Genomic DNA, 144,179 nt, shown 5'->3' on the forward strand with positions numbered 1-144,179 from the left:
CTCTCAGTCTCAGTTTCTCCATCCACAAAATGAAGATAAAAACAAGACCACTTCACAATGATAAAATGAGGTTTAAATGACACCAAATGAATAAAGCTTTGTACTCTTGTCCTCAGTGGCCTGGTATTTTTTTTTATTAGCCAATCAATGCTTTCTTTAGACTGCTGTGACTCACCTCCTAGTTTGAGGGATGATTGCTATATGAATTTCTACCTGTCAAAATGAGGCTAAATGATGGATCAAGACATGATGGTGATGATGGTGGTGATGGTGGCAGTGGCGATGATGTTAGTGATGATGGTTGTAGAGGTGATGATGGTGGTGATGATGAAGTTAGCGATGATGGTGATGACAGTGACGATGGCGTGATGATGATGTTAGCGATGATGGTGATGACAGTGACGATGGCGGTGATGGTGGTGGTGGTGGTGATGTTAGCAATGATGATGGTGGAGATGATGATAAAAACGGCAATGATGATGATGATGATGAAACTCCCTATCTTATTTGGAAAGATGACATTGCGACCTTTTAGGCTAGCACATTAAAAGGTTAATTCTTTTCTTCCAAGGGCAATTGGGCAATTCTTTTGCCCAATTTCCACCTCCTTTAGGCTCATGGACATGTATATCAAAAGTTCAACAGTTTTCTGTAACTTTAGCAAAAAAAAATTCTTCCCAATCTAAAGCAAAAGTAACTTCTGTCAAAGTTGTTTTTTTCTAAGGTGATCAGACTGCTTTTTTCTACTTCATTCTGTAAGGCGAATGTTAGCCTCCTCTCTGCCACAGCTAACTCTTCTTCTTATGTTCTTGATCTCACCCCAGCGAGTTGTAACTCTCTTCAGTCTTTCCTTTTTGTTAGTTTCGTTTCCGATGCCTACATATTTCCCTACTTAAAAGAAATTTCATTGGGTCCCCCCAAATCCTTGAAGCATCAGCTTTTTTCTCTCTCGTTTCACAGCTAAACTCCTAGAGAAAGTATTTCTCCCTCTCAACTGAACCCACTGGAGGTTGACTTTCAACTCTGATCTGAAGCTGTCCTCCTCAAAGTTATCAGTGATTTCTTCATTGTCCAATCGAATCACCTGCTCTCAATACTCCATCCTCTGACTTCTCTATAATCGTTGATGATGTTGAGTGCCGTTTTGTCTTTAAAACTTACTCTTTGCATTCTCATGATGTCACTCTTTGCTTGTTCTCCTCCTACCTACCTGCCAATCACTCATTCTCTATTCTCTTTGCCGGATCTTCACATATTAATATATGTTATATATTAATATATATAATATATATAATAATATGGTTAGCGCCCCTCAAGGTGCTATCCTTGGCCCTCTTTCTCCGCTTTCTCTCTCGGTGACCTCATCAGCTCCCGTGGGTTTGGTTTTTCTAAACAGGAAAGTCCTAGGTCCGTATAACCCATCCTGTTACTGAGCTCCAGTTTCACATCATCAATTTTATCTTGGACATCGGGGAATGAGATGTTCTGTAGTCATCTCAGAGCCAACACTTTCCGAACTGAACTCAGTATCTCTCCCCCCAAATCCTCCATTCTCGATTTTCCTGTAATTGCCAAGGGCGCCACCACCTTCCCAATCACCCAAGCCAGCTACCTCGCTCTCATCCTCAGCTCCTCATTAGTATTCACCCCACAGAAACCACTTGTTGCCAAGTCTGCTTGTTTCTCTACACTCTCTCTAGTATGTCTCTTCTAGATTGTCATACTCATGTTCTTGATCTCTCCCACCGAGTCCTTAGTTCAGTCACTTAGAGCTTCTCTCCTGAACATTTGCTATTATAATAACAATAGTTGGTTTCCCTGTTTTGACTTTCTCCCCACCCTAATCCATCCTCTACTCAGCTGCTATAATAATTTTTCTCAAGTGTAGCTCTGTCCATTTCACTCCTGCTCCACTCAATAAACTCCAGTGGCTCCCTGTTACCTCCAGGGAATTTAAATTTTAAAGCCCTTTCATAGACTGATCCTATCCTAGCTTCCCAGCTTTGTGGATTCCAGCCTTCTGATAATGTTGAACATTATTCCCACATTCAGTGGGGTCCGACTAAACCAGATTTCTTCACACACTATTCTTCATCTCTGATCTTCATGCTTTGGCACAGGCTTTTCCCACTTCCTGGAATACCACTCTTTTCACCTCCACCTCTTAGAATACCAGGTTTTCCCCACTCAAAGCTTATCTCAAATACAAAATCCACAGTGTGTTTTACCAGATTGCCACGGGTTTAGTAGCGATTGAGAAGCAAGGAAGTGAAGGCACCTAGTATGGATGGCCTTCTTAAGGAGCGAAGCCAGAAAGGAGAGGAGAGGAATAGTGGGGATGAACAAATAGGATGATTTTGGACCATGGGGGAGACTGGGGCATGTTCGTAGACAGCATGGAAGCAGCCAGTAGACAGGGAGAGAGTGAAGTAAGAGAATGAGAATGGCAGAGGGGACCATCTACTGAAGGAGACAGGATAAAATGAGGGCACTTGTGTATGTGCTCCCATTTGATGGGGAGAAGAGTCATCTTTTCACATAAGACAGGGATGATGGAAGACAGTGGAGGAAGAGGATTGGGGGAAGTGAAATGAGACGATGATTGTATATCATCTTAAGTTAGTTATGACCCCCAGCTCATCATGAGTGTTCCCCTCGACAGCAGGTGTCCACATCTATGGTTGATGAGGCTCTCAAGCGTGGGTCAAGATCAAGCTGCCTAAACAACTGATCATGAATGTAGAAAAGATTTCACAAACTAGGCCCGTATGTCTTGGCCAATTAGTACTCAAAGGACTTTCTGTAGCTTCTGCTATGTATGTACTCTGGTTAATTATTGTTATTAAATCTTTGAGAACATTTGACCTAGGGATGCTGGAGTTCTGGAACATGCAAGTCCCAAGTGTGTGGTTTGTCTTTTGTTCCACAGAGAGGCTATTTCCAAGTTTGCCATGGTTCTCACTCTTTACTCACCTCTGCCACTTTCATAAGTCTCAGCTTTTAAAAATTTCCCATGCTGAAAGCATCCTTCATGTAATCAGAAATGATGCTGGGTCCCCTCATCCTAAGCTAAGCTCTGAGAGAGATTTGGGGAAAATGCAGCCGTAGAGCCCCAAAAGAACGTAAGTCTCTAGCAAAAAAACAAAGAGGTACAGAATACATACTCAGAGGAGTGAAACCTGGCTGTTACCCATATTGTGACCTCACCCAGGGTACAACTATATGCAGCAGTGTGCTGATAATATTTAATAATCAGCTCTCTCTCAAAAAAAAAAAGATATGCACACAAGAAACTTTTCATTTGGAATATTTTCTCCATCCCTTTTTTAAGTCCAGACAACCAACAATAATAAATTAAGCATTTGTCAGTTTCCAAAGTTGAAATATCCACACCGAAAATTTAATAATCAGCTCTCATAAACTGGCATGGGCTGACTCCAGCACACACCTACCCATAAATCACAGGAACTAGACAGATCCCTATGTGAAGGCCAGCCCCTCCAGAGATGGGATATTCCCTTGTCTCTCTACTGGCTTGGATGAGAACCCTTTCTGTGTCCTTTATTGTGTAAATAAAACTATTCTATGTATAAATTAAAAAAAAAAGAGAAATGGAGTCACCTAAATTTTTCTCAGTGAGTGAGACTCTTGTCCTCGAGGATTATGGGAACGTAGAATCTCCAGACATACTCTTTTCACTTAATAACTGTTAGTGGAGAAAATATACGATGGCAAAAAACCCTTAGGAATTTAGCAACACCTTTAAGTGGGCTTAGATTTTGCTGAGCACAACACTCTCTGAATATATTTGGGAAATCAGTAATACATAGGTGTGGGAGACATATCATTTTCCCAGTCTATAGAAGGTGTGTTTGCTTCTTTATGGATTTGAATATAGACTCAGGGATCCCTTTGAGAGTTTTACAGCTCACAAGATGGGAATCACTGGGTTAAGGTATATAATTCAATTTGGCAAACATTTGTCACATGTTTCTTTGGATAGGCATTGTGCTAGGCCTTGGTAATAAGAAAACAGAAATGGAAAGCAGCCTTTACCTTCAAGAAATATGTTATACTTGGGGCATCCTTTGTGTTGCCCCTTAATAATAATGTGAACTCCTTGAAAGCAGGGATCGAACCTCTTTACTATCAGTAGCCCCAGTATTTAATACAGTGCTTGGTATGTAGTAAGCAATTAATAAATGTTTTTTCATTTATTCATATAGATATAGACAAGGTGTAAGTAAATACAAGTAAGGTAATAATGGGGGTGAAGGAGCAATCCAGAGAAAATGTCATCAGAAAGATATGAGAGGTCATTTTTTTTTTAAAAATTAATTTTATAATTATAATTTTTTTTACAGTACATATGCGTGGGTAATTTTTTTTTACAACATTATCCCTTGTATTCACTTTTCCAAATTTTCCCCTCCCTCTATTCCCTCCCCTAGATCCCATACATGTTAAATGTGTTACAGTATAACCTAGATACAATATTGTAAAACCAAATTTCTTGTTGCATGTTAAGTATTGGCTTCCGAAGGTAAAAGTAACCTGGATAGAATGACAATAATGCAAACAGTTTACACTCAATTCCCAGTGTTCCTTCTCTGGGTGTAGCTGATTCTGTCCATCATTGATCCACTGGAACTGAATTAGATCTTCTCTATGTTGAAGATCTCCACTTCCATCAGAGTACATCCTCATATATTATTGTTGTTGAAGTGTATAATGATCTCCTGGTTCTGCTCATTTCACTCAGCATCAGTTCATCTAATCCAACCTCTTACTTCATCTAAGAAGCTTGTGTACTGTCTCTCAGAAATGCGAGCTGGATGGCACTGCAGTGGATTGCGCACTAACCCTGGAGTCAGGAAGACTCATCTTCCTGAGTTCAAAATCAGCCTCAGACATTTGCTAACTGGGTGACTCTGGGCAAGTCACTTCATCCTGTTTGCCTCGGTTGCCTACAGTTCATCTATAAAATAAGCTGGAGAAGGAAATGGAAAACCACTGCAGTTCTTTGCTAAGAAAACCCCAAACGAAAAAACATGTTCACAAAAAGTTGAACATGACTGAAAAATGACACATCAACAATATCTCTGAGAAGTGGCCATCTGTCCCATGCCTGAAAACTTCCATTGATGAGGATTTCGTGACTCACCAAGGAAGCTCTTATTTTCAAAAAGAACTGAATTCTGGCCTGGTCTCTTAGTAGGGCTGGAGGCGTGGCCCTAGCTTTGACTAAGTGAGACGTGGGACTAGGAGACTGGTCTATTTGACCACAGTGGGCATCCTGACTTCTCAGTTGACTTGGGGGACCAGGAATAAGCTGGCAAGTAGCCTCCTTTCTGATGCCCTTCTATAAATGATCTACGGGCAAGGAATCTCTCATGAGCCTTTTCCCCTATAACCTTAGGCAAATCCTTTACTTTTTCCGGGGTCTGTTTCATAGAATCCTGGAGATGGAGGGAATCGATTGTAGTTTGTACTTCGAGTGCAAAAGTTGCTATTTATGACTTGGTTCTTGGAAACATACTCCCAATCCAGTGTAGTATCTGGCCCATGGAGTACACTGATTAAATGTTTATTGATTGATCGATATATTCTGGTATAGAACGCAGAGAAATTGAAGGTACTAAATCAACATTAGTGTGCTAAGTGCACGTACTAAGTCGTATCCCAAGATGCAATTCACTTATATGGATTCTGGACAGTAACTACTTTTTGGCCTAAAAGGTCCAATATCATACAATACTTGGATGACTGCCATTATCATCCTATACCAAGACTCCCAGGACTCCCCTCAATTTTGGTGTGTAGTTGAGACATCTCTCTAGAGCAAGCAGTTCATTTAGTTTGGGGTCTGATAGCTTGTTTTAAAAAATATTTTGAGAACTATATTTTAATATAATTGATCTCCTTTGAAATCCTATGGTTTTTGGGTTTTTGTTTTTGGTTTTGTTGTTGTTGTTGTTGTTGTTTTTTGCTTAAAAATATAATTTTGAGAAGGAATCCATTGGCTTGCTTGGGCTGCTTTTTTAAAGTAAAATAATTTCTTATTCAAAACATATATTATTGTTACTAACTTTTACTTTTATATCATCTACATTTCTCCCTCCTCCTCCCCACTCCCAGAGAGCCATCTCAGAGAAGAAATCCACTTTAATTGAGTAATCTCCCAACATCCAACCTTTGGGCCAATAAAGCTGATTTTACTTTTAACTAAGCAGATGGGTCCTGATTCTCTTGTGAAATCTCCAAATTGCTCGGGAGCCTCTCTAGTTGCCTGTTGGAGAGCTCCCATCGATGTGTTGAACTCTTATCCAGAGGTAGCCGTAGTCTATCCACTACAATCCAGCATCTGTATGAGCTGACTTAGGAATCAATGGGATCTGAGTTCTAGTCCTGCCTGTGGAGCATATTGCAATTCACTTATATGGATTCTGGACAGCAACTACTTTTTGGCCTAAGAGGTCCAATATCATACAATACTTGGATGACTGCCATTATCATCCTATACCAAGACTCCCAGGACTCCCCTCAATTTTGGTGTGTAGTTGAGACATCTCTCCTCTAGGACTTAAATTCTTGGTGAGCCAGGTAACTCTTGAAGACTTAGCTGAAAAATCAGCACTGTCTGGGGAAACTCCCCACCCAAATAAAATCACATGTTGAATTTGACATAGTCAAGATGGAATTCATCATTTCACCCTCATCCCTCCCTCCATTAATGGCACTGCTATCTTCCACTGGAGTTGTAATCTCGGAGACATTCTTAACTCCTCCCACTCTCAAATCAGCGGTCAAATCTTATAGTTTCTAGCTCTACAACATCTCTCAAACCTGCCTCTTTTTCTCCACTCCCAAGACCATCACCTTAGTTTAAGTCCTCGTCATCTCTTTCCTGAAATACTCGAACGGTCGCCTGATTTGGCTGCTCCCTTTTCCAATCTCTCCTCCACATAGTTGCCAATATAAAACGCTTGCAAAGTTCTTTCTTTGCATTTTCCATCTCATTATATTATATTATATTATATTTTCATCGATTATATTATATTATGATTATGTGCATTTTTCAGAGGTTATTTACTGAGTCACAGAATGGTTAAATGTGTCTGAGGCAGAATTTATATCCATGCCTTCCTCATCTTAAATCTAGCATCTTCTGTTATAACCAAGCTGTTTCCTAAATCTAAAGCTGGAAGGGACCTCACAGAAGGAACCTTCTTCATTTTACAGAGAAAAAAACCAAGGCCAAGAGTGTCCAAGTGACTTGCCTAAGGTCACACAGAGTATCATAAACCTAGAGTTGGAAAGGGCAACTAGTGGAGAGAGTGTTGGACTTAGAATCAGGAAGATCTGACTTAGCAGGAGTTAAACCCTTTCTAAGTTATCAGAGGAAAGATTCAAACCCCGGCCTTCTGCATGCACAGCCAGCCCCGTGCTCTTTCCATGCAACCATGTGACTTGTTGTGCTCCTGGGTCAGTGTATTACTCCGTGTGGAGATATTTTAGAATTGTACTAGTGCTTAAGGAGGAGCTGGGTTGCGCAGAGGTGCCCATCACATTCGTGGAGGTGAAAAGACTCCGAAATAAATAGGTCTGTGAGCGTTTCTAAGAGCCAGTCTCTGTTCACAGGAATGTTAGAGCAGGAAGGAACTCCAAAGAGCATCCTATGCTGCTACCACCTGGGCCACGGCTGAACAAATCGTAGGATGGGATTAGGAAGGAATACGCTGGTGCTGTATGAACAGGATGCTCTCGGAAAAACCTGGAAAGACTCCCATGAGCTGATGCAAAGTGAAACAAAGTGGGATGCAAAGTGTGTACAAAGTAGCAGCAATCTTGTAACATTATCAGTTGTCAACAACTTAGCTATTCTCAGCAACTCCATGATCCAAGATAACTCTGAAGGACTTATGCTGAAAAATGCTATTTATACCCAGAGAAAAAACTGACGGGTGTCTTAATACAAATTTTAGCATACATTTTTAAGCTTTATTTTCCTTGAGGATTTTTTTTTTCTGGGAGACGATCTATGTTTTCTTCATGACTATTATGGAAATGTTTTGCATTGCTGTATGGATGTGTAGCATCCATATGGAATTGCTTGTCTTTTTTTTCTGCTGAGGCAATTGGGGTTAAGTGACTTGCCCAGGGTCACACAGCTGGGAAATGTTAAGTGTCTGAGGTCAAATTTGAACTCAGGGCCTCTTGACTTCAGAGCTGGTGCTCTATCTACTGCACTACCTAACTGCCCCAATTGCTCATCTTCTCAATGGGGATGGGGGTAAGGAGGGGAAAAAGGAGAGAATCTGCAACTCAAAGTTTTAAAAAGAAATGTTAAGAATAATTTTGACATGTAACTGGGAAAAATGAAATAAAAACCACCACAGAAAAAATTTAAAAATCCAAATTCATTTCGAAAAGTAAGATCAATCGATGGGTTGACCTCTTCCCTTTACTTCCCCTTCCTCCATGCTATTGGGAAAGGGATGAGCCTTCCCTGATTCACTTAAGTCCAAGTTCTATATTAGGGGAGAGGTGACATCTCCCAGCTTCCTAGGGAGCTGCCAATTTCCTTAGTGAGAGGTTTCTAACAAGCATAAGCACTCCCAACCTTTTTTGGGGTTTTCAGTAAACCTTTCTCTATCCCACCTTCAATAAAAAAGAAATACAATGTAGACTTCATTATGCATGTAGTAGAAGAAATTAAATAAGTGATTAATGAATTTTTCATTAAAAAAAACAACTTAATTTGGTATATAATGTTTTCCTCCCTGACATTATTTTTGGAATATTTCAATGGGAAACTAGGGTTATATACCCAATATTCCTCATGCCCCTGTGCAAGTTTTTTATACCCCTAGGGATATGCAGACTCCAGGTTGGGAAGATATGCTATAATCCTCCCAGATCATTTTTCTCATTTTCCTTTTAATAATTTCAATTGGAAATTGGCATCTGGACAATTCATTTGTCATTAAATCCTGTCCTATTGGGCCCTCCCCCCAATTTGAAATAGCTGGGGCTGATCGGAGTCCCCCCAAAACATTTACTCTCCCCCACTTGCTGGAGAAGACAGAATGTAGTGGCCGTGTAGAATTAAAGGAGTTGAATCTGCACTTTGTGAAAAATTGCCCTCCTTTTAGATTTGGAGCACCTTGTAAGGAGTGGGTGGCTGTACTCTGAGTAACCTGTTTGTACATTGTAAAGTGAACTCGGAGTGAGCCCGGCACAACTTGCAAAAGATGTAGTGCAGCGGATAGAGCACCAGCCCCGGAGGACCGGAGTTCAAATCTGACCTCAGACACTTAACTCCAATTGCCTCATCCAAAATAAATGAACAAATAAATAAATAAATAAATAAATAAATAAATAAATAAATAAATAAATAAATAAATAAATAAATAAATAAGTAAGTAAGTAAGTAAGTAAATAAGTAAATAAATAAATAAATAAATGAAATTAAAAAAAGAATTAAGAAGAAACTTTATCAATTTGCTAGCATTACAGAGCTGTGAAACCATTGGTCGATTAAGGATTAGCCCCACCCCTGGTGGCCTATAAAGAGGCAGCCAGCTCTGCAGTTTGAACAGACTTTCCAAGAAGCCAGTCAATAGAGAAGCTGTTCGGGAAGAGTTTGGCAAGAGGAGAGGGGATTTCTTTCTCCCCTCTCTGGCAACATCCATTGGAGCAAGAATCTCATCTAGGAGTCAAGTGAATTGGCAAGAAGTCAAGAAGGTGGGAAGGGAGAGCGGAGCTGTGGAGAGGAGCACACCCAGGGAGCCCAGCTGAGGGCCTGCCCAGCAGAGATGGCATGCCCAGGGGAGAGCAGTGTGAAGACAGCACAAGAAGGAATGGGATATCGGGGGCTCGCAGCTTCAGAGGGGTGAGTGTCCCCCACACGTGCGCCTTGTCTTCTGATGAAGTCTATGTTATCCCATAGGTGTGCCCACTCTTGCTGCTATGGTGGGTGTTTGTGGGAGAGCGCGCCTTAGGTTGATGGGGAAATGCTTTGCTACTGCCGTGAATGCTTTCCTCTCTCACTAATACCTCTGCTGTGAGCCATCTGTCACTTGGTTGACCATTGAATGTAAGTCCCCATTGGTTGTTGGGAGGGACCTGTGGTCTTGGGAGTGGACACCTCTGGGAGGCTCCATCTCGGGTAACAGTAAGAGATCTCGGGGCTCCCTCAGAGGGGGTGCTACACTGAGCTGCTGGAAAGAGAGCTGGGGTTGTGTATCCGTGTCAAATGCATGGTATGGACCAGCCATCACGCTTACCAGGTCCTGAATATTTAAGGACAGACAGGGAAAGGTCCTGCTCGGTTTCGCTCACTGGGTCTGAGAGGGCACTTGTTAAGGAGTTCCATATTCACACTGCTTTGATGGCAAAGGACCAGGATCCTCAGAGGCCAGGGAGTCAGACCCTCTCATTTTCCAGGGGAGGAAAGCGAGGCTGAGGGACTGACTTGGCCAGAAGTGAATGGAGACAGCAAGTTAGCTCGGATGGGAACTAAACGGAATTGGTTTATTGAAATACTAGCGGCTAATTAGGCAACAAGCAATGTTTGAGAGCCGAGCCGGGGAGCATCATTTGGGCCCAGTGTCCACCTCCTCCCACCCCTCCCTCGCTGGCGCTTCGTAGTAGAGCGGCTAGGTAGGCTGAGACCTTGGCACCTGCTTTGAGCAAAATGCCCTGGTTTCCGTTATTCCGATAATCCCCACTCCCTGACTTGTTGTGGGGGTAATCTAATGAAGGCATAAGTCCTGCAGCCTCCAGAGTGGCGCATGAGGTGATGGAGGCAGGAGGGGCCCCACCTTGGAGCTGCCTTTCCCCCAGAGGATCCCTGCACCAGCTTGTGACTGAGCTGTCTGCCTCCCAGTGACCTTATCCATCCCGGGCAGCTGCTCCCCCTCATCCCCCGAGACCTGAGAGGACTGCTCTTCACTTCCCTGATGTGAAGGGATTAGAAATGAAGTCTGAGTCATTCTCTGCCTTCCCATTTGTCTTTGAGCCGCTGGGTGTGTGCATGTGTGGCAGGCTGGGCCAGGGGCTTTCCCTCTGTGCGTGGCAACTGCTGGAATGGGCCGGCCGGGGGGATCAGCAGCAGACTCGGCCTGCTTTTGCCTGCTTTCGGGTTCGGTGGTTTGTTTTCTCGGCCCGGATGCCGGGGCTTTCCAGCCTTCCTCTCTAAGGAGCCCCTGAAGGGAGGCATTTAATGTAGAGGGTGTGGGGCCGGCGGCCAGCTGCTGGCCAGCTCCCTTTGCTCATTCCCCACTGTGGGGAGCAGGAAGGGCCGGCCTATGCTTCAGCCCCGAGGTCGGGCCGGGCCCTCGACGTTTGCACGGGATCCTGCATTTGGAGATGGAGGGGGCCGGGGGTCGTCGGGGAGAGCGCCAGGAAGAGCTTGCAATTAGATGCTAAGGGTAAGCAGCTTCTGAGAGAAGCCCCGGCCCCGGGAATGGAGCTTTCACACCCCGAGAGCCTGAAGAGGCCTGAGTGGCTCCCTGCTGGGCCGGGGGGACCGGGGCACCAGGGAATAGCCCCCCCTTTGTCTGCTAGCTGCCAATGCACACTGTCCTTGCCCCGGCTTCTCCCTCCTTTGTGGCACGTTGCCACATTTCCTTCCAAATGCCACTCCTTCCGCGTTAGGCAGCCAGGGGTTCTGGTGGGTGCCCTCGCTGCCCTGGCCAGGGCATGGGGGGGCGTTAGGGTTCCCGGCCTCGGTCCGCTGGGTTTAGTGTTCCCCGGGAGTGTGGGAGAGAGGAGCCCCGGGCTCCTCCGTCAGGTACTGGGGAATGTGCCTAGCTCTGCCCTGGCTGTGTGTGTGTGTGTGTGTGTGTGTGTGTGTGTGTGTGTGTGCCCGTGCCCGCGCGCGCCCCCGTTCTCAGCTGCGTGTGCATGTGTGTGTGTGCACGCCCTCCATCTGCTGGCGAACGCACACAGACACGCACACCTTGGGCAGCCCTCCTCACTCCCTCCCTGTCGCCCCAGCCGCCGCATGCTCGGAGCAGCTCTCCCCGTTAGTTGGCACAGTGCTCGCCGCCGCCGCCGCCGGCCGCCGCCGGCCGGGGCTCCCCGACTCGCGCTCCTTCCCGCGGCTGCGGCGGCAGCGGACGCGGCGGCCGCCGCCGCCGGGCAGCCGGCCGGAGAACAGGTGCGGCGCGAGAGCCGGGCGGCCGGAGCTGCGCAGGGAGCGGACCGAGCCGGGGGCCGGCGGGGGTTGGGCGGGGGGGGGCGGCGCCCGCCCCCCCGCCTCTGCAGAGATCTCCCCCCTCTTGCTCAATTCAGAATTGAGAAGAAGTCCAGCCCGGCGCCGGCTCGCAACCTCCAGGTTGGAGCCGCCGGCCTGCGGCAGCGACGGGACGGGGCGGGACGGGCTCGGACAGACGGACCGCTGGGCGGGCGGGACGGGGGACACGCGACCGGCCGGGACCGGCCCGGGGAGGCTCCCGGGCGCCGGCAGATGTTTGCCACATCTGGCCGGGTGTTGTTTGACGTAGTCCACTTTCTGTTTATTTTTAGCGCTTTTAAGCCTCGGCCCATTGGAGGGGGGGGACAGACCGAAGCCCGTGGACCACAGTGAGAAGCCTCGGGCGAGGCTCCCCCACTCTTGCCTCCCTTTTTCCTCCCCTCCTTTTCCCTTCCCCCTTTCCCCTCCCCTCCCCCCTTCCCCCTCCCTTTCCTCCTTCGCCCCCGCCGCCGCCGCCGCCGCCGCCGCCGCCGCCGTCCGGCTGCCTCCCCGCCCGCCGCCGCACTCCCCGCCACCGGCGCGATGGTGAGAGCCGCCGCCACGCAGCCATGGAGCCCGGCCGAGCAGCCCGCGCGCGCCTCTGCCTCTCTGCTCGCCGCCCGCCGCCCGCGCCCGAGCCCCGAGCGTCCCGGGCCAGCAGCCCCCGGCGCCCGCCGCCACTGAAGCCCCGGGCCATGGCGGCCTCGTGCCGGGACCGCAGCTAGCTCGCTCGGGCCGCCGCTGCCGCCGCCGCCGCCGCCGCCGCCGCCGCCGCGGAGGACCGAGGAGGAAGAGGAGGAGGAGGGAAGCCCTCAGAGACGGTGAGTGCAGGCGCTGCGCGGCGCGGCGGGGCCAGGACCAAGGCCAAGGCCCGGCGCAGCCTGGCGCGGCACGGCTCGGCGCTGCGCCGCACGAGCCCCCTCCCCGGGGCTGCCCTTGGCCGCCCCGCGCCGCCCCCTGACTGAGGGGCGAGGCGCGGCGGGAGGGGGCTCCGGGGAGCGGACCGCCGGGGCGTGGGGGGCGCACGGGGCTCGCCGCCCGAGGCTGCAGCCAGCCGCCGCTTGTGCGCGCTCTGGGGGACCGACGGCCGGCCAGCCGGGAGAGCAGGGGCAGGGGGACGCCGGCCACGAAGGGCGTGGGGGCGCGGGGCGCGCGCGGCTTCTCCCCCTCGGCTTAGGGCGCCGCGGCCAGCGTCTCGTCTCTTGTGGGGCTCCCTGGACGGGCGGGCGCGCGCCGAGGGATTCCGAGGCTGCGAGCAGCCGGCCCCGGGGGGGGGGGGGGGGGAGGGGGCGGCGAGAAGAGCGGTCATTATGCAGCTTCTGAGTGCGTGCGCGTCTCGCTGGCGAGGAGCCGGGTGCACAGGCTGGAGCTGGGGGACAGGCAGAAGGACCAGCGGGCTGGGGGCAGCGCGGACCGGGCCAGGTGGAAAACACGCAACCTCTGGCAGGCTGCAAACCAAGTCCAAACATGTGCGGGACGTCCGGGGCAGCGCCGGCCGGCGTCGCTTAGCTCGCCAGCCGCGCCACACTCTGGGGCAAATACACCCAGAGCCGGGAGCGCCCCCCCCCCCCAGCCCCTGTCCCTGTCCATCCAGGCTGCTTCCCGCCCCTGTCCGTGACGCTTGGAGGGAGGGGGTGGGGTAGGATGGCAGGTGCATATTACTGCAGATAAAGCACCTGCCCTGCACGGCCAGAAAAATGGAGGCACCCGGGTCCATACAACTAACGTCCCCAGGCAGGTGTAGACTGCGACGCAGCTGGCGGCCAGGGCGATGGGCGTTCCCGACACTTGTAGCCATGTCTCCACACGCCCCAGCGGCCAATGCCTCCTGCGCGCCGTCGCCCGTCACCGAAGGCTTCGAAGGGCCGAACCGCTGGGCTCCTCTCGCGGCTTGCAGCCATCCCCTTTAACCCTTGCAAGCACCACCCGCGCTCTCTTGGCTGCGGTGGATGCTCCCTTCTTGCACATTCACTGGCCTCCCTTCCCACCCGTCCCCTCGTCCCTCCCTCCCTCCCTTTCCTGAACGCCCCCCCGGGTGTTTCTCCTGGCTGCGAGGTGGGGCCCTTCTGTCCCCCAGCGCTGGGAGCAGGGCCTCTTGGAAAACGCAGTTGGGCCCGCCTGATTGCAAAGCCCCGGGAGCTAGGAGCCCGGGGGGGGGGGGGGGGGGGGGGCAGTGACAGGGGCCTAGTCTAGGCTGAGATGCCAACGTTCAAGCTTCCAGAGACGGGCTCTTTAAAAAAAATACAAGATGAATGTTTCTTGTTGCTTTTTGAGGGGAATCTCCAGCGCAGCCAGGGACCCACGGTCCAGACAGACCTCTTCTCTCCGATGTATCGTCAGGCAGGACACATGAACGCATTGCTTATGTCTAATTCTGGAATCCTGGATCTCACGAGAGACCCTCCCCCAAGAGGTCACTGCTAACTGACCTGGAGGGATCCGATTTGGGGCCGTCTAGTCCATCCCCCTCATTTTGTAGAGGCCCAGGGAGATGACGAGACTTGTCCCTGCCACATAGCCAGTGTCTAGTTTAACCCCATACCCCCCCCAAATCCCCATTACAGCATGCCCAATAGGCACTCACCCAACTTGTTTGAAATCCAGTAAATAGGATCTACCTCAGGGCTCCCAAAGCAGTAGTACCTTTGGATAGCTCTTCCTTGTAACATTTCCCTGAAATCAAGCTCCTGCCCATTGCTCTGGATTCTACCCACTGAGACCAAACAGTTAAATTGACTCCTTTATTCTTCCCCCAGGCTTCCCTTCACACATCTCACAAACTTCTGGATATTCCAGCTTATCAGTGTCTTTCCTAAACTGGAACTCAGAATGAATCACAAGGCTATGGATGCGTTCTGACCAGGCAAAACACCAAGGGGCTTTGGTCCTGGAAATTCTTTTCCTCTTAGATCTAAAAGCTCATTAGTGTTTTGTTTTGTTTTGTTTTGTTTTGTTTTGTTTTTGTTTTTGTTTTCTTTAACATTGAATTCATGTTGAGCCACATTTGGCCAAACTCTTTCCCAACTGATTTTTTTCATTATTTTACTTGGCCAAATTGATTTTTTGAACACAAACGTAAGGCTTGATATACATCGATAGTAAATTCTGTCTTCTTTGACTTAGTCCAATGTTCTCGCCTGTCAGGATCTTTGGGGATCCTGACTCATGCATTGTGTTAGCTCTCCCTCCCAACTTTTACACAGTTTCCTGAGTCATTGATTAAAATGTTAAACAACACAAGACCAAATACACACATCATTGGGATACTCCACTCTAGATCTTTTGAGTTGATGATTCTACTAGACTTAGTATCTCTTCCTGAAGTCATTTATTTCTTCTTTCCAACCAGGTGGTCTGTAGAGTACTCTTAGGCCAAAATATTGCTTTTGTTTCTTCTTCCTTTACTATGTTTCCTTTCTCTAATTCTTGATTTCCTCGCCTTAGTCTCTCATTATGGCCTATTAGACCATAATGCTCCCTCATATCCCTTTTCTTGATGTTGTAGAGTCGTTTCAGGACCCTTTGTGACCCCATTTGGGGGTTTCTTGGCAGAGCCACTGAAATGGTTTGCCATTTCCTTCTCCAGTTGATTTGAGAAATGAGAAAATTTAGGCAAATAGGGTGAAATGACTTGCCCAGGATCACACAGTTAGGACTTCTCTGAGGTCAGATTTGAACTCAGGAAGAGTTCTTGATTTCAATGCCAGTGCTCAGTCTACGGAGCCACTTAGCAGCTGTCTTCCTTGCTTTTTGAATAAGGTATTATCCTTCCAAAGCCATGTTCCTGTTACAATTTCATTCCACCAAGTCTCACCGACACATCAAGAACTGCTCTAAGATGATTGCTGGGATGGGGGAGGGGAGGGATCCTCATCATATTTCAGCTACTGTGGGGTGGTATTAGGGCTGTCTGGGGGGGGGTTGGAACTGCCATTATTGAGGGCCTTGGAATTCAGTTGAGGAATTTTAATTGAATTTTCTGTAAGACAATTGGAAGCTATTGCAAGACTCTGAGTTGGGTGGAGATGTATTCAAAGCTGGTGTCTCATCCCACCTCACTCCAGCATTTGTCTGGCACATGGCTGCCTTTGGTCATGAAGGGGAGGCTATATGGAGAGGTGTGGCTCTGGAGGGTTTGGGGCATCTCAGGTCCTGTCTCTGAGGAAGCAGGGACTATATCTTTTCTATTCTGCCAGGTCTCTTCATAGGGAAGGCAGGTCTCATTGTGGAGCTGGGGAGGACAGACAAGTGCCTTCAAATCCCACATGTGTAAGATGTACTCACTCCTAAATCAATTCAAGCATTTATTAAGCGTCTACTTTGTGCACAGCTGGGTGATATGCCAAGAGAAAACAGAAAAGGGGCTCTGTCCAAAAGGAGTTTCTGTTGCATCAGGAACACAGCATAGAAGAAAAAGATAAGGCTAAACATAGAATTGGAAGGGGAGGAGGCAGGATTCATGGGATGGGAGATTAGAGCCAGGAGGGATCTCAGAAATCATCAAGCTCAACTCCTCTTCTTTTTTTTTTTTTAAAACAGAGGAGAAAGCTGAGACCCAGGGAGGGGGAGTTAATTGCCTGTTTACATGGGTAGGATTTGAACCCAGATTTCCTCCATTCTTTTCATTATACTACTGCAGAGGGAAAATCAGAAAAGAAGAGAGAGAGAGAGAGAGAGAGAGAGAGAGAGAGAGAGAAAGAGAGAGAGAGAGAAGCCCTAAAGAATCAATATCACTTTGACTCATTACTGTCTCCCCCGGAGTCTCCTTTGGAAAAAAATCTCCAAGATTCTTAGCTGGGACTCCACAAATATGGTTCATGGGGTCCCCAGCTCATGTCTAGGCCTCCATAGATGGGGACAACAGTGGTATCAGATACAGGATAACCTTTTATTTCACTCAAAGAAAACATCCAAAGGATTCAGCGGCACACTGAATTGACCATAGCCACTTTAATGTTTGATAGGTGACATTTATGACATTATTTTGTTGTCCAGATGAGGAAGCTGAAAGTTAGGGTGATAAAGCGATTTGCCTAAGGTCACATGACTAGGTATTTGTCAGAGCCTAAAAGTAAACCGGAGCTAATATTTGTAAAACAGCACATAGTAAGCTCTTTAAGAAATGTTTGTTCCCTTACTCCCATGAGTTGATGTCTAGTGCTCTTTATCTTGATTTAAAAATGATTTATTGATCTCTAACTTTTAAATAACCTTCCTTTTCTGATCTCTCTCCCCACTCCCACTCATCCTTCAAGATATTCTCCAGGGAGGGGAAGTGACTTGCCTATTATTATATGGGTAGGATTTGAACCCAGATTTTCTCTACTCTTTTCATTATATTACTGCAGAGGGAAGACCATTGTATGTAGGCCAGTCTGTACCAGAGAGCAGCCCTAAAGGATCTGTTGCATTCTACTTTCATAGGAGCTTAATAAAATGTTTGATTGATTCTCCTATCTCTTTTGGTTCTAAGTCTAGATAGTTGTAATTACTGAAATCTGTTGTTGGTTCCATTTACATTATTGCAGGCATGTATATCGCTTTATTGGCTCTCCTTGTTTCATTTTGCAGCAGTATATGTATTCCTATACCTCCTTCTAATTTTCTTATTTATAATTTCTTATGGTATAATAATGACGTTCATATATCTCAGTGTTTTGAGGTATCCCAGTAGGCTTTGTTTCCAGTTCTCTGCTGTCAGAAAAATGGCTGCCATGAATATATGGAGCCTTTTTCTATTCTTGATCTTCTAGGGGTGTATGCCTAGTCGTAGACTCTCTGGGTCAAAGAGGATAGAGGTTTTAGCCACATTCTTAGTGTAATTCCACATAGCTTTCTTGCCAGAATGTTTGGACCAATTCACTAATGGGGTATTGGTGTGCTTGGCTTTCCACAGCCCCACCAACATAGTTACCAGGATGGTAAATTTGCTGAGTGTAAGGTGAAACTGCCTAGTTGTTTAGATTTCCATTTATTTTATGAGAGATCAAGAGAATTCTTTCCCATGGCTGTTAATAGTTTACAATTCTTTTGAGAGCTCTTTCTTCCTATACTTTGACTATCCACTGGGGACTAGCTTTAGGAGCTATATATTTGTATTAGTTTCCCATATATCTTGAGTATTGGATTCTTATCAGAGATTTGATACTTTTTTTCTAGATCAACTCTGTCTTTTTATGCTAGTTTTATTACTTTTGTAAGTATAAAAACCTTTTCATTTCATATAATCAAAATAAATTATTTTCTTTTATTATTGCCTCTATCTCTTACTTAGTTAAGAATTTTCCTCGCTACAGTTGTGAACCTACCTGATCTGGCTCTTTTCTGGTTGTATGTGTATGTGTGTTATGTGATTGTGATATGTGATGTGATTCAGGACATGTTGTGACATTCATTGTGATACATAGTGTAAAATGCGAGTTAAATCTGGCATAGTGCTGTGCACAAAGTGGATGCTTCATTAATTAAAGAAATCTAATTTCTGGCAAAGTTCTTTTCAGTTCTCCTAGTAGTTATTGTCAAATAGGGAGTTTCCTCCCCTAGTATTTTATATTTCCTGGTTGATTAAACACTGGGTTGTTGAGTTCAGGCTAATTTAATCTTAATCTGCTGATAGTTTTAGTGAGATAAGTTCTCAAAATGCTTCTTTCACTATTTTCATTATTTCTGATGAAGTTTTAGATCTTAGTATCTCTCCCAAATGAATGCTGTTGTTTTTATTTAGCTCTATAAAGTATCTTCTTGGTAATCTGCATTAATGGGTATAGCATTAAATCTCTAAATTAATTTCAGTAGTATCATTTTTATTGGTTCAACCCAGCCATGAGCACTGACTCTCTCCAGTTATTTAAGTCATTTTTTCTTTTAAAAGTGTTTTTAGTTTCAACTACAAGTCTTGACTGTGTCTTGGTAGATTGACTTCAGGCATTTTTATGCATTTTCTAATTATATAGCTGGATTTTATTATTGCTATGTAGAAATATGGGAATGTTATTAATTTTGTGGATTTATTTTGTAATACACTATTTTACTGAAGCTATTTATATTAATTAGTTTATTTGCTGACTCTGGGTTTTTTTTTTGCATTAGCCATCATATTGTACAAAAATAGAGATAGTTTTGTCTATTTTATCTGTGTTTATGCCTCCTTGCTATCTCTGGCATTTCTAGAACTTGTTCAAATATTAGCAGAGTAAGGGGAGATCCTTGATTTACTCCCATTTTTATTGGCTTTGGATACATTCTTTTTATTGTTAAAAAGTATCTCCAAGTCTATACTTTGTAGGATGTTTTAGTACAGATGAATGTTATAATTTGACAAGTCTTTTTGAATCTGCTATATAAACACCTAGTTATATAATCAAGAAGTTTTGGTTTTGATATATGTTAATTGTTTTTCCAGTGTTGAGCCATCCTTGCATCCTTGGTATAAATCCAACTTGATACTAATGAATAATTTTTTGGATATATTGCTGTAGAATTTTGGCCAAGATTTTATATAACATGTTTGAATCGATATTATGGCTAGTTCAATTAATTTTTCTGAAATTAGATCTCTTTTTCATGTCTTGTTATTTTGGATATTTTGAATTTTTGTTAGGATTCCTCTTTTTTAATTCTCATGTTTGTTGGCATCTAATTATGTATGTTAGGGTCTGATTTTTTGGTGATATACCATTTTTTGGTTAATTAAAGACATCCATTTTTTTCAGTTAGTTTTTTAAAGAACCAGCTTTTGGTTTTATCAGTTCTGTAGGTATTTGAGTTGCTAGTTTATCTTATTTTTCCTCTAAACATTTCCTTGTAGTTCTTATTTGAGGTTTATTTGTGTTTTTTTTTCTGATTTTTGAAATTGCAGGTTTATATTAAGTTCATTAATCATCCCTAGTTTGTTAAAACTGTGTCCTCAGAGATGATTTTTTTTTCCTTTGGAGACTATTTTATCATTAAATATGTCAGAAATTTCCAGTTTTATCATTATTATCTTTCATGTATTTTATTATTTCATTCTTATTATTCAAATATTCTTTTTAGTATTATAATTTTTTCTGTTTTGAGTTTCCAGTATTATAATTTTTGTTGCATTATGGTCTATAAAAATGTATTATGTCTGGGGGTTTTTTTATACTTAGAATTTTATCTGTGCCAATGGTATGTTTTTGTAAAGGGTACCATGTGCTGAAAAATATGTATATTTTAAATTTTTCTCATTTAAAAGATTCCATAAGAGTTTCTTATCTGACTTCAACAGTGGCTCAGTTTGGTATTTGTCTTTCCTTGAGATTTGTTTCTACCTTTCTGGAGTTTTCTACAGTTGCTATATTGTTGTCTTATTGCAATTCGCTTAACTTTTCCTTTATGAGTTTCGATGCTGAGCCAATTGGCCCAGGTAAGTTTTTAGTTCATTATCGATGATTTCATTATTTTGGTTCATTATCAAGGGTTTCTTTGAATATACTATCAATCATTACTTTTCCTGTTTATCTCTTGATATTGCCTGTTTATATTTACTTTTAGCCTGATTGTAGAGTGTTTTTAGCTTTTGAAATTTCCCTTTCTTTAGCTTTAAGGATGCTGGTTGCCCTCCTACTTCTATGACTGATCCTTCTCCATCTTTTCCTTCTGCTCTTCAAATGGAGGGTCACTTTTCCCATGTGTTTATACCTCTAACTCCAACATCTCATTTGGTCTCATGGTTTCAAATACCACTTGTATGCAGAGAACTCCTAATTTTTTCCTAATCTCTGGTCCTGACAGAGCTACTGAAATGATATTCCTAAAAAAAGAGACCTGTAAGGACAGCTAGTGGCCCAGTGGAGTCAGAGTTCAAATCCTGCCTTAGACACTTAACACTTACTAGTAGTGTGAACCTGGGCAACTCACTTAACCCCAATTGCCCCTCAAAAAAAGAGACAGACGGACTTGTCCATGTCATTCTTCCTACTAAGAAGTCTCCCATGTGTCCCTAGGGTCTTTAGGATATAATAAAGACCTCTACACTCTATCTTCTTCTTTCCTTTTTAGTCTGATATAATGTTACTCCCCATCTCTATGTAAGACATTCCATCTCCTATGTGTACCTGTGGCCCTGAGGTTCCCCATATTGGGAATTCACTCAAATCTCTCTCTCTCTCTCTCTCTCTCTCTCTCTCTCTCTCTCTCTCTCTCTCTCTCTGGCCACTGGGGTTAAGTGACTTGTTCAGGATCACACAGCTAAGTAAGTGTTAAGTGTAGGTTTGAACTCAGATCCCCCTGACTTCAGGGTTAATACTCTACCCATGGTGCTATCTAGCTGCCCCTATTTCATAGAATCTCAAAGTGCAATGTGGGTGCTTCCTTTTAGCCAAAGCTTTTCTGAATCTATTAGCACTTTCTCCCTTTAGAAATTATTGTATATTAGTCACTTTCCATTAGCTTTTGCTCCCTTGTGTCCATCTTGCATCTTCTTTTCCCTCTTCCTCCCCTCCCTAGTAGAGGGCTAGGATGTTGGGTTTTCTCACTGGATCCCTAGTGCCTAGTGCAGTGCCTGCTGACACAGAGTATTAATAAATGTTGCTTGAAATGGATCAAATTGATCTTTTCGCTGAGTCCTAATTCATTTCCAATCATCTATTAAATCCTCAAATTCAAAATTTCTAAAATTAAAGGCATACACTTCTCCCTGAAACTCGATTTCTTTCTGCTGTCCCCATTTCTGTTAACCTGCCCTGTTAGTTACCCATGCTCAAAAATTTCAGCTATTCTAAATAAAAGGTGATTCAGTGCAGTACTGGCTTAGCCTCATATTCGGCTGTTCTCCCTGCTGTCTGTAGAAGCCCTTTTCCTAGCTCCTGGCTCCTTCTATCCTGCCATATCCTCTGTACCTTTCCAGTTATCTAAACCCACCCATGCTTCCAGTCCGAGACCCCATACTCCAACCTCCATAAAACCTTCCCTGACCACCCCAGGCTTAAATAATCTTTGCCTGCTCTGATTCCTATAACAATTATTGTCTCCACCACTTACTGGGTAATTCATCATGCACTTTCTTTTCTGACATGTCTCCTATTGTCTGGAGCTGTTATTTAAATCTTGTCTGTTGTTTCACTCTGCACCTGTTTATTCCTTGTCTTTTGACCTAGACTTTAAATTTCCTGAGGACAGGACCCCCGATCTCCACTTCTCACTCTCCCCCATGGGGCTAGTATGGAGCTGAGTGCTCAATAGATGCTTTGGAAATAAATGGCCCATTGGATTGGCTGCAGGAGATAACGCAAATCTGTTAACAGGCAGCCAAGTAGCTCCTGCAACATCACCTCTGTGCATGAAAAAGACTGAGGTACCACTACTCTCACGCTTTGCTAAGAACTAGGCAACACCATGGAGCCCCCATGGAGTATTTGAGCAGTTAATTATTCCATGTGTGTCAGACGCTTTGCTTGGGCACTGGGGATACAAACAGAAAGATTTGAGGAGTTTACCTTCTTAATATTAAGTGTACCAACTTTGTGCAAGGGGGAGAGATGCAGAACTAGCTAGCCCCTCAAGGGGCTTTATAGATGAGGACAAGAATCAGACACCACTTAGGATAATTATCGTAATCGTATGTAATTAGTGCACGAAAAAGGCATCGAAGGATAAGTGGACAGTGTTAACCTTGCAAAATTAAAGAGTATCACTAGAAGATTTTTTTTGAATAGAAGAAAACAAATGCAAAAATCACGCTTTTCTTACTATCTTATTCAATTTAATAAATAAAAATATATATACATATATAAATATACATATACATATAAATATATATAAATATATATAGATATAGATATAGATATAGATATAGATATATAAAGACAAGCTGTATGAAAGGTTCCTACTTTCTGATGAGCCTCCTTTGTTCTCCATGTTTTTGTGGAAGAAGTTCATAAATTTTATTGTAGATATTTTGAGTCTGAGGTTTCAGCAGATGATTTAAAGAAATTTCATTAAAGAAAAAAGCATTCAAGGTTCAGAACTTAGAGCTTGATGAGGCTCTGGGGGAAGGAAGGAAGGTTGGGCTTTGGAAAATTGGCTTTGGAAGAGCTTGTAGAAAGTAATATGCCATTCCTTCTCTGTGAGCCCACTAATGAGTAATCAAACATGTGTGATTCCCATTTGAGAGAGAGAGAGAGAGAGAGAGAGAGAGAGAGAGAGAGAGAGAGAGAGAGAGAGAGAGAGAGAGAAAGAGAGAGAGAGAGAAAGAGAAAGAGAGAGAGAGAGAGAGAGAGAGAGAGAGAGAGAGAGAGAGAGAGAGAGAGAGAGAGAGAGAGAGAGAGAGAGAGAGAGAGAGAAAGGAAGGAGAGAAGGAGGAGGGAAATGGGGAGAGATAAAAAGGGAGGAAAGTGAAAAGGGGAAAGAGAAAGAAAAAGAGACAGACAGAGACAGATAGAGACAGAGAAGGAGGAGAAGGAGAGGTGAAAGAAGGAAGAGGGAAATGGGGGAGAGAGAAAAAGGGAGGAAAGTGAGAAAGGGAAAGAGAAAGAAAGAGACAGAGACAGAGAAGGAGGAGGAGGAAAAGGAGAGGTGAAAGAAGGAGGGAGGGAAATAGAAAGAAAATGGAAAGAGAAGAAGGAAGGAAAGTGAGAAGGGAAGAGAGAGAGAGAGACAGAGAAAAACAAAACAAAAAAAAATCCTATTTTGTGGCTCACTAGAACAAATGTGAGTGATTTTGGACCCTTTCTTGAAAATTCTCTTGAAATGGTGTGGTAGAACAAAGCATATCCCATTGATAAAGGGGGCTACTATCCATAACAATAATGGTAAGTCATATTTATATAATGCTTTAAGATTTATAAAACACTTTTCATTTTATAAATGAGGAAACTGAGCCATAGAGAGAGAGGTAACAGCCAGGGATTTGCCATGGGACTCAAAGCCAGATCTTTTGAGATCCAGTCCCACCATTTTTGTTCTCTTTCCCCAACACTGCCACCAAGTACTCCCATAAAGATTCCATTACTGATTGAGCATCATCTTCCTGTTGGCCATTTTAGTTTGGTCCTTTTCAGCCTGGAGAGAGCAAGCAAAGTGAAGAGTTGAGCCTGCCTTTTCTTCCTTATTATACCGTTCTATCACTACTCTGTTTCTTCTGTAATGCCCTATTGTCACCTCAAATTCTTATATCATTTTGAACACTTGGTTATCAGCAGCCTGTTAATTACTAGTGATTACTACGGCTTTTAAGCAACCAATTGAATTTCTCTTTAATCTGGGCCTTCTCTCATTCCAATGCAGTCAAAGATGGCTCAAATCTTCTCTATTTGATAATTGGAGAAGATAAGGCCCACTGAAGAAATTAAGGTTCTGGCTATCCCTTCTTGGGGCCTTGAATCTGCCCTTTTCTGGGCACTGAGGGCTAGACACATTGTTGAGAAAGCAGCTACTGTTCAATCAGTGGGCACTATTGTGCTTTCCCCTCCTTATGGTCAAACCAACTATTTCTCATTTGTTAGAAAAGTTCCTCTTGACATACCGAAGAATGAGGGGGAGCCTAAAACAGTCCCACAATCAGTCTGTCACCACTACATAGTTTAGCATCTGTCACCTGCGGAGTCCAAATTGGAATTGGATGTTAGGGCTGCTTGTCTTGTCTCTAGTCTTCGAGGCGTTTTCTTGCCTAGAACGACATGTAATTTGTCACACTTGATGTGAAATTAATTTGGGGGTTATTGCTGGGAAAGGGAAGGCTGAATTGACCTCTCACTCAAGCCCCACCTTGCCACCTGCCTACCCATAGGACATTTTGGTATTAGAGAATCAGAATTAGAGAATCTTAGACCTGGAAGGGACTTCGGGCTATCCCAAGACACCCCATTTTTCTTACTGTCACATCTAAATGAGGTTTTGCAACTTTCACTTGTCCTTTTTAGTTCTGTCCTGGGGTCAATCAGAACCAATCTAATCCTTCTTTCCCACGACAACCCATCACATGCCTGAAGACAGTCATGAAGTCCACCTCCTCTACCCCCCCCCCAGGTCTTCTCCAAATTAAACATTCTCAGTTCCTGCATCCAATCCTTATATGGCTTATATTCAGGGCCCTTAACTATCCTGGTTATCCTGTTCTAAACATGACTTAATCAAGTCCTAACTAAATAAAATGTGATGCCCAGAATTGAATCGAGCACAATACTTTAGATCTGTAGTTTGAGTAAAGCAGGGTTTTCATCTCTCTAGTCCCTGGGCACAATGCCTCACAGCTCCTAAGCTGCCACATCACCCTGTTGACTCATTGAGCTTTCCAAAGACCACTAAGATCTTGGGCCTTTAAAAAATTTTTTTTAAATTTGTTATTTTTTTTTTTTGCTCAGGCAATTGGGGTTAAGTGACTTGCCCAGGGTCACACAGCTAGGAAGTGTTAAGCATCTGAGATCAGATTTGAACTCAGGTCCTCCTGAATTCAGGGCTGGTGCTCTATCCCCTGCACCACCTAGCTGCCCCAATCTTGGGTCTTTTTAAGGAGGATTGCTGTTGGACATGTCTTGCCATCTTGGTTTTTTTTTTTTTAAGTTAAATATTTTATTAAAAACTTAACATTGAACTTGTTTAGTAATCATTTACATTTAAATTCTTTTCAACACTGAAAAAAAATAATCATTTTTACAGCACTCTCTCTCAGTCCTTATCTGGATCCTTAATTTGTCCATTCAGATTCATTCTTATTTCTTCTAGAGAGTGTTTACTTAATATTTCTGGTTTTGCTTTGTACTTCCTAAAAGGCCTTTCTCGATTTTTGTTGTATTCCTCACACTCATCAGTTAGTTGCTTGGTTGCACTGGGTCTACTTCCATTTTAGTTCTTTCCTTTTCAACCCAGATCTCATTCTCTCTGCTGAAGAAACCAGAAACAAAATCCTTTATGTTAATGTATTACACCTGGGCAAAGTCACCAATAAAAATATGAGACATCCAGAGTCTAGAAGAAGTCAGAATCAGAAGTCTCACATCAGCACACCCTTGAAGACCCCATCCCAATTTCAGGTCCAAATATTACCGGCTACTCTTTCAGACTAGCCATCCAGCAAGGTCCAAACTCATTCAGTTGGCGGGCTAGAGTCAGGTTGAATTTTGTCCCTAGAATAAGAGGATGAGAGAGAATTTGTCAACTACTTTGCTAAAATCTAGGTAAACTCTATCGGTGACGTAGTCTGATCTCTCAGTTTAGTCACCCCATCATAAAAGGAAATAAGCTCAGTCTGCTATGACCTGTTTTTGATGAAGCCTTCCTGGTGCTTTTTGTGAACTACTTTTTTTTTTTAAGAGAATTTAAAAGTTTTATCAGAAACTTAGCATTGACTAGGAGTGCAAATAACTTAAGTTTTGCATAGAATATGTCTCTGTCTTGAAGTTCCCCACAGGATTCTTTGTTCATTCATTTCCACTCCATTTTCCTCATATAATTGCAGTCTATGTGTATTCACTTACATGGCCTCAGTTTCTTCATTTGTAAAATAGGAATAATAATAGCACTTACCTTCCAGGGTTGTCAAGTAATATTTGTAAAGTGCATAGAAAGTGCTTAATAAATGCTTATTTCCTTATTATCTAACACATTAATTCAAGCTAAAGTGTTTGCAGACTTTATTCTCTATCCTTTTTGGGAAATGGGCATATTTGACTTTCTCCAGTCTTTGGGTTATTCTCCATATCCACTGATGTAGTTCATTTGACCTGCTAATTTGCAGCATCACAAGCAGCTGGGTATTCACTTAATGTTGCCTTACTATTAGCTGCTTAATTTCTGTCCTTTCCAGCCCTAAGATAATTTTCCTCGGAAGATAAAAGAGAAGCAAAATAACAGTTGTGTTCTCTTGATCTTCCGTTATTTTCATTGTCTCGGTACTGTTTTATTTTCCCCATTGTCATCAACAATCTGTTCATTGCTAAGTTATGTGATCTTTTCTCAGTTCCCATCCTTCTAAGATCATAGAATAGTAAGATCTAGCGTTGGAAAGGGACAGATTTCCAGAGACATGACGAAAGTAGGAGGGCCAATTTTTAATTGATTGGATGTGGGTATGAGAAGGGGAAATGAAGGACAAAGAAAAATCGGAAGTGATTCTGAGATGGTAAATCTGGTGATCTCTCAAACAAACCTAACATATGCCAGGGACTGGTAGGCTTTGGATACAAAGAAGGAAAGAACGAGAAAAAGAAAAAAGCAACAGAAAAAGACTTCTCTTTTACATATGTTGAGTTGAGATACCTCTGGAACACCTGGGTGGAGATGTCCAATATCAAGTGGGTAATATGGGAGTGGAAGTCAGGAGAAAGATGAAAATTGTGCATACAGATTTAGGAGTTAGCTACATAGAGATGACCATTGAACCTATGGAGTATGGAACCATTTAGTCTCAAAGTCCTTCTATATGGGGTTCTCCTGTTTTTACTTGCTTGTATCACTTTATATCCACCTTTCCACCTTTCTCTGAATTTCTTCTGTCATTCCTTGTTGCCTTAGACTTATAAAGGTTATATTATTTGTTCAACTATTCCTTAATCAAAAAAAATCTTTGTTTGAGTAGTACCGGTAGGGAGAGAAATTGGACGATGCTTTTTTTTTTTTTTTTTTCCTGAGGCTGGGGTTAAGTGACTTGCCCAGGGTCACACAGCTAGGAAGTGTTAAGTATCTGAGGCCACATTTGAACTCGGGTCCTCCTGAATTCAGGCCTGGTGCTCCATCCACTGCGCCACCTAGCTGCCCCTGGACGATGCTTTTTTTGAGATGAATAAAAAATTATTTTAAAATGTGGCAAAAATATTAATAAAATCTATGCATAAAATAAATATATTGATAGCAGCACTTTTAAGTGTTCTTATCAATTTTGATGCCTATAAGGTCTTTCTGTCTGAGCACCTTGGAGTATTCTTCAAGTCTACAATCCAGCAGTAGGACTACTGCATTAAAAAGGATGAACAGTTAAGTGTCTATTTTTGGATAATTCTAAATTGTTTTCCAGATTGGTTGGATCAATTCACTGTCCTACCAGTGCTGTAATTACTGTGCCAGTCTACCCACCACCCTTCCAATGCTGACTGTGTTCATTTATTTGTGGTTATCTTTGCCAACTTGTATGGTGTAAGGCAAAACTGCAGAATTGTTTTAATTTGAAGTTGTCTAATCAGTAGAGTTGTTGATTGTTTGCTTGTTTGCGATACTGTTTCATTTAAACACCGTTCATGCCCTTACCTATCGGCAAACTCATATTCATGTTTTTTTCTTATGTGTTGGATATCAGTGGTATTTGATAACAAAGATTTTTTTCTTCTCTCAATAGTTTCTCCTATTTTTTTGTATAGAAAACATAAATTTTATGTAATCAAAACTACTATTTTGTAATCTTCTCTAAATTTTATTTGGTGAAGATCTTTCTACATAACCATATCTTGTTCTTCTAATTTCTTTATGAAGTGACTTTTTACATGGAGGTTCTATATTCCTTTGAAGTTTTTTTGTAGCATATGGTATAGGATGGTGGTCTTACTCCAATTTCTGCCATATTTCTTTCCATTTTTCTTAGTAGGTTTGTGGAATAGGAATTAATTCCTCAGTATTTTATATTCTTTATATTCTTTATCAAAAATGCTGGATTAGTCTCCCATGTTAAATAATTATTACCTTATACTTTGAGATCTTGTAATATTAATACCCTTTCAGTCTACCTTTTCTCCCATTTTCCCCTCAGACTTTAGACTTGTTCCTATAATGAATTTTGTTTTTCTATCTTCTAAGTGTTCTAAAATGTGCCCTAGGTAGTTTGGCACAGCATTGAATCTGTTAGTTTATTTTCATTATATTGATGTATTCTGATCATGAATACCACATGTTTAATTATTTAAATCTTCCTTTATGTATAAGGTGCTTTGTGGTTATACAAGTATGTTAGTGTATCCCAGTAGATTAACAAACAGATATTTTATGAATTTTGTTGATTTGTAGAAATGAATGATATTTCTATTACGATTGCTTTGTCTTGGATTTTTGTTAGCACTGTATGGAAATACTGCTGATTTTTGTGGCTTTATTTTGCATCCTGCTACTACTTGAAGCATAATCATGCAGTTAGTTTCTTTGATTTTTATGAAGGTTAGATTCTCCATTTTAGACTCTCCAAACTTACCATGTCATGTCTCTTCTATCTGGGAGAATTCCTTCTTCTTCTTCTTCCTGCCCAATGAACTCCATTCTTGGTCTCAGTTTCCTCCTGAAAAATAAAGTGGTTGGTCTAGCGAGCCTTTGAGGTCCTTTCCAGCTTTAGATCTAGGACCTTGTATGTAATATTGGACAAATCTCTTTCCCTCCCTGGGCCTCAGTTTCCTCATCTGTAAAATGAAGTGCTTGGACTAGCTGGCCTCTGAGGTCCTTCCCTGCTCAGATCTTATGGGTGATGGATGTCCCTTTCCCATTCTGGGCCTCAGTTTCCCCCTGTAAAATCAATGGCTTCTAGTTTGTTTGTTTTTTTTTCTAATTCTAGATGTATGTTCAGAATGCTCCCTCTCCTCTCTACCTAGATAAAGATAGATTTGTCCTGGATCCTCATTGCTTCAGCACTCACTCTGTCTTTTCCTTGGTGACAGTTTATCTGTTCAGCTAATCCTGTGACTCAGTTGACATATGACCTTCCCAAGATAGCTGTATTTTTCACTGGAATTATCTGGAGGCAATACCTCCTTAAACAAAAGGAGGAACTAATGGGAAGATCTCTGGCTTGGTGACCCAGGGGAGGCCATTTTATACTTAAGTACTTTTTGCTGCTCCTAAAATCACAGGATGAGCTAGGAGAAAAAAAATGGGTCCTATCCTTGAGGAATTTATAGTTTATTTAAGAAAACAGGCCTTGGAAAAAATGATTAAAGAACACATCAATATAACCAAATAAAAATGTGAATTTAAAATTTGTTGGCATTCTATAAAATCAAGAAGTATATTCCTGAGCAGAAGAGTAGGGGTAGGTAATTTGCAGTCAAATGAAAAAAATACTTAAGAGGAAGCAAGTTGGCTTGCATTATTCTTTGGAGAAGGCCAGGCTGTCCAGAATAGAAAGGAAAATGGTAGATTTGAGCAGGAATCACCTTTTTTTTTTTCTCCTAGTATAGCATCTAGGGGTCATCAACAGTTTCTTTGATCTGTTATTGCTAGTGGTCTCTAGTGATCCTGGAAGAGAGTGAGACTAGTGGCTTTGCACTAGTCTCAGGGTGAACAACATTAGCATCCCCTCTGAGGTAGCACCTCATAGCAGGCACCCTCTGGGAACTTGGCTGCCATTTCAAAGGGGAGTTGGGGAAGTAGTAGGGTGGGGAAGGAGAGGGAGGCAGTGTTAGACCACATTTATGTCTAGCCTCTTTAGCATCTCCAGTGAGTCCATCCCTGTGGACCAGGAGCTTGCCTCCTCTGAGTTGGGGTAGCCCATTGTCCATCTCCAGTCTCTCCAATTCCTTCCCTGTTGCCTACACACATGCCCACGTTTATTTCATGCTTAGAGAATCTTCACTGCTCCTTCACCTTCCTCGGCTGTTACCCTATCTTTTTCCTCCCATTGAAAGCCAAACTCCAAGAAAAAAGACTCATTGCTTCTCCTTCTTCATACTCTGCCTCCTTCCCTCTTTGTTTCTTTCAGCTTGATCACCCAAAGTAAGTTGTTCTCTTTCAATGATTTTTAAGTACCATATTTTAGCCCTCCTTCTTGACCTTTTTTTTCACCCTTTGACACTATTGACCATCACCTCTTCCTTGATCCTCTCTCCTCCCTCAGTTTTAAAGACCCCTTTCTTTCCCAATTCGCCTTCTGTCAGACCATTATTACCTCCTGTTGGATCATCAGCATCTATGCCCTTTAAGTGGGTTTTTCCCTAGGGCTCTATCCTGGGCGAGGCCGCTTCCCTTTTCTTTCTATGCCTTCTCCTTTGGTGACTTGATCAGCTCCCATGGTTTCAGTTTCATCTTTTTGAAGACGATTCTTAAGTCGGTATATTCAGCTCTCACGGTTCTTTTTATGTCTACTGCCTGCTGGACAGCTCCACCTTGGACATTTTCAGCATAACATTGTTCTGTTGATTTCTGTTCCAGAATGAGAATTCACAATCTTCACCCCTCCCAAACCCATCCTAACTCCAAACTTGCCCCTCCTCCTTCCTCCCCCACCACCCTCCACATCCAGCCGGTTGCCAAGTCTTGTCAATTCTGCCTCCATGATATCTCTCATTTCCTTCCCTTCTCTTCAGTGAGTGCTGTTAATCATCACACTTGCAATTATGTGCTATTGATTACACTGTTGCCTAATTGCATGTGGTGTCGAGTGCATTGCTGTTGTCTGTCCTTTCGTCCGCTAATTGTTGGTCTATGCTTTACGCTTCATGATTGCCTCCTACTTTATATGTTTGGTAGCGTTTGCTCGATTGCTTTGCTGAGCACGTTGGACAAAAATTTGTATGAAACTTAAGAAAAGTGATGTGCGATGATGCTCTTGGGAGACTTTTAATTCTAGGCCTTTGATGTAGAAATAAGGGCATTAGGAAAACCTTGGATCAGGGGAGTACTGAGTGCCTAGACCATATATAGCCCTCATACAACGGGTCCTGCATTGGGTGATGTAAAACAACAATGGGAATTAAAGTTGGAAGTCCCCAAGAGGGTAAATGGAGGCACACAGTGGGTCTGAGGAGGCTCTAGCATATTCCTAATGAAGAATTATGCAGAAGTGGCAGAGAGTGTATCAGTGAATCAATATATGTGTTAAGCTCTTGCTATGTGTTCCACACGGTGCTAGGCTCTGAGCCATGGTTTTCTCTTCTGTAAAATAGAAGGTTGGACTTGGTAGTCTCCCAGGTCCTTTCTAGTTCTAGATCCCTTCCAGTTCTAGATCTGTTGAGTTCATATGTGATCTTGGCCACGTCATGTCTCTTCCCTGGGCCTCAGTAAAAATAAGGGGGGGAGGGATTAGATGGCCTCCTGGGTTCATTTCAGGTCTATGATTTTAGTAGCATCTGGGGAATAAGGAATAAGGCCTCATGGAGAACTGAGCCTTGCAGGAAATTTGAGGGTCCTGAGGAAGAGTCAAGGCTGCAGATGCAGCACCCTGAAGGAGGGAACCTTAAGCCAGTGTGACTGGACTGCATCATGTATGGAGGGAGTGATGGGCAACAAGGCTGGACGTGTCCATTGGTCCAGATTCAAAAGGATTTTAAAGGCCAAAGAAAGGAGTTTATATTGGATACTGTAAGCGACACGGAGCTGCTGGAATTTATCAGATGGTTGGGACATGGGCAGACTTTACGCTTTAAGAAAAATCACTTGGATGGAGAAGTGAGGCTCTAGGCAAGGAGACTGGCTAGATGGTGCAATGGGTAGAACACCAGGGCTAGAGTCAGGAAGATCTGAGTTCTGATATGGCCTCTGGCACTTACTAGCTCTGTGACTCTGGGTACCTTAAACTCCTTTTCTAAAAAATGGGAATAATATAGCACCTACCTCCCATGGTTGTTGTAAGAATCAAATGAGATAATAATGATAAAGTGCTTAGCACAGTGCCTGACACACAGTGCACTCTAGAGAATTATTGGCTGTTATTCTTGTTAGAAAGGTGACAAGGACCTGAACTCTTGGTGTCTCTGTGTGTGGAGAGGAGCAGTCATAGATGGGAGGTAAGAATCAGGGATGGCACTGAGGACTGTGAACATAGGCAGCTGTAGGATGCCCCCAATAACACTAGGGATGTTGAGAAGAGAGGGAAAGGGGGGAAAGCTAAGTTCTGCTTAGATCGGGTTGGCTTTGACATGGCTCCAGGATATCCGCTTTGACGCGTCAAAAGGCTGCCGGTATGGGGAGGGCTGGATATGTGGATCTGGGAATCATTTCCTCAAAATGGCCATCGAGCCCATGGAAAATGAGGAGGTCACCAAGCAAGGTAGCATAGAGAAGGGAAGAGACAGGGACTTGGGGGACACCCACAAGTAAGGAGGTTCCAAGGTCACGGAGCTGCTAAGTGGCCAAGTGCCCTTTCTGCTGCCCATGGACAATGGAAAAACAAGGCCCTGACCCCCTGGGCTGAGCCTCCTTCTGGTGCTTCTGAGTGGATGGTTTAACTTCCTCTGAAGGAGGCTGCTAGTTCAGGAAACCTTTTGATTGGATTAGGAAAGCTGGCCTTGCGAGTGGGCAGCCTGGTGGGACCTAGCAGGGCAGCTGCACCAGAGGTTCCTTGTGCTGGGTGGACTTCCTTGGATATTTTAGTTGTTAAACCACAAAGCTTATTAGGGACTTACCATACGTGTGTGTGTGTGTGTGTGTGTGTGTGTGTGTGTGTGTGTGTGTGTGTGTGTGTGTGTGTTTGGGAAAGTCCTTCTCACCCCACTCCAAGGTCAATTTGGCCAATCTTCCCAGGTTACCTGAGGCCAGCGTGGTCATCTAGGGTGATGTGCTCCGCTCAGGCCTTGCTTCTCTTGGGTGTGGGCCAGTGGCAGTGGATGGGACGCAATGTAGCCAGTGTCTCCTGGGACTGCTGCCGTCTGGCTCCTGATACTCTGGCATCAGGGCCTTTGGAGGGCCTGCTGTTTGTGGTGAAACAATGAAGTGAGGCCACATGAGAGGGAGGGGGGAAGAGACAGAAAGATGATAGAGACACATAGAGAGAAACAGAGAAAAAAAGAGACAGAGAGAGGAGAGAACAGAAACATAAAGAGATGGGGAAAGAGACAGAGAGATGAAAGAAACAAAGAGGGAGACAGAAACAGAGAAAAAGACATAAAGAGATGAGAAGAGAGAGACAAAAGAGACAGAGAGGGAGACAGAAAAAGAAAGAGAAGATAGAAACAGAGGGACAGAAAGAGAGAGGAGAGGGAGAAAGAGGAGATAGAGACAGAGAAACAAAAATGAAAGAAACAAAGAGACGTAGAGAGCAAGAGACAGAGAGATAGCTAAAGAGAGAAGAGAGAGACATAGAGAAAGAGATGGGGAGAGAGATGAAAGAGACAGAGAGGGAGACAGAAAGAAACAGAGAGAGGAGAGAAACAGAAAAAGAGACAGAGAAAGAGAGGAGAGAGAGAAATAAAGAAAGAGATGAGAAGAAAGTAAGATAAAAGAGACAGAGAGGGAGATGGAGAAAGAGAGAGAAGAGAGAAACAGAGACAGAGGGACAGAGAGAGGAGAGGGAGAAAGAGTAGGCAGAGACAGAGAAACAGAGATAGTGAAAGAGAGGAGAGAGAAACAGAAAGAGACAGAGAGACAGAGAAAGAGAGAGGAGAAAGAGAGACATATGGAGAGAGAGAGAAATGAAAGAGATAGAAAACTAGAGAGAGACAGAGAAAGAGAGGAGAGAGAGAAATAAAGAAAGAGATGAGAAGAAAGTAAGATAAAAGAGACAGAGAGGGAGATGGAGAAAGAGAGAGAAGAGAGAAACAGAGACAGAGGGACAGAGAGAGGAGAGGGAGAAAGAGTAGGCAGAGACAGAGAAACAGAGATAGTGAAAGAGAGGAGAGAGAAACAGAAAGAGACAGAGAGACAGAGAAAGAGAGAGGAGAAAGAGAGAGACATATGGAAAGATATGGAGAGAGAGAGAAATGAAAGAGATAGAAAACTAGAGAGAGACAGAGAAAGAGAGGAGAGAGAGAAATAAAGAAAGAGATGAGAAGAAAGTAAGATAAAAGAGACAGAGAGGGAGATGGAGAAAGAGAGAGAAGAGAGAAACAGAGACAGAAAGAGAGAGGAGAGGGAGAAAGAGTAGGCAGAGACAGAGAAACAGAGATAGTGAAAGAGAGGAGAGAGAAACAGAAAGAGACAGAGAGACAGAGAAAGAGAGAGGAGAAAGAGAGAGACATATGGAAAGAGAGAAATGAAAGAGATAGAAAACCAGAGAGAGACATAGAGAGAAAGAGATGGGGAGAGAGACAGAAAGATGAAAGAGACAAAGAGAGAGACAGGGGAGGAGAGAAACAGAGAGAGACAAAAATGAGAGAGATGGAGAGACAGAGATGGAAAGATGAAAGAGATGGGGTGGGGGAGGCAGAGAGAGGGGGGGGAGAGAGAGAAACAGAGACATACAGAGAGAACCAGAGAGAGAGACAGAGAGGAGAGACAGACAGACCCTGGCGTAGGTAAGGTAGCAAAAGCTGTGTCCCAGCATAGGCGCGCCCAGGGGCAATCTGCTCTTTGGAGAGTTCTGGAAAAGCAGAGCCAGTTAATGAGAAAGTAGGGATTTTATGCATGAGAAGAATATCTACCGTGGCCACGCTCGCTGAGGGGCTTCAGTGCCAAATCCTGGCCCAGCATTTTGTCAGGCTTCGGCTAAATCCCGGGCAAAGGGATGTTGATTAGCTAATGTCCAATTGTTATGCTCGCTCTGGGATTCAAGGGCACTGGCCGGGACCTCCAGACTCGCTCTTCCCCATGGCTTCTCTTCTGTTACTGCAGCAACCAAGTGAGTGGGCTGGAGGCTGCTGGGGTGGCTCCGGTTCCTGTGCCCCCGCCACCTCGGGCCTGGCTCTGCCCTTCCCCGAGAGTACTCTCGTTCCCGTAACCAGTGCCTGGTACCGAGGCTGCCATATTGTAGGTGCTTAATAAAAACTCCCTAATCCATTCCTATGACTGGATCTTTGATAAGGCATAATAACATGATAGCTCTCTTCCCAGGGCTGGGAAAACTATTCGGCCATTTGCAGCAATGGGGTGGCCTTGGAGAAGAGTCCTGGGTTCAGAGCCATACTTTGATGCTTCCTCTATGTGTGACCTTTCACACTTCAGTCATGTCACGTCCCCCTCACTCATTGTGACTGCTATTTTGAGCAGGATATGCTCTAGACTATGCCTTAGCAGTAGGAGCCAGGCCAGGGCTGAGGACAAGGACTGGAGAAAGGAGGTAGAAGAGATGGTTTCTAGGGGTCCAGCAGCTAGAGAACCCCTCGCGGCCAGCTTGCGTGGCCTGCCAGCCGACCTGCCCCCTTGAATCCTGCAGGCCTTCTCGCTATCTCCTTGGCTTTCTCTGTCTCCCTATTGGGATTAGACTCCTCGATGATTCATGTGGACATCAGGCTGAGCCTTGCCAAGAGAGAGAAGATGCAAATGAAGCCCGCAGCGGCTCCCTGAGACTCCAGGGAAGCCCAAACCCTCCTCTGCAGAGGGCTGCTCTCAGCACTTCTGCTGCAATGCACGGCCAAGGTGGCCGTTCCCGGGCTAGCTGAAGGGTGGGAGCTCTTGGCCGGGGAGGGTCCGGGCTGATGGCTTCATTTCCAAGCTGCCGGCAAACGTCCCAAATCCTGCCAACAGGGAGACGGATGTCACGTGTCCAGGCCTTCCCTGGGAGCACCCAGCATGGACGGAGAGCCACGTCCCTGCCTTCTACTCACCTTTGTCTTCCCAAGGCCCCATCAGCACAGTGGGGAGAGAGGGCTGGACCCGAGTTGAGTCCAGAAGACCTAGATTTGAATTCGAGCTCAGATGTTTGGCAGTCACGTGATTGTGGAGTCACCCGTTTAGTAATGGTGGGAGTTATTGTCCATCTTTTATAGCCGAGGGAGCTGAAAATCCAAAGAGGCCAGGGACTTAGCTGAGGTCATGCTGCAGGTTTATGAGCAAATCCACAAAAAGGGCCTCTTGGCCCTCGGTTTAGGGCTGAGGTTCTTTACCTGGGGTCTGGGAAGTTGTTTCTTTAAAATAAGAAACAACCCTGTATGTGTGTGTGTGAATGTGTATGCGACACACATACATGTGAATGTGCGTGGGTGTGCATACGTGGGGTGTGTGTACGTATAAAGTTTGAAAACACTCTCAGAAGGGATGGTCAATCTTCACTAGAATATCCAGGTGGGGAGGGAACAGGTCGATGACACAGAAAAGGTTAAGAACAAGCTAGAGATGGTTCACCTCTGCCCCAGCTTGTTGCCCTGAGGCTTGCAATGTGGTGCTGGTTGGGAGGGTTCCTTTCAGAGGAGGGGAAGGGAAGGGTGCCCAGGCTACTTTGATTCTGTCCATCCTCCTGGTCTTCCCATTGAGCATCAGTCATTGGCTCCATGGAGCCTCAGGAGACTTGACAGGCTCATGATCTGCCTGTCTCCAGGCTTAGAAAAACCCGAATTGGCAGCTGCCACCTCGTGCCCTCCCTTGTCTCCTGTGGCTGCAGTTGAACTGCAGCTAAATGCTGACTGGTGCCTTGTGAATGATGGAATGAGCATTTAGGCAGTTAGCTGGCTGGCTGGCAGGGGTTCATACCATTCAGAGAAGCATAAAAAGGGGAGCCTGCATGTGAGTCAGGGCCCTTGCTGGGAGAAGGACCTCAGATTTCCCTGCGTGCCATTTCCAAAAAGACCCGAAGCATTCACTTAAATGCTTCCAGCTATTATAGCCATTAAATTAATCAGAGCCAGAGGTAGGCAACCACAGGAGGGAGAAGGGGTTCCAAGACACTTACAAAGGACTCATAGCCCCAGATATATCTCCCTACTAGTCTTCCAAGATGTTTGCTAGTGCCATCTTCTTCAACATCATTCGTGAGCTTCCAGGCCGAGGGCTCCTTTTGCAGAGCACCGGGCTGTCGGCACGTGAGAGCAAAAAGACCCCCGAATGATGAGCTTCACTTTACGCCTTACCTGGGAGTTCTTGATTAGATATCGCTTACTCCTTTTGAAAACTTCCTGTTAATATCCTTTGGCCACTTATCTGTTGGAGACTAGACCTCGCTCTTCATTTATTTGAATTAATTCCCCATATGTCTTGGCTATCAGACCTTTATCAGATAATGTTTCTGCTAATATGTTTCCCAGTTCCCTGTCTTTTAATTCTAACCGTATTGATTTTGCTTGTATAAAAAGCTTTCCAATTTTATGTTATTGGGATGGTCTAGTTTATCTTGTATGATGATCTGTGACCAGCATTAAGAATTTTCCATCGGTTCAGAGATCCGAAAGGTGTTTTCTTTCTTACTCCTCCCATTTATTTCTGATGTGACCATTTGTGTCTCGGCCGTATAGCCACATGGAAGTCACCCTGGTAAGTGGTATGAGGTGTTGCTTTAAATCTAATTTCTGCCAAAATACCATGCGGTTCCTCCAACTGTTTTTAATGAAAGAGACCCCTTACCCCAGTAGTTGCTATACCAAAGTATATTGAACACTATGCTACTCTGTTCACTTCTTTCTGATCTTGGTTACCTAATCTGTTCTATTGATTAATTTTTCTCTTTTTAATCAATATCAAAGAGTTTTTCTGATTACTGTTATTGTTGGAGATGTAGTACTTACGGATTCCTTTTATTCCTCATTATCCCCCTCTCATTTTCCTTAAGATTATTAACCTTTTTCTCCCACTAGGAGAATTGTGATTTTATCTAGTTCCATAAAGTAACCCTGTGGTACTTTAGTATGGCACTAAATCTGCAACTTAGTTTTAGGTAGTGGTATCATTTTGAATATAGTAGCAGGGCCTACACATGAACAATCAATATCTCTTTGGTTATTTCAGTCTTGTTTTGTTTTGGTGCAGTGTCCTGAGTATGTCTTGCTAAGTGGACTCTTGGATGTTTTCTATATTTTGCAGTACTTTTGAACTGCATTTCTTTTTCTAAATTCTTCCTGCTGGGTTTTGATAGTACCATAAAGGCAGCTAAGTGGTGTGGTGACTAGAGTGCCGGACTTGGAATCTGGAAGATCCCAGTCTAAAATTCTATCTGGAACACTTACTTTGCTGTGTCATCCTAGGCAAGTCACTTTTACCTCTCTTAGCCTCAGTTTCCTTATTTGTGAAATGAGGATAACTGTAGCACCTGCTTCTCAGGATTGTTGTGAGGATCAAGTTGAGACTGCCATATAAATGCTAACCTTAAAGCTCAATTTAAATGCTAGCTCTTATTATATACAGAAAAGCCCATATTTTTGTGGGCTTATTTTTTCCACAAGAAAACTATGAGACGTGTCATATTTCTAAGAAATGTAGGTAACCTATATCTACCACATTTCCTCCATTCTACCAGTTTAGTAACCCTGTCAAAAAAGGAAATGAGGTTAGTCTGGCATGACCTGCTTCTGATGAAGCCAGACTGGCACTTGGTAATCCTTATTTCCTTTTCTACATGTTCACTAGTCATCCCTTTAATAATAAGTTGGAGAATTTTGCCCTAATTGAAACTCCAAGTCAGTGACGGGTAATTTACAGACTCTGTTCTCTTCCTTAAAAAAATAATCAGCCCTGTTTCAAACCCATGGGTCCTCTTTCATTCTCTGAGTGCCAGATCACTTGATTAAAATTTAGAGATAAAATTAGTTATAAAAGAGACTTGCATTGATTTTTTTTAAAGTTAGTTTTGTTTATTGGACCAGGTTTATGGTTGCACTGGTATTGGGAACTCCCAGGGAACAAACTCCCTTTACTAATGCAGATATGCACCTGTGCACTTTAGAAAGTAGCCTGAGGTCTATTGGCTAAGGTTGTACAAACAAATATATCAGGGACTGATCTCCAACTTAAGTCTTCCTTACTCTGTGGCTAGCTCTCTGGATCTTAAACTATCTTAAACTGCTTCTTGTTTTTAATTACCTTGTTTGAAAATGGAATAAAAGCATATGTATTTGGGGGGAAGATGCTTAGAAATTTTCTTAATCTCTAAATATTTGGCCTTGAGATTGATCGGCTGGGTTAACTGACTTACAAATGCAATTGTTTTGATATGAAGCTCCAAAGAGGAAGACTTGGTAAGTACCTGGCACTTGGAGGCATTTAATAAATGCTTGTCGATTGAATGATTGAGTGGATCTGTTTGGTTTCAAGGGGATAATGTTGAGAAGAACAATCTTTGCCTCCTTATGGACAGGAGTCCAGATTCCTGCTTCTAGTCAGTTCCCTCTGGTTTATTCAGAGGCTCAGGATGCAAAGCCTGGACTGAGACCAACAGTCTCTTGTTCCCTGGACTTTTCGGCAGCCTGCTGAGTGGGATCGATGGCATTGAGGGGTGGATATAGAGATGACAGCTGGTCCTGGGGCAATCTGATTCAGGATGGTAGGTTATAGTAGCTTGGGGCATTGCCCTACTGGACAGCCTCCTGCTGTAGGAGATGATACCCTGGCCCTCCACTCTCCCAGAGCATATGATGATGCTATTGAGGTAATAGTCGCTATTAGCCAGAATTTCTATGTTCCCAAGGGCAGCTAGGTGGTGCCATGGATAGATTGCCCATCCTGGAGTCAGGAAGATACAAGTTCAAATTTGGTCTCAGACACTCTCTAGTTAAGTACACTGGAGAGGTCACTTGACCCTGTTTGCCTCAGTTTCCTCATCTGTCAAATGAAATTAAGTAAATGGTGAACCATTCCAGTATCTCTACCAAGAAAACCCCAAATGGGGTCACAGAGTATCATACACAATTGAAACTACTGAACAGCAACAACTGTTGCAGTGGATTTTGTTTAGATAATCTCATTTGAGCTTCACAAGGTTGTAAAACTAAGCCTGAGAGGTTCAGTGACTTGCTCAGGGTCATACAGCCTAGGAAGTGACTAAGGTCACATTTGAACTCAGACTCCTTACAGAGGGCCCCTTGTTCAAACTAACCTAACAACATGATTTAGTGAAGAGAGTATCACATTTGGAGGCCCAGCATTTGAATCTCACATCTGCCATGTATGTGGACTTCCCTGGACCTCAGTTTTCTCCTCTGTGAAATGAAAGAGTTGAATTTGATGGCCTTTGAGAGCCCTTCTAGTTAACCATCACCCTATGAGAGACCTTGGACAAGTCATCCCTCAGCCTCAGTTTCCTACTCTGAAAAGTTCAGGGTTGGATTGGATGAGTCTCTAAGATCACTTTTACCTCTAACTTCATATTTCTGCAATCCACAGTCTGAGAAAACTGTTGGATTTTGAATCAATGACTGTGCTTTTTGTCTTTCCTTCCTTGTTGAGTTCTTTGGTTCGGGGTGTGTGTGTGTGTGTGTGTGTGTGTGTGTGTGTGTGTATGTGTGTGTGGTTTTCCATCAGTTTCCATTGATTCCTTAGAAACAGACTAAGCAGACAAAGAACAGTAGTTTTGGGGGGAAAAGAAGGAGGAAGAAAATGTAAAAGGTGATTTAATGGAAGCCCAGGGTGTTCTGTTTGGTGGAGCCATGATTGTTTTTCTTTTAGGACAAACATCAAAATAAGCCAGGGTAGCCATTTTGCATTCAGATTTCATAAGCCATTTTATCAGAAAATTGGCATTTTTTTTTTGCCTTTAAATGTATATTCTTCAAGTGTGTTTTTAAATTGTGTTCAGAAGTTATATCTTGAGGCCAGGATTTTTCACAGAAAAACAGTTTCTGCTTTTATCATTAAAGTGAATAGAAAAAATAGTATTTGTTCCTCAGAAATCTGAGTTCTAGAACCCATCAGTACCATCACCAAAGGCCAGTACTGGATTGAGGACTTGGAGTCTATGGGTCTCCATATCCTAGCCAGATTTCCACAGCTTTCTTTTGGTAGTGTTGTCAGAAACCTAAAGTTTGAAAGTTGAGGCAGGGTTAGGAAGTGAGCCCTTCCTCATGCATATGGCCTCAATCTGTTCTTGGAAGGAAGTAGGATTTAAGCTAAAGTGACCTCAGTTCTCTTAGAGAAACACTGAGATAGCACACCTACTTCATTTTTTAAAAGAGCCCTCAAATCTGCTCTCAGACGCTTAACACTTCCTAGCTGTGTGACCCTGGGCAAGTCACTTAATGCCAGCCTCAAAAAAAAAAAAAAAAAAGAGCCCTGATTGATAGATTTTGTTTGTGATTATCCAATATAAGCTTCCCCTTCCTTATAACCAAAAATAGAGATTGACAATGTATGTAGTATTCTATACCCATAGACCTCCATCTCTGCAAAGTGGGATAGGGTGAAGGTACATTTTCTTGTCTTTCTTTGGGATCAAATTTCTTGGTAATTATGATTAAATAACATTCAATTTCAGGATTTTGTCGTTACCATTGTAGTTTCTGTTCATATCATCGTACTCATTGTTGATTTGTTCTGTTTATTTCACAGAATCACAAAATTTCAGTGTTGGAAGAATTTCAGAATTTCAGCGGCCATCTAGTGCAACCCATACCCGAAGAGAATCCCCGCTCTCTGTAAGTTTCTATTTTGTGGTTGATCATTCCTTCTCTAATTGTGGAAACGATTGTATGTTTTCCTGATTTTGCGTCCGTTCATGAAAGTTTTCTTGAGCTTCTCTGAATTCTTCTTTTTCATCATTTCCTATGGTTTAATGACATTTCATTGCATTCTGGCACCATAATTTTTTCCATCATTCCCTAATGGATGAGGTCCCCTCACTTAGTTTCCATTTTTTTGTTGGCGTTTCTGGAAATGCGTTTTTTGCATTGGCCTTTAAGTTGCCCGAGGCCTCGGGCAAGGAGAATTCTGAAGAGGGAGGCCATGATGATGTTGTGTCAAGAGGTTAGCGATTGCTATGCCTGAACAGAATGTCTGAGCCACTCTTTATTCTCCCACGTATGCGTGTGTCCCAAGCCCCAGGACCTCTGGCAGGGTGTGGTAAGAGAAGCCTCTTGTTTTCCCCTAATGGAGAAGGGGTCTTTGCCAGCCTGTCTGCAGTGTTTCCCTAGCCAGACCGTCTCCTCCAGGGAGGTGTTGGCTTTTGTGTGTCCCTCTTTTCTGGGAAGGGGGCACAGCATGGACCAGGTAAGGCTGGTACGGCAAGTATAGCCCAGTTGTACCAGACAATTAATAGATGTTTGTTGAATTTAGTGGAATTAATTGAAGGATGCTCAGGAGATGAACTCAAGAGAAAATTGCAGAGAAATAGCATAAGTAGCAAGCGTCCTCTCCAACCTAATGGTTGTGAGATGACGCCAAAGAATTGCCTTAGTTTCCATTTTCCTAATTATCAGTGAGTTGGATTTTTTTTTCTGTAGGGATATAGATGGCTTGGATTTCTTCCTGGAGAACCATCTGTTCATATCATTTAACCACGTGCAAACTGGGGAATGGGCTCTTATTATAAATTTGAATCAGTACCTTATAGATCTTGGAAATGAAGCTTTTATTAGAGAAATTTGCTGCAATGATCCCCCCCCCCAGTTTTTAAGTCTTCCCTTCTAATAATCACTGCCTTGATTAGGCAGGGGATCTTTTAAATTTCATACAGTCATGATTTTACCTTGTGTAATCCTGTCTGTCCCTTGTCTGGGGTCCTAAACGTCTCCTCAGCCTAGAGGTGAAAGATAATTCCTTTCTTGCAGCTCTACTTTGAACCTTTTATGTCTAGATCATGTATGCACTTGGAGTTTATTTGGCCAGATGGTGTGAAATGTTTGTCTGAATCCACTTTCTGCCAGACCGACGTCCATTTTGAGCAGAGATTTTTGGCAACTAGTGAGTTCTTGACCCAGTAACTGGCATCCCTTGGGATATTGACCTCTAGGCTCCCAGTTCCTTTGCTTAGGTACGTTGTGTATTTAACCACTGATGAACCTCTTGCTTTTTGAAACTGTTTTGATAATTGTTGCTTTGTAGAATAGTGGGAGATCTGGTGCTGCCGGCAACTCCTTGATTTTATAAATGTGGCCATTTCGGCCCAGAGCTACTAAAGGGCTTGTCCGGCTTCACCTGATCTTTGGTTAAGGTAGGACGAAGGCTTCCCAAGGCCCATTCCACAATGTTTCCTCCTTTTCCAAAAAAGCCGGTCCATCCCACTCTGCCTCAGTTTCAGTTGACTGGCAGGAGGACGATTTGTAAATGTCCATTCCCTTCCCTGGCCTAATGTTGATTTCTTCCACTGGGGCTTCATTTGCATAAATAAATGGAGACTGACATCTGTCATCCTTGCTATCTCCAGCCAGTATGTGGAATGGGAAGAGGCAGCTCTGGGCAAATACAGTGGGTCTCCTAGGCTGCAGTGACAGTGTGAAATTGGGGCCAATTTGCCTGAGCTTATCAGGTTAATTACTGCCGGGGACTTGGAAATCCTGAAATTATTATGCAATTGGAATGTTCAGAGTCTCTTGCTATGAAACTTGGCATGTAAGGTACCGTGAATACCGTTAATCTGTTCACTCGGAGGTTAATTTGCAGCTTGGCAGATCCCATGTGGGCCCCAAGCAAGACAATGGGCAGCAGCTGTGTGGTGGCGGCGTGTGGACATACGTGTGGGGGGCAGGGCTTGGGGTTAGCCTTACAAGGGCTCCTGGGATTTTACCTTTGTCTCCTGGAAGATCATGAAACTTAGGATGGGGGTTAACCGAACTGGAGAGAAGGCCAGCGATTCAATAATTTTCTGGCCTAGCGCCAGCTTAGGGCAGGAAGTGCTTGCTCTCCTGAGACACAAGAGTCGCTTAGGAATAGTCTGCCAGGCTTTTCTGACAGTCTCACTTGGCCTTGGAATGGCAATTAAATGGCATCATGGAGAGAGCTTGGGACTTGAAATCAGGAAGAGTATAATTTTAATCTTGCCTCCTATGAAGGCTCACTCGCTGTGTGACCCTGGGCAAGTCATTTGATAATGCTACCGAAATTTTCATCCTCTGAAAAAATGGGGATAACAATAACTACATCACCATGTGATAATTTTATGTAAAATGCTTAGCAAACCTGAAAGGGTGGGGCCTCAGCCTGCAAAAGTCTAATGGCAAAGGACTTGAGCAGAGGAGAGGGGAGATCATTTGGATTATTGCAGCCCCTAATTTCCAGTTTGGGAGGCACTCAGTGGCCATCAGATTCTGGACATCTTGTACATATGCTTGTCTAGCTTTTGCTAGACAGTGTAGGAGACCCAGTACCTAGGAGTGACCTCAGAGGACCTGGATTCCAATTACATCTGGACCTTATCACTTGTGTTTGACCCTCGGCCTCAATTTCTTCCTCTGTAAAATGAGAGGGTTGGGCTAGCTGAGCTCTGACATAATTCTTCACTCCTGGGTGAGTCACCTCAGTTGCCAGGGAGTCGGGTCGCTTGACTGTAAAATGTAGGGATCGGTTTAGATGGTCCAGCGGCCTCACATGCTAGTGCCCCTTCCGTTTGGATTAGAAAACACTTTGGATCAGAGAAATTCTTTGGGTTTAGTAAATGACCTTCCATGCGGTTTGAATTGAATTTTCCATGGAACTGTTTGTCTTCGATAGAATATAAGTTTGTCGAGGGGAAGTGTTGCAGCCTAGCCCAGTAGGTTGCAGAGTCAGAATTGAATAATTCCTTCCTGAATTGAGTTAGCTTTGGCCTGGCCTTGAATAGGAAAATGGGTGGGAAACTGTCGGAATCTTCCATTTGGCTTTATAGGATCTCTCCATCCATCAGCAAGCATTTATTGGGGACATTCTCTGGGCCAGGCACTATGCTAGGTGAGGAGGGTTATTGAATCGAACTGGAAAGCCATCATCATTCCAGCTCTCATGGTACAGAGATCTCTTGTTCTTCAGAGAGATTAAATTTGAGGTTTGCCCAGCATCACTAACCAGTGGGACTGATTTGAACGGAAGGTTTCCAGTCCCAGGACATTTTCATTCTTGCAAATGGTCCCTGGCCCTCCCCATCAGCTTTGGAAAACCATTCAATCAGTCGGTAAACATTCAGTAAGCACCTACTATGGGCCAGGCACTGTGTAAAAATCAAATCCAAACCCAGAAGCATATAAACCCTAAAAGTCTGTCAACTTTGTCAGTAAGGGCCTAAAAAGAACCGGCACCTTTGCAAATTTGGCCAAAGGGGGCGCTGTTTCAGGTCAATCCCAAGTGTCGATGTCAGGTTATAGCCATTTGGATCTGCCACTGACCTTAGGCAAAGCACCAGCCCTCCCACCCAGGGGTAGATACCGGCTCTGCTTCCTAAAGTGCTATTGTGGAGAGGAAGCAAGCTCACGTAGGTTTAGTTCAGAACATTAGGAAAAGTCACAAAACACTCTACAAATCCAAAGCATTCTTCTTGTCGAGTGAAGGAGAGAGGGAGTGGGTGGTGAGAAAGTAGAAGCAGCGGGAAAGATATACACACAAAAAGCAAAGCACAAATATTATAAAGCAACATTTTACAAACACCTGCAAGTTAATACACTCAGGACCCAGGGAATCACAGCGCGTTCTGGTTTGGCTTGGCCTGGCCTTCCTCCCCCTCTCCAAGATTTGAGCAGCTTTAAAGCACAGAGTTGAAAGGACCTCAGAGATCCCACCTCTTCTAACCTCCTCATTTGCCAATTGAAATGGATGCCCTCGGAGTGAAATGGTTTGTTCAAGATCACACAACCGGCAGATCTGAGGCTTGAACCCAGAATTCTTTGAGTTCAAGTTTGCTGTTTTTGCGCTACACCTTGGCTTTCAGGAATTTACAGCAAGGAACAAGCAGATCCTTATCATAAAGAGGGAGGCACGCCGGAAGCCGTGTGTGCCCGGGTTCAGATTTCAGGTCCTCTGCTCCAGAGCTATGGGACTTTGGACAAGTCGGTCAATCACTTGATCAAAAAGCGTGTATTAAATGCTTACTGTGTGCCAAGTACCATGCCAGGCACTGATGCTATGGATCTGGATAGTTAAATAATCCCTGTTCAATAGGAACAGACTTGTCTAAACTTCATTTTCATCAAAAGGCTTAAACTAAGTGATTCTGAAGGTGTCTTCTACTCTAAAATCCTGTGCCCCTAAGGGAAAATGTCATCCATCCCGACTACTGAATATTCATGCTTCCATCTTGAGGACTCTTTGATTGATAGGGAGACAGCTCAGTAATTTGGTGGACATGGCATATGTGAACTTGTGGCAGTGAGTTGGAAAGAGCTGAGTACAAGTGACCAATGCAGTGGAAAATGGAAGTAGGGCACTTAGACTAGCTGGCCACTAGGTAGCGCTGCAGTGGATCGAGCTCCAGGTGTGGAGTTCGGAAGACTACTCATTTTGAGTTCCAATCTGACCTCAGACGTTTACTAGTTATGTACCCTAGGCAAGTTACTTACCTTTGTTTGCCTCAGTTTCCTCATCTGTAAAATGAGGTAGAGAAAGAAAGAAATGGCAAACGACTCCAGTATCTCGGCCAAACCCCCCCCCCCCAAAGGGGACATGATTGAAAAACAACTGAACACCAACTTTCGTCTGGAATGCACTCCGTGCTCACCCCTGCCTCTTGTTTCTTAAAGATTTAGCTCATGTGCCACTTCCCTCTTAAACCCTCCCCGTCCCAGGTCTACAACCTATGAGCCCCTGGGATAGCCCTTGGGTCTTGACCTTCGCCCTCACTTTTTGGCTCCTTCCAGCTCCAAGTGAAGCCCATGATGGTAGGGCAGGGGTGTGGGAGAGAGGAAGGGTCATTTGGAAGTTTTGGAAGCTGGGCCCCCCGCCCCCAGGTTGTGGCTGTCTTGGTCGTTGGTGATTCCTAAGCCATCATGTTGAAGGGATATCCCCTTGAATAGAGCAGTTTTTGCTCAAACAGTTGGAGGTCACATCTATTGCTAAGGATTGGGGGTCGACTTCCTAGGGAGAGGCAGTAACCCAAGTTCAGAGTCGGATCTGGGGGAGCAGCCATTCCTCATTCAACCGTAGGGGCAGAGCCCATCAGTATGCTTACCTATGTGCCATGCTGGGCATTCTGGGGGGATGCAGGCATTAAAAGGCAAAACTAAAATAGCCTGAAAATTGAATCCTGACTTATTAGCTCAGCCACTAATGCCCTGCCAGTATTTCATCTAAGCTCTGTCTCCAGGACGAGAGGGAGACACTCCCAAGTCAGAAAAAATCACTGCCATTTATTTCATGACTTTGTGCTTTTCAAGGCACCTTCCCATCCATCCTCTTGTTTGATCCTCCCAACAGCCCTAGTATTTGGGCAGGGAGGGGATTATTGTCCCCACTTGAGAAAAAGAAGGCTTAGGAAGATTAGATGATGTACAGAATGGGTTAGTCACAGAGCCAAGGCTCACTTTCCAGCCAGGGGCTTAATGCCTAGGCAAGGAGATCTCCCATTTTCTCTAGGGAAGGTCATAGATTTCAAGCTGAAAGAGGCCTGGAAGGAAGGCCATCGAACCCCACTCCCTAATTTTATAACAGAGAAAACTGAGGCCCAAGAAGGGGAAGGGAGCTGAAAGGGACCACCAATAAGCCAACCCCTTGTAAAATGGGCTCATGTGACTTAAGGGTGGCTAAGCTGTGTGATCCTGGGCAAGTCATTTTTTCGTGATTACCTCCAACCCCTTTCCCCACCCCAAACCCCAAATGATCATCCATTCATGCTGTACCTACTGAGACATCTTCCAATCCAAAGCAGCCCCTGTTGTTTTCAGTATCATCATCATCCTCGTCATCATTATTATTTTGTAATTCCATCAGCGCAAGGTACTAGTGGGGTAGAAACCTTCTCTACAAAGCTGGATCGCCATTTTGCCTGCACCTGGTCTTTGAGGTTTGCCCGGGACTTCTGAGAGGCTGTGACGCCCCGGCCTCCCCGGCCTCCCCAGCCTCCCCAGGTCTCACAATTTTCTTATAATGAATTGAAACATCCCTACATTGACTGTCCAGTGCACTGGACCATAGACCAAATCACCAACGGTCATGTCCATATACCTGAAATAACAGCTCTCGGGGGTTTTCTGGTGTCTTGCAACTTGAAAAACTCAAGGTACTTTGTAGGCAAGGCTCAGAACAGTCTCATAAGGCAGGAGGTAGGAAGAGCATCTCCATTTTACAGATGAGGTGACTGAGGCTCTGAGAAGTGAAGGAGTCGTCCACAAGGGTGGCAGAGAAGGTGACCAATGGGACAAGAAGAGTGGAAGTAGAATCCTCACAGATGAGCCGGGGAGGGGGAGAGGGAAGAATCTAGGGTGATTAAGTTTTGCTTTGAAGAATTATGATCCTTAGCTGACTTGGAAACACACATGGGGGAGCGTGAGCGGAGGGGAACCCCCAGAGTACCTTGAACCCGGGTCAGCTGTCTGGGGGAACTCCTGTGTTAATTGGCACTGGCTCCCAAGCCCGGCAACCATAGTATGTGACCAGCTCTGTATTGGGGGTGAGCACAGATATTATCCCTGCTTAACCTTAGACCTGCAACTGAAACCCAGATTTATTGATTTCATATCAGATTCATGTTTCCTGATTGAAAATTTTGCCATGTATGGAGCAAGACCTCCACTCTGGGGGTTGCTGTTTGGGGCTCTTGCTCCAGGGCCTAGATGATGAGGGGAGAGAGAGAGACAGAGACAGAGACAGAGAGAGGAGGGAGGAAGGGACTGAGGGAGGGAGGGAGGGAGGGAGAAAGAGAGAGAGAGAGAGAGAGAGAGAGAGAGAGAGAGAGAGAGAGAGAGAGAGAGAGAGAGAGAGAGAGAGAGAGAGAGAGAGAGAGAGAGGAGGGAGGGAGGGACTGAGGGAGGGAAGGAGAGAGAGAGAGAGAGAGAGAGAGAGAGAGAGAGAGAGAAAGAGAGAGAGAGAGAGAGAGAGAGAGAGAGAGAGAGAGAGAGAGAGAGAGAGGGAGAGAGAGAGAGAGAGAGAGAAAGTGACTGCTGCATGTACCTTCCCTCTGCCCTAGCCCCAGCGTTGGGGCTGAGCCAGTCGTCTCCTTCTTTAAGATTCTGGTCACAGCAGATGCTAAATTTTCGAAGACTTAGCATGATCTTTCTCTTCATACACAGACACTGCTGCTGCCGCCGCCGCTGCTGGCAGAGCCCGAGGAGAAGGGTCAAGTGTCCATCCCGGGGCCCCAGCTAGAGGAGGGGACAGACAGTAAGTATTCTCCTCGCTTATGCAGCTTATAAACAAGAGCAGTTGCAGGGCTTTTGCTTTGGGGTTTAGATGTGAAAAATTCTGCTTCTCCCCCTCCTCCCCCCCCACCTCCTGTGGGACAAGTGGAAAGGAGAAGGGAAAGAGTATGGCTGGAGGGGGACCAGAGAAGCTGGGTTGGCTCCATCTTGGCCCAGAATCAGTCCCAAGATGACTGGGGTAGAATGAGCTTTGCACTTGCCTCCCTCGGGGTGGGGTGGGAGCTGTGTGTGTGTGGTAGAGGGAAGGATGCTCTCTGTGCTTATAGACTAGTGTCTAATTTAGTGGAGATGGCAGCAACAGAGAGAAGAGGGAGGGAGAGGGAGAAGAAGAGGGAGAGGGGAAAGGGAGGAGACAGAAAGAAGGGACTGAGGGAAGGAGAGAGACAGAGAGAAGGAGAGGAGAGAGGGAGAGGAAGAGAATGGAGGGAGACAGACAGAGAAGGGAGGAAAGGAAGGAGAGACAGAGAGAGACACACACACACACAGAGGAAGAGACAGACAGAGAGGGAGACAGAGGGAGAGAGAGAGAGCTGCCATGCCCTGCCTTTAATGAATTGCTCTCCCAGGCAGCCCGGGGGCTGTGGCGGAGCTAGGCTGCTTGCAAACCTTCTACCAAAGTGACCAGATGCTGGAAGTTTGACTTTAGTCTGAGTTGCCACAATACCATGGAGGGGGAGAGGGCTCGAGGGGGAGGGGAGCCTGATGCTCGTTCAGCCCTAGGCATCCTGGGGCTCTGACTCTCCCAGCTGTTTTCCCCTGCCCCAGCCTCGTGCCTTAACGTTCACCTCTGCCCGTGCCCCGCCTGCCAGAGCAATGGGGCATCTCCAGCTCCAGGACCGGAGGTTTCCTCACTCCAGTATGTAGAGCTCCCCACGGAGCCGGGGATTAGGCTCCTGGGTCCCGCTCCTCCCCGTGCCAGGAAATGCAGGCAAACACAACCTCAGCACTCAGGAGGCCCAGCTGGGGCTCCTAAGAAATGCCATGTAATGAGAATTTGCATGAATGGGGAAAACATTGGCAGGAAGAATATGCAAACATATGCACATCACCTTTTCTTCTAGTGTCTCCAATTCAGGTGGCTTCTCCAGACAGCAGGGGGGCCCTCGGGCGGGTGTGTGCGTGCTGAGTCATGTGACGCTCACCCTGACACCTTTGCCAGGCGGGGCTGGGTTTCCCGTCCTCCTCACCCCGCTCCCACATAATCAGAAGCCACTTGTTGGAGCTGGCCACGACACCACTGTCAGAATTAGTGTACGGAGCCCCTCCTTTCCCCTTTTCTGCCTTCTCTTCTCCCTCCTCTCATGTTCTGTGACTTCACGTGGTCCGGGGCCTTTACTGTATGCCATCCTACCCCAAATCTCAGGCCCCCATTGCTATGGAAAATGAATAGAACTCCGCATCCCCCCGATGTCTGAAGGAAAGGGGATTGGGACGATGGTCGAGATCAGGGGTTCCCAAACTACGGCCCGCGGGCCAGATGTGGCCACTGAGGACGTTTATGTGGCCTGCCGGGTTATGGCAAATGGGCTGAGGGGCGGACACAGAGTGTGAGGTTTTGTTTTTACTGTAGCCCGGCCTCCCACAGTCTGAGGGACAGGGAACTGGCCCCCTACTTAAAGTTTGAGGACCACTGGGCTAGATGGTGGCGGCAGGGTTATTTCCTCCCTCTTCCATGGCCAGCCCACCTCAGTTGACTCAGGGACAGAGCAGCCTCCCCCTTGGGCTCAGGGACGGTGGATAAAGAACCCAGACAGTGGGGAATGAATAATCACATCTCCAGACCTCGGGGACATGATGGGCTTCCAGGGGATTAGATCTTTTAAGGGCCGTGAGATTGTCTGCACCTTGGTTCGGGTGGATTTATTACTTAGAGTAGTCCTAAATCTCTTCATATTGGTCCTGGCTCTGCGACTGCAAGGCCCTGAAAGGCAGGAATAGGCTGTCTGCCTCTCTCTGGCTCTCCCATATTCCCTAGAATTACTGCACATGCTTGATCCTCCCTGACAGTATCAATGAAGCAGCCAGTGACGACCCCCCACTTGCCAGGGACACCCCAATTCAGGTTCAAGGGACTCTGTGGGTTTGCATTTACTCCCCGATCTCCTCCACTGCGATTACTTGGACTGCTCAGTCAGAGTCCACCATGATTTCAAATCACAGAATTGCACAAAATGTCATCATAATAAAAGTAGTGATACCCGGGGCACACTGGCCCGTAACTATCACCAGTAATGGGCAGAGTAGACGCGGGTTGTTACCGAATCCTGTCTCATTCTCTGTGGTTTTCTTGTCCATTTTTTTTTTTTTTTTACCATTTCCTTCTCTAGCTCATTTTACAGATGAGGAAATAGAGGGAACCAAGTGAAGTGACTTGCCCAGGGTCATATAGCATCAGATTTGTACTCAGAAAGAGGAGTCTTCCTGACTCCAATCCCAGTGCTCTAGCAACTGCAGCGCCGTAGGAATAGGTACTGCCGGGGCACACACGGAGAGGTCGCTCGCACCCCCAACGCTGAAGGGCCATTGCTATCTTCTATATATTCTTTTTTTTTTTTTTTTTCCCCTGAGGCTGGGGTTAAGTGACTTGCCCAGGGTCACACAGCTAGGAAGTGTTAAGTGTCTGAGACCAGATTTGAACTCGGGTCCTCCTGAATTCAAGGTTGGTGCTCTATCCACTGCGCCCCCTAGCTGTCCCCATTGCTATCTTCTGATTGTTTCTGCGGGGCCTGTTCCCAACCCATCAGCCATGTGGATGACGTTTCTTCTTCATCGGCTTTTAGTCCCCGCTGCTCCGGTGTGACGACTGTCACACATGTCATGGCTCCACCAGACATGAGCTTATGGAACATCTGCTTCCATCTCCCTCCTTTGGCTGGAGTCTCCAGCTTAGGTGCCGAACGCCTCTTAAACTTAGAAAAAGGAGTGGGTTCCGCCTTCTCTTGGAGCTCAGAGGCCGGGGAATGTCACGTGTTCCGCTTCAGACTGGGGCAAAACCTTTGGCTGCTTCTCTCTCTTCAGAAGAGTCTGACAGTTCCCAGAAGCTTGGCTATGACAAGCTTTTCATCTGCAAAAGGAGAATCTTGTTTCTGGGAGACAAGCTTTGGGAATACAGAACAGCTAGTCAGCTCAGTGGTTTCCATAAGCCTTAAGTCTATTTTTAAATTTCTCTTTCTTGATCATCACCAGTGTCTCTGGCTGATTTAGGGTTAGAAAGTCTTTGGGGTTGGTAATTCCTAACTGACAAATAGTCGAACATGATGAAATCTTGTGTCTTCTCTGCTTTTTATTTTTTGAGAGGCAGCTAGGTGTTATAGTGGCTGGAATCAAGGGGATCTGAATTCAAATCCAGCCTCAGATTCTCACAGCCTGGGTGAATCATTTAACCTCTGTTTGCCTCAGTTTCCTCACCTGTAAAATGGGCATCATATTAGCACCATCTCCCCAGGTTGCTGTAAAGACAAGTTTTAAAAAGTGTTTAGCATGGTAGCTGGCACATAGTAGGTGCTATATAAATGTTGACTTTTCCCATTTAACTGTGCTTTAGAAATCTGTCCGTTCCTTTCTCATACCTTCATCAAGGACTCCTGCAATGTATATAAAGATTAGGTAAGAGGCCTATGGGTCAATAGCGATCGCTATTTCTCAGTTGCCTTTGTTGGGTCATCCGAAGGTCAGCAATTTATCTCCAGTGTTTGATACCTGTCCCATACTTGGGCGCCTCGACATATGTCACCTTCAGCCCAGATATCTTCTGGATAGCCTTGGGCTGGCCCAGTTGCCGTCATTTGGGGTTCTTTAGTGACATTTTTGCAGCACCACATATCCGAGATTGAGATATCAATTGCATTGGCCCGGTCTCCTGGGAAAACCTTCCTAGCCTATTTCTGTAGACCACTCCACTTCCTTATCTGCTAAATGGAGATAACAGGAGCATCTGCCCCTCGAGGTTCTTTTGAGGCCAAAATGAGATATTTACAAAACACTTTGCAAAGCTAAAAGCACCATCTAAATGCATGCTTACTGTTGCAGGATTCTTGGGAGACTCACGTGAGGGGAGACAGTTTTAACCCTAAAGTACCATACAATAGGAACTCTTAGAGGATGGTGGGTAGCAAGTCAGTCTGGGAGTCCAAAAGGCTCCATTTAAAGCCTTCCTTTGATCAGTGGATTGGCTGTGTAATCCTGGACTGGTCACTTGATTTTTCAGGGCCCCAGAGACTGCCCAAGTCTTGGGCAGTCTCTGGGGCCCTGAGAAATTATATACATATATGTATATGTACACACACACACACACACACACACGCACGCACACACACACATACACACACACATATATCTATATATATCAAGAAAGTACTGGCCTACATTGGTAGAGAACACGTATGGAGCAGGAACTTGTTGAACGCATGAAATCACAGGTTTAGACCCATTTTTATCTACTTATTTGTATTCCTTCCTTCCCCAATGTGCTTCTGGTTATATGCTCTTTTCACATTGCCCCTTCTGGCCCCCTGCTTTGCCCTGCTGTCTTTCCTTGCTGCCTTTCTCTTTGTCTGTCTCCTCCCTCCCTAGATCTGTCTCTCTTTGCCTCCCCCATAAAGACTCGGAATTGCATGCAGAACAGGGGGTGTAGATCCTGTGGCACATGATCTACATGTGCCTTCTAACTTCTAGAACGATTTCCTCGGCCCCTAATAGGAGGATGGGGTAGGGCCCAACTCTTCTGTTAGCCATCTCCAGCCCTGTGGCAGTGATGGGGGTGTGAAACTGTGTTCCCTTTTGATCTGAAAATGAACGCTCTGAAATTCTGTCCCCTTTGATTCTTGGCCTCCCAGACTCCAGAGAGGCTGTGAGAGAGTGTGTTTCTCAGGTTGGGCCATCTCTAAGGCAAATTACCCCCATGGATAGCCAATCCCCATTCAAATTCAGGCTGAAAAAGCCTTCAAAGTAATTTCAATTGGGAGATTCCGGTCCAATAGCTCAAACTGCCCCCAGCCCCCGCCAAGATCTGCTCATAAAATAGGTTTCTGCTCGCTCATTCTTTGCAGAATGTCCAAAGTAGCAAGCTCTTTGGTTTAGCTGCCAGGACCCTGCCTATTGAGAAGACATTCTCTTCTCAGTGAAAAACCTTTTGTTATTTCTCTGTCAGGACTTTTGCCACTGAAGGAGTCGGTCTTTCTAGCAAACTGGCTTCTTATCCAACAATAAACTTCCCTTTTTGCCACGTAAAACTCTTCGGTTTGTGAATTCTTTCACGAAGGACCTGCACCGACCAAAGATTCCCACAACTCTCTGAGTGCCACTAGAACCCCAGAGCAGCAGCAGTCACACCTTGTGACCTGAATTCTGTGAGATATCTGTGTCTCATCCAGCACAGGCCTCCCATCTGTCCCATGCCGGAAGTCTGGTAATAGGGCTTTAAGAAAGTTTGTCCACGTCTGTCAAATGTGTCTGGAGGGAAGGGGAAGGGCTAAAAAATCTCCCTTGGGAGTGATTATGGATTGGCAGCTTGGTTGCTCCTTTCCTTTGGTGACACTGTGCCTCTGGGTGATGGCCAGAGGCCGTCTGGTTTGGAGACCTTTGCTTAGTAACTCCTCACCTGCTTGGACAGGTGCTTCAGTCCTGGGCATTGTGCCTTCTAGAGATTATTCAGACAGTTGGCAAGAGGCCAGACTACTGAGGCCTTTCCAGTAGCCATTCCCTCCCCTCTTAGGTGAGAGAGTCTACAGGTACTCAGACAGGGGATTTCCCTCAGGGAATTGACAGAAATCTCAGACTAGATTTCCCAAGATGACAGACCACTATTGACAGTTGCAGAGAATTGGAGATGTCAACGGAAGGAAAAGAAGGAGGGGACAAACATTTCTTAGCACCTACTATGTGTTTGATCCTCACCACTCTGGCAGCTCGGTGCTATTGTGACCCTTATTTTACAGTTGAGGAAATGAGGCAGACAGAAGTTAAGTGACCAAAATCCTGAGACAGATTTTGAATTCAGTTCTTGACTCCAGACCCAGAAATCAATCCACTGGGCCACCGATCCGCCAGCTCTGGCTAGATCACACCATCAGAGAATTGGAGATGGTAAAGAAAACAGAAGCAAAATTAGATGCCAAGAATTTGGCCTTCTGTCATTTCATTCATCTTTGCCATGCAATTTCTACCCTCCTCTCCTCCCTCTGACTTGCTGAAGGTCACACAGCCGTTAACACCCCCTTGGAGTTGAGATTTAAACCCTTGTCCTCTAACTCTGAACTTGGGTTCTTCCCAATGTAATTCTGAGGAAGAAATTAGCACCTATATGTTAACAGCAAGATGAGGTTAATGTTCTCCTTTGCATATAATGTCCTTTTTGCAAGGCCTGCGACATAAAACTCAGAGTAATGAGTCTCTGATGGTGGGATTTCAGGCACTGGAGAAGTCTGCCTACCAAGTGTGACTATCCCACTGCCTCAGTGTTGAATTTTTCACTGTGAGAACCAGTCTGGTTTTGGCTACCAGGTAAGAGCAGCAAGCAGTCAGCAGGATTATTATCCTGCGATGAGCTATGTTCCCTGATAGGAGTCTCCATTTCTAGAGCACTTGATAGTTTTTGAAGTTTTGAGAGCAATACTTTCTTCTCAACACCTCATTGGAGATAAACACCACATGTATTTTTAGAAATTTTATTATTATTATTACAGCTTTTTATTTACAAATTTTTCAACATTGACCCTTGCAAAACCTTCTGTTCCAAATTTTTCTCTCCTTCCCCCATCCCCTCCCCTAGATGGCAGGTAGTCCCATACATGTTAAACATGTTAAATTATATGTTAAATCCAATATATGTATACATATTTATATAATTATCTTGCTGCATAAGAAAAATCTGATCTAAAAAACCTGAGAAAGAAAACAAAAATGCAAGCAAATAATAACATGTATTTTTAAACCCATTTGATAGAAGAGGCTTAAAACTGAGGCACAGATAGGTTAAAAATGAGAAGACTACTCAGGAGACAAACTCTGTGAAGGTAGTGGGATAAATCACAAGGCCAGAAGTGGAGGAAAATGATGACTCTCTGAAACTGGGGCTGTCACATCTCTGTCTACCTCCCCATAAACACAAAGGGGAACCGGTTTGGTTTGGAACCCAGCCAGCCAGCCTCACCTTGATTCCTTGGTCACATCCTGCTTAGCAACAGTTGTTAGGCAGGACGATCTCATGCTGCCTGTCCCCTCTTTGGGAAGTCACTGGAGCAAGCTGTAAGAAAAGAGGAGCTAGAGTGCAAAAGGAGAGCCCAGGTGTTTGAAGAGTTGTTCAGAAACTGTCAGAAAAAACCTGTGCTTTGGTGGAGCTGTCCAGGGACTGGGAGGTGCTGAAGAGGGAGGAGGTTCAAGGGTTGGGCCTGGGCTAAGCTCCCAAAGCTGAGGAAGGCACAGGCCCTGCCCTCAGCCCGTTGGACAGTGACTTAGACCCAGATAATGAAAATGGGTAGCAGAATATGGTGGGAACATTTCAAGGCTGTGGGCCCTAATAAGAACCTCCATTCTTTTACCTACTTGGAGATTTTTAGAGAGTGCTTTTCTCACCATAAGCAGGGAAGGCGAGTAACACCTTGTCCCTACATGTGGGAGCATAGAACGGACACTGATTTCAAACACAAGTCTTTTTACTCCAAGGCAAAAGGCAAAGATTCCTAGAAGCTAAAGGGACATACTAACCTGTGGTGACCCTGAGCAAATAGGTCACTTCTCTGTTGTAGGACGTGGTTTCCTCCTCTGTAAAATGAGGGACCCGAGTTAGATAACTCCAAGGTCCCTTCTAGCTATAGGGTACCGTATTAGAAAGAGCATTAAGAGGCTTCAAGGGATAATGATGGTAGCACTCACCTTGTAGGGTTTTTGTGTGGCTTAAAGTGCCATGGAATTGGGAACTCTTCTCACCACTCTTAGGTAGACTTCCCTCCCCAGAGTTGTTTTTTTTTTGTGCCTGGTATCTGGCCTGTGCCTTAAGTTGCCCGAGGCCTCGGCCAAGGAGAATTCTGAAGAGGGAGGCCATGATGATGTTGTGTCAAGAGGTTAGCGATTGCTATGCCTGAACAGAATGTCTGAGCCACTCTTTATTCTCCCACGTATGCGTGTGTCCCAGGCCCCAGGACCTCTGGCAGGGTGTGGTAAGGGAAGCCTCTTGTGTTCTCCTGATGGAGAAGGGGTCTTTGCCAGCCTGTCTGCAATGTTTCCCTAGCCAGACTGTCTCCTCCAGGGAGGTGTTGGCTTTTGTGTGTCCCCCTTTTCTGGGAGGGGGACACAGCATTGACTAGCAAAAGGTGCCAGGTAAGGCTAGTATGGCAAGTTTTTCTTTTTTTTTTTTCTTTTTTGCTTTACCCCTAATTCTATTTTGAAATCTCCAAGTATCTTTCTTTTTTCTTAATAGTAGTTTTCCAAATACATGTAAAGATAGTTTTCAACATTCACTTTTGTAAGACTTTGTGTCCTGGATTTTTCTCTCTTCCTCCCTTACCTTTCCCCTCTCCAAGATAGCAAGCAATAAGATGTAGGTTAAACATGTGCAATTCTTTTACACATATTTCCATATTTGTCATATTATGCAAGAAAAAATCAGACCAAAAGGGAAAAAAAACAGGAGAAAGAAAAAGCAAATTTAAAAGGGGTGAAAATACTATGCTTTGATCCACATTCAGTCTCCATAGTTCTCTCTCTGAATGCGGATAGCATTTTGCATTCCAAATCTATTGGAATTGTCTTAATTCGCCGCATTGCCGGGGAGAGCCAAGTCCATCACAGTTGATCATCGCATAATCTCAGCAAGTGTTTCTGAAGCCAGATGTACCAGGTTAGAGTCTTTCTTACCAGTGAATCAGCCAATTCAAATAATTTTTAAAAAGAAAGGGGGGAAAAGTAGTTCTTCCGAAGCAACCAACATATGAGGAGTCTAATAGTGTGTGCAATGTTCCATACCTATTGTTCCCTACCTCTGCAAAGACTCTTCCATGCCTAGTCCTTCACACCTTCAAAAAGAATTTTAAGTTGCATTTTTCTCATCTTTGGGGCCAAACTGGGCCATTAAAATGACACAGAATCTGTTTTTTGTTTGGTTTTGATCATTCTTTCTGTTCATATCAGGCAATCATTGTGTGATTGTTCCTGTTTCAGTTTCTTTTACTCTGCAGCAGTTTGTAAGTCTTCCATGCTTCTCTGAATTCATTAGTTCTTCTGAAGATGTGATCATATTGTGTTACGTTCATGTATCCCCATTTACTTGGCCACTTCCCGGTCAATGGGCACCGACTTTGCTTGCAATTCTTGATTATCACAAAAAGTGTTGCTGGGAATATTTTGGAACTTTCCGTCTTTGATCTTCTAGAGGGATATACCTAACAATGGGATTTCTGTGTTATTGTTTGTTTAAGTTCTCTATATTTCTTTCCCTCGTTTGCATATTAGAACCATATCTGTCTCATTAAAGGAGTTTGTTATTGTTTTCTTTCTCAATTTTTGAAGATAATTTTTGTAACTTAATTATTAATAGAATCCCCCTATAAATCTATCTGGACCAGGGATTTTTTTCTTTGGTAGTTCCTTTATGGCTGTTTAATTTCATTTTCTAATTGGGTTGTTTATGATTTCTGCTTCATGTTTTGTTAATTTGGGAATTTCATATTTTTGTATTTCTTTTAAATTCTCTTTTGCTAGGTTGTAATTGTGCTTAATGAGTTCTAATTATTTTTCCCTCTGTTGTGATTTTGCCTTGGCCATTTATTATTTGGGTAATTAGATTTTCCTCCCTCTTTTTGATTGGGTCAGCTAAAGGTTTATCAACCTCATTAGTATTTTCCAAAAACCAGCTTTTAATTTTGTTTATCAATTCCACAGTCTTGTTTTTAGTGTTATCTGTCTTCTAATTTTCAAGATATCCTCTTCTGTGCTAATTTTGTGGTCATTTATTTCCTAATTGTTCCTTCTAAATGTATACTTAGTTCATTAATCCTCTCTTTTATTTTATTATTGAATGTTTTCTAAGATAACAATTTGTCTTCTGAAGAATGCTGTAGCTGGATCCCATACATTTTGGTACGTTGTCTCACAATTATCTTTCAGTAATTAATTGTTTCTCTGATCTATTCTTTGACTCATTATTCAGAATGTCATTATTGGGCCTCCTTTTCGGACTGTATCTTTTGCTTCTGTTTTTAATATTAAATATAATTGTTGTTGTATTATGGCCTGTATATTTCTACTTTTTAACATGTATTTATCATTTCTTCTTACTCAAATACGTGATATGTTTTTATAAAATGATAAGAAATATGCCTATGCTTCAATATTTCCATTCTTAAATATAGGCAACTCCCAGCTAAAGAAGCTCTCTCAATATAGGTTGACACATCCTGTGTCGCTGACAATCTTAGCTGTTTATTCATGATAGTGACTTTCCCAGGGCTACACATACAGTGTTTCCGACATGGACTTGGACTTGGTTCTTTTTGATTTCAAGGCCAGTCCTCTGATTCCTGTACATCTTTATCTTTCTCCCACTTAGAAAATTCCATAAATGATTCTGATTAACTAACTTGTCTAGCATTTTGTTCAGCTCTATATTTTCCTTTTTCTTTTCAATTTATCTAGCTCTAGAAAGAACATTAAAATCTCCCCAAGATGTAGTAATAATAATTGACTTTTTTTCTAATCCAGTTAAGTTTTCCTTTATGAATTTAGACCCCTATATCCATTAGTGGATGGACACATATTATTCTAGTATCTATGCTTGGTTTAGGTGTGGGATATGTACCCATACTCTCTCAGTGTTGAGAATCAAATTTTTTTTGCTCTATACTATAGATAGCATTTTGATGGTCCTGGTTTTTTCTCCCCCCCCCCCCAATCTCCTGATGGAAAATTTTGTTTCAGCCTCTCATTTCTATTTTGTCTATCTTAGATTTTCAATTGTTCTTGTCTATGACAGTTTGGGGATCTCTTTCTTATCTGGTTAACTATTTGGGAGCTATGAAATCATTTAACCCATTCACATTTCAAGTTGGGATTTGCAGGCTCATGGCCTCCTTATATTTTTACAGATTCATATTCCTTTTGTACTGGTTTTTATCCACCCCATATTATTTTGCTTTCTTCTTTTATCTAATCCCTTCCCTCCATTGCTTTTAGAACCCATGCTATTGTTGGCAGCATAAAGACATTTTTATATTTTCAATACCTACAAATTTTATAGGGTTGCATCTGTAGCTTCCCTCTGACTCTTACTTCCTTGCTCCCTGTTTGCATTACTTCTCATTGTGATATTCTTATAAGAAATGCAGATTCATTTTAACAAACTTCAGGATGCAGTCGTTAGAGTAATAAATCATCCCTTTCTCCCACCCATTTTTCTTTTTCTGATTATTCAACTTCCCCTTAAATCTTTGTTAGGTCTTTTTTCTTCCTTTGTGATCCTTCTTTGTCCTTTATTTTACTCTTAAGTTCAGGTCATTCCCTGGCATATATTGAATTTTAATGTTTTGCCTTTGCTTCTTTTATGCCTACTTTTCTTTCACTTCTATATTTTTATCTTCCAACTATGTCATTTTCTCTTTCAGAGTCTCTGATTCTATGGAAAGAATGTTCATCTTGTCCTCTACATTTTGTATTCTATTATTGGGTTCTTTCAATTCTGTGTTAGACTTAATTTTGAGTATTTTTAATAGTTTTATTTCTTCTTTGAACCTCTTTTTGATTCACCTTTGAATCTTCTCCATTTCTAGAATGTCTTAGTAGTCTACAATCTCTGGGGAAGCTTCAGAATTCTCTTTTTGATCATGGAATTTAGATTGTTTTTTTCCAGTAACAGTGTTTCAGCCTTTCTTTGATTTCTACTCATTCTTCCTTCTATTTTATGAACATTTAATATATCTGTTTATGAACTAGGGTTTGGGTTTTGAGGGTTTTGGGGGGGATCCTTCAGGCTTCTTGTATTCCCTATCAATCAATTAAGAATTTGTTAAGTTTTTCTTTCCCCTTTTTCCCCTCTTTTTCCACTGTTTCTCATATCCCAGAATATTATTAGCCTTTTCTCATTAGGTCCAGCCTGAGGGGAAGAAGACTGGACCCAGCTGGGTTTCCAGTTACCTTTTTCTCAGGCATAGAAGCTCTTTCCCTCTAATTGTCTCTGTACTGCCCTCATCTTTTCATCCCATCTCCTCTAGTCTCTTACTCTCTTTTTTGTTACTTTTCAGGCATGTACATGTCTGGGTTTGGGTTTTTTATGTTTCTGGAGTTTGAGAAATTCATAAAAAATAACTACTCTGTCATGTGGTCAGTTACAGGTTAAGTTTTGGATCAGCAAGGACTTGAGGGATCTCTTTCTATCTTTTTGTACAGGTAGCCATGTAGATCTCTCTATAAATATAATAGCTGTAGATATAGGTAGGTGGACAGCTAGGTGGCGCTGCAGTGGATAGAGTGCTGGGCCTGGTGTCAGGAAGACTCATCTTCCTGATTCAGATTTAGCCTTGGACACTTATTAGCTGAGTGACTGTGGAAATGTCAATTAACCCTGTTTGCTTTATTTTCCTCATCTGTAAAATGAGTTGGAGAAGGAAATGGCAATCCATTTCCTTTTGAAATCCCATTTGTTCCAATTTTTCCCCTCCTTCCCCCCCCCACCAAGATGGCAGGTCGACCAATACGTGTTCAATATGTTAGAGTATAAATTAAATGCAATATATATATACATGACCAAACAATTGTTTCCTTTTGAAATCCCAAATGGAGTCACACAAAGAGTCAGTATGACAGATTAGATATAGATTATCAGTTCAGTCTTTATTCCAACCCACCTATACTTCCAAAACCCATTTCTTCAGAACCTTACTCTCCACCAGGGAAGGAAGAAACAAAATTATGAGAATGAATTTATAGCTGTTGCTGGTTAGAGATTTCCACCTCCCAAATAACATTGCTCTAGGATCTCACAAGTCAGTAAGCATTTATTAAGCACCTACTATATACTGGGCATAGTGCTAGGACCGAGGATACAAAGAAGAGCAAAAAGGTGTTCTCTTTTTGTCTAGATGCCAAGTGGTGCTGAAGTAATGAATCTTCTAGAAATATATTTTGACCCCAAGAGGTAAGTCTGTGACATTAAAAAGACCAGTTGGAGAGATGATTTTGAATAGTAGCAAATTCATCGAATCCCATCCCCGATATAGTCATCGATTTTATGTTTGACTCTAGTGACAAAAATGCTTCCTCTCCAGGGTTCATTTTATCCCCTTCTACCAAAGGAGAACTTGGATTCTCTCCTGCCTCATTGGACTTTCTGCAGTCATGGGATGAGGCATTTGTAAGGGCCTAAGGCTCCAGGCCTATTTCTAGCTGCTGTTGCAAAGGCAAACAGTACTGGACCTGATGCGTTTAGTTGTTTATAACAGCTTCCTATTAGCCAAAAGGAGGGTAGTGGGAACACAAACTGGTGTGGCAGAAATGCCATGCACATATTGGAAGGTTCTAGATCTTTGACCACAGGGTATGGAGCAGGGCAAGGGAGGGAGAATAGTAGTGAAGACAGAATATCTCAGGCTCCCGTACCATTTTGAGAAGTTGATCCCAAATCTAGAGCTGGGAGAAGCCTTGGGCACCAGCTTGTCCCACCCACCTCATTTTACAGAGGAGGAAACTGAGGCCTGGGAAAGAGAAGTGATTGGCTCAAGGTTACATATGTAAGAGCTGGGCAAGATTGTGGGACAGCAGAAAGCGCCCAGGCCCAGGAGTCTGGAAGCCTGGGGGCCTCAGCCCCTGAGAAAAAGTTGTTTGGCCAAACCCTACTACCCAGTCCCCAGCCTGGGTTCAGAGGGGGAGCAAGAGTATAAAAGCCTAGCATGGAGGACTCCTCCACTGGGTTGAGAATGGACAGAAATGGTGAAGCCATGGAGTATTCCCTTTGTCTACTGGGGACTCAGTCCTAAGCTTTGGCAGACTGAAGAGAGGGCCAGTTAGGAATGAAAGGCCTCAGGTGACTTGGGGCACAGATAATAAAGCTCAGACTATCTCCTGTCTAGGTCTATGCCCACCATAGGAGCCCGAGAACGGATTGTGAGGTTATTTGTTGGAGTATTCCAGGACCAGGGCTCTCTGGTCTTGGCCCAAGGACCTGAAAGGCACTCGGGCTGATCAAACAAACTTCTCCTTACAGAAGAGAAGCTTGAATGCACCATGCTGTGTTTCAGGCTGTAGGAAATCTCCCAGAAAAGCAATTATGGTAGAACACACCACGAAGTCTTTCTTCAAAAGTGGTGCTAAAGGCAAGTCACTACTTGCATCACGGGGCCAGGCCTTGCAAGCAAGAGGGATGGGGGGGTGTAAATTGGGATACCAAAGGGACTGCTCTCACTCAAACCCAAAATGAAGCAACCTCCACTGGTCCCTGAATAAGGAAATGAGTTGCCTACTAGGAGTCCTAGCACCATAGATTAGAACTATAGAGAGGACCTGGGAGACCATGTAGTCCATCTGAGCCCCTCATTTTTATAAGGAGAAAACTGAGGCCCAGGGAAGGGTAATGTCTTGTCCACGTTCATACAGGAACAAGTAGCAGAACCAGAGTTCAAATCCCCTGACGTCAAATCCCCTGTACCCAGGGAGAAGCTGAATCAGTGCTTATCTGGGACGCTGTTAAGGGGAAAGGTTGAGAAATTGGATTAGATGGGATCCCTTCTCACTCCGAATCTATGATCTGTTCAAAGATTGGTCCCCGCTGTAGTACCAGGCAGCCCATTGTTCAACTGGTTGATTCTCACTGGGGTGGTGGGGAGGGGTGGGGAAAGATGTGATCACCTTAAGCACAGTCTAACTTCCACAAAGTCTCTGGACTTTCAGAGGAATGGGACAATGTGACCTTGACCTTTTGTCTTTTCGGCATTTTTGGAAGTACCATCTGTCAGCTTTGCATTCAGATCATGTTTCCTTGAAGCGGGGCATGTACAGGTTGGACCCTCCAAAGCTGATGCATGCAAACCACTTCTGACTAGTTTTGGGCTTCACAGGAACAGTACATTACATGGTTCAATTGAGTTTGAGTTTGTTAATCTGGATCCAAGTTAGGAACCTTAATAAAGGTTTTCTCCTTGAATGCTCTTGATAAGCATCAGTGACAATCCAACTGTATGGCCACCTTATGAGCCCACCTCCATCCTTGCTGTTTGTCCCCTTGAAGTATTACTGCCTCTCTAGAGTTGAGTGCTGAGCTAAGGCTGGTCCTCAATAACACTGTCTGATTATTTTCGGATCCCACTCTCCTTACAATTGAAGGATTTGCTCTTATTCTTATCTCCTATGGCCCTTTCTGGGAGTAGGTCTTGTGTCCCACTTCCTTTTCTTTGCTCTTCTTCCCATGAGGCCATTCTGAGCACAAACTGACCCATGACCATGTTATTTGCTATTCACAAGGAGGACTCCCAGAAGGAGCTGCACAAAACACGTCGGGTAACCAGAGCCCATTTGCCAGACATCTGTTGGTGCTGTCCACAGCTCCACCCATGGCAGGGAAATCTCTAGTCTCAGGCTGGAGTTCAGGCCCCATTAATGTTCTCTAGGTTCCAGGGAACCCAATCACCGTGGGTAATGACCCAGATAATGTAGCAAACCAACTGGTCTCCAAGAGCTCTCGGGGAGAGACCCATTCTATGTGCAAGAGGTGTCTGGGCAACTCCTTCTTCTCCCATCCTCCCATTCCCGCTGAAAGTATACTTGGCATATGATGAATGCTCTTTGCCTTCTACTCGAGGCTTCATGTGCACTCAGAGGCCTGTGATGGGCCTTTCTCAAATGATTAATCTTGAACCCAGAGTCCTAAGATGGATCAGGCTCACAGTGACTTTTTAGTTTGCCTGTGCTCACCTGCCTTCCCGACTGCTTGGAGATGTTTCCCTTAGCCCACAGGGGAGCATTGGGAGCCTTCAATCGATTTGAATCATTGGGAGATCCCAGCCAACACTGCCAGCTCTACCCACCTGCCCAAGGAGAAAGGATTTCCCCTGCCCTTTTTGCTCCAATGAGCAGCTTTCCTTTCAAGCAATCCATAAACCTTTGTTGGGTGCCTACTATGGGCCAAGCAGTTGCTGATGATCCCTAGCCTCAGGTCCCCAAAGAATGGTGGTCTTGGGCTTTCCTTACTGCCAACACTCTGTGGTATCTTAGCCCAGCCAAGTAAAAACGTCAGTCCCCACATATCAGGGGGAGAGGCCAACACGAGAGGCAAATCCTCTCCTTTCCTTTTGGATCTCCGCCTTTCTGAATGGGTATTCCACTTCCTGTCTCTTCATTGACCTACCTGGTTCTTCCAATTCTTGGCTCTGGCCAATCCTAGACTCCCGCTTAGAAGTCTTTGTTTATGTATGGTTATTTCTTTTGGTTCAAGATTTCCCCAACCAAAATGAGAATATGAATGCCTTTGGGTTCTTCCTGTTGCTTACCTGTTGTTACAAGCTCCTGAGATTGCCAAGCTCTGTGGGCCTTTTGGAGCCTGTCATTCCAACCCTTGGTTTGACTTGATAGTTTTTTAGCCCATCTTAGTGTGTCCAAAATGGCTTTTAGCACTGGGGGGGGGGGTCAGGGAACCTACTGTGTGCACTTGTGAAGTAACTGAGAAAAAAACCAAGAAAACTCAACTCTGAAAACAGCTCTGAAGATGCTGGCTGCCATGATTGCTAAAGAATTGCCTTTCCTCTGATAAATTGGGAAAACATTTTTACAGTCAAAGGTTCTGATAAAGGCCCCATTTCTAAAATATATAGAGAAGTGATTCAAATTTCTTTTAGCATTCTTTTAAAATTATTATTTTAATTAATTAATTATTTTTTTGCAAAAAATTTTATGCATAGGTAATTTTCCAGCATTGACAATTGCAAAACCTTTTGTTCCAACTTTCCCCTCCTTCCCCCAGATGGCAGGTTGACCAATACATGTTAAATATGTTAAAGTATAAGTTAAACACAATATATGCATACATGTCCAAACAGTTGTTTTGCTGTACAAAAATAATCGGACTTTGAAATAGTGTACATTTGGCTTGTGAAGGAAATCCAAAATGCAGGCGGACAAAATTAGAGGGACTGGGAATTCTATGTAGTGGTTCATATAAAATGACTCAAATTTATAAGAATTCATGCCATTCTCCAACTGATAAATGGTCAAAGGATCTGAATAGACAGTTGTCAGATGAAGAAATTGAAACTATTTGTAGCCACATGAAAAGGTGCTCCAAATCACTACTGATCAGAGAAATGCAAATTAAGACAACTCTGAGATATCACTATACACCTTTCAGATTGGCTAGAATGACAGGGAAAGGTAATGCAGAATGTTGGAGGGGATGTGGGAAAACAGGGACACTGATGCATTGTTGGTGGAACTGTGAATGGATCTAACCATTCTGGAGAGCAACTTGGAATTATTCTCAAAAAGTTATCAAACTGTGCATACCCTTTGACCCAGCAGTTTGTACTGTGTTTATATCCCAAAGAGATCTTAAGGGAGGGAAAGGGACCCGTACATGCAAAAAAATGTTTGTGGCAGCCCTTTTTGTAGTGGCTAGAAACTGGAAATTGAATGGCTGCCCATCCATTGGAGAATGGTTTTGTAAATTGTGGTATATGAATTTTATGGAATATTATTGTTCTGTAAGAAACGCCCAGCATCATGAATACAGAGAGGCCTGGAGAGACTGACATGAACTGATGCTGAGTGAAATGAGCAGGGCCAGGAGATCATTGTACATGGTAACAAGACTATATGAGGAACAATTCTGATGGACGTGGCCCTCTTCAACAATAAGAGGATTCAAACCAGTTCCAATTTTCAGTGATGAAGAGAGCCATATAAACCCAGACAGAGGCCTGTGGGAACTGAGTGTGGACCACAACATAGCATTTTCACGCTTTTGTTGTTGCTTGCATTTTATTTTGCTTCACTTTTTCTCTCGTGAGACACAATAATCATATAAATATGTATGCATATATTGCATTTAACATATTTCTACCATGATTAACATAAAAAAAGAATTGCTTTCCCTCTCTGTCAGCCTTCAGAAATTCCAGGCAAGGGAAGTAGAGCTTCCATGTGTGGGGGAAGGCCAGCCTGAGGTCCTGATGCTGCGAGCAATGGGGAGGCATTTGTCATCCTCTTGACTCAGTAGTAGAACCCCTTCAATTTGACAAGCACCTACTGGGTGTGAGGCCTTGTGGTAGCTGCTGGGTGTTCAAAGACGCAGGTCCCATCCCCAAGATTCTTACTGTTCTCTCTATTCTTCATCTCTCCTTCTGCAGTCAAAACTTATGAGTCCTATATCCTGTGCTTTCTGGGTTCTGGCAGATACCACAAGCTAACTGACAGATTCATTACGCCAGCCCGCTTTGGGCAAGGCCCCATGTGTTGTGGGAGTTATTCTGAGATTGCAAATGTTAATGGGGTAATGAGATGCCACTCTAAGGTGATTCTCTTTTGGTAGAACAGTCTTCTCCCTTACTATGGCAAGGTGGTAAGAGAGCAGATATTGAGGGGCATTGCCAGGGCCCCTCTGTTCTCCCCTAAAGTGTCTCTTTCTTTCTTTTTTTTTTCTTTTTCTTTTTCTGAGGCTGGGGTTTAGTGACTTGCCCAGGGTCACACAGCTAGGAAGTGTGAAGTGTCTGAGACCAGATTTAAACTCAGGTCCTCCTGAATTCAGGGCTGGTGCCTAGCTGCCCCCTAAAGTGTCTCTTTCTTCTGCCTACGTGTGTCCAGAGAAGCCCAAGACAGGTTCAGTGCTCTCTTAAAAGCCCCCTTCCAATACCAGCCCCCTTCAGAGTACCCATTTAAAGACCTTGCAGCCTGAGGGAACGGGGGTCCTGGGGGAATGCCCGGATAAAGAAGCCTTGCCAAGCCCAGCTTTTCAGCTCCTGGGGTGCCGAGCACAGATGATTGCTCTGAATGAAAGTCCAGCTTGCTGGTTGGCAGGTGCTGAGCCTATATCAGGGGCTCAGGAATGATCCCCCAGCTTTGGGACATGGGTACGAGATTGGTAATTAACCACTGAGCATGTGCTGAATGCATATAGCATGGCCTCCATTGTGCCCAGTGCTGGGTTGGGCTGGGAAATAGGGAGGATGCAGAGCCAGAGAAGCAAGGATGGAAGGACATAGACCTACGACTCCAGGCCTCAAAGCTGGATCCCAAAAGGGCTGGCTCTCCAAAGAAACAGCAGCTGCCTGCCTCGGCTCCCCTGGCCGGGAGAGGGAAGGAGGGGGACAGGTTTCTCATCCACCTGGCTGTTTCCTTGCCTATTGGCTTCCAGAGGGGCCCCAGAGGTACTTAGCAATTCCAAACCCCCGCTGCAAGCCAAAATCCATTTCAGCCAGAAAAAGACCTGTCGCCAAGCAGACTGCCAGCTGTTTAGATGAGCCCCATGGCCAGTGAGAGCTTGGGGAAGCCTGATCAATTAATCCATGTTGATGGCCTAGTACAGGCTGATGGCTCACTGGGCTTCTTCCCTTCCCCAGTCAAATATTTGCTTTTTAATTAGAGCCTTCTGGAGACAGAATATTTTAACACTTTGAAGGCGAGGACCAAACAGGATACGTGACTTTATTTTTACTGACATAACTTGGTTTATATGTCTCCTTCCTTCGTAAATAGAGCCTTTTTGGCTCGCTTACCCAGCAAACTATGTCCAAGGTAAGTTTAAACACACACGGTACACACGTGTGTGCACACACGCCACAGCACACCACGCCGTGCACATGTGCATAGACACAGAGAAAAAGGGAAGATGTCAGAGCCTGAGGCTGGTGAAGAAAGCTTAGGGGAGCAAGAGGAGCTGGGCTTTTTGTGACTGGCGTTGCCTTGGGAGGGAGTGTGTAGTTGATATGGTGCCAGCGCCAGAATGACCCTGATTTCTGAGGGCCTGCTTAGCCTGGTAGAGAGAGGCGAGACACATTATCACTGAAATGGTCGCTTGGTGATAAATTATTTGACCATGGCAACCCGAAACAAAGAAAGAGAGAAAATGGCCCTCAGTGCTCTGCCCCCCTTCTGCTAATGCTTTTGTGATGACATTAGCAGGAGAGACAATTTTGAGACTCTTTTTAAGCGAGGATCTTGGTCACCTAAATGGGAGGGTTTTTTGTTTTTTTGTTTTTTGTTTTTTTGCAAAGACCTCCAAGCAGACAGAAAAGGCTGGAGGAGCTGCATTTTAACCATCTTGAAAAGCTTGTTGTAAACAAAATTAGAAGACAGAAGGCAGTTCTAACTAAATGGAAAGAAGATGGCTTCCAGGTGCCCTTAGAGAGGCGAGCGGGGAGTTGTGGAGTCGGGCCTAATAGGAATCCTGAGGCAACACCAAAAAATCTCTCCCCAGGTTGGCTGGTTATCTCAGCTAGATGAGGACAAAGAGAAATACCCCACCTGGGGGGAGTAGCATTTACGCACCAATGGTCGTAGTACATGGAGACGGCAGAGAGATTGTAGGCATTCTCCCTCAACCCCATGAAATCAGCATATGTTTTGAAACGCTCAAGCGGCTTTAGCGAAAAAGGTGGGAGCAGTTGAGGATGGGGAAAAGTCTATCGGAAAGCCCGAGTCAGGGAGGAGTGAGATCAGAGAATACCCAGAATCCTCGGGCAGATACAACAGGAACGCTTTTTCAAGAACAAAGTTGGAAGGGGTGAGCACTGAGGTGAAATTGATTCTATTTTAACAGACAAGAAGTGGCTTGTTACTGATGTGGAGCCATTTTTGAAGCAGCTGGCTGGGTACAGTCAGACCACTGATGTGCTAGAGGAAAGATCGAAATCACTGTCAGCCAGGGATGAGACAGGGAGAGGGGAGGGGAGGAGAGAGAGACACACAGAGAAAAAGAGACAGAGACAGTGTGCGTGATGGGAGAGCAAGAGGGAGAGAGACACACAGAGGGAATATGTGAGGGGAGACCAAAAGGGAGAGAAAGACAGAGACAGAGTGTGCGAAGAGAGAGATGCAGGGAGAGACAGAGAATGTGAGGGGAGAACAAGGGGGGTAGAAACACACACACACACAGGGATAGGTGGGGGGAGGGCAACATGCACGTGAAAGAATGGGATGCCAGAGCACCAGCCTTGAATTCAGGAGGACCCGAGTTCAAATCTGGTCTCAGACACTTAACACTTCCTAGCTGTGTGACCCTGGGCAAGTCACTTAACCCCAGCCTCAGGGGGGAAGAAAAAAAAAGTCCAGAAGAATGGGATGCCAACTTGTCCTAAAAACTGAATCAGAGAAAGCCCTCTACTCAGATCCTGTGGCAGAGGTGGTTGTTGAGCCCAGGCATATCTAAACATGTCATTAGGCTGTAACAGCAGAAGGGGGATAGCCCAGCCAGATCCCGGAGCCGAATCCAAATTGTGACAGAGACAAACTAGGCCATGGACAAATCATTTAACCTCTTGATCCTTGGTTTTGTTATCTGTAAAATGGGTATAATAGCTGCAGTACTTAGTGGACAGGGTTGGCTTAAGGCTTTGCAAAATGTCAGCCATGGGCAGGAATGACATCCAGGGCTCTGGTTTATTTTTCATCACCCAGCCATTCCCAACTGGAATGTTCTTGGGACTCTTCGGTTCAATCCAGTCCAGTCTCATCAATCAACAAACACTTACCAAGAGCCTACTGTGTGCCAGGTTCCAGCCGGCACAAGGGAACCTTGAGGGTTAGTCATTAGCAGCTGGGGAACCAGCAAAGACTTCATGTATAAGTGTGACTTTTGAGTTAAGTCTTAAAGGAAACCAGGGAATCTATAAGGAAGAGGTGAAGAGGCAAAAGATTTTGTGCACAGGGCAGCCTGTGCTGGGAAGGGGAGACAAGATGTCATCATATCCCAAATGGCAAGAAAGAGCAGCCTTTGAGTATGGATGGAGGGAGGGATGCGCAGGAAGATTGGAAATTTGGTATTGGAGGTAAATAGGGAACAAAGGAAACTCAGAGGGGCAGCTAGGGGGCACAGTGGATGGAGCACCAGCCCTGAATTCAGGAGGATCCAAGTTCAAATCTGGTCTCAGACACTTAACACTTCCTAGCTGTGTGACCCTGGGCAAGTCACTTAAACCCCAGCCTCAAAAAAAAGAAAAAAAAAAGGAAACTCAGAGAGTAGAGGGACAACAAACTCAAACTTGGACTTCAGGCAACAATGTTAAGTAAATATTTAGCAACCACCCCTCCCAGGTTTAATTTTATCTGAGTTATTAACATTCCCTTCATCACTTTCTTAAGTCTAGATAATTAACAAAACAAGATGGCGAGCCCTGATTCGTAGTGTTTGCTGATACATGCCCCCCCCCTGAACATTTTAACAATCAGAAGGCAGTTTGAGCTGGTTCCAGTCCCTGAATGTTTGGAAACAATCACTGACAGCTGGATTAAAAGGAGGCCTGGAGGCTAGGAGGCCAATTGGAAAGCTATTGCAATAGTCCAGGAGAGAGATATTGATGGCGTAATCATGGCTGTGGGAGTAGAGAAAAGAGATGGCACTCTGGGCAAGCCACTTCATTCCGTGAGCTCCAATTTATTCATGTCTAAAATGGGGATTCAATGACTTTGTGAACCTTAGAGTACGATGGAAATGCCCAATTGGGCTGTGTGAGCATGTCAGTGGGCAAGGGAAACACCCCAGGAACCTGATCTGACTGTAATCGCCCAGAGGGCACTGGCAGTGATGAAATGGGCAGCCGACTCCACTAGGGAAAGTATAGATGAGGAAGTTTATGGTGGGAGGGCGCAATATGCCTCCCCAACTCCTTAACTGAACCCCAGAAGGTACATGGGAAAAGCTTGGTGAAGATTATTGGCTCACTGAGCCTCCAGTTCATTTGGAGGGGTCGGGAGGAAGCCAAACGATCCTATGCTGAATCTTTGGCCGTTCTGAGGCCACAGCAGTGGCTCGGGGAATCAGAAACCATTCCCACCTCTTACGTGGATTATTCTGTGCCTCTCCCCGTGACTGCTGGCCAATTCTTTATGCCTCTGAAGGCCATGTTAAGCATTTCATGATTGCTTCATCCATCAGTGGCCATCGCAACTCACCCATGCTCTCTTCAGTCTTGTACAATCCGTGGCCATTTCTTCCAGAAGATTTCCCATGGAGGATCCATTTTGGGCCCTGCAGACTTGGCTCTGTTTTTTCAAGGGAGAATCGGAGCTGCTCACGCAGCAGTCAGGCTCCACCATCTATCATCGCTCACTTTCCCTAGCTGACCTTTTCGAATCACGTGTGCTTTTAATCATGTCCTTTTGCACAATCTCTCCTCCTGTGATAGTTGGTAATGTGCTGCAGCCTATGTCCACCCACTGTGCTCATTTCCGTTGCCCTTTGGGTCCTGTGTAATTTGGATCCCCCAGGGATGTGGTGTTGCCCGATTTCCAACCCCAGAATATCAGCAGAAGAATATTGCTAATGTCGTTGGGGGAAAGAAGGGGCCTTCGCCTTAGGGAGACCGAGCGGGATTGAAACGTTGTCCAGTCGCCCCCAGTTTCTATAGCTTCTTTTCTATCCTGAGCCCCCCCCCCTCCTCTCACTTGTCCGTCTGAGATCCAGCTGCTGTAGGTCTCCTGTTCTCTTTGTACTTGAATGAATTGCTGGGCCAATTTTTCTTTTTAAAAAGCCATTGATATCTATTGACATTTTCTGGGATTTTTACATCCCCTTTCTTTTTGATTGTTTACCTTCTCCCTCCCCTCTCATGCCAGCCTGCCCTTGTAACAAAGAATATAAAAGGAAAAAAAGTGGGGCAGAGGGAAGCAATTTAGCTAAAGTAGCCATGGCATCGACCACGGCTGATAGTATTTTAGGCTAATTGCTTCAAATGACCATCGATTTTGTTAAGGGGGCCTGGTGGATTATTATGGGGGTAGATTGCCGTCCCCAACCAGGAACATTTGGGGACCTTGCTTATCTCTTTCATTTGGATTCGGTATTTTATTTCCCTCTGATACATCCATCCCACAGCTGCCAAATTTATATTCCTAAAGCACAAGTCTGACCATATCACAGCCTGTTCAGAAGTCTTCAGAGGCTTCCTGTTGCTGCTAGGATTAAATACTAAATCCTCTGTTTGGTATTTAAAGCCCTTAACAACTTGTCCCCAACCTACCTTCCAGTCATTTCAAATTCCACATACCGTTTTCCTGACCCGCTAGTCCATCTCTGGCCTCCATGTCTGCAGTCTGTCCTCCTGGACGGGGTTGCTCTTTCTCCTCATTTATGTCTCTCTATCCTCAGCACCCGTTACGGTGCCTGACACATCCCGGGAAATTCATAAAAGCTTTGCTTTGACAGGCAACAATAATGTAGAACCTATGTGTATGATGCCTTCCGTTCTCTTGTGGTATAACTCAGGAAAAATCATTACCCAAGGCCAGACTTCTTCCACCTCTAAGCTAATATTGGCCCTGTACCTACCTCTCGGAACCAGTAGTGTGTGAAAGATGAATGGGGCAGTACCCGGGAACTGCTTTGGTATTATTGCCTCGACATGAAACAAAAACCATTGTACAGATGAGCCAGCCCCCCCCCCCCATCCAAATCTAGCAGCAGATGCATCCATCATCGGGAGAGGATATTCGGTGGGGATCTTTGACGTGAGGAATTTGCTCTCATACATGTGGGAAGAAATGGGATTCTTTGATGAATGTGAAGAAGTCGGAGAGGCAGTATGTTAGACAGAACCCGAAAAACGATATACACAATGACTTTGACAATGGAAAGGAGAACTGTGAACACTAGAAACTGAAGGCTGGGGAATTGCATGGACCCGACTGGGTCTCAGAGAGGATAAGGAAGAATCCGTTCCCTTTTTTCTCTTTTCTCTCCCACCACTGCAAAGTGCCACTTGGCTGTGGAGCACCGTCGGTGCTTAGTTGATGTGCTCGTGACTTTGGCTGGACTGGTTTTAAGGGGTTTTTGTTACAACACTAGGAAGGAGAGAAGAAGATTTATTTGGGGTTGTAGGTATTATGACAATAAACAACTCACACAAATGCTTTTATTCCACCGACCTCTGCTAAGTCACGTTTTCCCCAAGCACACAAAAATCGCTTAAATCTAACATAGGGCCAGTAGGAGGTGTTCAATAAATACCTGCTGATCGGCCAATTGATTTTAAAAGACAGAATTGTCTCTAAGTCATCTGTGGCACGTGAAGGCTATTGACAACCTAACCAATCCCTTGCTCTCTTTTCAGCCTCCGGAATCAGCCTTTATCTTAGCAGCTGCTAAGAAAGCTGAGCGGAGGTCCAGTCCTGTAAAGGTCCAATTCTCAGAAGGTCACAGCGAGCAAAAAAGACCCAGTAAGTTCCATTTTGATTGAGCATCAGCTGCAGTTGCCTTTGAATGAAGATGGTAGCTTTTTAGCTCTTCCCTTTCCCCAATCAGCTCTAGCTTGCCTCTATCCTGCTCTTCCTCCTTTCTCTTCTTTCACCCCAACCCCATTTCTCCCTTGGAAATCTTCCTCTCCTCACTTTTCTCTATCCTTTCCCTGCTTTTTTTTTCCCCAGGACATGTTGAAGAAAGAAGCCCTCCTCCTCATCCCCAATGTCTTGAAGGTATTCTTGGAAAATGGCCAGATCAAGTCCTTCACGTTTGATGGCCGAACGACTGTCAAGGTACGGGTTCTCCTTTTGTTTTAAAGCTAGAGGCAACTGGGCTGGGGGGAGGGGTTGCAGAGAAAAAGAGGCGGGTCACTCTGGTGGGCTTCTGGGCATCCATTCTTTAGTCATGCCAGGCCAAGGAGTCTGGGATGGGAGGGGTGCATGTACAAGGATACATGATGTCCCAGACCTAAAGCTGGAAGAGTGCTCAGAGGCCATCTCAGCTACCCCCCCCCTTCTACCGAGGGGAAACTGAGGCCCAGGGAAGAGAAGGGACTGGCCCAAGATCATGCTGATAGTGTCAGAGATTAGGATTTGAGCCCACGTTCTCTAACTCCAAATTGTGCCAAGCCGACCTACAAAAGAATGGTGTAGGATGCTGTTGCCGTGTGGGCACATTGGAATGAGGGGATGGGTAGTAAGCTGCTTCCAACAGAGCATGCTTGGTCTAGAGGTCATGTTAATAATAATTATTATTAACAATAATAGCTAAGATTTATATTATGCCCGGTTTTGTTTTTAAAATGAGAGTTGGGATTGGGACAAAGTAACAGATTAGAAGGGATGGTTGTCATTGTGTTTGTCTGTTGATTAAATTATTTGCCTGTTGATTGAAAAAAAGAAGACGAAGAAGGGATGGTTGTTATTGTGTTTGTCTGTTGATTAAATTATTTGCCTGTTAATTGAAAAAAAGAAGAAGAAGAAGAAGGGATGGTTGTTATTGTGTTTGTCTGTTGATTAAATTATTTGCCTGTTAATTGAAAAAAAGAAGAAGAAGAAGAAGGGATGGTTGTTATTGTGTTTGTCTGTTGATTAAATTATTTGCCTGTTAATTGAAAAAAAAAGAAGAAGAAGAAGGGATGGTTGTTCCAAAGGGATAGCCGGGGGGTTGCAGAAAGAATCCCTAGCTCTTACTTGGATTTTGTTTTCTCTGCCAAAGAGAATGACATTTGGATTAGAAAGAACAGCTCAAAGTGGCTAATAGAACATTGGAAACCAGGGTACATAGGAAGAGAACGAGAGAAAAGCTAGCTGCCTTTGCTGAATTTAAGAGTGCAGATGCAGGTAAATGGTGTCCACCATGCTGAAAGGCCTCCAGTCAATGATGTTTGAAAGATCACATAGAAAAAGAGGTGCCACAGGAACCGAGAAGGATACATACTCATTGTTTGGATTTTCAAAAAGGGAAGGATTAACTTCTGCAAACTAGACCGGTGAGTTTGATTTTTACCTGGCAAAACTGTAGAAAATATTTGTTAAAAGAATGGTTAGGATCTGAAAATAAAGAAAGGAGTGAGAAATAGTTACAGGAAAGGAAGAATTGTATCCAACTATCCTTGTTTCCTTTTTTTTTTTTTTTTTTTGACCAATCAATGGAATCTTATAAATAGAATTTGCCTAGATTTTAACATATCGTTTGAGTCCTGTTTACAAGGTGGGGATATATGGCATTAAGTGAAAGTATAGCTGGTTGGATATCTGGGACCCAAAGGGTAGTCATTGATGGTGAAGATCATTTTGGAAAGAAGGCTGCAGGCGAGTGCCACAGGGATCTGAGCTAATTCCATAGAGAATATTTATCCAATTTTCCAGTGATGCAGAGCACAAAGTTAAGAGATAGACTCAGCACCAAAAACAATCTCAACAACAATAAGTATCTCGATAGGCCAGAGAATTGATTTGAATCAAATAAGTTGAAATTTGATAGGGATAAATATAGTTAGCATTTTCCTAAGTGTTTTTAAAAGCACATTGTATAGGATGCTGGGCTTGGAGGCAGGAGGAGATTAGTGAAACATTTGCTGGCTTTATGACCCTGAGCACATTATTTCACCTCTGTCTGCCTCAGTGTCCTCAATTGTAAAAAGATGATTATACTGGCACCTACCTGCCAGTGTTTTTGTTTGTTTGTTTGTTTTTTGTGAGGATCAGATGAGTTAATATTTGTAAAAGTGCTTGGCACAGTGCCTACCACTTAGTATTTATAAATAGTATTCTTTTCCCTCCATTTCCTTTGAACATATGATTGAACATATGATTATTTGAACATATGATTGAACATATGATTATTTGAACATATGATTGAACATATGATTATTTGAACATATGATTATTTGAACATATGATTGAACATATGATTATTTGATTCTCACATCAACAGTGTGAGGTAGGTGTTCTTATCTGCATTTTACAAATGTGGAAATTGACACCAACATATCTAACTTTTTGTTTGTTTCAACAGGATGATACACAAACATACACACAGATTTGTATGTATATGTGTGTGTGTGTATCTATGTGTATCATCCTGTTGACCCATATTTGTGTGTGTGTGTGTGTGTGAAATTAATATACAAATAATACCAATAATTAGTTTGTGTATATGGTGGCAGCTAGGTGGTGCTGTAGGGATTGGGCTTGGAATCAGGAAGACTCCTCTTTCTAAGTTCAAATCTGACCTCAGACATGTACTAGCTGTGTGACCCTGGCCAAGTCACTTTACCCTTTTTGCCTCAGGCTCCTCATCTGTAAAATGAGCTGGAGAAGGAGATGGCAAACCATTGCAGTATCTCTGCCAAGAAAACCCCAAATGGAGCCATGAAGGGTCGGACATGACTGAAATGACTGAATAACAACAATTATATGCATTTATGCATATATATTATATATAATATATACACATATATAAACACATAACTATGAATTAACAGGATAATATACACATACACAAACACCTACAATATCTACGTATTTGCATTGTGTATCATTCTTTTGACATATATTAGTGTATAAATTAATATATATAAACTAATATTTCATATGTATATATTAGCTTTTATATACACAGAAAATTATTTTTAAAATTAAGATATTGACTACATTATTATTGTTAATATTAAAATATCCATTTTAGGTTTTAAATTAAATATGAGTTTGTATATATGCATAAATATGGATTAATGGATTATATACATATACACACGCACAATATCTGCATATTTGCATATGTATATGTATCATCCTTTTGACATCTATTACTGTACAAATCAATATATAGAAATTACTATTTCATATGTGTATATTAGCTTTCAAATGCACAGAAAACTATTTTAAATATGAAGATATTGACTTTATTATTATTGTCAATATTAAAATATCTATTTGAGATTTTAAATTAAATATTAGTTTATATATATATACAGAAATATGGATTGACAGATGATATACACATATACAAACACACACTTAATATCTGCATATTTGAATGTATGTATGTATCATCCTTTTGACATATATTAGTGTACAAATTAACATATATAAACTAATATTTCATATGTGTACATTAGTTTTTATATATACAGAAAATTATTTTAAATATTCAGATATAGATTATGTTATTGTTAATATTAAAATATTCATTTTAGGTTTTAAATTAAATGATGAGTTTGTATATATACATAAATATGGATTCATGGATGATATACACATATACACACACATAAATATCTGCATATTTGCATTGTATATGTATCATTCTTTTGACTCATGTTAATATACACATTAATATAGATAACCTAATATTTCATATTATTAGTTTTTATATATACAAAAATTATTTTAAATATTAAGATCTAGATTATATTCTTGTTAATATTAAAATATTCATTTGAGGTTTTAAACTAAATGTTGGTTTGCATATATACATAAATACTGGTAAACAAGGTGACATACACATACATAAACACACACACATCTTCCTAGAGCCCCAGATGGGCACAGGGTGACAGTCTTCGTGGCATCCCTCACTGTGACCTATGGCTGTCCTGCCTATCTGGAGAAACCTGGGACAAGTGAAGGGATTTCAGGCCATATATATATATATGTTCCTCTAGAACTCGTAACATAGAAAGATTGAACCAAGAGCAATCTAGAGAGCTTTAGGCCTAATTCTGGAAACAGTAAAGGGAGGGACAAGTAGCTACAGAACCAATCTGTGATTATAGTTTCAAGTCCCTGGCCTTTCCCACACAGAGGGTTGTGGGACAGAGCCTCCTCCACAGTTTTGTGACATCATTGAATACTTGGATCAGTCTGTAGAAGAGGCCAATTGAAGGGACTTATTGAAGGGACACCAGTTCGTTCCCAAGGTCAGGGTTCAGTTTGTATTTAATATCGAGTAGGAGGGGTCTCCGAGCTCCTTAGTTTCTGTTGCTTCATTTTCTTTCCTCTGTAAAATGAGGAAGTTGACTAAACCCATGTAGAACCTTGAATAAGGACTCAGTTTCCTCCTCTGTTAAAACAAGGGGTTAGGGGCAGTGGATAGAGCACCAGTCCTGAAGTGAGGACGACCTGAGTTCAAATAATCTGGCCTCAGACACTTAACACTTCCTAGCTGTGTGATCCTGGGCAAGTCACTTTACCCCAATTGCCTCTGAAAAACAAAACTGCAAGGGGGTTGGTCCCATCCAGCTCTAAAGTTCTCAATCTCGGTGCCTGTGAATATGCCCTTGGGTCTCAATGGCATTGGACGTATCCTTCGGTTGTCTTTCTGCACACTCCCCCAACCTCCTGTTAACCATTGCCTCCAGTGGCTGCAGGGCGTGGCCTCTGGCTATGACTGGCTCTGGCTCCATGGCGGCTCCAGTTGGCGGCTCCAGTTGGCTGCTCGTTGGCACTTTGACAAGCTGCCAAGGCACTTGTATCTGAGAGGTGCCTGGGTGAGCTGTGACAGCATGGCCCGGGAGCCATTAAGCTTGTAACTTTCGTTGGCAATGCTTGGCTTGGCTGTCTAGGTTCCCAGTGCTAAATGGGCTGAAAATCTCATCTGCCCCTGTCTCAGCTCCAGCAGCATTGACTCAGTTGTGATTTACCTGTGTAATGGTCTGCACCTGTGATGTCTTTGGACTAAGAGAACTCCCGGTGAGGAAATTCCCTTTAGCAATTCTGAGCAGCACCTGCCCTGCAACCACTAATAGGAGATATTTGCCAGCATGTACCCTGAGTGTTCAGTCAACTGAACAACTGTCAGTGGGCAGCAAAGGACATGTTCCACCTCTTGGCCCTTTAGCTTGCCCAGAGCTCCTGTTTTTGTCTGGCACCCTCTTCCCAAGCTAGCCTTTGTCATGCCTCGGAGCACTGCTCTATCCCTAGGCTTATGTGCTTATCTAGAGCTCAGAGCACTTAGTGATGGGCGGAATCCTCAGCTGCCACAACCAAACAGCCAGGAGCAGCTAGCCAGATCCTGCTTCCTGGGGCCTGTTCTAACAGAAATTTCTCTAAAAATGATTGTATCTTTTTGGGGGCTTTTCTTTTCTGCCCTCTTTCTCTCCCTCCTGCCCCTTGCCCCTTTTCCCCCTTTTCCCCTTTTTCCCCTTGCCCCTTGCCCCTTTTCCCCTTTTCCCCCTTTCCCCCTTTTCCCCTTTTTCCCCTTGCCCCTTTTCCCCTTTCCCCTTGCCCCTTGCCCCTTGCCCCTTGCCCCTTTCAGAATTTATTAGCATAACAGAGTGAGTAAAAATCAACCCCTCAGTCCTTTATGTCCTCTTCCTCAGGATGTGATGGTGACATTACAAGACCGCCTCTCCCTAAGGTACATCGAACACTTTGCTCTCGTCCTGGAGTACGCAAGCCCGGAAGAGAGCCACAAGTTCCTGCTGCTTCAAGACAAGCAGCCCCTGGCCCATGTAAGTGACTTCTCTTGTGGTTTGTATTTTATATTTTGCCCTCCAGCAAAAGGGGGCCTGAGGAGGTTAGCCAGGCTTGGAACCTTGTCCCTATAGCTCCATTGAGTAGCCCATCTTAGAAGACTATAGAAATTCAGATCCCATTTTGGGTAGAGGTTTAGGGTGGGTGTGGATCACCTAGGGAACCAGTTAGGAAAGGCTGGGATTTCTCTTATGAATTTCTCTATGAAATTCCCTCAGCAGTCTTATGATATTTAGAATGAAAAAAAAAATCTCTCGGTTGGATAAAAGCTCAGAAACTATCTAGTGCAGAGGTGACAAATACTTCACCCTCAGGCAACAGCCAGATTAAAATAGAATTGGAAATTATTTAATAAAATAAATGAACATAGATAATGTCAATATGTAGTTTTCTAAGTCAACATGTGGCTGCAGGGATGTTTTTCTAGGATTTGCTATTTGAATTTGACACCAGTTCAGCTTAGAGTTGTACAGAAGTCCCTTCCACAACATTGGTAACAAGTAAAAATGATATCGGAGAAGAAACATTACCATCTACTTTGCTGCCATATCCTAAGCATCATGGGGCCTTCCCATATACTCTGGAGCCATGTTAGCCCCAAAACTTGGCACAATTCTTGGCACACAATTAGTGCTTGACAAGAGCTTTTTTCATTCATCCCGGTGGTCCTCCAGCCTTTACTTTGAGCCCACCAAAAGGTGGTTCAATAACCTCTTATCCTCATTCTATTCCTTTGAATTCAGAATTGTTGAGATCATTCCTAAATTAGCCTCTCTTAGCAAATTACTGCCACTGTTCTATGCACTCTGGGGCTAACCAGATTAAGTCTAATCTCTCCTCCCCTTCAGATAAGTAAGCTCCTCCCAGCTAAGTAAGCTTTCTTTTCTCCATGCTGAAATATCTTCTGTTTCTTCATCTTGTCCTGTAATAGCTCTTCACCATCCTTTCCTGTCTACCTCTGGATACTTTCAAGCTTCTCAACATCCTTCCTGTTGATTCTTATTGAGGTTATGGCCCGCTAGACTTTTTCTGTGTGACTCGCTATGTAGTCCAGGATTTCTTAAACTTTTTCTACTTGAGATCCCTTTTCATCGGAGCAATTTTTATATGATCCTGAGTATATAAGTATAGATGTACTGATCATAAATCACAATTTGCAACCCCCACATTCCGTTATGACACCCCATATGGGGTCACAACTCACAGTTTAAGAAGCTTTGATTTAGCCCATATCTCCTCTGACTGTTTACACATGGGAAGTTCATCTTTTTGACTCTAAGTATAAGACTTTGCATTTATCTCAGTTGAATGCCATATTTTGGGTTTGATTCAGTGATTATTATTATTCAGTTTGATGATTTCAAAGACATCACCTGACATGTTAGTTATCCCCCGTCCTAGCTTTGGAAGTGTTTTTCAGTAAGCTTCATGGATGCCTTTTGCTTTGACATCAGTCATTTCAGTTGTAATCGATTCCTCTCTTAAAACAAAGAGCAACCATTAAGCAAAAACAAGAGATACAGCCATATCTGACTAAAGATGCATCTTTCTACCTTCATGGTTTCCCATCTCTCTACCAAGAACTAAGGGGGAATGTTTTATTCTATGTTCTCTGAAATCGAGATTGTATTGTTATTACAGTTATTAAAGAATTGATATTCTTCCTTTCTGTGATCCTTTTCATTTATGTGCCCGTGGTCATTAAACTTGTTCTTCTGGTTTGCATCAGATCATAAAATCTTTCCATGATTCTCTGAACCCCTTGGAGTAGCCATTTCTTACTGCGTAGTAGCTTATGACATTCAGGTCCAGCATTTCTGAAATTGAGTGCTCTATTAGTTTCTAGCTTTTTACCACTCCGAAAGGGTTGCTGTGAATATTTGGAAATATATGGGACCTTCTTGTAGACATATGTCTGATATTGGGATCACTGGGTCAACTGTTACATCAATTTCAGATGAAATTTCATTTCGTCTCTAAAATCTGGTCTTTAAGGGAATGGCTCTTAATGATCCATTCTGTCCCATACCATTTCTTTTTGTAGATGATCACCAGGTGTCCCTTTAGGATTTATTGTAGGATTTTTCCAGTCTATGGAAAGCTCACCAGCTTATTTCCCTAGCCTTCTTTTGGCCTCTTTCAGCACTTAGCACAGTGCCTGTCACATGGTAGGTATTTAATGTTTAATGACTGTTTGCCATGATCTTTCAAAAATTATTGATAAGGTTACTGAAGTTCCTTCCATCAGTAATCTAGGTTTATGCCTTGTGACCTTGAGCAAGTGACCTTAAACTCTCTGGGCCTCAGTTTCCTTATCTGTAAACAAATGATTTGGACTAGAGAGCCCCTAGTTCTCAGCTGATGAAGATCAAGGGGTGGGCAGCCCAACCTCCCTAAGAGGCTTTTTGCTTCCTGGAGGAGATTTAAAATAAGCTCTCTCAATTAGGTCCCCTTATGTCCAACAGGTATTCTTGAGCTCTGACATGGCGCAGAAGGCCATAAGATAGCTTCACAGGAGGTAAATCCAGGAATCCTTCCTGATGTGCCATAACTTAGATCTAGCTAGTGAAGAAGAAGGTTCTCATATGCTGTGTACTTCTGCTGTCATTGTATGACATGATTTCAACCATCACGGCAGCCATGACTTGGTCCCTGGACCTGAGTTTGAATCCCTACTCTGCTACTTTCCTTCCTAGGCAAGATTTTCAAGGCTTTGAGATAGATTTTTTTTTCTCTGAGGCAATTGGGATTAAGTGACTTGCCCAGGGTCACATAGCTAGAAAGTTAAGTGTTTGAGGCACTGAGGTCCTCCTGACTTCAGAGCTGGTGCTCTATCCACTGCGCCACCTAGCTGCCCCAAGTAGAATTTTTAAAAAATTGATCCATGTTTTAACTGGCGTTTATCATGTATAAAATCTGATGGAAAACACCAACAATCCTCTAGAAAAAGAAGATTGACAATCCCCAGGAAAGTGAATAAAATGGATTTCAGAGCTCACCACGGCCTCACGGCACCATCCACTACAGCGCTAGCCCAGGTTCTCATGGCCTCGGCCTCGTTCCTTTGTCTCTTCCAGTTCTAGGCCTATTGAAGTCAGAAAGGGGCTACACTGTCTATAGCTATTCCAGTCTAGGAGAAATTAAAGACTTTACTCAGTATATTTTCCACCAAGTCAAAACTTGGTGCCGCCAAGATAGTCTGTAATTGGCCAGTTCATATTGTCTAAGGAAGAGTGCCATCAGGACACTTTTGTGCTACAAGTTTATGAGCACGCCCAAAGGCAGCTTTCTGCTAAGGAGCTCCGGTTTTCTTTAGCCTGACCACAGCCAACTCTGTCCCCTCTTCTCTACTCTCCAACTGGTACAAAACCAATACTATCCAGAGCCAAGATACCAACTCCGTACCTTGACCAACAGGCCAAGATGGTGTAGTCAGCTCCTAAAGAAATTGAAGGTAGAAGGGAAGGTAGCCAATCGTTTGCTTATTTTAACTTCTTCTCACAAACTCAGTCTTTTTATTTACCCAGTTCTCTCACTGGAGTCACCTGGTTCCTTTGGAGAACGTGGACCACAGATAGAATTTGGCGGAGACAGGATTCGAACCCAGATCCTTGGTCTCCCCAGCCAGCCTAGCTCTGGATCTGGGATTCTTTGACCTAGCTGCTCCCCCGCTTGTTCTTCCTTTCTCCTGGGTGTGCCTCAGACCTGACTGGTGATGTGCTGGCAAAGATGTGCTCAAGCAGCTCAACAAATGGATGCAGGACACGCTTTTCTGTTTCATCGACATCAGTAGCATTTTCTTGGCGCTTTCTTAAGTCCATACAATCCGAATAAATCAAACCCTGATTTGTAGCATTCACCGATTTCTAAGGTGTCAATGCTCGTACTACAAACTTGACACCATGAGAATGAGCTGGTTCTTGATGGTTCCCACAATCCCGTCTCAAGCGGTTCCAGGGCAGCCCTCCCTGAGACCCCCAAGGAGCTAGAAAAACAGCATGGCAAGGCCCCCCCCCCGGCTGTTCTGCTGGTTTTTTACTGACTCCTGCCTCCTCCTCACCCTTTTGCTCAGGTGGTTCAGCGGACACACTACCAAGGTATGAGATGCCTCTTCCGGGTGAGCTTCTTCCCCAAAGACCCTGTGGAGCTCTTGCGCCAAGATCCTGCTGCCTTTGAGTATCTGTACATTCAGGTAAGAGAAGTAGTCTGGGGTCCTGGCAAGGGCCACAAGCAGAGTAAACACATGTACGTAAGCAGGCAGGCAGAACCGCACATCGGACAGTTAGGGCTGGCCCTCTCAAGCTTCTCCTCCGGGCTCTCAGTGGGGCAGAAGGAGCCGCTTCAGTCCGGGAGGAGGGAGCTGCCGGTGCCCGGGCTGCCTGGCAGAAAGGAAGGGGAATCAGAACCAGCCCCTGGGGGAGGAAAGCTGCCCTTGGCATTCTCCTGCCTCTGACTCAGGGTCATTGGGACAGGGATTACAGATTGGTTTCCAAGGTGCAGGGAGTGCTTTCAGTGGCCCTGAAGTGTCTCAGTATCCCACCTTGGATATTCTGGTTCTACATGGTATCCCTAGTCTTAATTTAAGGCACCGCGTTATTTTCATTATATTAGAAATGAAATAGGACAAAAGAAAAAGAAATCTATTGCTCAGATATGCTCAATGGAGTTTCTCCTATAACCAAAGCCACTTTCTCCCTTGGATTATCATAAATGTTGCCGTCTCCCAGGCCGCCCCATTTCCTCCTGCGCACATCGTCACACGCAGTCTTGCCTGGCCAATCCTTGATTGCATACATTTATGGACTAAAAGTCAGGAAGCCCTAGATTCAAGTTCCCCCAAATGGCTCTGGGACCCTGGGTAAGCCCCTTATTCTCTCTTGCTATGGGCTCTAAGACTCTTAAGTTGCAAAGGAGATATTAACCTGCAGTGGGAGAGGGAGCTCGCTGTCCAGGAGTTTCCTGTGCCCACAAAACCATAGATCCAGACCACAACAAAGCCCCAAAGCCGCCCTAACCAGAAGTTGTCTCTGTTGTGCAGCACTTCTCAAAGTCACGGTCTTGGCCATTTGGCAGCAACTTCCCCTCTGCTTCCTTCTTTCCTTTTCCTGAGCCAATTTCTTTAGGTTTCCAAGATGGCCTCCTAGGCCCATGTGGGGGATTTGGGCACAGAGGTACAAGTCCCAGAGGTTTCAATTCTGTCCCACTCGAGCTTTATCTTTCAAGACGGGCCTTTTGCTGCCCTCCCGGCCCCATTGTCACCTGAGCAAAAAGCAGGAACTAAGCTGGACAGCAGCTCATTTGACAAACTTCTGCTGCAGGTCCCTCCATGCCAAGCTACCAGACAAAAATGAAACAGTGCCCCCTTTCTTACGGTCTACGAGAAGAGGAGGGCTTGGTAGCAAATAGGCCTCCAACTGGCTTTGTGTTGGCCTTGCCTTTGTTAAAATGGGCAGCCGTGGGCCCTTCAGGTTGGGGAAGAAGGGTGGTCCCTGCCCCCCTCTCTATTCTCCACAGACCAGACTCTGGGTCAAGGCTTTTTGGCAAGGGTTTCTTTTCCCTCTCAAGAGGTCAAGACTGAGAAATAGGGCTGGGGGGATGGGTAGTTAGCACAGTTCCCGGGAAAATAGGGATATTGGCAGATGGTCAGAAAGAGGGCCTCCATTTCCCCAGATAAGAAAACTGGCCATCTAGGAAGGGACAAGATGTCGTCAGTGTGGGCTTTAAGGCTCCAAGAGTGACGTCTCCTAAGGCCTTTTCCTTCAGGGGGCCCAGTGGCCCTGGCCTGAAAGGGCAGTCATGGCGACAGGACAGCCCATGGCCAGCCTCTTCTCTGAGCAATGGATTCTAAAGTAAGAGTAGAAAGAAGGTATATATACCTTTGGAGCTCACGAAGTGGCATGAAAGGCAAAAAGGTTGCGATGAGGAGGAGGAGGAGAAGAGCTGAAGGTGGAGAGGGAGCTTCCAGGCTGCCTTTGGTGATAATCTCTGCGGGCCACAGCCATGGGAACTGAATGCTGAGTAGGAGAGGGAGATGAGGTCAGAGTATCCTATTAGCTGCCAGATGAGATAAGGGCTCCTTCTACTAGGAGATGCATGGGTGGAAATGGGAGGGAGGAGACCGGCTAGGCTTGCTGGAATGATGGGTAAAAGGAAACGTTTATAACAGAAACAGTGGCCTTGACCACTGGGCCACAATTTGACATCACAATAGATTTCCTCCAAGGCTAGCCCTTTTTCATTTCTAATACTTTAATACTTTATACTGTATATACTTTAATAACAACTTGCTGCCTTAACTTGACTCTGAGCAAGCAGCCTTTACGCTAGGTAGGCTGGGAAGGGGAATAGTTTGGAATTGTTTCCACTGGAGGTTGTTAGGCTTTGGGGGGCGGGGGTAGAGGAACAGGGTTGGGCCCTTGCTGGGCAAGGGCTTGACTTAACGACCATCTTGACCTCTCTCCCAGAGCCGAAATGACGTCATCCGAGAACGCTTTGGAATGGACCCCAAGCCCGAGATGCTCTTAGGCCTTGCCGCACTCCACATTTACATCACCGTCTCTGCCGCGCGTCCCAGCCAGAAGTTCTCCCTCAAGAACGTGGAGTGAGTTGTCCGGACAGGTCTTCAGGGAGTTGGGGGGGGATGGGGCGTTGTTTAAGATCAAGCAGGAATTAGGAAAACAGCTCTCAAGAGAGTAGACCATCGGGTAGGATGACTGAAAGAAACTAGGTCAACTTGGGCAGACTTTCTTTCACATTGCCTTCATTTCCTGTGCCCTCACCACCATCATCACCCCCCCCCCACCTAGTAATCTTGTAGCAAAGGAAAAAAAACACAGCAAAACAATTTAGTGGAAACAATGGCAACAATAAATACAATGTTCCCAGTATCCCACAGTCCTCCACTTTTAGCCAGAAAGGAGGGAGATGCTTTCTTCTCAACTCCTTTGCCAAGTTTCTCTATTAACAGTGTTTCGGTACTACTGATTTGCTGTTGTTTTTCTATTTTTCTACATTATTTTAATCATCCTGGGTCTTGCTTCCTTCCTCCCTTTTTTTCACAATTCCCTCTATTTATTTTCCTTTGGGCATGGTAATATTCCATCCAGCCACCGTCAGGGTCCCTTTCCCCGTCCCCTGGTGCCAGGGCAACCAGACTCCATTCCTGGCTACATGGCTAAGCTGGGAGACATCAACTACAATCCTTTCAGTGACATGGAGGACTTCCAGGCCTTGTCATTCGCCATGTGACCTGCTGATGCACCCCTAAAGGAAGCCCCGGACCTTGTCACCTGCCCTGTTGCTGCATTAGGGCCTCCAGACCTTTCCACCCACCCTGCAGCTGAACTCTGATATGCCATGTCTCCCCCTGTTAGATTGTGAGCTCCTTGAGAGCAGATTGTCCTGGTTCTTCTATCTGTATCCCCAGTGCTTGGCCCAATGCTCAACGCATAAGTGTTTAATAAACGCTTTTTCATCCATTCATTTGTTCATTCATTCATTCACGACATTCATTCATTCATTGCCTTCATGTACCACAATTTGTTGCCCCATCTCTCAGTAGGCGTGATTTCTGGGAAATGGTGGGTGGTGGCGGACTTCCTCCCCTGTCCTGCCAGGGGGATCCCACTATTTGCTAGGGCCAAGGACAAGAAGTGTGTGGAACTGTGGGTAAGACTGTAGGTGGGATGGCCCGGTGGCCCATCTTCAGAGGCTTCTCCCTTCCTGGGGCTCCTCTGCCATCAACTCTTCTTTATCGCCCCCTCCCTCACTCCCAACAAAGAGCTTCCAGTCTCAGTAAACAGGAAGTAGCATGACTGCGACCAAAAAGCAGGAAGGAAACTTCCAGAGCTTGAGTGGAGCTCTATCCATCACTGCTTCACCACTGACCGACAGACAGACCCTGTGCAAGAAGTCACAGGCTCTGAGTTTGAATGACCTCGGCATATCCCCTCATTTCACGGGGCCTCAGTGAGGGAGTGGCTGTACCCAACTTCTCCGGCCACGAGATCTTGAACAGATCACTTCATAACATCACTTAGGTTTCTTCATTTGAAAAAGGCACATAATCATAAAATGCAGATTAGTGGCTGGCCTTCTTGAGAGTCAAAAGACCCTCCTGGTGACACACCGGCCTTGCCCCAGCAGCTAATTTAAGCTCAGCGGCCCAGGTAACTCCCTGAATTCATAGGGTTCTAATCTAGGTTTAATCATTCTTTGTAAAAGGAGTTTCCTCACACCCAAACCCTTCCCTCCCACAAGGGATTGTTGTCAGTCTCATGGCTGGAAGATGACCAAGTCTTATAAACCACAGAGTGCTCTAGCCACACAAGGGGTCATTATTGTCATTATTACTAATGTAAAGTGCCTCTCCAGCAAGGGCCACCGACACTAAATGCTCAGAGTCAGGAGGAGAGTTGAGGGAACAGGGGTAGTGGCGAAGGTTCTATGCTGATGTCATCTGCAGCCCAGCCCTGGGCCTTGGAACATGGCCTTCCTTCTCCCTCTGTGCCCTCTGGCTTCTCTTGTCTGTCTTACTTGTAAGCCTTCTCCCCAAGGCTCTCATCCTACTTTTTTTTAACCTGGGTGATCTTCAAGACATCAGTTCCCCCTTCTGTAAGATGAAGGGTTGGACCAGATGATCTCTGAGGTCCCCATCAGCTCTAGAGTAATGATCTTAAAATGTGATTTCCCTCATGGGGCCTCAGTTTCCCCATCTGGAAAATGAGATTGGATTAGGTGTGTGTAACTTTCCTTCCAAGTCCTTTCACTTTCCTGGGCATCAGTAAAATGCAGAAGGATGGATGAGATGGCTTCTGAAGATCCTTTCAGCTCTAGAGCTAGGACCTTCTATTCCTCCTTCCTGCCCATCTAGCTTCTCTCTGTGTCTCTCTGGCTCTATTTCTTTGTCTCTTTCTGTCTCTGGCTCTCCTTTTTCTCTGTTTCTGTGTCTATTTTTTGTCTCTCTGTCTTTTTCTGTCTCTGGCTCTGTCTCTTTTTGTCTGTTTTTCCCCCTCTGTCTTTTTCTCTGTCTGTCTCCGTCTCTCTCCTTTTTCCGTCTCATTGTTTTCCTCCTTTTCTGCTTTTAGGAAGGAGTGGGGCCTGGAACCCTTTCTTCCTCCCTCCCTCCTACAGAGCATCAAAGAGAAAAACCTTCGGAAATCACTCTCCCAGCAACTGAAGGCACATCAAGCCCATCCCCCCAGCGGCACCAAGGTACCCAGGGCAGGCTGGCCTCCAAGGCCTCTGGGCTGCCAGGTGTGGCTTTGGAGGTGGACTTAGGGATGCTACTTCCCTGGGTGCATTTCCTTCAGGAGACACATTCGTTTTGCACAGTCACTCCAAAAAGCCAGGCCCCTGAAGCAAAGGGAATACCCATTCCTTCGGCGGTCTTGGCACAAAGAGAAGCCCCATAGGGCCTGGACAACTGCAGGAAAGTGGCCCTTCACCTGAGGCATATGGGGAGAGGAGCTGGGTTGGAGGCAGAGAGCCCGGAATACGAATAAGTGTGTCTGTTGGCTAGCCGTGGCCCTTGGGGCGGGCAGGCCTGACCGGGATATTCTGGCCATCCGGAAAGCACTGGGCACTAGGAGATAGAGAGGCGGGAGAATGGGGCGTCAAGGGGCCGAAGAGACTTGGCCGATGTCACTCTCTGCTTTGGAGCCTGGCGCCCCACTTGGGCGAGTCTTTACTTCGCCCATCCCACATTAACCTCCTCTCTCCCGAGGCCCAGCAGTCACGGGGCTTGTTATTCTGTAGGGTTCCCAGATGCAGGCAAAGCTTCAATATCTTCGGATTCTGAACGAACTTCCCACCTTCACAGGCGTCCTGTTCAACACTGTGGGCCTGGTGAGTGGGGGGCGAGGTTAGGGGTGGCGGGGGGGGGTGTGCCGGGGGAGATGGCAGAAGGGATTTTCCCTCCCGCGTTCTGGGTGCCTCCGTCCAGGCCCAACAAGTCCGGGGCGGCCCCCTAAGGACGGAGCCCCGGCTAGCTGATGTCATACTACGTTCTGTTTCATCTGGCACGCCGGGCTTGGGAGCTTGCCACGTTCCCAGAGCGTGCTGGTTAGAGACCATTGAGCGAGGTGTTGACAGGAAGCTGATGACAACATATAGGAAAAGGGAGCAACATAGAGCTAGGCCTCGGTAGGTCTAGGAAGCCTTCAATGCCACTTAGCTGAAGTGACCTTTCCCAAGGGCGTGGCCCTATGAATGCCTAAGCAAGTGGCTACTGATCCGATCCCTTGCCCCCCAAAGCATCTCCTGTGCTAGGCTACCCTCAGTCAGTCCCGATTCAAGGTGTCCATGATTCTTTCAAAGAAGCAAATGTATCTGAGGGGCTGAGGTGGGGGGGATGGAACACGTTAAGCCATGATCAGCCATTCCCTTCTCAGAAACGAGTTTAGCAGATTAGTTCCCAGCAGGGCCCTGAGGGATTGGGACTCAGGATGGGACAGGTAAGTTTGAATGGGGGGAAGTTCTGGATGCGATGCTGCATGGGAGGACACGACCCCTGCACAAGGGCACTAACAGGAGGGGAACCGGGTGGGCGGGGCGCCAAAGCAGGGGTGGGAGGCCCTGAAGACAGGCTTTGCCCCCTTCATTATTTGGGTCAGCCAGGCTGGGGGTCACCACAGGCCTAAATGGTTACAATCTCTGGAGCCACATTTCTGGGACGAAGGGAAGGAAGGGGCCAGGGAGACATCCGAGACCTGAACGGTCTCATGGAGAATATGAGGATGGGCCTGGGACTTCCTAGCTAGACTCACCTTGTGGTGGAATGGTCAAACCAGCCCTTCTTCCCAGCTACCCTCTGGGCCTGGCAACAAGAACCACTAGAGTCAGCCCACCCTGCCCTTCTCCAGCAGAGCTGCCCCACAGCCCCTCTTCATGTCTCCTTCCTCTTCATGTCTTCCCGCTTCCTCTACCCCTGGCTGTGAATGATCTGAATGCATGTGCCTGGGGTCGCCCGCCCGGCAGGACGAGAAACATTCTGCCACAACCCTCCTGGTGGGGCCCCGGCATGGCATCAGCCACGTGATTGATCTCAAGACCAATCTCACCACTGTGCTGTCCGAGTTCAGCAAAATCAGCAAGATCCAGCTGTTCCAGGAGAACCAAGGCGTAGCCCGGGTAGAGACCAGCATCTTAGACGCTAAGGTGAGCGCTCGGGAGGCGAAGCAACAGCGTTCTGTTTGAATCAAGCCTTAGGGATCTGGTATCGCTCATGGAAGCGGCCCTAGGACGGCAGTTTCAGACTCCCTCCCTGTCCTGACAGATGCCCCCACAAGGGGCGCATCATTTGCTGGGGTCAGGGACAAGAAGTGTGTGGAACTGTAAGAGTGTAGGTAAAATGACCCGGTGACCCATCTTCAGAGGTCTCTCCCTTCCTGGGGCTCCCCTGCCATCAGCACTTTTTAATTGCTTCTCCCCCACCCCATATGTTAGGCATTGTGCACAAAGAGCTTCCAGTCTCAACAAACTTAATTAGGAGGCACTTAATTAGGAGAGAAGCTTCCGGAGCTTGAGTGGAACTCTATCCATTACTGATTCACCATTGACTCATGGGAGGCAGGCAGACGCTCTGTAAGAAGCGCCGGCTTGGAAGTCACAGGCTCTGGCTGTACCCAGATCAGCCTTTACATCTCTAATACTGAGTCATTCGACAAGTGCCAAGCTTTGTACAAAGGGATTCAAAGACAAGAGTGAAATCCTCCCCACCATTACCTGCCATTGGGGGGGGGGGAACAATACTTAAAAATTAAATAGATCTAAAGTGATTTTCAGGGAGACTCTTCCCATAGGAGGTGAGCTTTGAAAGAAGCCAGTCCCCAATGGGCAAGAGGGAAGGTGGAGCGCATTTTAGGCAAGGGGGACAGCTTATGCAAAGGCCCGGAGGTGGGAAATGGAAGGTTGAGTGTGATGACCATCATTCTAGTCTAGTTTTGCTGGCACTTATTATATGTGAAGTAGACCTAGTTACAATTAGTCTGGAAAGGTAAGCAGGCATGGAAGAGTCACCAAAGCCAACAGGAAGGTTGTATTTGATCTAGGAGGCAAGAGGGAGCCCTACAGCAATTTTGGGGGGCAGACTAATGATGTAGTCAGAGCTAAACTTCAGGAAGATCCCTTTGCTGACTGGCTGGAGAGGGGATTTTGGAGAAAGGACAAACTGGAGCCAGAGACAGAAACCATTGTAATGATAGTCGGGGAGATAATGCAGTTCTGAACTAAATGGAGGCAGTGTTAGTGGAGAGAAGGGGATGGATGCGATATGTATCATGCAGATAGGAGAACCCTGCTAAGAAGTGCTTAGCATAGTGCCTGGCACATAGTAGGTGCTATATAAATGCTAGGTGGCTTTTAGGTGGTGTAGCGGTCCTGGAATTGGGAAGATGAGTTCAAAACCATCCTTAGACAGCTGCATGACCCTGGGCAAGTCACTTCACCTTTGCCTCAGTTTCTTCATCTGTAAAATGGAATAATAATAGTATCTTACCTCCCAAAGTTGTTGTGACGATAAAATGACATAGTTGTAAAGAGCTGCCTTAAAGAAAAGTCACTTGATTTATCAGAGCAGAACAAGCTGTAATAAAAGAGACAAGCAGTATCTCCTATGCATAGACAAGATCTTGTGAGATTTCTTGATATACCTCAGCTACTATCTATCTGTGCGACTTTAGCCACACATCTAGGTTTGGCCTAGATGGCTTCTGAACCTCCTCAGGATCCGGGATCTTTTGAGCCCTTGCAGCCACAGAAATAACTTTGTTCAGTGATTTATCAGCATATAGTAAGCACTTAGCAAATGTCAACTGACTGACTAATTACTCATATTAATTGAGGCAGAGAAACAGACAATCCTGCATGCCCCCAAAATCATGGAGAATGGCAGTGCAAGGTCCAACAGAAAAGACTCCCCATAGACAAGGTCTTCCAGATGTCCCTTCAACGTGCTCAGCATGTTTGCTAACCCTAAAATTCATCTTGTGACACGTGAGATCATTGTGTGTTACAAAGCCACCCAAGATATAGATCTGACCATGTGACTGTCCTCAGAAATCTTCAATGGCTCCCTATTTCCCTAAGATCAAATACAAAATCATTTTTGCATCTAAAGCTCTTCCCAATCTCGCTTCTCCCTATGATTTCAGTCTTATCTCATGACTCCTCTTCTTCATTCACTGTTCTAGTTAAACTAGCCTACCATATCTTCCCTATAAATAGCGTTGCACTTTCCCCCTCCACTCTTTTGCCTTTTAAAATCCCTGCCTTCTACAATCCCTCCCAGTTGTCGGTGAAATCTCTCCATTTATACGGTCATTATTACTTCCTCTCGTACAAGTTGAATACCTCCAGGAGAATGGCAGCTCCTCCAAAACAGGCATTACTTCATCCTTGCACACAGTAGGCACTTAATACTTGTCTGTTCGTTGAGATTAAATGCTATATCACCAAGAATCACAGAATTAAAATTACCAGTTGCTGAATTAGATATCACCGATCAAGCCTTCTACCAAGCAGAATTTTCTCCACTGCTGTTCCCCATGTTCTTGAAATGTTTTACATAGGAGATTATATTCGAAATTGGTGTTTCACTTAAACTGTCATGAGTAACTATTTGATAAGGAGATTGAGTGGGCTCTTTTGGCCTTCTCATTGACACCATTGCTTTCCGCTGATTAAACTTGTGTAGGAAATGGTAACAATCGGAATCAGGTTTTTTTCTTTATCCATTTCCCATTTTTTCAGCCTATTCTGGTTAACCCAAATGGCAATTCAGACACACTCGGTGACAGGTGAAATTGACTTGTGCTCAGGAAATGACCTGAAATTGAGCATTCTGGAAATATAGGACGAGGAAAGGAAAGGCCGGTTATGTAGCGAGTGACAACAAGCAAGGGGAAAAAAAGGAAACAAGCATTTATACAGTGCTTACTATATGCCAGCCACTGGGATACAATATAGGCCAAAAAACAGCCAGTACCTGGCCCTGAGGAGATTATATTCAAATGGGGGAAAGCAATACATGCTCAAAAAAAAAACAAAAAACCCTGAAAAGTGAGGAAAAGGGAAGAAATAAGGAATGAAAGTATCTGACACAGAGACAGAGTTTTGAGGTGCAGAAAGTCAGCTCTTTCTTCAGCCAAGTCACTTTTTCATTCAGTAGACATTGGCTGGCTAAGTCAGGAACACCGGATTTGAAGGCAGAAGATATAGATTTTGTCTTTGGGCAAGTCCACTGAATTCTCCTGGTTTCCCCATCCTTGCACAAAGTGCTTCTACACACATATCATCCTTATCTTGGAAATGATTTAGTCTTTTTTTATTAATTTTTTTTTATCTTCCAAAACATATGCATGGACAATTCTTCAACATTAGCCCTTGTGAAATCCTGTGTTCCCCCCACCTCCAATTCCTCCTGCCCTCCTCTAGCTGGCAGGTAGTCCAATATATGTTAAACATGGGAGAAATATATGTTAAATCCAATATATAGACACATATTTATACAATTATCGTGCCACACAAGAGAAAAAGTGAAGCAAAATAAAATGCAAGCAAACAACAACAAAAAGAATCTCTGCTTTTTGGAAGCAGAACAGTTTCCCTAAAGGCTTTTTAAAATAGCTTTTGATTTATGGGTAATTTTTCAGCATTGACCCTTCTGTTCCAACTTTTCCCCTCTTTCCCCCCACCCCCTCCCTAGATGGCAGGTAGTCCAATATATGTTAAATATGTTAAAGTATATGAATAATTTAGTCTTGTGTTATCTTCTTCCCAGCCTCTGGTCCTGCTGATGGAATGGCCCGAAGCCACCAACTTCGCCTGCCTGATTGCGGGGTACTGCCGTCTCCTGTTGGATTCGAGGAAAATGATGTTCTCCAAGACTCCCAGCCAGCCTCCTCCATCTTCAATGAACAAGGCAGGTAGGGCTCAGCCTCCGTTGTATGTGTGCCATGGCGCGGGTCCAATGGTATGGGGGCTGTGGCTGCCTCAGTGTCTTAGAGTCATCTCCCTGGGTTTCCCACCTGTCAAAGATGGACTGCCCTGGGCTGCCTGGACACAGCCTGGTGTCTTTGTTGAATGAAGTAGGTCCGCAGACCCTTTGACCATCATTCTCTGGGGCTTCTTGGTCATGGTAATCTACATGTTACCTACTGGGAAAATAGTCATTTGGCAATTTGATGAACCATGTTAAGAATGACATGAACTGATATGGAGTAAAGTGAGCAAACCAGAGGAATAACATATAATAATCTACAACGACTATAATACTGTTTGCCTAGTATAAGAGATTATGTGGTGATATAGAAAGAGAACTACACTTGCAATCAGTTTCTTCATCTGTAAAATGGGTTTACCAATGAGTTACTTATACAACCCACCTTGTGGTTTCATTATAAACAAAAAACTTGCGATTTGTAATGTGCTATAGAAATTATAATTGCCATGCGACTGTGTGGGATGGGGAGGGATGATTTCTGGGGATGCCACCTTCTCAATCAACACATCAAAAGGAGGGACTGTAGCAAAGCAGCCAGGTTTTTAACCTGCCCATGAATGAGTGTGCTTCTTTGCAGGTGAACCTCCTCTAAACTGGCCGTCATCCCCATTGAGCCCCAGCCATGCACACAACAACCCTGTGCAGAGCTTAAGGTAGAAAGACATAGTCCTGCCCAGCAAAAGAGCATCTGACATTATTAACAAACCCACAAAATGCTTGGCAGATCAGAGAGGTACAAACAACCCCGTCACCCTTGTGATTCTACTTGAGATAAAACCGTTCAGAGGAAAGGCCACACACCTAATCTGGGCCTTCAAACAGGCCGTTGAAGCCGAACACTTAGATGAGCAATTGGTGGATTTGATTTGGGCTTTTGGGGATTTGATTCAGACTTCTCACAGGGGCCCAAACCAGGAATCCGCACAGTTTGGGCCTGTGGAAAGATAGGTTGGTGCAGCTAGGAATCAGGCCGACCGTTTTAGAAAAGAATGTGGAATCCTACCCAAAAAGTCGCTGAACTGTTGATAACTTTGGGCCCAGTGTTGCCACTATTGGCACGTATCCCCAAAGAGATTAAAAATGGAAGGGAAAGTTCAGTCTACACCGACATATTCTAAGCAGCACTTTTTAACGGTAATAAATTGAGTGCCCATCACTGAGGATATCAATCAATGGCCGAACAAACTATGGTATATAAATACAGTGGAATATTATTATGTAGTCAGAAATGCAGAGGAAGTTTCAGAGCAGGAAGTGCCATCTCCATTGGCTATGTGACCCTGGGTAAGTTATTTAACTCTTCAGTGCCCATACACGGCAGAACCCATGCCGCCAGAGGTTCCTTACACCAATGAAATCACAGATCTAGATCCAAGCGAGAAATGGGGAGTTGGAGAACCATGTAAGAATGATATGAACTGATACAAAGTGAAGTGAGCAGAACCAGGGGAATGCTATCTATTAATATACAATGACAGAAATAAAGTACAGAAGATTTTGTACAGAATATTAAATGGAAGCCGCACTCTGAGTAAGTGAAATTTCATCTTGATCCCAGAGCACAGAGAATGAACCATTCTTCGTTTTCGCCTCAGAAAGCTGAGGGATTTCAGGGTCATATGTACACCGTCGGAATCGGAATTGGGCATTTGTTGAATTGAGTGTTCTTGATGAATGTTTGAAATGTGTTCCAAAGGAGGGTTCGGTTCCAGGGAAGAGTTGAGGGATGGGAGGGAGGGTCAGGCTAAGAATCAGAATTGATTGTGATGGTAAAACAGGACATCAGGAAAGATAAGACAATCTTTCAAAAATGGAAGGAAATACACCTCTGAATAGTCCATGCCCCTTCTCCATAAGCCATTGAAAAGTGGCCCCAAATTCTTAGGCTCTGCACTGAACCCTCCTCTGGAGTTGATGACGCCATCTTTTCCTAATCTTCCTCTGCCATGGAGATATCCACCATGGGGCACGATGCCTCAGGAGCAGTCCACAGTATCTTGGCCTCCAGACAATTGTACGGATCCATTTTCCTTCTCAAAGCCCAATAGTCTATTTACCTTCAGATATCTCTGGTCTTTTCACTTTGAGGAAGGCAAGCAGACTCCTTGATGATGTTATTGACTGGTTGAGTTGGTTTTGAGTCTATAAAGGGCAGTCTCCTGAAGCTTCTCTAGCAAAAGCTGAGCATCTTCTCAGTGGATTCTCTGTGTTGTTCCATTGGTCTAGCCTCTGCCTCACTCAGACTGTGAGAGCTCTCCTGGCCTTGCACTTGGATATTCTCAAGCTCATTGGAGAAGAGTCAGTGTTGTCTCTTTGGATCTTCCCTTGTGGTGCTGGGCAGATTTGATGCTTCTTTGCCACCCTGTGTACCAAGGCTGTGGCGTGTCCCTCTCTAATGCCTATGGCCTTCCTAGGTGACGTCAAGTTCTCATCCATAAAACCCAAATGTGGTTGGCAGTAGGTACTTGCTGACACAGTACTCTTGAAGGGAGAAAGACTCAAGGTCAAAATCTGCCTGCGATACTGTGTGAATCTGGGAAAGTTACTTATCCTCTCTCAACCTCAGCTCCCCATCTGTAAAATGAGGTTAATAGTAGCACCCACCTCACAGGCTCGTGGTGAGGATTCAGGGAGAAATTATGTGTAAAATGTCACATAAAGCACCGTACCGCTGCTATTAGTTATTGTTACATGGGTGACCATCACTCTACAGAGGCTTTAGGCCCCGCACAAGCTACGGAAATCCATGTCTTAGGTATCTTTTATAAAATGACTGGGATATAATTGTTACTTGAGATACACTTTCTGGCATAGCAGGACCCTCAATATCTTCTTTCCTGTCACTTCCACATGAGTTCCTGTGAATAAGTGGAAAGGGATGGCTTAAGTTGTTCAGGACCCTGGCTGATACATGACAGTTCTGCCTCTATTTCTCAATGCTGCTTTATGAGATGGCACTTTCTAATAAACCCAAGGCCAATTCTGCTCCTGTGTGTACTCAGCACATAATAGACAGAAATCCAGCTAACCCACATTCATAGTTATTCGATAAGCATCTATTCCGGGCCTGCTGTATGCCAGGCACTGTGTAAGCACTGTGTTAAGTGCTTGGAACCCAATACGGTTCAGTTCTCTGAGAGCCCTTTGCTGATGCTTGCCCCCCAACTCTCACCCTCACCCCCACTCATGCCCCTCTGAGAGGAGCAATTCTGCCCATCACTTCAGTCCTCGGCAACTCCAGAACTTGAATCTGTTATGCAAAGTAATCTCTCCTTTTCTCTCTGTGGCCCTTTCAGAAGGAGCTGTCTCTTTGCCACTTAACAATCCCTCTCTCTCTCTCTCTCTCTCTCTCTCTCTCTCTCTCTCTCTCTCTCTCTCTCTCTCTCTCTCTCTCTCTCTCTCTCTCTCTCCCCCCCCCCCACTGCCCTATCCTCAAAGACATCCACTGTCCTTAATAGTTCATCATGTCCAAACCACGCTCCTCTCTGCTTAAGCATGCCCACATATCCTTATTGGCCGTCCATCTGCTTTGGCCGATTTGTCTCCCTGCTGTCCGTATGCAGACCCCAACGCAGCTAATTGGCATGGAGGATAGAGCCCTGGACTTGAGTTCAGATCCTGCCTCATAAGCTGTATGACCTTGAGCAAACTAATCTTTCTTGCTTCAGTTTCCTCACCTGTCAGATGAGGGCATGGGACTCAGTGGCTTCTAAAACAGGTCTGCTTAACCTTGTTAGTGGCAGAGACCCCTTTGGCAGATTGGTGAAATCTGTAAAACATTTGTAAACATTTTTTAAATTCATAATTGAAGAAAATACTAATTTAGATTATAATTTAAAATAACTAAAGTTAGAGATTGGTTGAAAACTTAGAAGTCCTTTTTTTTTCCTTCCCAAGCTCACAAATGCCCTAAAATCTAGACACAGATCTCCACATTAAAAACCCTACTGGCCGTTCCAATTCAAAATCTGTGATGTTGATGCTAGATTTGGAGGCAGGAAGACTGAGATTCAAATACCATCCCTGAGAGACCCTAGGCAAATCACTTAAAGTTCCCTGGGCCTCAGTTTTCTCCTCTGGAAAATTGGACTAGAGGGCCCCCTAAGGTCCATTCCGGCTCTGCGTCTCAGATTCTCTGATCTGATGATGACACTTTGGCCACAAGTCTCTGAAGCATCTTTTTCATACACAACTCAAATTCCCAGAAGGCCTCTTCTCCCTCCTGCTGCAAAGTATTGGTCAATTAGACATAAACTTACTGTACAATCTCCCACTTTCCTAAATTGGGTACTTGGTCATGTCAGGATTCTGCAGTTTCAGGACACAAATGAACTCGAATATGGGGCTCCTGAGACTTTTCATGGGCTTCCTCCATTTTTTTTATCGTGAGTCCTTTATTACCATTGCTGTATTACTCTAGTCTAGCGATGTGCTGTAGGCAGGACTCAAACACTCCACCCCGAAGAATTAAGATTGTCCCCTCGAGAAGAATCTTGATTTCCCTTAGTGGATCTCTTGTATTTGCACCAACAGACCTACATTGATATCGCTCCGAAGGTGCTATTCTTTCTCCCAGTCCATGCTTTGTGATCTCTTCTGCTTCCCTCTTTGTGGCTGCATGCTGGGGGTGGAAGAGGGAAGTCAAGTAATTCATTCCCGGACATCTTCAAGCTTTAAACTCTTTGAGGATACAAAATGTACCCTTACTCCAAATTGCTAAGTTGGAGACGTTGTTCTGTCGTCCTTCCTGATCACTCTCGGCAGGCCCTTTTCATATCTTCATCTCAGTATCTCAGATACCACTAAAATGAACCGTAACCGTCCTAGTTAGCTCGTGCAGACCAATTTTCCAGCGGTTCCAGTGTGTAGCAATGGGTGCTACGTTAGCCCAGTTCTATTGCCATGTATCATGACAATCCAAGTACTTAACAACAGCTGCCTGTCACTGACATTGCGCACACATCATTTGCACTTTATATGCCATTGGATAAAAGGTTTAGGGAAACAGCAATTGGTCTGTTCAGGAAAAGTGCCATTGGACAACGACCAACACTGTCAGTTGTATCTTATAGAACAGAAAAAAGACAGAAAAAATCTTCAGGGAACCAGCAATGCCAAATGAACTAGGCTCAGTATGGCCTAATAATCAAACAGCTGATGGAGAGAGAGAGAGAGAGAGAGAGAGAGAGAGAGAGAGAGAGAGAGAGAGAGAGAGAGAGAGGAGAGAGAGAGAGGAGAAAGACAGAGAGAGAGAAAGAGAGAGAGAAAGAAGAGAGAGAGAGAGAGAGAGAGAGAGAGAGGAGAAGACAGAGAGAGAGAAAGACAGAGAGAGAGAGAGACCCAGAGAGAGAGAGAGAGAGAGAGAGAGAGAGAGAGAGAGAGAGAGAGAGAGAGAGGAGAAAAGACAGAGAGAGAGAAAGACAGAGAGAGAGAGAGACCCAGAGAGAGAGAGAGAGAGAGAGAGAGAGAGAGAGAGAGAGACCGAGAGAGAGAGAGAGAGAGAGAGAGAGAGAGAGAGAGAGAGAGAGAGACCAGAGAGAGGGAGGGATAGAGAGACAGACAAAGACACAGAGAGAAAAACACACACAGAGGGATAGAGAGACACAGAGACAAAAAGACAAAGAAAGAGAGAGACAGAGACCCAGACAGATAGACATAGAGAATGAGACAGAGAAGCAGAAAGAGACTGAGAAAGGACACAGAGACAGAGATAAAGATGGAGAGACAGAGAGAGAGATCAAAACAGAGAAAGAGAGGAGACACAGAGAGAGAGAGAGATACAGAGAGACAGAAAGAGACAGAGGAGACACAGAGACAGAGAGACAAACAGACAGATATTCAGATTCAGATTACTTTAGAGTCAGTAAAACGTGGCTGTACCCTGCATAATTCACTTACTGGCTCAGTGCCCCAGGAAGCTGAGACTCAAAGTTGCAGAGCAAGTTCTGGCTTATCCTGATTGGTAAAGAGAGTTTCCTTACTACAAGTTTTCTGCACTAATGAAAAAGCAAGGTTAATTTTTAAAGTTGATATATAATCTCCCCAAAACTAAAAAAAAATCTATATACCAGATAAAGCCCCTACAAATGTAACATTCTTTAGGAGTTTATGGATAAACTCATTGTCGATTTCTTTGAAGGCTACCTGAGGCCTGGATACTCTACATTATTTCAGTATGAATGAATGAATGAATGAATGATTTACTAAGTATTTACTCTGTGCAAAGCAGGGGCATATATAGAAAAGGCTCCTTGTCTGAGTTTATCCCACCTGGAAACTCCGTCCATTTGGATCCAGATGTTACTAAATCACCATTACATCATAGATCATGAAAAACATGGTAATATTAAGAATCCTAAAAATGAGATTCTAATATCTGGCCATCATTCCAGCCTTGGAACTTCCAGAATGAAGCTCCTCTCCATTCCCTTACACTCAGCCTGCAATGTAATCTCGCCCTATTTCCCATGTCATTTCTCACCTCCCTCAAAAGTGGCTAGCTAAGTGCTCTATAGTGCCCGAAGAACAAAGAGAGATCAACGTACCCCAAGGCCTGCTGCTAAGATCTTTATTTGGTTATATGAATTCTTTGACTTTCTTTACTATTGGAGATGGGATTGAATGCCTCATTTTCTCTCATTTCCCATATATAATCTGGTGCTAAGGCCTCCTGAGTTCGTCTTTGCAACATCTCTTGGATATGCCCCCTTTTCTCCTCTGATAGTGCCCCCACTACCACTCTGATCCAGGCCCTCAATATCTCATCCCTGGACTCTTGCAATAGTCTGCTTGGGGAGGGGGGTCTGCCCGCCTCAAGGCTCTCCCCACTCCATCCAGTACATTCTCCATTCATTCACCCAAGTGATTTTCCTAAGACCCAAATCTGGGCCCATTAGCTGCTGCTTTATAGATTCCAGGGTTTCCCCATTGCCTTCAGGAGCAAAGGCAGAATGCTCTGTTTGGCTTGGAAAGCCCTTTATCATCTATTCCCCTCTTACCTTTCCGGGCGTCTTCTACCTCTCCATCACATACTCTTCCATCCGGTGCTCATGGTCTCCTGGACATTCCACGAATAAGTGCCTCCATCTCTCGGCTCCAGGTATTCTTTGTGGCTGGCCTCCATGACTGGAATACTCTACCTCCTCGGTTCCCACTATTGACCTCTCTGACTTCCATTAAATTCCAACTAAAATCCTGCTTTCTTCAGGAAACTTTTCCAATCCCTCTTAATTCCTGCGCTTTCCCTCTTGTAATCATTTCCTATTTATCTTGCATATAGCTTTGTAGCTATATTTTTTGCATGTTGTCTCTCCCTTAGACGGAAAGCTCCTTGAGGGCATTATCTCCAGCACTTAGCATGATGCTAAACATTGAGCACTAAATAAGTGCTCGAGAGACGTTTCCTGAATGTGATGGTCGCTTAGAATCATCCTGTTTTTAGACATATCTATAAATATTAGCTTAGTTGTGGGTCCTCTAAACATGACCAATGGGTGGTCATAACTACTGGAGGAATTAATTCACGCGAGGCCTTGCATTCTCACAATAAATGAAATCTGAAGAGAATCAGAAATGGCAGGGAAATGGAAGGACGGCTCATGGTTGCCCATTGCAGAAGCAAACAAAAAGAGTCGGTTTTATCTTGTGTGCAAAAACCATGAGAAACATTGTCATGGAACATCTGTTTGTTCCATATCACAGTGCCCGTGGTAAGTATTTGCCCCAAAAATCTCTGAAAATAACGACATCTCACATTTCACCATTGATTGCAGAGGCCCAAGAAGTAGCTAAATTCAGTCAACATATACTTTGGTATGTATGACCCTCCTTCTGACATATACTGACTGAATGATCCTGGATAAGTCATTTCACTCCCCAATGCTCTAGGCAACTCTCCTTTAGAGTGTAAGTAGCAGAGAAGGTGCCCAGTGTGGATTGATTGAAGGAGTCTCCTCATCCAGCCTTTATCCCTATCCCTCTACTTTGATACTCAATGATCTATGCAAAGATTGGCATAGGGGATGAGGGGAAACATACCAGAAGATATGAGTCAGAAATAAGGAATGAGAGAAACATGGAGATCACACAGAAGCCTTATGCCCAAGTGTCACAAACTGCTTCGAGAAAAGAATTGGGAGGCACCAGATTTACAAATAATAAATGATAATGTAAAAAAGAAAATTAAAAAGAGAGTGATCATGTTTTAACAGACATGAAATGACTCAATAGAGAGGTGAGAGTCATTCCTGTAGCAACTATCTGTGGAAAGCCAGATTGCCAACTTGTCAGAGCCAAGGTAAAAATTAACTTCAAACTAGAACAGAGAGCAAATATAGAAGAAGACACAGAATTGTTCTGAGGGGATTCGAGATTTCTCAAGAGAACCAGTCAACACAAATTTAAATGAAAGTAAAAGCAGTATCACTGAGGCAACACAAATTTAAATAAAAGTAAAAGCAGTATCACTGAGGCAAGACAAATTTAAATAAAAGTAAAAGCAGTATCACTGAGGGAAAGTGGTTCATATAAGGAGTATCATCAATTAAAAGTGAAAGCAAAAGCAAAAGTCATCTTGCCTAAAGGGCTAGAGAATGAAAAGGATATTGGCAAGTAAATGTACACATCCGGGTCCTTGACTAGAGGATCTGGATTCTGGGAGATGCAATTACTATTCTCCAAATGGCTATATCACATATGTTGCTACACTGGCCAAGACTGCAGGAGAGCCCTCTGTTGAAGGGCTGCTTCCCATTTATTTATACTGTTCCAGGTCTGTCATCGAGGCACTAGGTAATGTTAAACAACATAGACAATATCTAATGGTTATTTTTTACGAGCAATGGTTGTAAAAAAAATTAGGGCATAACTTAATGCGTGAAGCCTTTTTTTTCTGTATGTACTGTTCCAAATTGTTGGCAGATGATAGACTTGGACCACTTTTTTGGTGAATATATTGAGATTTTTAACATAATACAGAAATATCAGTAAGACAATTACAAACTGACCTAATAAGAAATGGATGAAGGAACAGACAGTAACACTGATTATATTACTTTACTATGATGAATTCAAATAAATCAGTGACCATAACAGTGACACCAAAAGAGCCTGGAAATGATCTCAGCTGCCAAACATTGATGATCTCCTTGCTAAAGACAAGCAGAGCAAAGACAGCATTGGTTTAGAACACAAATTTATTTGTAAAATCTTATAGAGGATGGTGGAAGATTATGAACAGTATCTGGTAGTATACTGATAGATGTTTAACCACTGGCTCACTGAAAAAAAAAGTACCCTCAATACACTTTTCATTTTAGTCTACATTATTACCATTTTCTTCATCACTTTCTTAAGTCTAGACAATAAAACAATAAATCAAGACTTGATTTGTAGTATTTGCTAGTTTCTGAGGTGTAAAGGCTCATAGGGAAAACTTAACAATTGGTTCCAGAGTCAGTATGAGTTGTCTCCAGCATACTCCTGGCACTTTCATTTCATAAAATAGTGAGAAGCAATGGAGGGGGAAAACCAGTTTAAAGAAAGTTTGGTGAGAGATCCAACTAAGCAAAATCATCTTGAGAGTATATGAGGATGAAGATGAAAGGACAACAAAGATAGGAAAGAGGAAAAGATCTGCAAAAAAAATTTACATTGCTTTTCACCATCAAAGACAATGCAACTACCACATTAGGATTCTAATATCAGTCTTGGATGTGCTTCTTGAGGAAATGACAGTGGCTCTGAACAATGATGCTAAAAGTGGCTGGATTAAATCATGTATAAATAGAGGTGATCCATGCTGAAGATGACACAATTTTGAGGATGTTGAAGAATTAGTTCTCAAGGTATCTGAAAACTAGGAAGGTACCAAGGGTGTATGTGAGAGGGCTAGGGGGAAGTCAACTGCGATATTATTAATCATCACTGACCAGTATGCCCATTTTTCCATGTCTTTCCCTTTCATATGTGAATAATTTACACTCCTCAACCAAGGGAAGAAAACAGGTAGGTTTCTACAGAAAATGGGCCACAACAAACACCATCTTTAGAATCACTCTCAAGGGGCTAGAAAACACAATATTTCCCCCGTGCTCATTATTTGTGGACTATAAAAACCTGTTTCACTTAATAGGACAAAACGCCATAAAAACTTTCCTACAACAAAGTTTTTCCCATGTGCGTATATCAAAATTGTATAAGATTTCTTGAGAAATGTTACAGAAAATAGAACTTTGTTCCACAACTGATTACTCATATCCCATGAGGTATAAAACACAGAATCACATGCTCATCCAAAATTGCTCCCCACTGTTATGGAAGAAGTTCCATGCAGAGTCCAAGTAAATAAAGGATTCCCTATGGGTGTTGAGGTCCTGCAGTTGCTCCTGTTTGGGATGACATTGTGCTGATTTTACCAGGCCCTGGAACACTTCAGTGCCTCCTACCTATGATCCATAATCACTCAAGAGAGTTTAGCCTAACTATCCAAACAGGGAAAACCAAGTGGATGAAGGATGCTCATTGTCCAGGCTGTGGTATGCAATTGAACCGGCTACCCATAGAGCTTGTCCACTGGTATGTAGAGCTTGGACAGATGCTGCAAATGGACAAGGAGCTGGACCCAGAACTGAACAGGAAGGAGAGTGGAATGGATTGCTTTGGGGAAACAGCACAGCGCCTTGAATGACCCCCAACTTCTCCCTGAAACAAAGGCCTGTCTTTTTAGCACCCAATATTCTGGTGAGTTCCTATGACTGTGAGTCATCAGGTGACATAGTCTCCAAGGAACTAAAGATGAGGATAATCCAGAGGGCAAAGGAGAGGCACGTGGTGAAGGAGAGCAGGTTGCGACACATTACAAACAAGGACTTAACCAGGGAAAGTAGCATAGAGTCATCAAAGACTCCTATGACTAGAAAAAGCAAGAGTGAAGAATAATCAGTGAGCAGACCATGCACTCCACTGATGCCCATTCAGTGTCAAGAGATCTAGAAGACAACCATCAGCATGGTGAGTGGAGGCTCCATAATAGATTTAGGGGAGGATGTGTATGAGAGTCCCACAGGATAGATAGGTACGGAGGGATGGTGATCTGAATTGTTGGAAGGAATTACCCCCCCCCCCATCGGTGAGATTACAGACCCACTGGAATTGGGTGGAGGGGAGGGGGAAGAAACAAATGCCCTCATTTTTTTATGTCCTATTTTTCAAAGAAAATAGCTTGCTTCTAGATTTATGAAGTATTAGAACTGCACGGAACCCTAGAGGTCATCTGGTACAAATTCAGTTCTCTCTTGGGAAGTCTGGGAAGGTTTCCTGGTGGAGATGGGATTCAGGTGATTCCTGAAATGAATGCATTTTCAAAGTGTTGGCTGGGGAAGAGAGAAAGAGAGGACTTTATAACCACACAAGATAACCTAGGAGGAGGTTTAGAGACGTACATAGAAAGAATGGTGCAGTGGGTAAGGCAGTGGACCTGGAGTCATGAAAACTTGGGTTTAAATCCCACCTCAGACACGTACTAGCTGTATGACCTTGGACAAGTCATTTACCCTCTCTCTGATTCTTTTTCCTCATCTGTAAAATGAGGATGCTGACATCTAAGGTTCCTTTCAGCCCTAGACTTATGAGCCAATGGGCACAGGGCATCCCTCATACAGAAGGCTCTCTCGAAGTGTTGGCCAAAGAACTCGTGTAATTCTTGTGTAATTCTCTGCTACCATCAGCCCTTGGCCAACTCTGCAGTGAGCTGTACTTTAGGAGGCCCTGGCTGCTTCAAGAAAACATAGGTGGGGATAGTGGGGCTGGGCACCTGGCGATAACATCCCCCTCCTCCCTTTTACTTACACTCTTTGGGCCACCCTTTGTGACATCTTTTGCCCTTGGCTTTGTCTTTTGCTTTCTCATGATTCCCAGCTTTCTTTCATTTTTACCAGATTTCACCTATATTCAAACAGCGGGAAAGACAAAATCCCATCTGCCTTAGCCGCAGACTTCCCTCCCTCTCTCCGAAAGCCCCTACCCATTTATAGATACGCAGACTCAGCAGATGAGCTCACCACATTGTCTCCTGAGCTTGCCACCTCCGGACCTTAGAACTTGTTGGTCTCAAAGGATGAGATGCCAAGGCTAAGCCCTCCCACTTAACATCTCATGTTAAGTTAGAAAGATCTACACATAAGAATGATAACGCCTATACTTTTTGACAAAGCATGTTCCCGATACTAACCATGCAAGTACTCATTTTACAGATGAGGAAACTGAGGCTATGGTCATATAGCTAGCATGTATCCGAATTGAGATTTGACCTAGACTCCGTGAGTCCAGAATTCTTACCAGTTCCCTACCCTACTTCTCTCTTAAAAGCCTACGGTCGTATCTCTTGCTGACTTCATCATCTCAGATGCCATCATTGCTTTTTCACCTTGTATATTGGGTACAATTCGGATACGGCTTCATCATTATTACTAACAAGAATAACTTGCTGTAAAAAATGCTGGCAGAGCTGTTCCATTCCTCATTTATTTGTTATCCTCTTTCTAGATCCATCTGCAAAAGCGCTCAAATTTATCTAGTTTAGCTGGGTCTCATGTTCAATGCTTCCAAATCTTGTTTTCTCTTCAATTGCACTGTGCTATCTTATGAACGTAGTGTTTGACATGTGAGCTTACACTCTAACCTTTGGCTACCATATTATTCTGCCTAGGGAAAAATAATAAATGCTGATCAAGGGGGGTGTCTGGGTGCTTAAAGTCGTATTGCAACCACTGTTGAGTAAATTTTATCATAAGTCAATGCCTTCACATTTTTTTTTCCATTTTCCATTTTTCAAAATAAAAAGCTTGCTTATAGAGTAATAAAGTGGGAGAGCTGGAGGGGGCATTATTTATTACAACTCCTCTCATTTTTTTGAAGATGAGGAAACTGAGGGCCAAAGCAGTTAATGGACTTGCCCAGGGTCACACAGCTAGTTAGTGGAATGATTTGGAGCTACTATAATCTCATACAATATCTGCTCATGTTTACCCCTATTTGGTGTTAACTTTGACACCTTAACCCAAGTGCAAATCTCCCCGATTGTGATTTATTCCTTGGAGCTCCTTAATAAATCTTATTCTTTGAAAATGTAAACACTATTTTTATACCTTCTTAATGATGGATCAGATAGTTTTGCTCCTGACCATAGAGACCCTAAACAGCATTTGAGCATGGGTTCTATGGAGATGGGGTAGAAAGGGCTAAGAAAGGGGAGTAAAAGAGAACTTTGCCTACTTCACAAGTTCTTTAGGTATATCTATGTAGAAGAGTTCCGGTCGTGCCTGCCTTTTCCTCATTTCAAGAGGCAACAGGCCTAGCGGCAGTTCCTATGGATGGCCACCACCCAGGATTCCTGAACTGACACAGCTCACTTGCTTCAGTGCGAGGGCCCTTTCCTTTGGCCCTCTTTTCAACTCCTAGCTGGATGGCTCAGAGCGAGGTGCTGGTGTTACTAAGGGGACGTAGGACAGCCTTGCTCAGCAGCAATCCTGGGTGCTCGGTCTGACCCTTCCATTCTTTTTCTGGTTTAGATTACATGCAAAATGCCCACCACCCTGTCTCTGGGGGCCACCTGGGGAAGAAGGAGAGTAGTTTTGTGGGCGGCATGGTCTCCAGCCCTGGGAAGCCGTGCTCGCAGGGCCTCCCAACTGCCAACTCAGAGCTTGTCAGTTTCTGCTACCTCCACATGCGGGAGCAGAGGAAGGAGAGGGAGAGCCAGACAGACATCAATGAGAATCTAATCTTCTTTGAGGAGACCAGACCCAGGACCAAGTCGGATCCAACATCCAAAAGCTCTGGCCAGGGTTATAGTGAGGCTGCCAACAACTATGACATGACCAGGCCGGTCCAGGTGCCCTGTACCAGCAGAGCCCGGGCCTATACCATAGATAATACCCTTGGGGCTGAGGCCCTGAATTTCTACTGCGACTCCTGCAAAGCCAAGCTCAAGAACCAGATGGGCTCCCGGAAGAACAGGAGGCCTGGGACTTCCTGTGACAATATGGTGGATCTCATGTCCCTCCCTCCCCCTGGAAGTGAGGAAGAGGAAGAGGAGGAAGATGAGAGCACTTCCTTGCTGCCTGCCATTGCCGCCCCACCCCCAGGTTTCCGGGACAACAGTTCTGATGAGGATGATCCCAAGCGGCGAGTGGCCCAAAGCCAGGAGCAAGGGCGACCCTTGTGTGGAATCTTATACGATGAGATCCCGGTGACTCTGATTGACAGTGTACAGACCCGAACTGTCCGAGACCATGCCCAGGAACTAGACGATGCCCTGGTGTCCACCCTGCAAGCCTTGGAAGCTCTTGCAGCAGCAGAGGACTGTCCGCATCCCCCACCCCCACAGACAGCAGGTAATAAACTGTCCCTCTCTCCCTCTCTCTTTCTCTCGCCTTCTTTCCCTTCTCTCTAGGCTTCATCTCATGTGGAACCACCATTCCCTGGATTAAATCTAACCAGAGAGACTCCCCAACTGGGCATTTGTGTGATGCCCGGGCCAGACAGCCCTGGGAAAGTGTTCCCAGGGCAGCGACTCCAGCTGGAGCTCTCCCTGGCTCATTCTTAAGTTTTATCCCCTAGAAATGTCCCTGACAATGATCTTGATAGTAATAGCTAACACAGATTGCGCTTGAGAGTTTGAGAGTCTTTATGATAAGAACTAGAATGTATATGGTGCTTTAAGGGTCACTAAGTGCTTCATAATGATTATCTCATTTGATATTCATAACAACCCTGAGAGGTAGATGCTCTGATTATCCTCATTTTACAGATGAGGAAACTGAGGCAAATAAAAGGGTAAGTGACTTACCCACAGTCACACAGCTAGGATGTGTAGCCAGGTTTTAATTCAGATCTTCTTGAGTCCAGATGTTATACCACCTGTCTTGTTTGGTCCTCAGATCCAAGGGAATCAAGGGAATCCCAAGGCTACCATGGGAGTGAAAGAGAGGGAGATCATAGAATTGGCTGTGATTTGGGAGCAATGAATTGCACCCCTTCCCCACAAATATACATGTAAATATACATGTATATAGGGAGCAGTATAGCATGGTCCCAGCTCTGGTACTTAATAGCCATATGATCCCAAGCAAAACTCTCTGGGTCTCGGTTTTTTCTTCTATAAAATAAAGGAGTGGGACTCCATGATTGCTAAGGTCTCTTCTGGCTCTAAATCTAGAATCTTGTGTATGACCTTGGATGAGTCATTCTCCCTTTCTGTAAACAAATCTCAGTTTCCTCCTCTGTAAAATGAGATAGTTGAATTAGTGAGCCTCTGAGATCCCTTCTGGCTCAAGAGCAAAGGCTATGACCTTCATCTTGTGTCCATAGCCATTCACACTATATATACACACATTTGTTGAAAGAGAGAGAGAGAGAGAGAGAGAGAGAGAGAGAGAGAGAGAGAGACAGAGAGAGAGACAGAGAGACAGAGAGAGACAGAGAGAGACAGAGAGAGAGAGAGAGAGACAGAGAGAGAGAGAAGAGAGAGAGAGAGAAGAGAGAGAAGAGACAGAGAAGAGACAGAGAGAGGAGAGAGAGAGAGAGAGGGGAGAGAGAGGAGAGAGATAAAGAGAGAGAGAGAGAGGAGAGAAGAGAGACAGGGAGAGAGAAGAGAGAGAGAGAGAGGAGAGAGAGAGAATGGTGGAAAGAGAGGAAGATCAGGGTTTGAATCTTAGAGGTTCTTCTCCTTTGTATGACTTTGGGCAAACCCTTTCCCTGATCTGAACTTCAGTTTCCTCATCTGTAAAATGAGGACACTGAACTCTCTAGTCCCACCAGTCCTAAATTCTATGAAATAGGAACACATATAAAGACATATGCACATACACGTAGAAAAATGAGAGAAGGAGAAAAAATACAAATGAACAAAATGGCACTATGGGAAGAAACATGGAGACAAGGTACAGATTGGAGATGAAGGCTGAGGAGGAGGGTGGAAGAGCATGAATTATGAGCGAGAGAAGAAGGCAGAGGAAGGGAGAAAGTGTGGAAAGAGAGGGCCAGCATCTGTTATTCCATCTTCAGTTGGCCCTGTCCCCTAGAAATGCCCCTCAATATAACAACAGTAAATAACCCTAGCACACAGACACTTTGAGGCCTGCAAGGCGCTTTGTGTGCATTATTTTGATCGTTCCAAGGGAATCAAGAGAGTTGATGTCATGATAGGGAGATAATTCAGGTAGAGAACAGAAGGGCTTCTCTCACACACACCAACCCCAAGCTCCTCTTTTTAAGCTTCCAAGGGCCTCCAACAGTGTCCCCAGGGCGTGCCCTCATGCCAACTTGGCTAGAGTTGCCCGTGCCTGAGCCTGAGGGACACGGTTCGGAGAAATGGCCTGGGAGTCATCAGCTAGCCGACCCGGACCGGTTCAAGGATTCGGGTCTCCAGGCTGCAGCCCAGAAGTGTGGGCAAGCTCAGCTAAGCCTCAGTGGCACTCTTTGGGATAATTACCAGAAAGATGCCCAGCTCTTGAGTCCTAAAAATGTGTGAATTAGCGTACTGTTTTGTATATAGCTAGCATTGTATAAAATATATTACAAACTGCCAAAAAAAAAAAAAATCCACTCTTTTCTCCGGAGCCCCCCTTGCTTCGTTCCCACTTCCTGCTTCCCCCCTTCCCTCCCCCATTCCTGCTTCTTTTACTTCATGACTCATATTTTCCTCTTGTTCCTTTTTTTCTCCCAAGAAGCCATTGCACTCTAGTATAAGGGAAAGACCTGGGAGCCAGACCCCAAGTCAACATAAAGCGATCCCCAACATTAGAGCTGTGAGACAATGAGCCTTAAATCTGGGAGGAACCTTAGAGATCATGCAATCCCACACTGATTTTGCAGGGAGAATTCGGGTTAGCCGAACCCCGAGATTGAATCATGCCTCAGACACTCACTACCCAGCTCTTCTCTCGGGTTCAGTTTCCTTGTCTGCCACATGGGAATGACAGTAGCAATCATGGGGCAGGGTTATTGGGAGCAGCAAAGGAGAGGGCAACATAAATGGTGAGCTGTCATTATTACAGATGGAAAACCTGAGTGTCAGAACAAAGAAGGGACTTGCCCAAGGTCACGCTGGAGGTTAGAAGAGCTGGGACGCAAACTTGGCTCTTCTGACTCTTGCTTGTTTGCGGTCCTGTTTTCTACATTTATTAAGTTCCTGCTGTGTACACACACCATCTTTGGCCTCAAGGAGCTTCTTCCCCTGGGAGGGGAGGGGGAGAGGGAGGGAGAACTATATTGGCAAAGGCTCTTCCCCTAACTAGCTATGTGACCTTGTCTAAGTCACCTAACGTCAATGAGCCTCAGTTTCCCCCTCTGTAAACTAATGAGGTTGAACGCTCTGGGCCCTCCAGCTCTCGTTGTCCGGTTTTTCACTGGTTCTGCCCAAGCTCGGAAAAGCTGGGCTCCGGGCTCGGCTCACTCGGGTCCGGAGAGACCTTTGCCCTCGCCCAAAGTAACGAGCCGTGCGCTTTCCTCCTTGTCTGCCCAGGTCTGATTGTGCTGGCCACCATCACCCCCGAGTCATCTCTGGACTCTGGCCACGAGACCAACTCCTCCGAGTTGACGGACATGTCGGAGATGGTGTCGGCCATGAAGCAGCGCCAGAACGCCACCTACTTCCTGGCCCAGCACATCAACAAGGAGAGCCTGGCGGCGGCGGCGGCGGCGGCGCGCAAGGACCTGCCTTTCCGCATCCCGGGCTGCGTGGCGCCCTACCCCGGGGTGCCCAGGGGCGCAGGAGGAGCGGCGCGCCCGGAGGCCGGCCCCGCGGGGGCGGCCCTCCCGGGCCAGGGCTCCGGCCCCCCGGGGGGCAGGAGAAGATTGGAGGCGGCCGAAGCGCAGGCGCACCGCGAGCTCGGCCCGGCTCTCGCCGCGCACCCGGCGGCGCTGGCCTCGCCGCTCGAGCCCCGCAGCCAAGGCCCGCCGCCCTGGGGAGCCGAAGGCAAGGATCCCGACCGGCCGAAGGCCGCCCTGGAGCTGGCCCTGCGGGCCGCGGCCCCCGGCCCCGGGGGAGAGCAGGGCGCGGAGCCCCGGGAGAAGGCGCCCAAGGAAGGAAGGCCGAGCCCCCAGCTGCCCTCGGACCCCAAGCGCGGCGTGACGCCGGCCGGCCTGTCGGCGGCCTCGCAGCAAGCGGTGCACGCCAAGGCCCTGGCCTCCCCGGGGGCGGCCCTGGCCAGCACGCCCAGGGGAGAGAGGAAGCAGGGGCCCGGCGCAGGGAGCGGCAGCGTCTGCAAGAGTCTCAAAGGCCAGGGGAGCCCCGCTTCTGCTGAGGTCGCATTCGGCTATCAGCAGCCGCCGCCGCCGCAGCCGCCGCGGGGTAGGGGGCAGTTCAGCCCAGAGGCCTCTCCCAGAACCAAGGCCCCTCCTAGGATCCAGGCCGAGCCCTTGCGCCTCTCTCTCATAGAGGAGGACAAGCTCTCTGCTCAGGGCTTCCCTGCCCAGAGCTACCTCCCCAAAAAGGCCCGGGAGCCCCTCGGGAAGCAGGTCAGTGGGGAAGCGGGGAGCAGGGGGGGGGGCCGAGGGAGCCAGCTCAGCCTCTAGGAAGCAGGGCTTTGCCGCGGGTCCAGGGGAGAGAGGGCAGACGGAGAGCGCTCGGCCGGACGACGGCGGCCGGGGCCCCCGAGCCGGCCACCCCAGCGGCTTCCAGAGCTCCGGCGCTCAGCCCAGAGGTCCGGGCTCCTCGGGGCTCTGGGCCGGCGGGCGGCAGGCCCACACCATGCCCTCCAGGAAGCCCGACAAGGCCCCGGATGCGGGTCGCGGCGACCCCGACGGGCCGGCCAAGCCCAAGGCCTCGAAGGCCCCTTTCCGCCTGAGGAACCTCTTCTCTGCCACCTTCCCATCCCTGATGAAGAAGGAGACAGATGAACGGCAGGCCCAGCTCCAGAAGGTAAAGCAGTACGAGCTGGAATTCCTGGAAGAGCTCCTGAAGCCCCCGAGCAAGGGGGAGCTCCCTGCCCCGGAGTACCTGCACCCCTCGGGCCCGGGCCGCTGCGGCTGCCAGCTGCGGAGCAGCCCGGTCCAGCAGGTGCCCGGCATCTCCCGGGAGCAGCGCCGCAGCTGCGACTGCAAGCGCCTCTGCCGCGGAGGGAGACCGCAGGCGGCGGCCCAGCTCGCCGCTCCCGAGCTGCTCCGGGGCAGAGAGAGAAGCCGAGGCCTCCCCCTGCCGCAGCGCCCGGAGGCCCCCTCGGCCTTGGGCTTCAGCAGCCCCAGCGAGAGCTGCCGAGTTCGCTCCGCCAGCCTGGAGTCCCGGGATAGCCGCTCCGAGCCCGACAGCGGTGTGTCATGTCTGGCCACCTGTGCCTCTAGGGGGGAGTGCATGACGGCCCCGCACTATAGGAAGCTACTGCGCCGCTCTAGCGTTAGCGAGCCGGACCCGAGGGAGCGGGCCCCCGCGGCCTCTGACGCGTCCCGGCACCCGCCCCTCGGGCTGCTGCCCAAGGAGGCCGATGCCGGCTTTCCCCAGAGTGTGGGTCCCAAGGGCGAGCCCCGGGAGCCGATGTCCCCGGGGGGCCCCCCTCGTGTCCGAGGCACTCCCGAGGGCAAAGGCCCCCGAGCAACAGCCACATTTTCCCTTCCAGAAGAGGTGTATCCCGGCCCAGCTGATCTGGACGAGGATGGCGAGGGGGACAAGTGCTGCTCCATCCGCTACTGCTTCTATTACCGCAAGTGCGACGTGGCGGATGACGGCAGCGACGGCAAGGACGAGCTCTCCTACTCCATCCCCATGCACTTCCTGCCGGGCATGAAGCTGGACGAGCAGGTGGTGCCCGTGGTGAGCCACACCCTGCAGGTGTTGGACGCCGGCACGTGCGGCGGCAGCAGCAGCCCCGAAGACCGCCAGACCCAAGAGATTGACCTGAGGCTCTCGACCTTCGAGGGGAGCCTCGCTAAGATCAATGCCCTGCAGGGTCACGTGTACGCCCTGCCCGACGGCTTCCTGGCCGTGCAGCTGGACACCAACGAGCTGTTGGCGGTCCTGCGGCAGTGCGTGGCGAACCCTGAGGCCCGGGGCCCCAAGCCCCACACCTCCCAGCTCTCCCAGTATAAGCAGGAGCTGGCCCTCAAGTTCAAGGAGCTGCGGGCCTCCTGCCGCCGCGTGGCCGCCGTGGACAAGAGTCCCACCCACATGCTGGCGGCCATCACGGCCAGCTTCCAGGTGCTAAGTGGCCTCATCGAGACCTTCGTGCGGCTGGTGTACATCGTGCGCTCCGAGGCCCAACGGCAGGAGCTGCTGGTCAAGGTGGAAGAAGTGGTCAAGAACTACACGTTCCTGCTGCGCGCCGCCGAAGAGTCCACCGCTCGGACCCTGAACCAGCAGCAGGTGGCCGCGGCGGCGGCGGCGGCGGGGCCCGCGGCGGAGCGCCCCCCGGCCACATCCGCGACTGTTATGAGCACATTCACGCGCTCCTTGAAGACCCTGATCAACAAGTAAACCTTCGCCCTCCGCCCCGCCCCGCCCCGCCCCGCCCCGCCCCGCCCCCAACCCCACCCACTGAGCGGAGCCGCGCCCGGCCGTACTCGGAGCGAGGGAGGGCTGCCGGCCTGCAGTAGAGAGTGTCAGGGAAGTCACATCTCGTTCCCCCTTCGGTCAAGGCTTTCCCCGGAGCCTCCGCCCCCACCTCGCCCAGCTGCCCCTCCCCCGTGAGGTCCCTTCTGGAGAGGTGATTCACCCATCTCACTTCCTGCCCTTTATTTAAGCCTAACGGGGCCTTATCCTATGGGAAAGTGGGCCGGCTACTGACTTCCAGGCTCCCCACAAAGAAGTGCCCCACAATGCCCCCCCCAACCGAGAACGACCCACACTCGAGGCATCTATAACTGCCATGGGGGATGGGAGCAGAGTGGCACCAAGCTGAGCGCCGCGCAAGCCGGGCACCCACGTTACCACGTGGGGAGACCGATGGGAGCCACCTCCCGAGGTCACTAAGTCTCGGTACCCGCCGTAGCCAGACCGCCGCGTGTGGTCCGGCCCCTTGAGGGGCCCCTGGCTATTGGTGCCTGCTTGCCCCCGAGCCAGAAGCTGAGCTTCTGGCCAGTAGCCGGAGAGAGCCCTTCTGCCCTGGCTCCGGCAGGGGTGCCCAGCCCCTCCCCCGCCCCCTCACCCCCGCCCTCCTCCCCCGCCCCCCCGCCCCCCGCAGGCCTGCATGCCGCCCGGTGGCCTATCGGCCGGGCAGGGCAACCCCCAGGCCTTTAATGAGCTAATTGCTATCAATCTACTCCCTTACTCTGGCCAAGGCACCTGGTTCAAACGTCTGAATTCTCGGAGCTCCCTTCTCAGTCCCCCCAGAAGGGCCGGCCTCTACTGTTGGCCGAGATACGTCTCGCGACGGCTCCTTCAGACATAGTGCCCATAGGATTTAACTAAGGGGGGGGGACCCAGGGGGGATTTTTTTAACTCCCGGGCGTTAGCATGAGAGCCCCTGAGGAACTGAGAGCCTTATCTGGTGCGTCCCTGCACCTCCCTCTCTCCAGGAAAACCTGGAGCAGACTTGACACTGTTCCGTGCCCTCCCCTCCAATGTATGCCCCAAGTTCCTAGCCCTTTAGGAGTGGAACCCCAAAGTCCCCATGTCTCCCTACTACTGTAGGGATGAAACAGAGTGGCTTTATCCTCCTGCATAGATCAATTACTGTCCAGACATCCATCCATCCATCCATCACCGCCATCCACTTTTTTTTGAACCAATTATTATAGAAGCCCACAGAAAAATCTCCCATCGTTCCATGACTTTTCTAGAATGTACACTGTGCTTTAAACCGCCCCCCAATGCCCCTGTGCAATAAAATTCCCTGAGTGGTGAATATTTCTGGCCAAGGGCAAGAGGGCCAAATTCTACGGAAGGAGACCCCCCCTTGCTCCTTACCTGACCCCCAAGACCAAGTAGCCAAATGGATCGGAGAGGGCTTGCCGGCAGGGGACTCACGGCCCCTGTGACCACAGAAGGCGGGAGAGCTGCTCTTCGTGGTCTCTGGTCTCTCCTCTTTCCCATATTTTCATAGTCACAAATCCCCATTTGAATCCTTCTTCCACACCTGCCCTGTTCTGTGCCTGTTGCCTTCCAGGTCCTCCTTTCATCTGCCTCTCATCCTCATAGAAGAACCATTTTTTAATGTCTGTATATAGTATATATACGAATAAGATCTATACATTATATATGCAATGTGTCTTGTTTTACAAATAAGAAAGAAAGATTAAATCTATTCATCTTACTATCCTAATTGGCCCTTGGCGTGACTTTTTTTGTGTGTGTGGGAACGGGAATGTGGCCGTGACTGGCTTGTGGGTGGGGCAGCTCCCTTTTCCAGCTCCATGATCACGGTCCTTGCTCTCCCCGCTGAGAAGGGAAGCAGAAGGGAGCAACTGGAATGGCGAGGGATCCATTGGCTTCACTGCGATCAACATAATGAAATACCCACTCTATACCGAGCACTATGAATCAATAAAGAAAAACAAGAAGCTTGCAGAGACTAGGGGAGATAGACATATACAAATAAAAACACTAATAATCGCTAGCATTTATATAATAAATATGTTAGAAGATCTGTGAAGTGCTTACATGTGTTATCTCATTAGAGCTTCATAGCAAGTGACTTGTTTAGGGTCACACAGCTAGTAAACTTCTGAGACAAGACACCAAGTCAGATCTTCTTAACTTTAAGCTCTGCACTTTATTCACTCTGCTACCTAAAAAGGATTATAAAGCAGGAAAAGATGAAGCAGGGGCCTCCCAAAGCAGCCCTGTAGGGATATGGAACCACAAAGTGGAATAACTTTGTTCTTACATCAAGCTTCAATCTGCCTCTTTGCTAGAGGCCAGATTGGGGAAGTGAAGAGCCTTTTCAATTTAGAAGGAAGTCTGCAAGTGCAATGACCCAGGGATCTGTTCTTTTTCAAAAATGGTTTTATATAAAGGCATCGAGGGCACAAACATTGGAAGATAGACTCGAGATCCAAAAAGCTCTCGATGGGCTAGACCATTGGGTTAGTTGTAAAAAGATGAAATTGAATAGAGATAAACTATAGGTGGTCAGAATATCAACTTTACAAGTACAACATGAAAAGATTCTGAAAAAGGCTTCAGAGGTCCTAGTGGACTGCAAGCTCAACAAGATTCAACAATGTAATATGGTAATCAAAACCAAATATGGCCCTTCAGTTGCATTAAGGGAGGCCTAGTCTCCAGGACCAGGGTACTAATCCCGGTCTCCAGTTGTGGGCGCTACATTTGGGGAAAGGTATTGAGGATCTGGAGAGCATTCCAGGCCCTCCTTTCATCTAGCTCTCGTCCTCATAGAAGAACCATTTTTAATGTCTCTCTAGAGTATATATGCAGTGTGTCTGGTTCCAAAAATAGGAGAGAAAGGTCAGATCCATCATTCTGGGGAGGACAACCAGGATGGTGAGGGGATTTAGTTCATCCTATTCTAGTGCAGAGAATACTCTGGAGTTATTTTCCCAACTCCCACTCTGGGTATCCAGGGAGTGACTGCTACATCCCCTTTCAGGGTTCTAGGGGATTCTGAGGGGCTAGAGAGTAGTTTCTAGTGATGTAACATAGGAGCCCCTCAGAGTTTGCTTCCTACCCCTTCCCATTATTGTTTGATTTTAGTCCACCAGATTTAGTGTTTAGAAATGAATATTAACTATAGTGATATAGTTAGTAAGTTATTTGCCCTTGCCCCTTCCCCCCAAAAGACGTTTATGACATTATCCCACCACACATACAGAGCTCAGAATCTTAAGCACAATCCTGGGCAACAGATCTCGGGTTCAGCCAATGGCTTCCAAAGATAACAACAACGATTCAGGACTTCTCACTCTTAGTCTAAAGTCTATGATGGATGGACTGAGTCCCTTCACACTTAGCTCTGTACCTTTGATCGCTTGCTCTTACCTGACAAAGGTATCAAGTCACCGAATCTTGTCACTGACTCCAAGCTGTTAGATGGATTGGATCAGCCCCCACCTTTACACCCTCCTCCCAGCCTGAATATTTGCTGCCCTCGATAAATCCACTGGAGTGTGTTTGGCCAAGGCCAAAGTTCCAAATTCAATACTGATTGGAGAAGGTGCCATGTTATCCTTTGTGAATGCTGCCCCAGTCGTGCCTTATGCTAAAGAGTCTGGGAAAGGTTGTGGGCCTCTGTAAGTTATCAAATGCACTAACTAACAGTCTCCTCCAAATACAGTAATTCATTTTAACAAACATCATTTAATAAAGTTCTTTTTTATTTTATTTTTTATTATAGATTTTTATATACAAAACCTATGCATGGGTAATTTTTCAGCATTGACCCTTGCAAAACCTTCTGTTCCAAATTTTCTCTCCTTCCCCTACTCTCTCCCCTAGATGGCAGGTAGTCCAATACATGTTTTTTTGTTTGTTTGTTTGTTTGGTTTGTTTTTTTTAATTAATTTTAATAATTATAACATTTTTTGACAGTACATATGCATAGGTAAATTTTCTTTGACAACATTATCCCTTGTACTCCCTTCTGTTCCGAGTTTTTCCCCTCCTTCCCTCCACCCCCTCCCCTAGATGGCAGGCATTCCCATACATGTTAAATATCTTATAGTACATCCTAGTAGTCCAATACATGTTAAATATATTTAACAGAGTTCTGATTGGACATAAAAAGAAAACCAAGCCTCCCTTCCTGAGGGAAAGCCTGATCCCTTACAGAGTTCCCTGAGCACATAGGAGTCTGCCCACAAGGATAAGGGACCTGGGCTTCTTTTGAAATCACCCCTTATCCTTTAAGTGAGAAATCAAATACTACCCGTATTGGGTAGAGACAGGCCAGGGGCCTTTGCCCTTTCTCCCACCAAAGACTCAGGTGGGAACCAAAGGCTGCAGCAAAATCAGCACCAGGGTTAGGAGAAATCTAGACTTTCTTTTCTACTAAGAACCCTACCCCATCCTGGGCTCATATACACAGGCTCAGTTTAATCAGTGACCAACTTTATGTATTTTTTTGATAATAGCTTTTTATTTTCGAAATACATGCAAAGATAGTTTTCAACATTCACCCTCGCAAAACTTTGTGTTCCAAAGTTTTCTCCCTCCCTTCCCGGCACGCCTCCTCTAGACAGCAAGCAATACAATATAGGTTAAATGTGCACTTCTTCTATACATATTTCTACAGTTAGCACAAGAAAAATCAGATCAAAAAGGGAAAAAATGAAAAAGAAAAAAATAAACAACAACAAAAAAGGTGAACATACTGTGTTGTGGTCCACACTCAGTCCCCACAGTCCTCTCTCTGGATGTGGATGACTCTCTCCATCACAAGTCTACTGGAACTGGCCTGAATCATCTCATTGTTGAAGAGCCACATCCCTCAGAGTTGATCATCTCATAATCTTATTGTTGCCGTGTACAATGTTCTCTTCGTTCTACTGTCAGTGGCCAACTTTAAAAGAAAAACAATACCTGGGGTTGTCCCCATATGGATTAGGGACCTGAGATCAACTGAAAGTCACACCCTCATCCTTCAGGTGGGAAACCCAATGGTCTTACCTTTTCAGTGCGTAATCAAACTGTGTGAAACTCTTCCATGATTCTCTCAGCACATGGGGTGCCAGCTGTGCCCTAAATACCAAAATGGCTCCATGGATCCCATGTAACATCAGCAATAGCCTTGGTCATCCAGGTGAATTTCTTTTGGGTCTCTATAACTAAGGGCACGCCACTGGATCTCTGCCCCAAAAAGGACATGACAAGAGGAGCTTAGAACTCACCCCCATAGGAAAAGAAAATGAAAATACTCAGGAAAAACCCACAGAAGGTTGTGGGGTTCCTAAGGAGGGATTGAGCAAATAATTGACTTATTACGCTCATGGTTTCTTAGTCAGCAGGGACAGCTTCTCCTGTGTAGTTCCGATCTGCCAACAAGAATTTCTTAAATGCTCTAGTCGCAGTGCTAAGCTACAGGGATGCAAAGAAAGGCAAAAGCCCAGATCCTGTCCTCAAGGGTTGCACATTCTAATGGGGGGCACAACATGCATATATAAATATACAAGATCTAAACCAATGTAAATGTCTTAGGTAGAATTTGAGCTGAGCTTAAAGGAAGCCAGGAAAGCTGGGAAGTGGAGGTGAGGAGGAAGGGCATTCCAGTTATAGAGGAAGGCCCGAGCAAAGGCAGGGAAAATGAGAGATGGGGTGCTGTGTAAGGGGGAAGCCAAAGAAGTCACTGGCTCACAGAATATATGAAGAAAGAAGAGTATAAAAAAGGGAAGCTGTAAAGGGACCAGTTGGTGTAGGGCTTGAAAAGTTAGAAGATTGATATTTGATTTTGGAAGTAACGGGAAGCTTAAGAGAGCACGTGTGGCCAAGAGGCTGACTCAGCTCCTAATTATTAGACATCCCTTTCTCCCCTTTGTGGGAGGTTCCATAAGGGTGGGGGGTGTCGATACCATGAAGACTGACTGAAGTTACTGAGGATTGAAGCCTGCCTGGAGAAAAGAAGATGGAGGGGGAGGAGAGAAAAGAAGGGGAAACAACTAATAGTCGTCCAAGTTGTTGAATGTCCATCACATGGAAAAAGGAAAGAATCACTCCCCAAAGCAAGGGATCGGGAAAAAATATCCCAAAGCAAAGTGGAATGGGCGGCCTCAAGGGCTGGGGGATGGGGGGGTTTCCTTATTAGAGTCTCTCAAGCAAAGGCCTGATGATCATCAGGGGTGCTGTAGAGAGGATTCTCGTCACCTTCCGAGCAGCTCCCAGCTCAGCAGCCCCACGTATGTGGCACCCAAAGGTGTTGTCTTCTGGCCGGTGGGACTATGATTTCCCTCAGAATGGGGGACATTTGGAGCAGTTACCACAGTGTCAGTCTGGGCGTGGGGGATGTCATTCATTCCCAAGAGCTAGTGGGAATGTTTGGAGAATTATTTCTTGAGCAGGGAGTCCTTCCTATAGGACTATAATGCCTCCCCATCTCTACCCCTACTCCCCAGTAGCAGAGACTACTCTTTTCTCTGTTTCTCCCAGCATCCTCTCTGCTTCTACCATTCCCACCTAGGCCCAAAAGAAATACTCATGGATGTATCAAGTGCCTGCTGGTCCCAAAGAAAAATCTTTTCTGATTTAAATCAGGTAATGCAGGATAAGAGGCAGGGACACTCAATGTAGAGGGTAGGGGATGGGGAATCAAACCTTTCCAGCTTGGACTCAGGACACTGTGAGAAAAGGACCAAGATAACCCGCTTCATCTGTGATGGAGCAAAAAAAGAAAACTCCCATGGCTGCCTCCTGCAGAACGTTGACTTCCTGTTGCCATTATTGGTATTAGCCAAGTGCCCCCAAGTGGTCATTATCATCCTTTACATATTTGCAGTGTTCTCTTTCTAAGTTTGTATTGCTCTCTTTTGTTTTATATCACTTTTATTTCCAAATATGTCCCTCACTGTCCCTTACCCAGTGAATGATTTTTTTTTTTGATTAAAGCTGTTTATTTTCAAAACATATACAGAGATAATTTTCAACATTCACCCTGGCAAAAGCTTGTGTTCCAAATTTGTTATCCCTCTCTTTCCCACCTCCCTCCCTTAGGCAACAAGTAATCCAATATATGTTAAGCATGTGCAATTCTTCTAAACATATTTCCATATTTATCTTGCTGCACAAGAAAAATCAGATCAAAAAGGAAAAAAAAGGAGCAAGAAAAGAAAATGCAAACAACAACAAAAAAGGTGAAAATACTATGTTGTGGTCCACACTCAGTCCCCACAGTTCCCTCTCTGGATGCAGGTGGCTCTCTTCATCACAAGACCACTGGAACTGGCCTGGATCATCTCGCTGTTGAGAAGAGCAGTGTCCGTCAGAAATGATCATCATCTAATCTTGCTGTTGCCGTGTATGATGATCTCCTGGTTCTGCTCATTTCACTCAGCATCAGTTGATGTAAGTCTCTCCAGGCCTCTCTGTATTCCTCCTGCTGGTCATTTCTTACAGAGCAATAATATTTGGTAACATTCACCATCATTTATTCAGCCATTTGTCAATTGACGGGCACCCCACTCAGTTTCCAGTTTCTTGCCACCACAGAAAGGGTTGCCCCATTCTTCCATCTGTCTCTCTCTCTCCCTCCGTCTATCTCCTATTCTCTTTGAATCTCTCTCCTCCCTGTCTCCCTCCTCTTCCCATCTTTCCCTAGCTCTTTTTCCTCCATCTCCCACTATTTCTCTCAATCTCTCTTTCTCTCTTCTTCTCCCTTCCTGCCTTCCTTTTTACCTCCCTCCCTACCTTTCTCCCTCTCTCCCTTCATTTTTACCTCCCTCCATTCCTTTCTCTCCCCCTTCTTTCCTTTGTCCATCCCTCCCTTCCTCTCTCTCTTTCTCCCACCCTCTCTGAATTTCTTTCCCTCCCTGTCTCTCTCCCTTCCTCTTCTCCTCCTTTGATTGCCCTCCCTCTCTCCCCTTCTGTTTTTTCCTCCCTCCCTCTCTCTCTCCTCAATCCTTTCCTTCTCCTTCCCTTCCTTTCTCCTCCCTCCCTTCTTTTTTCTCTCCCTTTCTTACTTCCTTCCTCTCTCCCCTGCTTTCCCCCTTCTCTCTTCCCCCCTCCCTTTCTTTTCTCTCTCTGACAATCTCTCTCTTCTATCTTTCCCACTATCTCTCTGAATCTCTTTCTTTCTCCTTCTCTCCCCTGCCTCCCTCACCCTCTCTTCTTCTCCCTCCCTCCCTTCCTTCCTTTTTACCTTACTCCATTCATTTTTACTTCTCTCCCCACCTTGCTCCTTCTCTCTATTCCTTTTTACCTCTCCCATTCCTTTCTCTCCCCCTTGCTTCCTTTGTCCATCCCTCCTTCTCTATATCTGACACTCTCTCTGAATCCCTCTTTCCCCCTTCCTCTCTCTTCCCTTCCCTATGTCTGCCTCTCTCACCCCTTCTCTCCCTCCCTCTCTTCCTTTCTCATTCCATGTAGAGAACGGAGTGAGATGGACAAAGACATGAGGGACAGAGAGCTGAAGACCAAGGAAAAAGAAGAGAAGGTGGAAGGAGGGAGCGGAGTGTGTGAGGGACAGATTCACAGGGAAATTAGGGGGGAAAGGTCAGGTCTTGAGGAAGGGAAGAGAAACGTGTAAGGAATGGAAGGAGGCAGGGTGATTGTGGCAGAGACCCCAACAAGGAGATCGGGGACTGAAAACGGCCATGGAGATTAGGCACCAAGACCCCACGTGGAGATCTTTGGCAGAGACCTAGAGATATGGGCCAGAGGTCCTCTATGGAGACCAGGGCCTGAGACTCCCCAGGGGCAGAGAACCCTTATGGAGATGAGGGCCAGGGACTCACTATGAAAATCAGAGGCCTTGTCCCCCATGAAGTTCAGGTGCAGAGACCTGCCATGGAGTCCAGGGTTACAGGCCCCGCATGAAAATCAGGGGAAGAAACATCATGGAGATCAGGGGCAGACCCCGCATAGAGATAAAGGCAGACCCCCCCATGGAGATAAAGGCAAACCCCACATAGAGATAAAAGCAGACCCCCCATGGACATCAAGGCAGACCCCCCATAAAGGTAAAGACAGACCCCCCATAGAGATCAAGACAACCCCCCCATAGAGATAAAAGCAGGACCCTCCCCATAGAGATCAAGGCAGACCTCCCCATAAAGATAAAGACAGCCCCCCATAGAGATAAAAGCAGACGCCCCTCTATGGAGATCAAGGCAGATCCCCCCATAGAAATAAAGGCAGACCCCCCCCCTAGAGATAAAGGCAGACCCCCCTCTACTTAGATCAAGGCAGAACCTCCCATGGAGATAGAGGCAGACCCCCCCCATGGACATAGAGGCAGCCCCCCCCATAGAGATAGAGGTACACCCCCCTGTAGAGATAAAGGTAGACCCCCCATGGAGATTTAGAGATGAAGGCAGACCCTCCCTCTGTGGAGATCAAAGCAGACCCCCTCATGGAGAGTAAGGCAGACCCCCCGTAGACAGAAAAGCAGACCCCTCCCCATGGACATCAAGGCAGACCACCCATGGAGATAGAGGAGACCCCCCATGGAGATAGAGGAGACCCCCCCCCATGGAGATACAGGAGACCCCCCATGGGGATAGAGGAGACCCCCCCATGGAGATAGAGGAGACCCCCCATGGGGATAGAGGAGACCCCCCTATGGAGATAGAAGCAGACCCCCCCCATGGAGATACAGGAGACCCCCCATGGGGATAGAGGAGACCCCCCTATGGAGATAGAAGCAGACCCCCCCCATACAAATAAAGGTGGACCCCCCCATGGAGAGTAAGACAGATTCCCCCCATAGACAGAAAAGCAGAACCCTCCCCATGGACATCAAGGCAGACCCCCTATGGAGATAGAGGCAGACGCCCCCATGGACATAGAGGAGACCCCCCCATAGAGATAAAGGCAGACCCCCCCATAGAGATAGAGGTACACCCCCCTGTAGAGATAAAGGCAGACCCCCCATGCACATAAAGGTAGACCCCCCATGGAGATTTAGAGGTGAAGACAGACCCTCCCTCTGTGAAGATTAAAGCAGACCCCCCCCCATGGAGATAGAAGCAGATCCCCCCCATACAAATAAAGGTGGACCCCCCCCATGGAGATTTAGAGATGAAGGCAGACCCTCCCTCTGTGGAGATCAAAGCAGACCCCCTCATGGAGAGTAAGGCAGACCCCCCGTAGACAGAAAAGCAGACCCCTCCCCATGGACATCAAGGCAGACCACCCATGGAGATAGAGGAGACCCCCCATGGAGATAGAGGAGACCCCCCCCCATGGAGATACAGGAGACCCCCCATGGGGATAGAGGAGACCCCCCCATGGAGATAGAGGAGACCCCCCATGGGGATAGAGGAGACCCCCCTATGGAGATAGAAGCAGACCCCCCCCATGGAGATACAGGAGACCCCCCATGGGGATAGAGGAGACCCCCCTATGGAGATAGAAGCAGACCCCCCCCATACAAATAAAGGTGGACCCCCCCATGGAGAGTAAGACAGATTCCCCCCATAGACAGAAAAGCAGAACCCTCCCCATGGACATCAAGGCAGACCCCCTATGGAGATAGAGGCAGACGCCCCCATGGACATAGAGGAGACCCCCCCATAGAGATAAAGGCAGACCCCCCCATAGAGATAGAGGTACACCCCCCTGTAGAGATAAAGGCAGACCCCCCATGCACATAAAGGTAGACCCCCCATGGAGATTTAGAGGTGAAGACAGACCCTCCCTCTGTGAAGATTAAAGCAGACCCCCCCCATGGAGATAGAAGCAGATCCCCCCCATACAAATAAAGGTGGACCCCCCCCATGGAGATTTAGAGATGAAGGCAGACCCTCCCTCTGTGGAGATCAAAGCAGACCCCCTCATGGAGAGTAAGGCAGATCCCCCCGTAGACAGAAAAGCAGACCCCTCCCCATGGACATCAAGGCAGATCTCCATGGAGATAGAGGCAGACCCCCCCCCATGGAGATAGAGGAGACCCCCCCCCATGGAGATACAGGAGACCCCCCATGGGGATAGAGGAGACCACCCCCCATGGAGATAGAGGAGACCCCCATGGACATAGGGGCAGACCCCCCCCATGAAGATAGAAGAGACCCCCCCATGAAGATAGAGGCAGACCCCCCCATAGAGATAGAGGTACACCCCCGTGTAGAGATAAAGGCAGACCCCCCATGCACATAAAGGTAGACCCCCCATGGAGATTTAGAGGTGAAGACAGACCCTCCCTCTGTGAAGATTAAAGCAGACCCCCCCCATGGAGATGGAGGTAGACCCCCCCATGGAGATAGAGGAGACCCCCCCATGGAGATAGAAGAGACCCCCCCATGAAGATAGAGGCAGACCCCCCCATAGAGATAGAGGTACACCCCCGTGTAGAGATAAAGGCAGACCCCCCATGCACATAAAGGTAGACCCCCCATGGAGATTTAGAGGTGAAGACAGACCCTCCCTCTGTGAAGATTAAAGCAGACCCCCCCCATGGAGATGGAGGTAGACCCCCCCATGGAGATAGAGGAGACCCCCCCCATGGAGATAGAAGCAGACCCCCCCCATACAAATAAAGGTGGACCCCCCCATGGAGATTTAGAGATGAAGGCAGACCCTCCCTCTGACCCCCCCCATGGAGATACAGAGGAGAGACCCCCCATGGGGATAGAGGAGACCCCCCATGGGGATAGAGGAGACCCCCCCCATGGAGATAGAGGAGACCCCCCATGGAGATAGAAGCAGACCCCCCCCATACAAATAAAGGTGGACCCCCCCATGGAGAGTAAGGCAGATCCCCCCATAGACAGAAAAGCAGAACCCTCCCCATGTACATCAAGGTAGACCACCCATGGAGATAGAGGTAGACCCCCCTCTGTGGAGATCAAAGCAGACCCCCTCATGGAGAGTAAGGCAGACCCCCCCAAGGAGATAGAGGCAGACCCCCCCCATGGACATAGAGGAGACCCCCCCCATGGAGATAGAAGAGACCCCCCCATGGAGATAGAGGCAGACCCCCCCATAGAGATAGAGGTACACCCCCCTGTAGAGATAAAGATAGACCCCCCATACACATAAAGGTAGAACCCCCCGCCATGGAGATTTAGAGATGAAGGCAGACCCTCCCTCTGTGGAGATTAAAGGAGACTCCCCCCATGGAGATAGAGGAAAACCCCCCATGGAGATAGAGGTACACCCCCCTGTAGAGATAAAGGCAGACCCCCACATACACATAAAGGTAGACACCCCATGGAGATTTAGAGATGAAGGCAGACCCTCCCTCTGTGGAGATCAAAGCAGACCCCCTCATGGAGAGTAAAGTAGATCCCCCCGTAGACAGAAAAGCAGACCCCTCCCCATGGACATCAAGGCAGACCCCCTATGGAGATAGAGGCAGACCCCCCCCATGGACATAGAGGAGACCCCCCCCATGGAGATAGAGGCAGACCCCCCCATAGAGATAGAGGTACACCCCCCTGTAGAGATAAAGGCAGACCCCCCATGCACATAAAGGTAGACCCCCCATGGAGATTTAGAGATGAAGGCAGACCCTCCCTCTGTGGAGATTAAAGGAGACTCCCCCCATGGAGATGGAGGTAAACCCCCCCATGGAGATAGAGGAGACCCCCCCCATGGAGATAGAGGAGACCCCCTCCATGGAGATAGAGGAGACCCCCCATGGGGATAGAGGAGACTCCCCCCATGGAGATAGAGGAGACCCCCCCCATAGAGATAAAGGTAGACCCCCTTCTGTGACCCCCTAATGGAGAGTAAGGCAGACCCCCCCCAAGGAGATAGAGGCAGACCCCCCCTTTGTAGAGATAAAGATAGACCCCCCACACACACATAAAGGTAGACCCCCCATGGAGATTTAGAGGTGAAGGCAGACCCTCCCTCTGTGGAGATTAAAGGAGACTCCCCCCATGGAGATAGAGGAAAACCCCCCATGGAGATAGAGGAGACCCCCCCCATAGAGATAGGGGCAGACCCCCATAGAGATAAAGGCAGACCCCCCATGGAGATAGAGGAGACCCCCATGGACATATGGGCAGACCCCCCATGAAGATAGAGGCAGACCCCCCCATAGAGATAGAGGTACACCCCCCTGTAGAGATAAAGGCAGACCCCCCATGCACATAAAGGTAGACCCCCCATGGAGATTTAGAGATGAAGGCAGACCCTCCCTCTGTGGAGATTAAAGGAGACTCCCCCCATGGAGATGGAGGTAAACCCCCCCATGGAGATAGAGGAGACCCCCCCCATGGAGATAGAGGCAGACCCCCCCCATGGACATAGAGGAGACCCCCCCCATGGAGATAGAGGCAGACCCCCCCATAGAGATAGAGGTACACCCCCCTGTAGAGATAAAGGCAGACCCCCCATGCACATAAAGGTAGACCCCCCATGGAGATTTAGAGATGAAGGCAGACCCTCCCTCTGTGGAGATTAAAGGAGACTCCCCCCATGGAGATGGAGGTAAACCCCCCCATGGAGATAGAGGAGACCCCCCCCATGGAGATAGAGGAGACCCCCTCCATGGAGATAGAGGAGACCCCCCATGGGGATAGAGGAGACTCCCCCCATGGAGATAGAGGAGACCCCCCCCATAGAGATAAAGGTAGACCCCCTTCTGTGACCCCCTAATGGAGAGTAAGGCAGACCCCCCCCAAGGAGATAGAGGCAGACCCCCCCTTTGTAGAGATAAAGATAGACCCCCCACACACACATAAAGGTAGACCCCCCATGGAGATTTAGAGGTGAAGGCAGACCCTCCCTCTGTGGAGATTAAAGGAGACTCCCCCCATGGAGATAGAGGAAAACCCCCCATGGAGATAGAGGAGACCCCCCCCATAGAGATAGGGGCAGACCCCCATAGAGATAAAGGCAGACCCCCCATGGAGATAGAGGAGACCCCCATGGACATATGGGCAGACCCCCCATGAAGATAGAGGCAGACCCCCCCATAGAGATAGAGGTACACCCCCCTGTAGAGATAAAGGCAGACCCCCCATGCACATAAAGGTAGATAGAGGAGACCCCCCCCATGGAGATAGAAGAGACCCCCCATGGAGATAGAGGAGAGACCCCCCATGGAGATAGAGGAGAGACCCCCCATGGAGATAGAGGAGACCCCCCCCATGGAGATAGAAGCAGACCCCCCCCATACAAATAAAGGTGGACCCCCCATGGAGATTTAGAGATGAAGGCAGACCCTCCCTCTTGGAGATCAAAGCAGACCCCCTCATGGAGAGTAAGGCAGATCCCCCCGTAGACAGAAAAGCAGACCCCTCCCCATGGACATCAAGGCAGATCTCCATGGAGATAAAGGCAGACCCCCCCCATGGAGATAGAGGAGACCCCCCCATGGAGATAGAAGAGACCCCCCATGGAGTTAGAGGATACCCCCCATGGAGATAAAGGAGACCCCCTAGAGATAAAGGCAGACCCCCCCATACAGATAAATGTACACCCCCCCATGAAGATTTAGAGATGAAGGCAGACCCTCCCTCTGTGGAGATCAAAGCAGACCCCGTCATGGAGAGTAAGGCAGACCCCCCGTAGACAGAAAAGCAGACCCCTCCCCATGGACATCAAGGCAGATCTCCATGGAGATAAAGGCAGACCCCCCATGGAGATAGAGGCAGACCCCCATGGACATCAAGGCAGACCCCCCCATGGAGATTTAGGCAGAACCCCCATACAGATAAAGGCAGACCCCGCATAGAGATAAAGGCTGACCCCGCATAGAGATAAAGCCATACTCCCCATGGAGATCAGTGTCAGTGACCCATTATGTAGATCAGCCTCAGAAACCCCCACAAAGTTCACAGTCAGAGATCCCCCATAGAGAGCAGAAGTCAAGAATCTCCCAGGGCCACAAACTGACATAGAGATAAGACGCAAAAAGACCCCATAAATACAGACCCCCCCTTGTTATTGAGGGGCAGAGGTATTCGGAGAAGAGACATCCCATGGAGACCCAGAGACCCCCTTTGGAGCTTAGTGTCTGAGATCCCCAGTGGAAATCAGGGTCAGAGAACCATTATGGAGATCTGGCTGAGAGATCCCCCATGGAGATCAGGGTCCAATATCTCAGGGCAGAGCCCTCTTGTGGCTATTGAGTCAGAGACCACACATGGAGATCATAGTAAGAGACACTCCATGGAAATCAAGGGTAAAGACCCCCCCATGGAGAAAAGAGAGAAACCCCCTATGGAGACCAGGAGCAGAGACCCCCCCATAAAGATCAGGAGTCAATATCCCACGGGGCAGAGCCCCTTTATAGAGAACAGGGGCTGAGACCACACATGGAGATCAGGGTCAGAAATCTCCCCATGGAAATCAGGGGCAAAGAACTCCCTTGGAGATCAGAGACCCCCTGCGTTGATCATGGTCAGAGACCCCTCATGGAAATCAAGGACAGATTCCTCCATGGAGATCAGAGTAACAAATGAGATCAGAGACAAACCCCCCCCCCCCAATAGAGATCAGAGTTATAAATCCATTATGGAGATTTGGGTTAGATCTCCCATGGAGATTGTGGTCCAAGACCCCTAAGGAGCAGAGAAGCCCTAAGGAGATCACTGCCAGAGAATAACCGTGGAAATCAGGGGCAGAGATCCCCCAGGAAAATCAGGTGCAGGGACCTGTCATGGAGCTCAATGTCATAAAGCCCCCCCTGGAAATCAGAGGCAAAGACCCCCTATGGAGAGTAGACAGAGACACCCCCTAAGTTGCGTAGGGTCAGAGAACCACCGTGGAGATGAAGGCAGCCTGCCCCATGGAGTTGATGGCTAGGTAATCTTCATGGAGGTCAGGGTCACAGACCCTCCAGGAGCAGAGACCCTCCAAGCACATCAAGTCCCCCCATGGAGATCAAATACAGAGACCAGCCATCAAAATCAGGTTCAGAGAACCCCCATGGAGAAAAGGCCCAGAGAGGCCTCATGGAGATCTGTGACAGAGATCCATTATGGAGATCAGGGGTAGGGATCTTCCATAGTAATAAGGGTCCAATACCCCCTGAGGAAGAACCCCCACATGGAGATCAGTGGACCAGATCCCCCATGGCAATCAGGGGCAGAGACCCTCATGGAGATCAACAGATCCTCCATGGAGGTTAGAGACACAGACCCTCCATGAAGATCAGGGACATAGACACCCCGGGGGCAAAGACACCAACATGGACTCCAATGACAGAAACCCCCATGAAGAGCATGGAGGGAGATGGAGGAAGAGAGGAGGGACAGAGGGCTGAAGACGAAGGAAAGAGGAAAGATGGTGGAAGGGGACATCAGAATGTGTGGAGAAATTTCACAGGAAAATTAGGGGGGAAAGAGCAAGTCATGTGGAAAAGAAAAGTAAAAGGAACAAAAGGCGACAGGGTGATTGTGGCAGAGCCCCCACCAAAGAGATCAGAGGCAGAGATCCCCATGGACATCAGGGACAGAGACCCCACAGAGATCTTTGTCAGAGACATTATGGAGATTTGGGTCACGGGTCGGTTCTCCGAGAGCCTCCAGCGATGTGGATCACCGCATCTGAAGGAGCTTCGGGGCAGCCTCTGCTGACACAGGTGTTGCGGACTGGGAACGAGATAAATTGGAGGCAGAGGGAAGAGGAGAGAGGTCAGACGAGGCACCGGCCTCTCAGACAGATCAGAGAACAGCAACGGCCTCTCAGTCCCCTTATATCATCCTCTCCCAAGAGGAGATCCGTTCCGGGTTCGATCTCCAGCAGCACTGTCAGGTGGCTCCCATGTATTTCAACAGCTCTCAGGGGCAAAGATCTTCCCAATGAGATCAAGGACAGACCCCCACCCCCCATGGGGATTCCAACAGTAGATTCCCTAGGGGGATCCCTGCCCAGGAGCCCCAGAGGCAGAGAAACTCTATGGAGATCAAGACCAGAGACTCAGAATAATAGTCAGAAACATAGACCCACCATAAGATTAGGTTCAGGGAGTTATAGACTCTGCATGGGATTCGGGGGCAAACAACGCCATGGAGATCAGAGGCAGCCCCTTCATGGAGAGCGGGGCAGAGACCCATTATGAAGCTCCGGGTCAGAGATCTCCCATGGAGATAAAGGCACACATCCCAAATACAAAGACCCTTCTTGGAGATAAGGGACAGAGACCCCCATGAAGATCTTGGGGAAAGACCCATTAAGGGATTAGGGAGAGAGAGCTGAAGACCAATGAAAAAGAAGAGACAGTGAGTGGGAGAAGAAGAGTGGAGATAAAAGGCAAAGATTCACAGGGATATTGGGGAGAAAATATCAGGTCATGAAGAAGGGAAAACTGTAAGGAATGAAAGGTGGTAGAGTTGTTGTGGCAGGGACCCCACAAAGTCACAGGCAGAGACCTTCCCATGTAGATCAGGGACAGAGCCCCCCCCACACACACACACCAAGGAGATCTGTGTCAGAGATCCATTATGAAGAGCTGGATCAGAGATCTCCCACAGAGATCAGGGTCCAAGGTACTGAAGGGGTGAGAAGCCCTGGGCAGATAAGGGACAGAGACTCACCATGAAGATCAGGGGCATAGAACCCCCATGAGAGTGGCGGGCAGGGACTAGCCATTCAGAATCATAGAGCCCTCATGGAAATCAGGGGCCAAACCCCCCATGAAAATCAGTCACAGACCCTCATGGAGAACAGTGTCAGGGGACCCTTGTGGAGATCAATGATCTCCATGTGAGGTCTCTGTCCCTTATCTCCATGGGGGCTCTCTGCCCCTGACTTTGATGGTCAGTCTCTGAATTCGATTCCCCATGGGGGGACTCCTCCCAGGAGGGCTGTGACCCTGATCTGCATGGGGTGGTCTGCTTGATCTTCATGGGGGGTCTCTGAAACTAATTTTTATGGGAGGTCTCTTACCCTGCTCTCCATAGGTAGTCTATCTCTGAGCTCAATGGGGGGTCTTTGCCTTTGATTTCATTAGGGGATCTCTGACCATGATATCTCTGAGGGGTCTCTGCCCCTGATCACCATGTATTGTCTCCTCCCCTGGTCTCCATAAGGGGGCTCTGCCCTGTGGGGTATTGAATCCTGATCTACATGGGGTTCTCTGAGCCAGTTCTCTCCATAATGGCTCTCTGACACTGATCTCCATGGGGGCCTTTGGCCCTGGTCGGTCTTGAATCCTGATTTCCATGGAGGATCTCTGACTCAGACTTCTATAATCGGTCTCTGACACAGATCTCCATGTGGGATCTCTGTCCTTGAGCTCCAGGGGAATCTCTGACCCTAATCTGCATAATAGGTCCCTGACACTGATTTCCATGGAGATCTCTCCCATTGAACTCTATGGGGGTCCATGTTTCTGATCTCCATGGGGAGTCTCTTCCCATGATCCCTACAGGGATCTTTAACCCTGATCTTCATGCGGGATCTGTGACCCTTATCTCCATGGCTGGTCTGCCTCTGATCTCCATGCAGATCTTTGCCCTCAATTTCCATGTGGTCTATGACCTTGAACCTGTACCTGATCTCCATGGGTCTGAGTTCTTAGTCTCCATTAAGGGGCTCTGCCCCTGGTGGGTCTTGGACCGTAATCTCTTTGGGGGAGGGTCTTGGGATCACTGCTTCAGATTTGCATGAGGGGTCTGTATCCTTAACTTCCACAGGGGGTCTCTGACCCTAATGTTCACTGGGAGTCTCTGATCTTGTTCCCGGTGGGGGTCTGCCTCTGATCTCAATGCTCGGTCTCTGACCCAGTTCTCCAAGGGGGATCTCCTACCCAATATCCACGTAACATCTACCTTTCATCGTCATGGGGAGTCTCTGGTTCTGATCTCCTTTGGCGTTCTCTGCCCCCGGGGGAGTTTGCACCATGATGTCCATGGAGGGGTCTCTGCAGCTGACCTGCATTGGGGATCTCTGTCCCAGGGGAAGAGGCCTTCTCACACGGATCTTCATAGGGGGTACCTGATCCTGATTTCCATGGGGGTTCTCCGACCCTGAACTTTATGGAGAGTTTATGAATTTATTTTCCATGGTGGGGGGGGGGTTTCTATCCTTGATGTCCATGGATTATCTCTGCCCCTGGCGGTTCGCTGATTCTAATCTCCATGTGGGGGCTCTGCCTTGATCTCCATTGGGGAATCTCTGCCCCTGACCTTTATGGTGGTCTGTGGCTGATCTTAATGATGGGACTTTGCCCTGATTTCTATGGAGGGTCTCTGGCCTTGATCTCCACAAGGTTCTCTGCCCCTGATTTCCATGGATGCAGAGTGGAGTTTCTAAAACTAATCTCCATGTAAAGTCTCTGTTCATGGTCTCCATAAGAGGGCTCTGCCCCGGAGGGTATTGGACCTTGATCTCCATGGGGGGGGTCTCTACCCCTGATTTTAAAGGAGGGTCTCTGCCCCTGATCTCCATGGGAGGTCTCAAGTTCTGATCTCCATGGGGGTTCTCTGACCATAATCCATAGGAGTGAAGGTTTCTCCAATCTCAGTGGGAAGGTCTTTGCTACTGATTTCTATGGGGGGTCTTTGACTTTGATCTCCATGGGTAATCCCTGTCCCTGGTCTCCATATGGAGGCTCTGTCCCATATTGGACATTGATCTCCATGGAGTATCTCTGTGACTATTTCCATGTAGGGTGTATGACCCTGAACTCCATGGCAGGTCCCTGATCCTGATTTTTTTAAATATAGTTTTTATTTACCAGACATATGCCTGGGTAATTTTCTAGCATTGACAATTGCAAAACTTTTTGTTCCAACTTTTCCCCTCCTTCCTCCTACCCCTGCCCCCAGATGGCAGGTTGACCAATACATATGTTAGAGTATAAATTAAATCCAATGTAAGTATACATGTCCAAACAGTTGTTTTGCTGTACAAAAAGAGTCGGACTTTGAAATAGTGTGCAATTCCTGGGAAGGAAATCCAAAATGCAGGTGGACAATTAGGGGGATTGGGAATTCTACGTAGTGGTTCATAGTCATCTCCCAGAGTTCTTTCGCTGGGTGCAGCTGGTTCAGTTCATTGCTGCTCTATTGGAATGGATTTGGTTCATCTCATTGTTGAAAAGGGCCACGTCCATTAGAATTGATCATCATACAGTATTGTTGTTGAAGTGTATAATGATCATTTCACTCAGCATCAGTTCCTGTAAGTCTCCCAAGCCTCTCTGTATTCCTCCTGCTGGTCATTTCTTACAGAGCAATAATATTCCATAACCTTCATATACCATAATTTGCCCAACCATTCTCCAATGGATGGACATCCATTCATCTTCCAGTTTCGAGCCACTATGAAAAGGGCTGCCACAAACATTTTTTCATATATAGGTCCCTTTCCCTTCTTTAAGATCTCTTTGGGATACAAACCCAGTAGCAACGTTGTTTGATAACTTTTTTGAGCATAATTCCAAATCGTTCTCCAAAATGGCTGGATGTATACACAATTCCACCAACAATGTATCAGTGTCCCAATTTTCCCACATCCCCTCCAACATTCCGCATTATCTTTCCCTGTCATTCTCTAGCCAATCTGACAGATGTGTAGTGGTATCTCAGAGTTGTCTTAATTTGCATTTCTCTGATTAATAATGACCTGGAGCATCTTTTCATATGGTTAGAAATAGTTCCTGATCCTGATTTTGATGGCGTAGCTATGTCCTTCATCTTCATAGTGAGTCTCTGGCCCTGATCTCCATCAGAGTTCTCTGCCCCTGGGGCATCTTGGCCCCTGCTCTCCGTGGGGCATCTCTGACTTAGATCTCTATAATGAATCACTGCAAAGATCTCCATGTCAGTCTCTGTCCCTAATCTCCATGGAGGTCTCTAGCCCTGTGGGGTTTTGAATGCTGATCTCCACTGGGGGGGGGGGGGAAGTCTCGTTCCCTAATATCCATGGCAGTTCTCTGTGGAAGAGAGCCCGTCCAGGGGGCTCCTTTCATTCCTTACAGGTTTCTCTTCCCTTCCTCATCACCTGATCTTTTCCCCCTAGTTTCCCTCTGAATCTTTGCCCATCATGTTCACACACTCTACTACCCCTTTCCACCATCTCTTCTTTTTTTGTGGGTCTTCAAACTCTCTATCTCAAATCTCTTAGTTTATCTCTCACTGTGATTTCCATCATGGTCTCTGACACTGGGCGGTCTTGGACACTGATCTCCAAGGGTTATCTTTGACCCACATCTCTATAATAAGTCTCTGACACAGATCTCCACGTGGAGTATCTGTCCTTGAGCTCCATGGGGGGGATTTCTGGGTTGATCTCCATAATGGGCCCCGGAAAAGCTCTGTCCTTGATTAAGCTAATTTTGCTGTTGAAGTAAAAATAAAACGCATCGTCCACTTTGGGCATTTCATTAAAAAAAAATAAAGGTTCCAGCTGGAACTCACTGTGTGGTTAATCGAGACTAATCAGAATGAGGTGGCCCCACGCCAACGTTCCTGCAAATCTGCAGGCAGTGAGGGAAGAGGCCCTGGGGATTCATCTCCCTGCAGTGCCTTTCAAAGATGACAGCCCACTAATTTCACAGGGCAATTTAGATTAGTTTGCAGATTGAAGAGAAATACATTTGAAATATGAATGCCAAGGGTGTCAAAGGTTCCCTTTTGGATCTCCTGTTGCTAATTGTACCGTGGCTGTATTTAACAAGGAATTAGGTAGTGATTGAGTGCTGCCATTGGTGGAGCATAAGAGCCGAGTTGTTTGGTAAAGTGGGGCTTTTTTTGGATGAAGAAATACCATGATGTCTTGGCCCAATTGGACAACAAGACAAATGGTGTAGCCCAAGATTGAGCTTGTCCGATGGCCAAGTGTGCAAATCCAACTTGCCCTGCAACATCCCCCAGGGGCTTTCTCATCTCCTGACTGACAACTGATACTGATCTCCATGGCAGAGGTCTCTGACTCTGATTTTTATGGGGGCCTCTGAACTTGTCCTCCTTGGGGGTCGGTGTCCCTGACCTCCATGGGGTGTCTCTACCCGAGGTCTCTAGAGAGGTCTCCAGCCCTGCTCAGCATGTGGGGTCTGTGACCCTGATCTGCATGTGGCATCTCTGCCCCTCATCTCCTGGAGAATCTTCCTGTTGTTCATTGATGCTCCCTGATGTCCATGAGGGGTCTGCCTCTGATCCCCATTCACATCTTTGTCCCTGATTTCCATGGCAGGCCTCCGCTTCCTAATGAGTCCCGGCACCTGATTCTTAGGGGAATCTCTGGCCCTGATCATGACATTGAATCTCTGACCCTGATCTTCAGAAAGGTTCTCTGCCTTTGGGGCTCTTGGACCCTGATCTCCATGGGAGATATCTGACCCAAATCTTCATAACAGGTCTGTGACACTGATCTTCATGGGGGGTCTCTGTCCCTGATTTCAATTGGAAATCTTTTCTTCAGATGTCCACTGAGAGTTTTTGCCCCCCTTTTTGCATGGGGGGGGTCTGGGTTCTTCACCTTCATAACCGGTCTTCCCATGTGAGGGTCTATGACCCTGAACTCCATTGTGGGTCCCTGCACCCGATCTTCATGAGTCTATGGCCCTCATCTCCACATGGGAAGTCTCTGCCCCTGATCTCCTTGGTGGTTTCTCTCCCACAATCACCCTGTCCCCTTTTATTCCTTACAGGTTTCTCTTTCCTTCCTTATCACCTGATCTTTCTCCCCTATTTTCCCTGTGAAGTTTTGCCCCTCATCTCCACACACTCTGCTGCCCCTTTCCACCATCTCTTCTTTTTCGTTGGTCTTCAGATGAGGATCTCTTTATCCATCTCACTCTGGGAACTACATGTGGGGCCCTGTCCTTGATGTCCATGGTGGGTCCCTGCCCCTGGGGCATCTGTGACCCTGATCTCCATGGGGGATTTGTCTTGATCTCCATGGGAACAGTGTCCTTGATTTCCTTTTTTTTTTTAAGCTTTTTGTTTTCAAAACATATGCGTGGATAATTTTTCAACACTGACCCTTGCAGAGCCTTGTGTTTCAGATTTTCTCTTCCTTCCTCCCACCTCCTCCCCTAGATGGCAAGCAATCCAATGTGTGTTATACATGTTATATTATATATCAATTTCATTATGTATAAACATATCCAATTCTCTTGCTGCACAAGAAAAATCAGATTAAAAAAAAGAAAGGAAATGAGCAAGAAATCAAAATGCAAGCGAACAACAAAACGAGTGAGAATGTTATGTTGTGATCCACACTCAGTTCCCATGGTTCTCTCTCTGGGCTCTCTTCATCACAGGATCATTGGAACTGGCATCAATCATCTCATTGTTGGAAAGAGTCATGTTCATCAGAATTCATTGTCCAATAATATTGCCATTGCCATGTATAATGATCTCCTGATTCTGCTCATTTCACTCAGCATCAGTTGATGTAAGTCTCTCCAAGCCTCTCTGTATTCCTCCTGCTGGTCGTTTCTTACAGAACAATAATATTCCATAACCTTCATATACCATAATTTACCCAACCATTCTCCAATTGATGGGCATCCATTCATTTTTCAGTTTCTAGCCACTACGAAAAGGGCTGCCACAAACATTTTGGCACACACAGGTCCCTTTCCCTTCTTTAAGATCTCTTTGGGATCTAAGCCCACCTGCACCTGATCTTGAGTGATCTCTGCCATTGACCTTCATGCTGAGTCTCTGGCCATGATCTCAATGGGGAGTCTGTGCCCAAGATCTCCATAGGTGGTCTCGGTCTCTGTATAGAGGGTCTGGGTCCTTGACCTCCATGGGGGTTTCTGATCCTGGTGTCTTGGAGGGTCTCTACCCTGGAATACCTCTGCATCTCATCAACATGAGGGGTCTCTAGCCCTGATTTTAATGGGGGCTTCTGAAACTTATCTCCATGGGGGTTCTCTGACCCTGCTCTCCCTGGGGGGTCTGATGTCAATGGGGGGGTCTCTGCGCCTTGTCTCCATGGGGGAGTCTGCCTTGATCTCCAGGAAGGATTAGTCTTTGATATCCATGAGGCTCTTTGCTGCTGATTTTCATGGAGGGTCTCCATGTGAGGTTTCTGTCTCTTAACTCAATGGGGATTCTCTGACCCTGATTTTGGTGGTTGGTTTCTGAAATTGCTCTCCATGGTGGGTCTCTGACCTTGTCTCTTGCTGATTTCCATGAGGGTCTTTGCTCTTGGTCTCCATAAGAGGGCTCTGGCCCAGGAGGTATTGGACCTTGATATCTATTGGGGAATCTCTTGACCTGATCTCCTTTAGAGTTCTTTGACCCTGATTTTGATAGGGAGTCTCTGAATCTAATTTCAATGGGATCCTCTGTCCTTGATGTCCATGGAGGCTCTCTACTCCGGGGGAATCTGTGATCCTACTCTTTGCTGGAACTCTGTCTTCCCAGAAATCAGCTGGAGTCAGGATCACTAAACGTCTTTATTCTTGATCTTTACCGTCCCCTCCAACACCAGGTCACGAGTGCGAGAGAGCGTGAGTTCCACCACCCAAGTTTCTCCTACTCCTCCCACACAAGTCACTTCCCCCTCTTTGTCCCACCAGTCAAGTCAGCACAGAACAGCTGGGGAGGGTCAACCTTCAAACAAGTTAATAGGGAACCGTCCAATTGGCGATTAGTCTCACGTGCTTCATTATCCAAGTGCATTGCTCAGTTCTAGCCCTTTACAACTCTCCATGGGGGGGTCTCTGCCTCTGACCCACTTTGTGAGGTCTCTGTCACAATCACCCTGCCGTCTTTTACTCCCTACATGTTTCTTTTCCCTTCCTCATGAGCTGATCTTTCCTGGCTACTTTCCCTGTGAAACTTAGCCTTTCATCTCCATACACTCGGCTGCCCCGTTCCACCATTTCTTCTTTCTTGTTGGTCTTCAGCTCTCTATCCCTCATATCTTTTTTTTTGTTTTTTTTTTTTTTTCCCTGAGGCTGGGGTTAAGTGACTTGCCCAGGGTCACACAGCTAGGAAGTGTTAAGTGTCTGAGATTAGATTTGAACTCGGGTCCTCCTGAATTCAAGGCTGGTGCTCTTTCCACTGCGCCACCTAGCTGCCCCTATCCCTCATATCTTAGTGGATCCATTGCTGTGATCTCCTCTCTGTCCCTAATCTTCATGGGGGATCTTTCCTGATCTTCATGGGGAATCTCTGCCTCAGTCTCTATAAGGTGGTTTTGCCCAGAGGGTATTGGACGTGGATCTCCATGGGGGATCCCTGACCCTGATTTCCACAATAGGTCTCTGATACAGATCTCTTTAAGGGGTCTCTGACCCTACTCTCTTTTGTGGGGCCTCTGCTACAAAAATCCTGCCACCTTCTATTCTGTGCAAGTTTCTCTTCCCTTCCTCATGACCTGACCTTCCCCTTCTAATTTCCTGTGAATCTTATAAATCTCCACACACTCTGCTACCCCCTTCCACCATCTCTTCTTTTTTCAGACCTCCATGGGGGGGGGGGGCGCTGCTTTGATCTCTATGGGAAGGATCTCTGTTTTGGTCTCCATGGGGTCTCTGCCGCTGCTCTCCATAATGGTTCACTGCCCCTGAAGGGTCTTGGACGTTGATCTCCTTAATGAGTCTCTGACAAAGATCTCCATGCCTTGAACTCCATGGGGGTCACTGCCCCTGATTTCCATGGGTGGTTTCTGACACTAAACGCTTTTGGGGGGGTCTACAACACTCATCTCCATGTGTGTTCTCTGCCTCTAGTCTCCATAAGGGGGCTCTGCCCCAGGAGATATTGGACCCTGAACTCCCTTGGGGGAATCCCTGACCCTGATCTCCATAATGGGTCTCTGACACTGACTTCCATGGGGGGAATCTGATCCTGATTTCCATGGGGGGAATCTGATCCTGACTTCCATGGGGGGAATCTGATCCTGATTTCCATGGGGGATTCCCGATTGTTCTGACCTTAGGAGCCAGGCCTCTGGAAGTTTAAATGAGAGAATCCCTGTTACTGATATGTTTATACCTTAGTCTAAATGATTTGAGCTTGCTAGTTCACATTGTTGATATATGGAAATCTGTGGTTCATTTTCTATAATATCTAGAGAATGTCCACATATATACATATATATATGATATTCTAAAATGTATAAAGATATACATTATGTTTATACAAAATTAAAACCCTGGTTGTCTAAGCAAATTAGTTAGAATGGGATTCTGTTATTAACACTGCTTCGATGTTCTCCAATTTTCTCCGGTTTCTACATGAATCCTTTCTGGTTCCCTAGAACTGCTAGAATCTCTTCCCTCCCACCCTAGAGCCCCTCCCCATAAAACTTCCTCATGCATCTATTTCTTGTCTCCCTTGGCTAGAGAATAAGCTCTTTGAAAGCCTTTACCCTTATTGCCACCCAGTATCTGGCACTAGGCAATGAATATATATCTGAATAATCGCTAGGTTGAACTCAACCCAATGAGATCTGCATTCTCAGAATGGTTACAAACTGTGTGATGCTGGGAAGTAAATGGGGGCGGGGTGGGGAGGGGGAAAGGATCACCAAAGAACGAGAACTATCAGGAGGAACAGAAAGAGCTCAGAGAAGGCAGAGGGAAAAGATCTGCAGAGACAGCAGTTCCCACTAAGTTTTTTTATACTAGGCCATTACTGCCAGCCCAACTGCGTCTTCTATTGCTTCTCTGTGCTCGTCTCCCTGATGCCATTCCTAGATTATTTATTACTCACGAAACTTGTTCTGTAGGACCATGTTTCAGTACAATTAGTATATGCTAGTATATGCTAAATTTGTTCTCTATTTTTGTAGATTTTCAATAGCAGTTTGGCTCATGCCATGTCTCCCCAAATAGACTGCTTGGTTGGGGACAAGGATCTTGTCTTATACATATGTATTACACACACACACACACACACACACACACACATACACACACACACAATCACACAAGTTTTTTCTTTTAAATTTCGCACTGCATCCAGCTCTCTGCTAAATACAAACATGCTCTTTAATACTTGATACATTACTATCTTTATAATGGAAAAACAAAGCTCCTATCTTTTCCTTATTATTACAAACATCTGTTGAGACCCAATTTTGTACGGGCAGTAAAGACAAAAAGACAGAGCCTAATTTTTCCCAGTTGCCCCTGCATCCTAAAAATACAACTTTCAGTGTGGATTCTGATTGCAGTCAGAGAAGGCAAGACGGATGACTTTTCTTCACTATGTGACAACTTAGTCAAACAGCTTCTGCCCCGTAAAGTTTGGATGCTTTTAAAAAGGGGTACTTTTCATGACCGCCCTCCCAAATTAGCTAGCTAAAGTTCATTTAAAGACCTACCACCACAACTAGGTGAATTCATTTCCATGCTAAAACAAAAAGGAATATCAAAAATACGGACATAAACCAGTTGAATCTTTGTGAAGTTTAGTTTGCTCCATTAAGAAACCAGCCTGTCACAGCTGGGGCAATTTCCAAATGAAAATTTCAAATAATTGTTTCTGGTACAGGGTAGGTGCA

The 144,179-nt window shown here is 45.9% G+C and overlaps 1 protein-coding gene across 1 annotated transcript; it reads left to right on the plus strand.

Moving 5' to 3' along the window:
• The first annotated feature begins 13,004 nt into the window (after positions 1-13,004).
• Positions 13,005-116,738, plus strand: FRMPD3 (FERM and PDZ domain containing 3). Its single transcript, XM_074278394.1, has 15 exons — positions 13,005-13,062; positions 42,230-42,315; positions 49,804-49,894; positions 75,165-75,270; positions 75,478-75,585; positions 81,120-81,251; positions 85,346-85,465; positions 87,738-87,874; positions 90,360-90,486; positions 91,030-91,119; positions 92,251-92,430; positions 96,053-96,197; positions 109,843-110,664; positions 113,796-114,802; positions 114,888-116,738. The coding sequence occupies exons 5-15, from the start codon at positions 75,481-75,483 to the stop codon at positions 116,736-116,738; spliced, it is 4,716 nt and encodes a 1,571-aa protein (XP_074134495.1). The 5' UTR covers positions 13,005-13,062; positions 42,230-42,315; positions 49,804-49,894; positions 75,165-75,270; positions 75,478-75,480.
• Positions 116,739-144,179: the final 27,441 nt, after the last annotated feature.

This window comes from Sminthopsis crassicaudata, chromosome X, assembly GCF_048593235.1.
Source record: "Sminthopsis crassicaudata isolate SCR6 chromosome X, ASM4859323v1, whole genome shotgun sequence".
NCBI lineage: Eukaryota > Metazoa > Chordata > Mammalia > Dasyuromorphia > Dasyuridae > Sminthopsis > Sminthopsis crassicaudata.

Coding starts and splice junctions, on each gene's coding strand:
- FRMPD3 (XM_074278394.1), top strand. CDS start 75,481: ATGTTGAAGAAAGAAGCCCTCCTCCTCATCCCCAATGTCTTGAAGGTA. Junction 85,466..87,737: donor TTGAGTATCTGTACATTCAG/GTAAGAGAAGTA, acceptor CCTCTCTCCCAG/AGCCGAAATGACGTCATCCG. Junction 92,431..96,052: donor CCAGCATCTTAGACGCTAAG/GTGAGCGCTCGG, acceptor TCTTCTTCCCAG/CCTCTGGTCCTGCTGATGGA.